Genomic DNA, 126,169 nt, shown 5'->3' with positions numbered 1-126,169 from the left:
ATAGTATTAGCACTAAACGGATACAACAAGGACATAAGCAATGAACTCCTACTTCATAAACTCACAGCAAATGGAACACAGACCACCAAAGTATATCGTCTTAAAAATCACAAGGGACAAGGAACAAGCAAAGCAGTTATAGAGGCTACCGAGCCAATACCCTCAATAATAAAACTAGGACAGTCAGGAGTGTACCATAAGCTGGAAAACTGCATAAATAGGCCAAGATTTTGCACCAAATGCCTGCAATGGGGACACTATGCCCTCAGATGTAGATTCAAACCAAGATGTAAGTACTGCGGAGGTCAACACAAAGGAGAATGCCACACAATTAAACAAAAATGTGCTAACTGTAAAGAAAACCATTATCCTAGATCGGCAGAATGCAGATTTGCAATAAAAGAGAAACAAATAGTGGACTTAATGAACGAAAAACACCTCACCTACCATTCTGCCAAAAACATTATTTGTAAAAACAACCCCAACACACCAAAATCTACCTCTGAAACAATCAATGAGCACCAAAACTCTCCACGCAGAATCAGAAGGGAAAACATTGCACCACAAAACATACCCTTGAATCAGGAAACAAAAGAACCAAAAACTACAACCCACATTGTAACAAACCATGACCACCCTGATAACACTCCAGATACAAACAAAACTGTCACCCGAAACATCCCCAAATCTAACACACACCCCAACACAGAATTAATACAGGAAGTAATGAACCTAACAACACGAACCATAATGCAAGATCTCAGTAGCATAATCAGAACCCTCAAAACCATTTTCACCATACTAGCTGATTGGACCACAAGACTAACAGATAAAGACAACGTCAAAAATGAATAGTACAAAAAAATAATAAAATCACCATCTGGCAATGGAACTGCAGAGGAATCTTTAAAAACCTATCAAAACTGCAGAACAAACTGAATAATACGGCCATGAAACCAGACGTAATCTGCCTACAGGAAACCCTCATAACACAAGAACACAAACGCCTGCCCAAACTACAAGGCTATACCCAGGGAATCTTTAAAAACAGACCCATGGGGCAGAAAGGGGGTGGACTAGCAATTTTTTTAATAGATACACTAATCTACTATGAAGTAATAGAAGTACCCCCTAACCTAAACATCAATAATAACATCGAAATAATGTCAGCAATGATAAATATAGGAACCACAAACATTCAAATAATAAATGCATACGACCCAGGGGGTATCTTCTGCCCTACCAACCTAATCTCACTAAAGGCAATCACTAAATAACAACAACAACAATCTAATGATCTGTGGCGACTTCAACGCACACAGTGAATTATGGGGAGGTAAAAAGAAAGATCAAAGAGGAAAAATGGTTGAAAAATGGATAACTGAGAACAATCTGGTCATCTTAAATGACGGGTCGAATACTAGATTAAACCCTGAGGATGGCACTCTCTCAGCCATAGACCTAACCATCACTACCCCAAAATTGGCTCAAATCACAAATTGGTGGGTGGATCAGGAAGATACGTTAGGAAGTGACCATTTTCCCATTACAATCAATATTCAAACAAAAACTCAACACATTCCTAACGAAACCCCACCTAAATGGAGGTACCAACAGGCAGACTGGGACCAATTCCAATTATTACTACCTAGAGTAAATCCAGATAACTTAGAAAGCCCAAGTATTGACATGTATTATGATAACATAACAGACACAATTATAGAAGCAGCTAACCGATGCATCCCAAAGACAACTAATATCCAAAATAAAAACCCTGTACCATGGTGGACTAAACAGTGCACTATAGCACATAAAGACAAAAAAAGGGCCTTAAATAAATACAAACGCACCGAAAATTCTATCTACTTCCAGCAATATAAAGATAAAGAAAAAGCACTAAAACAAACTATAAAAACTGCTAAAATTAATCTATGGCAAACCTTTTGCTCTAAACTGAGTCTAAAATCAAACTCAAAACAAATATGGGACAAGATAAAAGCCATAAAAGGGAAAGCAACTACCTCAGCCCCAAAAATTAAAAATGCCATAACAAATAAAGATAAGGCAGACCTCCTAGCGAAGCATTTTTCGAACATGAGTAGCAACAATAATCACACCAAAAACTTTCAAGAACACAAAAAACTAATGGAGGGAACCCAACCTCAAATGTTTCAAGACCAAGGAACGAAAGAATCTCACCTAAATAGCGACATCACAGTACATGAATGGACGATAGCCCTACGATCCAAAAACGAAACATCCCCTGGTAAGGATCAGTTAGGTACATTATCTGCAAAAAAAACTACCTATCAATATAACAATAGCCATAATCAGACTCTTTAATAGGATATGGGATAAAGGCCAACTACCCACCAAATGGAAACAGGCCATAGTAATACCAATCCCCAAGCTAGCTAAAGATCCCAACAACATAAATTCGTACCGACCCATCTCCCTTACAAACAATATTTGCAAAATAATGGAGACAATAATCGCAAATAGGTTAAAACACCACCTAGAAACCAATAACCTACTCTCCATAAATCAATGTGGCTTTCGGAACAAACAGTCCACAACTGACCAACTTCTCAGATTGGAAACAGACATCAAACTCGCTTTTAACGCACATAGGAAAACCGATCGCAACCTCATAGCGGTTTTTTAGACCTAGAAAAAGCGTTCGACCTAGTATGGACAAATGGACTAATGGCCAAATTAAACTAGTTTGGAATAACTGGACGCTTGTTCAACTGGATTGGCGATTTCCTCACAGGCTGGAAAGTTATCACAAGAATAGGCAACACCCATTCGGAAGAATTTTCACTTGAAAATGGAACACCGCAAGGCAGTGTAATAAGTCCGTTACTATTTAACCTAATGGTAAACGACCTTGACCTCAATGTAGCCTCCACAAAAATAAACTTGTCACAATTTGCAGATGATAGTGGCATATGGAGGAATGGAAATCCTGCCAATAACACAGTAGTTAAAGAAATCCAGCAGAGCCTAGACAACATAGGGAGATGGGCGGACAAATGGGGTTTCAAAATATCTCATGAAAAAACTGTCGCAATCATATTCACCCCCAAACGAAATAACAACCTAGTCTATCCAAACTTCTATATATAAAATCGATTAATCAAATACGTAACAGTAGTAAAATACCTAGGAATGTTCTTTGACAACCACCTCACATGGAAACAGCACATTGAACAACTCAACCAGAATTGTAACAAAGATCTCAATTTACTCAGGAACATCACAGGGACTGACTGGGGATCCAACCAGGAAACCCTCCTCACGATATATAAAAGCCTAATTAGATCAAAACTGGATTACGGTTGCCAAGCATATAACTCGGCTAAGCAGCCTGTACTACAAAAACTTGACACTATCCAGAGAAAAGCCTTGCTATTATGCACAGGAACACTCCCCTCAACATCATTAGAAGAACTACAAACACTAACAGGAGAACTACCCTTAAAATTACGTAGGCAAGAACTGCTCCTCCGATACTCCATTCGATTAGATACCCACCCAGACAACCATCCCACCAAAATAGCTATAAATAAGTGTAAAGTTGTCTTCAAACTCAAAATCATACCTATCACACTAAGTGGCAAAGTAATCCTTGAACTAAGAGAAAAGATACCTCTACTAAAAAAACAGGTAACAAACAATACAGAACAGAACAAATCACCATGGTTACAAAAACCACCAAGGATTAACATTGAAGCTACCAAATTAGGCAATAAAGAAGGACAAGAAAACTTACTAAAACCTGTACTGGTAAACGAAATCAACCAAAACTACCCGGACTACGTTAAAATATATACCGATGGATCAAAAACAAACAACCCACCAAGAACAGCAGCAGCAATAGTCATCCCTGAATTCAAAATACAAACGGGATCCAGATTATCTGACTATTGCTCCATTTACACCACTGAATTCTGGGCTATACTTGAATCACTACAATGGATCAAAGACAACCAAATACCTAAAGCAGTCATTATAAGCGATTCCCTAAGCGTTATCAAATCGATCCAAAATCGCAATACACACTCTAGGGAACAATTCCTCGACAGAGCATGCCAATTAATCGACGATATCACCACAGCACATCAATTAGTCGAGCTCATGTGGATACCGTCGCACATTGGAATCTCTGGCAACGAAACAGCAGACAAAGTTGCACAAACCAAACAAGGAGATCAAAACTCTATCAAGCTTAACTATAGCTCTACAGAAGCAATAAGCTTCGCACAAACATATATAGACCAAACATGGCAAGATTTTTGGAACTCCTCCACAAAAGGTAAAAAGCACCATGAAACAAAAAAAAACGTAGATAGGAACATACAGCTAGCTAAGGGTACCTATTTAGAACAGAAAACCACAAACAGGATAATAATTGGAAAAACTAAACTAGCAAGCAGTTTTGGAAGGTTTATAGGACCCAAACCAGCAACCATCAACTGCTTTAACTGTCACACCACCGAAGATCTACACCACGTATTCAATATATGCCCAAAATATCAACCCGCTCGGAAAATATTTATCAAAAACCAAAAAGAGATTGGATCACCACACACATATCCAGAGTTACTTATGGACTCTAATAAAAATAAACAATCAGCATATAAAAATATGAATCAATTCATAGACTCAGCAGGACTTAGGAACAAAATATAATTACTATCCCCACTAAACCAAAAGACCCAGTAACTAGCTAAATAAATTTAGAAGCCACCACATAAAAAAAACATAACATATCATTCAATTTTATAAAAGTATTAATAAATAATTCACTTACGAAGCACCTATAAAAAACTAAGGAAACCGCAAAATCGGATGTCCGAGATGTCCTTAACGAACCGTGAAATCGGCTAGGACTCCGGTCTCTTGCTAAATAAAGTATAAATAACATTCAATCTCTAAGAACATCAATTAATAAATAACTTAAAGAGGTAATATCTAAAAACTTATAAATAACATAACGTAGGAAACACACCCTAAACACCTCGACTAGTAATCCCATAATAACCTTGAAAATCTCTCTTCATGCATGATATCTACTAAGAATCTCTATAAACAGCATAGAACATCCCCCCTCCTTTTAGAACATTTTGAAGAAGAAAAAAAAAATCTCGAAGAAAAAAAAAAAAAAAAAAAAAAAAAAAACCACCAGGCAAATGCAACAAGAAACCAGCTATGTAAAGCAAGCAGGACCGTTCCCGAGCTCTCCTTCCCACTAATGACAGCCAACCATTCAACTGTAGGGACCTTTATGGACCCACAGATTGAGGCCAAACTATCAGGGTTCCTTGAATCCATAAAAGCCTGGGGGAGGTGGCACCATCCCCTTCCCCAGGAATAACTAGCAGACTGCGGTGCAGTCAGAAAAAAGTGGCACATGCACAATTGTGCGAACGCTACTATAATTAAACTCAACAACAACAAATGTGTTTGTATCTGCTTCATGTAAAATCTAGTGTTCTAATTAGACAAAAGTACAAGTATAAACCACTATCCCACCACTCTGCCTTTATAGTTCCTCCCCTCTGCCACTTTCTATAACACGAAAACACCACATTAAACTAGTATATATATATATATATATATATATATATATATATATATATATATATATATATATATATATATATATATATATAATATGATTGATATGCACTGTTCGTGGAATTTCGTTGGACTGCTCTTATTTACCAAAAATTCTCATGCTTAATTTAATCGGTCTTTGGGAACCACGGTAGTTTACTTGGTAAAGATTCGAACTCGTAATCTAAAGGTGGTGTATTCGATACCTGACCAGGCCAGTCCAAGTCGGATGCCTCACTTTGCAAAGGCATTTATCGCTTATTTCCTCAGCATAATATAGTCACTCGATGTGCTGAAAGAGCCGTCAAAAGTCAACCTACCAAGTCTTGAAATTAGCTAGAAAGTCCTTTTAAGTTTAAAGAAATGCCTCTTCATTTGATAACATAACTTAACTAATTGGAAACGATGCCTATCTTGCCTACCCTAAAAATAAAACGGATCTCTGCAATAACTTTGTCTTAGCTGTAGTCAGTCTTATGAGATACAGTTCTATTGTGTGGAGCTTCATCCTTTTGTGGATTTTGGGGTTCGATTTTTCAATAAAACTTGGGAAGGAACAAAATTCGCCTTTTCAACTTCGGAGATTCAAAAATGATCATTTCAGATCACTCTGCGGAGCCGCTGTGGCTCAGATGTTAGCGTGCCAGACTCACGACCGAAAGGTTGTGGGTTCGTATCATACCAATGACCAGCCCGAGTCAGCAACTGCGGTGTTTTTGGGAAAGACACTTTACTTCAATTGTCTCTGCACAAAATAACTTATTTGTGTTGTTGTACGTCAAGCATCCCCACCCAAAAAAAAATCAGATCACTCTGCTATGTGCGATTACACTTCACACATACAAAAATGGGCAAGTACTGAAGTATATACCGACTTATAAGTAGAATTCAACTGCAAGCAATATAGACCCCAATCTGCCGTCGCAAAATGCGTCGGCACATCAGGGTCTATGTTGTTTGTTCTACTTGATTACTCTTTTAACAAATGTATACACTTCAGATCAGCATGCGCTTTATACGACAGCGGATCTGGATCTGTGCAGCTGGACTCGACCTAGCGACAGTACATTTAAACGTAACTTTTAAAATCTGAACACTGAGCATGAATTTACCACTCTTTCTCTGCATAAATATTTTATTTTATGACATTCATGTACAGTATTCCCTTACCATGATACTTCTATTTTACCTACATCTGATACAAACTGTTTGTAACTGTGCAAACTTTTGTAGAGATAATTCGCAGTACATTCTGTCGTGATCAGTGCGATACGTAACCATTAAATTTGACGTATGGGCTAGACTCGCAAAAGATTGCTGACTGTGAAGAACGGGATCTGCTCTGTTTGGAGCATGAATTGAATTGTAATTGGTATCCGTTAGATAACGGTCCGACAGATATGCCAGTGTAAGGTCAATATCGGAAAATGACATAGTCGGAAATCTTGGGCCATTTGAAACATGTCATAAAATGATGCTTTCAAAATAGTTATTAATAAAGTCGGACTGACAAGGATTATTCTGACTTCGATGGGAGTGTTAATATTTTGGCCGTTAGAGAAAGTAATCCTGATTGGCTAAGCTAAACGAGTGTGGGGTACCCAGGCGAAATTCAAGGTATTAAAGTAATCTCCGTCGCGATATTAGTCGTTCGAGTTTTTCTGCCGAAATGGGAAGCTGGTTTCGAGATCAGTAAAAAGTAATTTTCTCGTTAAATAAATCGCTCAAGTGACAGGGGATCTTGAAATTTGCGAGACCCGGAACCAGAGAAGAGACAGAGCAAATTCTCTTATGATAAGCGAGCGAGGGCTCGTGAAGGCACAAAGGAAAAATAGCTCCATACCTGTACTACATATTGAAAAGAGCACAGTCTACAACCAAGAAGGTTGATGACTCGAAGAGGAGAGAGAGAGAGAGAGAGAGAAGAAAAGAGATAAGGCAACGCCAAACTATAACCAATAGTGATTTGTAAAAGACCGGAGGCAACCAGGTGATGATGACATGCCCGCAATCTGAGTTTGATCATTCACTCAGTTATATGATGAAATTTGTTATATCGGTATAACAGAACGGCTAACTGAATTTCGTATAAATTTCGGAACTCTATTTCTAAGAGAGAGTGAATCACTCGAATATCATGTTCAAATTCATTTGTTATATTGTATGTACGGGGGCTTGTGTTGTTCTATTTTATATCTCTGCTCAGATCTCTGTTATTCCGTCCATTAAGAACACCATGGTCGATCATCTCCTAGATAACGACAACCATAAAAAGTGGGGCGAAGTTGTACATATTAAACAACAAAATGTTACTACCAACAGTTATTTAATTTATGGATGATTATAAATTAAAGACAAGGTAATTGCTTTAAGTTAGATACCCCTTGTACTCGGTTATAAGTCAAACTGTACACAATACAGATCCTGATTTGCCATAGTATAATGCGCCAGCCGATCAGGGTCAATGTTATTTGTTCAACGTATTACTCCTAAAAAATGCACACACCCATATATGCAGGCGCATATTGTGTCGGCAGATCTGGGTCTGTGCAGTTTGCAGTTGGAATCGTCTTATAAGCGAGTATTGACGGTATTGTCATATACAAGGGTGCATTTTTTTAGTGTCAGCTGCAATGGCTGAAACCCGATTTATTTATCTTTCTGCTATTAGTAGAGAGAAGACTTCTAGCTGATCTTTTCATGCTACATTAAGTTTTCCATTAAAAAAGGGTGTTGTAATAATCAAATGATGTTGCAGCCTCATAACAGATGCAATAGAAAATTAAATTGATTCAGTGCCCACAGTAATGGAACCGACTGGTGCTTGATGATTGATATGCAATTAAAAAAAAACAGCTTTGATGTTGTGACTTCAAAAAGGGCAGGTATATGTATCACGTGTAGATTACAAGAGAATTTGTACTAGGATGTCAGAACTATTGGAAAGCCCTAGTAGAATACACATTCATGTGTAAATAATAAGATGATATCAGGTAAAAGAAAAATATTTAAGTCCAGCCTTACAATTAATATGACTCACCAAAGGCCTTTGAAATTATATCAGTGTAATAAAGAAAACTATATACATATATATATATATATATATATATATATATATATATATATATATATATATATATATATATATATATATATATATATATATTGAAGGCACAGAAGGCAACGCATCTCTAGGTGGGTTGGGTGCAGATACAAACTCGTTTGTTTTTTGTTTTGATGCCACTCTAAATATTTGTACAAATTCCTAATATGCATAGAAGACTGAGTTTGGATCATCCGTCCGCCATGGTAGCAGGAAATTGTCAGGGCTGTAGTTACAAACTAATCCAGAAGAAAACACTATTAAAATAACATACCCCAAATTAAGATGATCCGATTTCCAAGGTCAATGTTGCATATACACGGCAATATAGTCGGTGACTTTCAATTCGAAATTTTGTAAAAGAAAATTTATGAAATCGTAATCATTCCTTATTTATAAACTTTATAAATTAGTTACTAAAAAATAAGATGGAAACTTAATCGGATATGAAGTACTTTTGTAAATATAATTCTACGTAAATAGTAAACGGAAATAAATCGGGTTTCATACATCGTTTAGCGGAAATTTCGAATTTGCTTACAAAGACGAGAACGGAGTTCGAGATAGTAATTGACAGATTTGTAAACAGAGGTTTCATAAAACATTTCAGACTGAAAGATTCCCATGCCAACACATAATACACTGGCAGATCTTAGTCTATGCATTTTTTTAAAGAGTGATCAGTAGAACAAACAAAATGCCAGAGCATAATGGGAAGCATATAATGTGCAATTGGACCAGATTTATAAGGGTATCTACGGTATAGTAAACATATAGGGTAGTGGTTGTTCTGCTATGTGTCTACAAATCCAGAAATTTACTTGAACTCATAATTTTGTGTCATTTAAGGTAATGCCATTTTTTTTACTTGATTAATGAGTTACAAAAATGCCACTAACAATGGCTAAATTTTTTCTATGATTAGTTAGTCATATTGGACATAAGACCGTTTCCTGTAAATGAACTAGGGTCCTCTGTTCTCACCTGACTGTTAGTACTTTAATTTCTTTAAAACTAGACAGTCTCATAAGTGTCACAAATTTATATGATATTGAATTTTTTTTATTTCAAACTTAAAGATTTGCAGTCCTGTTATATTTACTTCTTCACAAAAAACAGCATGATATATACATGCATCAATTTGTAAAGTGAAAAATAAATAGTAATAAAATGCATAGTCATGGTGAAAAATAGTCTACCCTTTTGACAGCCATTTACAGAATGCATTTATATCATTGTACCGATAACATCATCTGGATTATGTGACAAGATGGCAGGTGAAAAAACATGAGTGTTAAATAGTTAATAATATAGATACATCATCATGAAAGTTAATGCTAACAGAATCTATCAGTGTTCATCAAATTACACTACTGAAAAAGGTAACCCAAGAAAAACAAGAGTATTGTGAACGTCACATTATATTATTGCCTGGTGTTTTCTAGTAATCTTTGTAGTCACTGGTAGTGCTTGGTTGACTGGAGATTACTAAAAGATATGTCTCAATGACCTTTGGTCAATGTCCTGAAGTAAACTCAATGTGCAGAGAACCATTATTTTCTTGTTAGACTTACCACCACCATGACCTCTGATCTTTGGATCCTAAAGTATGTGTGTATCTTTTCTTAGCAATACCCTGAGTACAAGCATCTATAAAGTTTGGTCAAGCACCGGACTCTAGAACTCTTTTCACTCCTAAATCAATAGGCTTCTTCCTTATTAAGTGCAAGCCATCTCCAAATATACCACTCCAGTGGCCTACGTGGTTACATCATCCACCTCCTACGCAGGAGGTCACGGGTTCAAACCCCAGTCGAGTCATACCAAAGACTTATAAAAATGGTACTAGGTGCTGCCATAGATGATGAAAACGTTTTTTTTTTGTTTTTTATTTTACCTCGAAAAACGCGTTTTTTTACGTTTTTAATTTTTTTGCGTTTTTTATGGTACTTCCATTTTTTTATCATCGGCCATACAGATAATTATATGGAGGAAACCACAGAGTGGTCAGATCAGTCAGATGGTGATTTGTTGTTGTTGTTGTTGTTCTAGGGTTTAACGCCATTTTTCAGCACAAGATAGGCTATACATGGCGGCCAGTATAACTGGTGGAGGAAGAACCCTGGAAAACCCAGGGAAGAACCACCGACCCACGAGAAGCTACTGGCAGGCTTTCCCACATACCCACGCTAGCCGAGCCTTGGACTCGAACCCACGCAGACAGAGGTGAGATGGCAGTGATCCGCAGATGGTGATAACGACATTGAGTGAAAAAAAAATTAAATGTTATCTGTACTACGGTTTAAACTTTTTAAACTACATGATTTTCCGGTGCTTGACTTCAGTATATACTGCCACACTGCAGACATAATAGCGATATGACCAAAGCTACGTTGAAAATCCAAATAACACACACACACACACTACAAAATCTGCTACTGGTCTGTGATTTGATGTCACTGTGCAGAAACTAGGTCTTCTTTAATTCACAATATGCCTGACCTTTGACCTTTTGAACCAAAAATTAATTGGCTTATTCCTTACCCAAAGTGCAAGTCATCCACATAGTTTAGTAACTAATTGTAGATGCACAAATAAGTTTTATTATCAGATTCTATGGAAATTAAATTGGTAACAGACGGACATCATAACATGCCTGCACCATGCAAGGTGTATAAAATTAACCCAGATGATCACATTAAAATTTGAACCAGTTTGTGACAATAAATGACAATACAAATTACGTCATAATTTAAGCCATAATCTCACAACATGCAAGTCATTGTGACCTTCTTTCTACATTGATCGAATAGCGCTCTCAGGCATTCATTCCTTGATTAATATCACTGTATATAATATTCGCTGTACTTTGTGAATAAACTCGAAACACTGAAACGAAGAGCATTCTGAAGGGGAATCAATATCAGTACTCCACAAATAATCGGGGATGATTGCTCAAATGGCCTGCAATAATTACATCAAATCTACTCTCATAAAAGTTGCCCAAAACTTTTTTGTAGAGAAAAATTGATATAGTCTAATGCGTTAAAGAAAACTCCTTGTATAGAAAAGCTCACATAGTCTAATGCATCAAAGAAAACTCCTTGTAAAGAAAAGATGATATAGTCTAATGCGTCAAACAAAATTCTTTGTTTAGAAAAGCTAATATAGTTCAATGCCTCAAAGGTAGACAATTAAGTGCAATTCAAAAACAGCAAACAGCCACTAATTTTAGCTTATCAAATCACCTAGAAAGTTTCAACTGAAAAAAGCATAATAATTACATTCCTAATATATTCTCAAATCTGTTATTTAAAAAAAAAAATCAGCAGAACAAAATTAATGGAACACATTGTTTAAAATAAATGTTATCTTGTAATGCAATATATATATATATATAAGCTTGTGACGTTTTTTAAAAAGAAATTCTGGACAATAAATAGATTGAAAAATATAATCCTGCTCCAATTTATAGAAAAAAGAAAAGAATGTAGCATATCCATTATATTACATGGAGGAAAAAAAACTTTATTAAAATGCAGTACAAACAGAACAAATATCCATCTAGAAAGAAATTTCCAAGCACCCCCCCCCCCAGATCAAGTGGTTGGCCTTTTATCAGATGATCTCTGTTTGAATTTTAACATTAAAAGCTGCTATCCCTGTAATTTTTGTATAAGTATCCATTTTGTATATCCATACATAAATAAATGCACTCAATCAAACATATATGTCCCCAACTCCCAGACTAAGAAAAAAGAACAGAAATATTCAATTAATATTTCTTGAATATAATGGAACCCATCACCTATCACTCCTTTTTCTTGCTAGATGTTGCAGAGTGTACAATGTGGTCTCTTATCTGTGTCCATGTTTGAAGGTTTTGTTCGTTAGCAAAATTTCTTTAAGAGAGAATGATTAATAGTACACCTGAAGTAATGTGAAAATGAATTCCATTAAAAAGTGAAAAGAATTGACATGGGATATGTTAAAATGTGATTTAAACAGTGAAAGAAAATAATATGAGACAGTTAGTGTTTCTGTTTAACCAGGCTTCTGTGCATGTCAACTTCATCTTTAAAAGCCAGCAGTCCTAGCTGGGCGTGGGATGCTTCACTCAGAGCTTTAGACCGAATGCAGCTACGATACTGGTCAGAACTCAAATTCGGATCACATTTTTTCTCATGCCAAAGATGGAAAATACTTGGATCTGTTGCCCTAACAACAAAATAATCACTGTGGATATATTTTTGGTATAAGAACACATCTTCCCCACCCCATCCTGTGATGTATTCATTAAATCCTTGCACACTTAAGAAATCGGATCTATACTGACATGTCATTCCGTAACCAAAGTCTCTCCAAAAACCTGTACTTCTTGATATGACTAGCTGCTCTCGTTGTGAAGGAATTTTCATGTCTTGCAGTGAATATACAATATTTGGGTTGTATAAACTGAACACTATTGGATAGTATACCCGTTTGCCCTGTATAGAATTTAATCGACAGCGTTCAAGAAAATCCATGGTAAAAACTATGTCTACATCACACAAAAATAATAACACATCACCCTGTTTCCAACTAAGCACGCCAACTTGAAGCCCACGACCTCTTGAAAAATCTTCATTTAATGTCACTAATTTAATATGTTTGTACTGGAATTCTTTTGCTGTCGTGGTCAGAATTTGTTTTACCTCTTCCAAACCTTCAGTTCCAAAATAAACTACAGTTAGAAAAACTTTTTTATCTTGTTTTATGCACACACGTATAAAGCGGGACATAAATTGTTGGAAAGCATCAATTCTGCCTGACAATGGAAGAATAAGATTTATCCACTCCTCACTTGTATTTCGGTAGATTGTTTCCAGATTGTGCAAAATTCCAAAAGGTTTGAAAATTGAGACCTTCAAATAAGAATTTTTACCCGGTTTATCAAGACTTCGAAAAAATAGTTCATAATGTGACCCTGAGGTTGGATCTGTCCTGTATGCACCTTCAATAAACTCGTCAACAGAATAACGTTTTTTATCCGCTCTGTCTTTGTTAAGCTCGTCCACTGCAAATAAAACAACTTCAAAAATATCCTTCCGTTTGTAGCCAATTGGTTTTTCAACAACTCTCTTTCCGAGTCCTGGTTCCACTAAAAATATTCTATGTAATGTAAACTTCGTGAATGGAATAAGTTCATATTCATTCTTTAACTGAACTCCGTGCAATATTTCTGAATTTTGAATCTTCTCCTCAATAAATTTGGAATAATTTGCAGCCCCTGAAACATTTTGTACCTTAGAATTTCCTTTATATTCTTGAAGTGTCCGAATGACGAGGCTTTGTTCTGAAATCCGACTAGTCAAATTTTGTGATTCTTCTTTTGATAACTGAAGAGCTTTTTCAAGCTCCTGGATTTTCAACTGAAGAGACTGAACTTCATTTTGATATTTGTGTTCTACATTTTCTGATACTACTAAGGTTCTTTCCATGGGCTGTTTGCTGGACCTTTCCTGCAGGTTCCCCTGGTTAAACTGACTGTCAATATACAGTCCAAACTTTGTGATATAAAGCATGGTAACAAAGGACAAGCAAAAGAGAAGGGACAGAATTCTTGGCATCGTCTTCATTTTCTCTGCTTGTTTAGTATCATCTGTCCCTTGTTATTCATTTCTTCTCTTCTTTATGCAGTACAAGCAGTACAAGTAATTCCATTAATACAACTGTGTCGTAACAACCCATCTTGATGTGGCTATCCTGACTCAAGATGATGAAAATAGAAATAGTTGCACTTCCAGTGAGGTAAGACTCCAATAAATGTAGTACAAATTCAAGGTGAATTTTAGAAAGTTCTTAAGAGTTTTCTTCATCAAAGTTTAAAATAGCTATAGATGAAGTATTTGCAATTTATAACAAGCTTACCGACAACACTATTCAAGCAACGTTATATGCAGTTTTGGATCCATAATTGCATGGTTCATTACCGACAGGCAGTTTGGAGAGTGTGCCCGATTCCTGTACACTGGCTCTCTATTGATGGGTGGAAAGCAGAGCTTGCCTGATTTCATCACATTGGCTCACTACTGACAGGTGGTATGTAAAGCCTGCTTGATTTCATCACAATTATGCACTTGATTGTAGAACAGCTAATAGTTTCTAGTTCCAAAATTACTTAACACATTAATGTTTTACACCACACATTAATGATTTCACTTAAACATCAATATTTGACTTGACATATCAATGTTTTGCTTTACACATCAATGTTTCACTTTACACATCAATGTGTCACTTTACAAATCCATGTTTTGGTTCACACCTCAATGTTTGACTTTACACATCAGTGTTTCGCTTAAGACGTCTATGTATGACTTTACACATCAATTTTACACTTTACACATCAATGTTTTACCTTACACATCAATTTTACACTTTACACATCAATGTTTTACTTTACACATCAATGTTTCACTTTACACATCAATATTTGACTAACCACATCAATGTTTTGCCTCATACATCAATGTTTTGCTGTACGCATCAATGTTTTGCTTGACACATCGAAGTTTCACTTTACATGTCCATGTTTGACTTTACACATCAATGGTTTACAAAAGTTAATATCAAGCACAGTCTCATTCAAACATGTTATGTCCAAATCTTGATTTTCCAGCAGGTGAAGTACATTTCTTGTCCAGTAAAGTTATTGTAAGAAAACATTCACGTGAAGATTTGAAGATATCTGGGTTTAGTGATTTTTTGTTGTTTTTGTCTTCTGGTATGTTTCTGAACAACTGTAAATTCAGTAATTTGTTGAGATAGCATGTAGTCATATACGGAAAGAAGTCAGTTCAAGAGTGAAACAAATGGTGATATGCTGCCAGTATCCAAATCTGTAAAGAGAAATAAATAACAATTAAGTAATCAAGCAACTTCAAATTTTGTGCTCCGACAGTTTCCTGTCTAAATGCCTGTCCTGGAAATACCATAAACCTTCTGAGCTTGAGATTCTGTATCAGCAAATCATAAAGGACATTACTTACATCGTTTTTAATTGGCTGAATAAATACTTACACCATCCTGAACTGGTTGATAAAGACAGACTAACTATATGCTTTTCATAGCTATGTTTGTGTTATATACTTTTTCTAACATTGTAATTTGAAACGGCTTGCTCCTCAAAAGGAGGTGCTTAAAGTTAATTGCGTGCCCACCTAATGGCAGACACTACATATTTTTCTAAGACAAGGGCATACAACTCTCTTGTGAAGTCCATGTTCACTTCCTAATACATAAGTAGTGTCAAACTGCAAACAAAATAGATCGTGATCTGCCGTAGGATAATGTGCCCGCAGATCTGGGTCTTTGTTATTTGTCCTTTTGATTACTCTTAACATACTATAAAGACCCAGATCAGCCGGTACATTATGTGATGACAGATGTGGCTCTGTACAGTTTGCAGTTGGACTCATCTTATAAGCAAACCACATACGGTAGCATTCTATTAACAATTACATGATATACATAATGCTTTACCTACATAATGCTTTTGACAAATACAAGAGATTACATTCACATTATATAAAAGACCTCCAAGTTATGTTGCTATCAACACCAGACATCTATGTGACATTTACAACTAATCTATAAAACATAATAGCCACATAGGTGGTGAAGATTTCAAGGTAAATTGTTTTAACTGTTGTCTCCTGGCTAAATGGAATGTGATATGGATCATAATAAGGAAATCTAATACTGCTATTGGCACATTCTTTGAAATGTGATATTATTGAAGCTATATATTTGTATGTCTCTATTTTAAAGGTATTAAGGTAAAGATGTGTTCTGTATTGAAAAGTTTATGTCATGGTGCTTAGTTAAGTTACATTGTAGCCAATGTGCAGCTCCCCTGTACTAGAATGTCTACAATGTCTAACACATTGTCTACATGATAACTTTTGATTACCACTTTAAAATTGTAAATGAAAAGCTTCTCTTTTTTTGTTGCTTTGTCAATAACAGTAAATCTAGTTGTTTTTTAAAAATCCAGTTAGTAATTCCATTTTTCATTAATCTCCAAAAATATATTTTAAAAATAAGTCGTTCCGTATTTCGGAAGACTGCTTCTTAGATCACACTTAGTTGACACTATTGTACTACTGTATCAGATTATGACTAAGATAATACAAAAAAATAATGTTATCTCTCATACGATAATCCCCCAGTGTGGTCATTTGCAGTAGGCAAATTTTAATCTGTCAAATTTATTGTGTATAATTAATACCTGTATCATTGATTTGACAGTGAGGCCCCTGTTAAACTTGCTCAAATGTGTATACAGGCTAAATTGTTTGTAATACAATGTTACAGTATAACCACACTGGTTAGTAAACTTCATATTAAAAAAGAGCACTGTTAATGGTATATTATATTCCAACATAATGCTCGATAGTCCAGTGTGTAGACACATGTAGGGTACTGCTGACATTATTAACTAATGGATTTCAGTGACTATGATCATGACATTAAACCATAAAAGTAATAGGTATCTTTCTTGTTCTAAAATTATATTATGAATTATGTTGAAAGAAGATGGTGCAAAACAACAACTGTCTTTATTTTTGTCATCATGACCTTGACCTTTACTATGTCTGACCCAACATCTGTAGTACATTCTCGTCCCATATTAGTCAAACGTAATTTGTGTCAAAGTTACCTTGATCAGTGACTAGAAATTAATAGGTTTCTTACACTGTGCAAGCCATCCATGTGGTTTGGGATGGGTATGTGGTATACAACTACACTTTACTGCATGAAATTAATTGCTTTTGAATTGGACTTATGGTTACCTTGACCTTTGATATTTTAACCCCAAATTATGTAACCTTTCTTACCAAAATTGCAAGCAGTGCACGAAGTTTAGACATTGAAAAGCTACTGTGCAGAATGCACTTTCTTCAAGTCACTGTGCCTTATGACTCTGTCACCTCATAATCAATATGTTTCCATTTTAGCCTAAGTGCAAACCAGCAATAAAGTTTGGACAAGGTATAAGTATAGTCTTGAATTAAAATCAGTCTGTGGAAACTTTCTTCTTCAATTCTGTGACAATGACCTTTAACATCTGAACCTCAAAATCAACAGTTTCTTTCTTATCCCGAGTGCAACAGTTGCTTCCTTACACTAAATACAAGCCATCGCCTAAGTTTGGTAAAGGCACATTCATGGCATCTAGATCAAAAGTTAATATAAAAAAATACATTTCTTCTTTGAGTCTATGTGACCCTGAACATTGACCTTTATGCACATAAGAGCACGGTAAGCTTGGCTTCAGTGTGGATGTGATATTATAATGGTCAGAACTGTGAAAACTATTTAAGTTTTCCAAAATTCATTATTAAAATTTCATATCAGATATGTATAATGCCCACAAAAGTAATTTTCAACTCATGCCTGTGTAGCTGTCTCTGATTTACACCCCACTACACTGTGTAATATCCAGACTAACCAGCTATAGTGTTCTGTGTTAAATACAATAAAGGGCAAGTGCAGACATTTTTTTCTGGTGTAAGGAAGGGGCAAACATGTAGCGGTCAGCTATTAAGCTTTACAGATGTTACCCAAAACATGTTTAGATGTAAAATCTGGGACGTGGGGTTAACCTCTTTCCTCTTCGTGCGGGTGCCCATGAATACAATATGCCGCTAAATCAAAGTACAAATGACAGTCCATCACATTCAATGTTGTTAGCAGTTTGTTTTTTCTTACATGCAAGTATATATGACACTCCTCAGTTTCCTTCAATTTTTTCCTGTAAACTTTGGAAGGCATTAAAATGACTGTCCTTACGAAATATACAGTTAACGTTTAAACTGATACATTTATGAAAGTCATTAGATTATAGGCAAAGCTCATCAAATGCTGGGTCCCTGGGCTGAGGTGTCATACAGTCGCCATGATGTATATGTTATTCTTCTGGGGGCCCCTAGGCTGCCAGTCCAACCCTGACAGTTGTTGTTGTTGTATGGTTTAACGCCATTTTTCAGCACAAGATAGGCTATACACGGCGGCCAGTATAATTGGTGGAGGAAGAACCCTGGAAAACCCCGGGAAGAACCACCGACCCACGACAAGCTACTGGCAGGCTTTCTCACGTACCCACGTTAGCCGAGCCTGAGACTCGAACTCATGCAGAAAGAGGTGAGATGGCAGAGATCTGTAACGGTGAGCGCTTTAGACCACTCGGCCACTCGGGGCCCCCAACCCTGACAGAACAACAATATACACAATTTCAAATTAGTACGTGTACTGTATCATGGCAGCAAATGGTATGTACCTGAAAATTCAGAAGAATTAATTGCTTTAATCTTCAGAATGCTGGCATGATTAGGATCTGTTTCATTCTGACTTTATGGATTGTCTGAAAACGACATAAAACCTATACAATAAATAGTTTGAGAGTTTAATGAATTGTGATGTCTGGATTTGACCTCCGGGTTGAGAGCAAGTTTAAATACACTTGAGATCCAATTTACTAGGGTCATATGTGACACAAAAAAACAACTAGTGTGACCTGTCAATCAACCACAAATACCCATGCTATTTACAAGTATTGCTGTCAATTTCAATATACCATATATACTCGCTTACGAATCCAACTGCAAACTGCACAGACCCAGATATGCAGTCAGATAATGGAGAAATCTGTAGCACAAACATAGACCCTGCAGGATTTTTGTTCCTTGCAGTTTGACTAGACTTATAAACGAGTATATATGGCAAGATGGGCGTGGTTTTCAAAAGAAAGTATACCGAGTCATAATTTGTGAAGTGAATTAAAGTGATTTGCTACAATTTAAAAACAGACTACTGAAACCTCTATTCAAATGATTCCCAAAACAGCAAGTCAGTCCATATGATCGGACCTTATAGAAAAATTTGTACATGTTTGTCATTATGTTGACAGATTGTAAGGCCCTGAGTTGTTGTCAGAAACGTTGTGCATATCAACAAACCAAAACTTGACAACCTAAAGACCACACAAGAATGCTACCATGAATTGTATTTAATTAAATCCGTAGCAAAATTTATAAGATAAGTTTCATGGCTTAATGAAGAATGAAGTTTTTATTCAAACAATCTCATTAACTATCTTAATTTCATATTTTTACTGGAAACGTTTGTGGCTATATTACTTTTAAATCAAACATCTTGTTAAAGTTTGAAAGAAACATATATGGTTAGGGGACGTCCATTAATTATGTCAACAATTTTTAGGCAATTTTTTACCCCCCTCCCCCCCCCTTTGTCAACAACTGTCAAACTTTCAGTGACCCCCCCCCCAATAAAATTATGTCAACATTTTTTTACACCCCCCCCCCAACAAACTAACAATATTTTATACGTCTGGCTTTTATGCTAAAAATAGAATTATGGAAATTAAAAGGTCTACAAATAAATTTTAATACATTTTTTTTACTTGTTTAACAGATTTCAAACTGACTATAACACTTTGAATTCATGAAAAAATCGAGACTATATTCTAGCTTCTATCATCTTCCCATGGGGAAGCCAAATGTTCCTCAGTTGTTATAATGGGCATAGTGGCTGATTCATTAATTTCTTCAGATTAATACCATTATGTGGGTAATCTGTCTACAGTCTACAATCTACATTGAATAAAAGCAAAATATGACGATGCAAGACTATGACTTCCTTGGCAAGAGCTCAACCGGTTTTAGGATTAAACTGGTGGGCTGTTGACGGGCGAGCGAGTGTGTGCCATACCAACGCACCGACTAATTTCCTATTTTTTGATTTATTAAATTTATTGTAAAAAATAACATTGTTGACGTCAATTTATCTTGAACTCCCCCCCCCCATGTCAACAATTGTCAAACTTCTTCAAACGCCCTCCCCCCTATTTTGTTGACATAATTAATGGACGACCCCTTTGGGAAAAGTATGTATATATGTATGTATCAGGGTTTACTGGCATATCAGCACAGTAATGGCTATGGTGTTGGTTAAAAGTTAAAATCTAAACAACTAAATATGGAAAACAAAGCTGAAGGCAAACAGATGTTATAAACAACAGTTTAACGTAGAACAAATTAGAGCAGATCTTGCTGGAACTGCAGTTATCATAATATCAAAATTTTACATTTCCCATAAATTAGTGTGTTGACACATGTAGGGTACTACTAACAGTATTGACTAATCACTAAAATAGTGCAGTGTGTAGACACATGTAGGGTACTACTGACAGTATTGACTAATCACTAAAATAGTGCAGTGTGTACTCACATGTAGGGTACTACTGACATTATTGACTAATCACTAAAATAGTGCAGTGTGTAGACACATGTAGGGTACTACTGGCAGTATTGACTAATCACTAAAATAGTGCAATGTGTAGACACATGTAGGATACTAATGACAGTATTGACTAATCACTAAAATAGTGCAGTGTGTAGACACATGTAGGGTACTACTGGCAGTGCAGTGTGTATACACATGTAGGGTACTACTGTCAGTATTGACTAATCACTAAAATAGTGCAGTGTTTAGACACATGTATGGTATTACTGACAGTATTGACTAATCACTAAAATAGTGCAGTGTTTAGACACATGTATGGTATTACTGACAGTATTGACTAATCACCAAAATAGTGCAGTGTGTAGACACATGTATGGTATTACTGACAGTATTGACTAATCACTAAAATAGTGCAGTGTGTAGACACATGTAGGATACTACTGACATTATTGACTAATCACTAAACTAGTGCAGTGTGTAGACACATGTAGGGTACTACTAACAGTATTGACTAATCACTAAAATAGTGCAGTGTTTAGACACATGTAGGGTATTACTGACAGTATTGACTAATCACTAAAATAGTGCAGTGTTTAGACACATGTATGGTATTACTGACAGTATTGACTAATCACTAAAATAGTGCAGTGTGTAGACACATGTATGGTATTACTGACAGTATTGACTAATCACTAAAATAGTGCAGTGTGTAGACACATGTAGGATACTACTGACATTATTGACTAATCACTAAACTAGTGCAGTGTGTAGACACATGTAGGGTACTACTAACAGTATTGACTAATCACTAAAATAGTGCAGTGTGTAGACGCATGTAGGGTATTACTGACAGTATTGACTAATCAATAAAATAGTGCAGTGTGTAGACACATATAGGGTACTACTGGCAGTGCAGTGTGTAGACGCATGTAGGGTACTACTGACAGTATTGACTAATCACTAAAATAGTGCAGGGTGTAGACACATGTAGGGTACTACGGACAGTATTGACTAATGGATCTCAATGACTATGATCGTGATATTAAACCATAAAAGTAACAGGCATATTTCTTGCTCTAAAATTCTAACTACTACGAATTCTATTGAAAGAAGATGGTGCAAAACAACAGCTGTCTTTATTTTGGTCATCATGACCTTGACCTTTAATATGTGTGACCCAACATATGGAGTACATTGTCGTCCCATATTAGTCAAACGTAATTTATGTCAAAGTGACCTTGATCATTGACTAGAAATTAATAGGTTTCTTACACTGTGCAAGCCACCCATGTGGTTTGGGATGGGTATGTGGTATACAACTACACTTTACTGCATAAAATTAATTGCTTTTGAATTGGACTTATGATTACCTTGACATTTGATATTTTAACCCCATATTCTGTAGTTACCTTTCTTACCCAAACTGCAAACAGTGCACAAAGTTTGAACATGGAAACATTACACTTCTTCAAGTCACTGTGCCTTATGACTCCGTTACCTCATAATCAGTATGTTTCCATTTTAGCCTAAGTGCAAACCAGCAATAAAGTTTGGACAAGGTATATGTATAGTCTTGAATTAAAATCAGTCTGTGGAAACTTTCTTCTTCAATTCTGTGACAATGACCTTTAACCTCTGAACCTAACAATCAACAGGTTTTTTTCTTATACCGAGTGCAACAGTTGCTTTCTTACGCTAAATACAAGCCATCGCCTAAGTTTAGTACAGCCACATCCATGGCATCTAGATCAAAAGTTAATATAAAAAAATACATTTCTTCTTTGAGTCTATGTGACCCTGAACATTGACCTTTATGCACATAAGAGCATGGTAAGCTTGGCTTCAGTGTGGATGTGATATTAGAATGGTCAGAACTGTGAAAACTATTTAAGTTTTCCAAAATTCATTATTAAAATTTCATATCAGATATGTATAATGCCCACAAAAGTGTATAGGTCATTTTCAACTCGTGCCTGTGTAGCTGTCTTTGATGTGCACCCCACTACACTGTGTAATATCCAGACTAACCAGCTATAGTGTTCTGTGATAAATACAATAAAGGGCAGTGCAGGGGAAAAAATGAAGGTGTAGGGAGGGGGCAAACATGTAGTGGTCAGCTATTACGTTTTACAGATGTAAGCCAAAACATGTTTAGATGTAAAATCTGGGACGTGGGGTGAACCTCTTTCTTCTCTGTGCGGGCGCCCATGAATACAATATGCCGCTAAATCAGTGTGCAAATGACAGTCCCTCAGAGTCAATGTTGTTAGCAGTTTGTTGTTTCTTACATGCAAGTATATATGATACTCCTCAGTTTCTTTCAGTTTTTTCCTGTAAACTTTGGAATACATCAAAATGAATGTCCTTACAAAATATACAGTTAACGTTTAAAATGATAAATATATGAAAGTCATTAGATTATAGGCAAAGCTGATCAAATGCAGGTTCCCAGGGCTGAGGTGTCCTACAGTCCCCATGATGTTTATATTATTCTTCTGGGGGCCCCTATGCTGCCAGTCCAACCCTGACAGAACAAGAACATACACAATTTCAAATTATTATGTTTTTTGTATCATGGCAACGAATGGTATGTACATGAAAATTCAGAAGAATTAATTGCTTTAATCTTCAGAACGCTGGCATGATTAGGATCTGTTTCATTCTGACTATATGGATTATCTGAAAACGACACAAAACCCTTACAATAAATAGTTTGAGAGTTTAATGAATTGTGATGTCTGGATTTGACCTCCGGGTTGAGAGCAAGTTTAAATACACTTGAGATCCAATTTCTAGGGTCATATGTGACACAAAAAAACAACTAGTGTGACCTGTCAATCAACCACAAATACCCATGCTATTTACAAGTATTGCTGTCAATTTCAATATACCATATATACTCGCTTACGAATCCAACTGCAAACTGCACAGACCCAGATATGCAGTCAAATAATGGAGAAATCTGTAGCACAAACATAGACCCTGCAGGATTTTTGTTCCTTGCAGTTTGACTAGACTTATAAACGAGTATATATGGCAAGATGGGCGTGGTTTTCAAAAGAAAGTATACCGAGTCATAATTTGAGAAGTGAATTAAAGTGATTTGCTACAATTTAAAAACATACTGAAAACTCTATTCAACTGGTTCCCAAAACAGCAAACCTATCCATATGATCGGACCATATAAAAAAGTGTGTACATGTTTGTCATTATGTTGACAGATTGTAAGGCCCTGAGTTGTTGTCAGAAACGTTGTACATATCAAACAAACCAAAACTTGACAACCTAAAGACCACACAAGAATGCTACCATGAATTGTATTTAATTAAATCTGTGATGTGATGTGATGTGATTTTGATTTTTAACGTAGCTTTAACAATTTTTCAGTCATATCGCTACGATGTCTGCAATGTGGCAGTTTATAGTGATGTCTAGCACTTGGGCATCATGCCGCAGACATGTAGCATGATGTCCCACCCAGTCACATTATCCTGACACCAGGTCGACCAGTCCTAACACTATAACCTCTTAATGCTGAACGCCAAGCGAGGCAGCTGTTAGTACCATTTTTGTAAGTCTCTGGTATGACTCGGCCGGGGATCGAACCCACGACCTCCCGCATCCGAGGCGGACGCTCTGACCACCAGGCCACCGGAGCGGTCCAATTAAATCTGTAGCAAAATGTATAAGACATATTTCACGGCTTAATGAAAGAATTAAGTTTTTATTCAAACAATCTCATTAACTATCTTATTTCATATTTTTACTGAAAACGTTTGTGGCTATATTACTTTTAAATCAAACATCTTGTTAAAGTTTGAGAGAAACAAATATGGTTTGGGAAAAGTACGTATATATGTATGTATTAGGGTTTACTGGCATATCAGCACAGTAATGGCTATGGTGTTGGTTAAGATCTATACAAGTAAATATAGAGGAAAAAAAGCTGAAGGGAAATAGATGTTATAAACAACAGTTTAACGTAGAACAAATTGGAGCAGATCTTGCAGGAACTAACGTTTATCATAATATCAGAGGTTTACATTTCCCATAAATTATAGGAACAGCCTTTCCCAAGAAACTGTAAACTCTATCACAATATTAATAAACTCGAAGTAAAACTGTTTTGATTTGTTGGTTTTAAAGGCACTTCTTTAAACAGTTTATTGGCTTTATCACGCTGAGGAAATGGGAGACAACAAACTTTCCCCAGGGACACAGTGCATCAGGCAACACAGACGGGCCTTGGTAGGGATCCAACCAATGACGCTTAGGTTACAAATGCAACACTACCACATGAGATACTGCTGTTCCAGAAGAAAAACGGGCGTTAAAGAATACATACAAAAATGTTTTTCAGCAAATGTAAGAATACGTACATAATGTTATTTAGCAAATGTAAGAACATATCTGGATGACTTGGTTTGTGGAAGCAACATTGGAAAGACATATGGACAAGTGGATGAATAAACGGACATCAAAACAGTATACTCACTCCACCATATGTCACTCGTATAAAAATGGCACATCATATGTAAATTAACACCAGTTCTGTAAAGTATCCAATCTGTAATTTTTCATAATATTTCCTTCTTTGCAACTGAACAAATAATTATAGGAAAATACTGTATTTACAGCTATTATTCTTAAAAGTACACAACTTAGCAAATTTCGATAAGAATATAAGGTTTCTCTATCAATATAATCTACAGTACTAAAATATTTTTGGGATACATTGTGGATTGAAAGTATTATGAAAAATTAGAGGCATAAAACTTTGAGACCCAACATCGTATATCAGTATTAAATACGAGAAACAATGAACCCAATAGTTGAGTGAAAGTGACAACTGTTTACACAAATGCCTCACCAAAACTATAAGTTAAGATCGTTATTTGTGATTCACATATTTCCTTTTTTTTTTTTTTTTGGTGCTCTTATGGCTAGAATACAATTTATGACCCCAAGTAAGGTAAATTTGAACGCTCAAAGGGTATAAGGGTACCGGGTGTATCTGGGTAACAGCCCTCCTGCTATCCAGACAAACAATGTTTTCAGTACATTAATACACAATTAATTGAACACTTTGTAGAGAGGCAGAAATGCTTCAGTACAACTGTGTTCAAAATCTCTCCTAATCAATATTTCTAATTCTTTTTAAAGCTAGATCTGTAAAACACTATACCTCCACTGCATCTAATCAAAAATTGAAGTAAAAAATGTCATAACTTGCAAAGTTACTTTAGATAGCACAAAACTTTAAAAAGAATTTAATGTTTGTAAAACACATATTCCCATGCTTCAACACCATGACTGCCATGCCAATGTTTCAGCATCTTGGGTAGGAACACACGGGTAAGGAATTTCCCAGGACAAAATGTCACTTGAGAATAATTATTTCTTTTTTCACGCCCAACAAGTGTATAGATAGAGGATAAGGTTTGATTTTGGTCAGTTTGGTGTTCTATGGCAAATCGACACATGAAGGTTCTTCCATGGAAACAGGAGTAGCACCTTGCCCAGGGACACACCATAGTAGCCAACCCAGACTATTGATATTGGTATGGTAGGAATCTTAATAGTTATGACCCAGGAGCTAAGTCTGTTAGGGCTGGGATGGATCCCAGGATCAATGTCAGACACATGTACAAATTGATTTTTCATCCCCACTAAGTATATATATGTGTGACTTTGATTTTTAACGTATCTTGAACAATTTTTCAGTCATATCGCTACGATGTCTGCAGTGTGGCAGTTTATAGTGATGTCTAGCACTGGAGCATCATGCCGCAGACTTGTAGCATGATGTCCCACCCAGTCACATTATCCTGACACCAGGCCGACCAGTCCTAACACTAACCTCTTAATCCTGAGCGCCAAGCGAGGCACCCGTTAGTATCATTTTTATAAGTCTTGGGTATGACTCGTACGTAGATCTAACTACGACCTCTGGCATCCGAGGCGAACGCTCTAACCACTAGGCCACCGAAGCGGTTGAAGTATATGTATGGTTATCTGGTGGAGATCTCAATAGTTTATATGCAATGAACATGGGGCTAAAATTCCTGGGGATAAAGAAAGACTTTGGTATATTTGAGATAAACATCTCAGGTGTTACTTTCAATTTATGTAAAATCACCCATTTCCCTCCAATTCCCAAACCCAGGCACATGATCAAAAAGTTCCAAAAATGTTGGCACAGCGTAGACACATATGACTATCACTGACCCAAGTTTCACATTCCTAGCTTTAATGGTGATGTAGAAGTTCAAGAACATTAAAAATGCATCTACTGACAGGCAGTATCACAACATCTCCACACTTTGAAAGCACAGGAGTAACAAAAAGGTGACGTTAACATCCAAAAGAACCATTTTTAGGACATTTGTGCTATGAAGGCATTCACCTCATGTCAAAACCCAAAAAGTAAAAATAGTACTGATAACATATTCAACACGAGTATCCTAAATAGAACACCCCATGTTTTATTGTCAAATATGTAGTCACTAAAAAGGGCATGGTTGATTCTGGAGATTACTGTCAAACAAGTCTCAGTGACCTGATTCCAGTATGTAGGATTGAACTAAATTTGCTGTGCAAAAACCATTATTTTCTTTGTAAGCTTACCATGACTTTGAGCTTTAAGACTCCAGAGTGTATAAGTCTCCTTCTTCCCTAAGTACAAGCCACACACAAAAGTTGGCCAAGAAACTTATTTAAGAACAAAAGTTATTCTGCAAATCCCGCGTTTTTCCTTGAACCAAAATGACTTAACCTTGACCTTTAGACCCCATTATCAACAATATTATTCCTTACCCAAACCGCAAGTAGTGTATAAAACTTGGTTATGGTCTGTGATGTAGAACTTGTTAAAAAAAAAAAAAATCTTATTCTTTTAGCAACTGTGAGATTGACCTTTGAACTTTAAATTCAAAACTGAAAGGCTTCTTCCTTATTCCAAGAGCAAGACATCCACAAAATTTGTTTACTGCAGATGGTAGAAAACTCAAGCTATTGTTTAGAAATAAAATTGTGAACAGACTGATGATGGTTAGGTTTGACTTTTTCAGCACAGCAACACAAGTTGGCTATTTAGTGTTGGGGCAAGTAGAGTAAATTGTGTTGCCCAAGGGTACACTATGGTAGACGGACTGTATTGATCCTATGCTACGTCTTGCTGTTCAAGCAAGGTTTTAACAAGGCTGCCATGATGAACATATTGGCTGTCAGATTGGCATTCTTTTTCATTTAAGACCAGCTAGACACTGTAAGAAGTCATTTAGTGAAAACCCATGTTAATATGACCATCCATTCTAGATAAGTAGCAACAAAACGTTTTCCAAGATTTTCATTGGGACCAAGCAGACATCATGAGAAGTTTTCTAATGAAAACCCTATGTTGATATGACCATCCATTCTGGATAAGTAGCTATAACATGATTTTCAAGATAAGTGCAATATATGACATCAAATTTATTTATACATTCTTTATGTGATACGTACAATGTCGGTAATTTATACATGTACATGCATTGTAAATGTGATACTACAAAGACCCACGAGCCATTTGGTATAGTGCAAGATTGTTCAAATATTTATTTTGACAAAAAATATCTCAAAGTAATTAATTGTTTGAAACATGCTACTTAAATGAAACATGAGGCAAAAATAAAATTCAAACCTCTATAAAGTCAATCACTACCATGATGAAATTTAACCTCCCAGAGAGCAACCTTTGAGATTTTATCAAGACAACTCTACTCATGTTCAATCAAACATCATGTATTTATGACAAACTAAAAACATAAGTAATTAAACTACCTAAGATTAGACAATATAGTGGTTGTCAGTATGGTATGCTACAATATCAAGATTTTAAACCATAAGTTAATTTGCCAAACTAAAAGATCTGATTATGAATTGAACTCATTCAATTCTTAGCTTCCATCTTGATATAAATATTCCATGATTGATCATCCTCGTCCAAAACCTAAGACAAGTGACAGCCACAGTCAATTAAACAAGTAGGGCTTTCATGTGACAAGCCATTCTAGACAACAAAAAAAATCAGTATTTTGTAGTATTAGAATAAAAACCAAACAATTTTTAATATTACAAAACACCTCTGATTTTCCAATGCTAGGGAATCATTTTCTAAATTTTGGTAATACTTTAGTTTCAAATATTAGACAATTAGTGCCAACTACCTATCCCAGATTCCAACAATGATTTATCCCTTGCAATGTTTCTATTATTGGGAGTTCCCACTAATGATTTATCCCACGCTATGTTCCTATCATTGGGAGTTGCCAACAATGATTTATCTCTTGTTATGTTCGGATCATTGGGAGTTCCCGACAATGGTTTATTCTATGCTATGTTCCCTCCTATCATTGGGAGTTCCCAACAATGATGTATCCCTTGCTATGTTCCTATCATTGGGAGTTCCCAACAATGATTTATCACATGCTATGTTCCTTCCTATCACTGAGAGTTCCCAAATGAGATGTGAAACATCTTGATTAAGTAATGCAAATGAAAAAGACTAACTTTTGGAAGAGATGGAATCAATCTATGTAATTACAGAGATTTGACTCTTGTATTTAGTTTCTTAAGTCGCATATTTACTTCAAAATATCAGTTTGGACTTCCAGGATGCCAAATCTTTGAAGCATTTCTCCATGCTGAATAGTCCTCAGCATTCTCATATTGTCTGACCCTGAAATTCTAGTTTAAAGTTGGACTTCTTCAAATATTAACTGCATACTAAAAGATTCCTTTATAAAGCTGTGCTATTTTATCAATATTGTTTAACTATTTTATAATTTGATATTAAATGACAGTAAATGGACACATATTTTCCTTCAACATCTGACAAGGGTCTCTTAATGAATCAAACAAGGCCCAAGACTCAACTGCGGTACAATTTCCTGTTGGACATAGACTGTATTACCATATATACTCACTTATAAGTCAAAAATCAAACTGCAAACAACAAAGAACTTGATCTGCCATAACATAAAGCATCTGCAGATGAGGGTCTACTTTGTTTGTTCTACAAATTACTCCTAACAAACTGCACTGACCCAGATCTGCCAGCGCGTTGGGCTCATCTTATAAGCGCGTAAACAGTGCTGACTGACTACATATGGCTTTTTGTTGATCTGTCAACAAATATCGTTATCTTCATGGCCTGATATGCTGATCTTCTTTTTAATTCAAAACTAATATTAGGACAGTTGATTTCCCTTGTCTTACCTACTCACATGACAAGGAAACATCCTATATTTCACACATGGAAATGCTTTGAAGTTATGTTGTCAATGTTGTTGTTTTTATTGCTAGTGCTGCTAATAATGATGATGATCACAAGGATAATTTGTAATTGCTGTTTAAAATTGATAACCAAAATAAAATTTTATTATTATTATTATTATTATTATTATTATTATTATTATTTCCTGGCACATTCATATAAAGAGATAATAATTCAATTTCAAAATTATCAGTTTAATTTAATTGTTTATCTATCAGCTGAAGGAGCATTTCTGATATTTTTAAAACTTATTTATTTAATGTTTGTTTTCCCATCTATTTTTATAGTAACAAATATCTAATAAAACATGTCATGTTGATAATTAATGTGTCAATTAAAAACATTCATTCTGATTTCTTTTTTCTTCATAGCCAGATCGTTTTGGAAGAACAAAATCAAAGTTTACATCACTTTTAAGACACACAAACTGCAGAATTCATGTAGATGCAATAACTTGTATCTTGTTACCTTTTGAAGGACAATTCATTGTTCCCTATCAAATAGACAATACTGCTTATATTTGCAGAAGGTGCTAAATTCTAACATTATAAAAATTATTTTCTAATATTAAAAATACTGATTGTCTATTAGAAAATCGTTTTAAAAATTGCTGATCTTTATCCACATTGGCTTGCCATACTTTCAGGGTAGACTGAATTTCTAAACAATAGTGCAGGCATGCAGCATGGTTCATACATAAGCTAGGATCAAATTTAAGGGCCTTTTCATTGCTTTGCAAGGGTTTCTCATAAGTTTTACTAGGGCCTGCTTAATAAGCATTCCCACTTCCAAAGTCATATTCTGAAACCTCTTTCACATTTTTTGTGCTGAGTCCATCTTTCAATAAATAGTGCAATAAATAGTGAAAAGTTTGAGTCTTGAAATACAAGCATCAGGATATATTTAATAACTGCAGTCCGTCATATTTGTCATTATTACTTATTTTCCTGTTGCATTTTTACTTTCTAAATCTTTGCATTCCATTTTCCAAGTTATGTCCAATCTTGACAATATACTTCTTCAGGTATTCAACCGCATTATTCTTTTCTTTTCCTAGATTACCAAATTCCAAGGCCATTTCTTTAGATATCTTCCTAGGACAGTTTGACTGAATTGTCAATGTTAATGACTAAGGACTTCTGTCATTTCACTCAGGCTGTCAGTTTTAACCATGATTGCTTGGAAAAGAGATCTGTCCCCAATACAGGCTTTGATGCATCACCGGTTCAGAGAACTCCAATCTGCTCACAAATTACAGGTGTCATTTACTACTCGTATGCAATGAAAGAGCACATTCCCACAAGCATTTGAGATCCAAGATCCATTTGTGCTTGAACACGACATTAAAGTATATGAAATCAGTGTTCACCATACCATACTCTGTCATATGCATTCACTAGTTTACTGACTGTGACACCTAAACTACCCTTTAGAAAGATAAAGTAAAAAGGTACAGATCAGAGTCTGGCCACATGACAAGGAAAAACACAAAAGGTATCTGAATAAATATTTAAAGTGATAAAATGAAGGATTATAACTTAAAATTGTTAATGTTGAATGTTTCCCCCAAATTAATTAAACATGTAAAAACGAAATACTTTTTAGTAACAAGTTTAATATTGGTGCAATTCAGTGCTTTTTAAAGGGATGTCCTCGAAAATTCAAGGACTTTTTCCACTTTTTCTAGAGGTCAATGATTTTTTTAAATATCACACGTCAAAATGCAAGGTTTTTCCAATCGGAATGTTTTAATGGACAATATTTATTAACCCCTAGTAATTCCCCACACTGATTTAACATCTAAATGCAGGACACCTGTCTTCAAAGGACAATATTTATTAACCCCAAGAAATTCCCCACATTGATTAAACATCCAAATGAAGGACACCTGTCTCCAAAGGACAATATTTATTAACCCCAAGAAATTCCCCACAATGATTTAACACCTAAATGAAGGACACCTGTCTCCAAAGGACAATATTTATTAACCCCTAGAAATTCCCCACAATAATTTAACATCCAAATGAAGGACGCCTGTCTCCAAAGGACAATATTTATTAACCCCTAGAAATTCCCCACATTGATTTAACATCTAAATGCAGGACACCTGTCTTCAAAGGACAATATTTATTAACCCCTAGAATTCCCCACATTGATTTAACATCCAAATGAAAGACACCGGTCTCCAAAGGACAATATTTATTAACCCCTAGTAATTCCCCACAATGATTTAACATCTAAATGCAGGACACCTGTCTTCAAAGGACAATATTTATTAACCCCAAGAAATTCCCCACATTGATTTAACATCCAAATGGACACCTGTCTGCAAAGGACAATATTTATTAACCCTTAGTAATTCCCCACAATAATTTAACATCTAAATGCAGGACACCTGTCTTCAAAGGACAATATTTATTAACCCCAAGAAATTCCCCACATTGATTAAATATCCAAATGAAGGACACCTGTCTCCAAAGGACAATATTTATTAACCCCTAGAAATTCCCCACAATGATTTAACACCTAAACGAAGGACACCTGTCTCCAAAGGACAATATTTATTAATCCCTAGAAATTATTCACAATAATTTAACATCCAAATGAAGGACGCCTGTCTCCAAAGGACAAAATTTATTAACCCCTAGAAATTCCCCACAATGATTTAACATCTAAATGCAGGACACCTGTCTTCAAAGGACAATATTTATTAACCCCAAGAAATTCCCCACATTGATTTAACATCCAAATGAAAGACACCGGTCTCCAAAGGACAATATTTATTAACCCCTAGAAATTCCCCACAATGATTTACATCTAAATGCAGGACACCTGTCTTCATAGGACAATATTTATTAACCCCAAGAAATTCCCCACAATGATTTAACATCCAAATGAAGGACACCTGTCTCCAAAGGACAATATTAACCCCAAGAAATTCCCCACAATGATTTAACATCTAAATGCAGGACACCTGTCTTCAAAGGACAATATTTATTAACCCCAAGAAATTCCCCACAATGATTTAACATCCAAATGAAGGACACCTGTCTCCAAAGGACAATATTTATTAACCCCTAGAAATTCCCCACAATGATTTAACATCTAACTGCAGGACACCTGTCTTCAAAGGACAATATTTATTAACCCCTAGAATTCCCCACATTGATTTAACATCCAAATGAAGGACACCTGTCTTCAAAGGACAATATTTATTAACCCCAAGAAATTCCCCACATTGATTTAACATCCAAATGAAGGACACCTGTCTCCAAAGGACAATATTTATTAACCCCTAGAAATTCCCCACAATGATTTAACATCTAGATGAAAACACATGTTTCCAAAGGAAAATATTTATTCACCCTGGTAATCTCGTGCACTTATTTAACATTAAAATGTAAAATACATGTCCACTAAGAACAATAATGTCATAAAAAGCAACACTAACTAACCCCTGTAAATGACCTGTACTTATTTAGCACCTAAATGTAGGACACCCATCCACAAAATACAAAACTGATTAGTCCCTGTAAATATCCTACACTTATTTAACATCTAAATGGAGACACCCACCCACAAAGAACAACACTAATTAACCCCTGTAAATGCCCCATACTTATTTAACCCCAGCCGAGTCATACCAAAGACTTACAAAAATGGTACTAACAGCTACCTCACTTGGCGTTCAGCATTAAGAGGTTAGTGTTAGGACTGGTCGGCCTGGTGTCAGGATAATGTGACTGGGTGGGATATCATGCAACGTGTCTGCGACATGAAGCCCCACTTATAAACATAACTATAAACTGTCACACTGCAGACATAGTAGCGATTTGACCGAACAATTGTTAAAGCTACGTTAAAAATCTAAATCACACACACACACACACATTTAACACCTAAATGTAGCACGCCCTTCAACAAAGAACAAAACAAATTAACCCCGATTAATCTCCTATACTTATTTAACATCTAAATATAGTACACTATTCAACAAAAACAATACTAATCAACCCTTGTAAATACCCTATACTTATTTAACATCGAAATGTAGGACATGGTTCCAAAAAATCAATACTGATTAACTTACGAGACAAAAGCATTGGATGAAGGGCCCTGAACACTGCAATTTTCCCCACTAGGCCACAAAACTAGAGCTAGCAGCAATGGATGAATCGCAAAGAGCCCTGAAAACAACAATATGCCCCATTAAGCTTTCAACAGAAGTACTCGTGTTGAGATACCAAAGTTGTGCGAACATTGGAATTAAGGGACCAGAGGTTCTCTAAAAAAGTATATAGAATGCTCAAAATCCAACATCTTAAGGTTTCATTAATACATGCAACATCCCGTGAAAAGATAATGATCTGAAGTTATCAACAATGGCCATAGCTCAGTCCAAAACGTTTTGCTGAGTGTTTCTTGAGTTATGCTGGTTGCAAAGATATGAAGATTATTGACAAGGGTCATAACTCTGTCTGTCCAAAATGATACAAACAAGACAAAATCCATAAAAGGCAGATGCAAGTCTATGAGACCAAACTGTATCTGAATATGTTCCTTATTTCTTGAGCTGTGCTGGTTACAAGGTGTGATATGAGGCTATGAAGTTATTTGTCATGGGTCAGAACTATGTACAAAAAGTAAAGCAGAATATTCATAAAAGGCAGACTTACATTCATGAAACAATTTTTATCCCAAATTGCATCAGAATATATTGAATGGTTGTCAAACAATGCTGGTTTATAAGAAACATCAAGTGTGAAGTTATTAAGTCAGTTCTCGAGGAACATAATTTTATCCCAAAATGGACCGGATGTGACAAAACCAATATAAAAGGAGACTTCTATGTCTTTGAAATAATGCACACACTAAATTGTCCCAGAAAGTGATTATGTTGAATGGTTCTTTAACTATGCTAATTACAGCTATTGGATGTTGTGGAGATAGGTAACAAATCATTGCAAAGAAGCAATGACATAGCATAGATTTTGTTGACATGAAGAGACAAAACCTTTCAAAGGCACATCTGTGTCACAGGCAACTCACCATTAAATGGCAGCCAATTATTTGTAAGGTTGCATAGCTTTTGGTGGCTACTAGAAGTGTGAATCGACAGCCACAAAAGATGAATTGAAGGGATGAGTTGAGTTACCCCCATGATGATATATGGAAGCTAACTCAAGGTAAAAATTATACCAGCAGGTGGGTAGGGGAGAGATAATATAAAAAACCGCTTCCTTGGAGACCTGGTGCAATAAAATTCCTTACTAATTGGTGCCATATCATCAGCACAATAAGATACTTCTGAAACAAAGATAAAATAAGCTTGCCTAAATGCCTACAGACTTTAAGAAAAAAAATTGAAAAGTCCTTCGAGTGCTCTAAGTTATTGAGACTCATGGGGCTTAACGGTTGTTCCAAATTGCCAGTCTTATACACGTCAAAATATTATAACCTATTAGTATTAATCAAAGATAATACTCATGTGGCTTGTATCAAAGATGACACCTAAATTTTCAATACAAAAACAAATATCTACCTACACCTACCTCTCTAACATACCTGGATTGAACGTACAACAGTCCTGTACTATCTGGTTCCTCTACCTACGTTGGGTGCTAGATGGTAATTCTCAATGAAAATTCGATTGCACCTTGCCTGAGAACGATTTATCATCCAAGTTTCACTTTAAATTTCCAATACACTCACTGTCACTACCAACCTACTTCTCTTGCCTACTTAGACTGATTTTGTACAACTGTCCTCGGGTATTTTCTACCTGAGAAATGTGCTGGTCGGTAATTCTGAATGAAATTGTGATCTAACCTGGCTTAAGGGCATTTTGTTTTTCCATACTGATTACCTTCTTGATAAAAACTCTTTGTGCTTCTGCCCTTGCTAATGGCCATACTTTGTTGTTAAGGTAATGCCTCAGTAGTATTACATGGTACCATAATAGCACTGCATTGTCAAAATGTTACGACCGAATAAAGAAGAGTTCTTACTGTTCCTGGGAATATATTAGAGGTAATTTTCAGGTCTCAACACATCCTTCATAGTATATTTCATTACACGACAGGTCCATAGGCCAACTTAAGTTACTTAACTATAACTTTTTCATGTACAATAGGCTCGCTATAAGGTCCCTCAGTCAGTGCCGGATTAAAGCCTTCCAGTGCTCTAAGCACTGAAAATATTATGGTTCCCCCACCCCCACTTACAAAATGTGAAACTTGAAGAAAAAAATTTAAAGCTAAACAGCTGTGAAAATACAGTGCTGCCATCATTCCAAATCAAAATATTCGTACATGCAGATTGAAATGGTCGTATGTAATTCGTTCAATTTTATTATTAACAATTAATTTAAAATTTTTTTCTGGTGCCCTAAGCACGTGCTTGGTGTGCTTAATGGGCAATCTTGCACTGCCCTCAGTGTAATACAGCTCTCATATTACATGGGTCCCAGTAAATTGGCTACTTTCAATGCAGTTTTGCTTAATGCCACATTGTTTTGTTATTGCTGTTTTATTTCACTTGATTGTAATTCAGGAATGATAAGAACCAACTACAATAAGGGTAAATACTAATGCATCATAATGTTGCAAACAATAATGTATCATATTATCGTGGCTTTGTGTGTAGCACCCCTATAATGCTTGCATTAAAACCACCTCACATTTGTCCTGCATGAAGCTTTACACGACTTCCACTTATAGTGACGTAACCAGGCTTGTTCTGCCCGTAGCTTTAGACGTCTTCCACTAATATTGACATAAAAAGAAGCTAATTATATATATATATATATATATATATATATATATATATATATATATATATATATATATATATATATACTAAATTATAACCAAAAACAAATAAAAAACTGAGGACATAGCATGCATGATCTGATCTGCACATCCATCTTTATTCCCAATTACCTGTATTTGTTTTATGTACATATTCATCTTTATTCCCAATTACCTGCATTTGCCGAATGATATGACAAGGTCTAATCATACTATTCTGGCAAATATATTGCAAAGGATATATTTGTCTAATAACGAAAACACTACCCCCTTTTCAATGACAAAATTTATAAGGCTAACTTCATGATGGACAAAATACTGTAATTTGTCATACTTTGAGGTTTGTCAACTGAATAGCAAAAGAGCATGACAGAAATATTACCGTCTGTACTCACTTATAAGACGAGCCCAACTGCGAAGACCCAGATCTGCCAGCGCATATTGCGCCGGCAGATCTGGTTAAATGCAGTTTGTTAGAAGTAATCAGTAGAACAAACAACAGAGACCCAAATCGGCAAGCGTATTTTGCAACGGCAGATCAGGATCTTTATTGTTTGCAGTTGTGCTCGATTTATAAGCGAGTATAAACGGTATGAAAGAAAGAAAACCTGAATATATAGATTTGTATCAAGAGACAGAAAACAGAAATGAACCATATAACGTATCAACTGTAAGCATGCCATAAATCAACAATTACGATCATCTATCTACATATAAATAATTTGAAACATACCACTCCCAATGAACTGATGCACATAACTGTCAACTTTGATGATGAAAGTGGTTGTGTATGTCGTCAGTTGTAAACATCCTGTCTGTAGGTTTGCTTAATGCCACATCATGAATGCAGCTTTGTTCGATAAAATGGGTGGAAATTTTTAAATTGTTAGTCATTTTTCATGGAGACGATTAAACCATGTTAACTGCATGAAAGTAAAAATTTCTTGAAATGAATAACTCTATTTCCCTTGTATCTCGATTTGTATATACGTCTCAACAAGATCAACAGAAACACTCTTCTCAACGTAATCTTTCTCTTACATAGTGACAGGAAGCGCCACCCACCTATGATAGTAAACATAAACAACCTTTTTGGTAAATGATATCGTCAGCAGACGACAAGTTAAGCTCATGAGCAGAACGTGGACCCACGAAAAAAGGCACCCACACGATGAGGTGATAGGTAGGAACCAATAGTGTGCGTGGATCGAAAAGGAACTGACGATCGTCAGATTGACACCTGTTACATGTTTTGTTCCGTATTGAACACTAAAATGTAATGCTGTAATAATATGTCAATTTCTTCTGGATTCACATACATGTTCCGTACTTTTCAGCTCTACAGGCGGGAACCCCAGGTGATCGTTGGATCTCTTAAAGATCAGATGCATATAACCCATCTATCAGTCCACGAAATCACGACAATAATGTCACAAAGTTTGTAATTTGACAGGTGATAATCAGGTTATGGCATTGGACAATACAGCATACTGTGCCGAAGTGTGACCATTACAGGACGTTAGGTTATATATATATATATATATATATATATATATATATATATATATATATATATATATATATATATATATATATATATATATATATAATCTCATTTTGACATGTAAAAAGTAAAGCTATGCCTTACTACTAATTCTAATGAAATTATATGCAATTATTCCAATTTTGAATGTTTAATAATCTGATAATTACGGCATCTGAATAGCATACAGTTAACTTACTAATCTAGTGCCAAGCGAGGCAGCTGTTGGTACCATTTTTGCTCTAACCACTAAGCCACTGGAGCAGTCAAAACCCCATGTTGATAGGACCAACCGTTCTGGAGCTGTAGCAATAACAAAGTTTCCAAGACAGCTGTCATTGTGGCCATATTGGATCTCACATCAGCACCATTTTCATCTTGACATCATAAAAAATCTTTAAGTGGAAAACCCATGTTGATTTGACTTTCCACACAGAAGAAGTAATGATAAGGAGATTTTCAAGATGGCCACTGTAGTGGCCATCTTGAATATGAGAGTAAGCACCATTTTCATTTGGAACCAACTAGAAAATGAGACGAATATGTGGGAAGTTTTATGGCAATCCTATAAATAGTTCAGGAGAAGTAGCAATAACAAACTTGTGGTAATGGATAAATGGATGATGGTCAACAGACCATCCCATACACTCTTCTGGTCTATGATGCAATATTATTAGCTCTACCAGTGAAATATCAGCTATAGACCAATCAGTTACTCTTTGTGTGTGTGTGTGATTTGGATTTTTAACATAGCTTTAACAATTTTTAGTCATATTGCTATGATGTCTGCAGTGTGGCAGTTTATAGTGATACCTAGCACTGGGGCATCATCCAACAGACATGTAGCATGATGTCCCACCCAGTCACATTATCCTGACACCAGGCCAACCAGTCCTGACACTAACATCTTATTGCTGAGCGCTAAGCGAGGCAGCTGTTAGTACCATTTTTATAAGTCTTTGGTATGATTTGGCTGGGGTTTGAACCCATGACCTGCCAGGGCTGAGGCTGATGCTCTAACCACTTAGGTGAATAGGTTACTGAGTGACCACTGAAATATCAGCTATGGAATGAATAAGTTGCTGAATGTCAAAAAAGAAATAATGGAAATAATGGGCCACGAAAAGACTGGCATGTTATTGCTCATCAAGAACTCTTTACCTTGGTAAAACAAAATATAAAATAAAATAACAATTTATGTAATGTAAATACTGAAGTTAAAATTAACTACAGTGTGTGGAGATTGTTACTATAAAACTTGGTTAGCCACTTTAAGTTACATTAGTCTGTTTTGAACAGAGAATAAATCCAATTACTTGATTTCATACCCACTGAAGCGATCAAGTCTTTATAAAAGGACCTGTGCTAGCAATAATCTCAACATGGCATGTAAGGAGTAATTATATACAGCAAAACTTGTTTTTAATGGGCAGTCAAGGGATGTGAAGAATGTGTCCTTTATACACAGGTGTCTTCATGCAGGTGTCGCCCAGAATATCTATCTTTAAAAAATTTAAGTGGCAACATGTAGGGTGGGCTTTTAATTGGATAAGGCTTTCACAGATATAAATTTACAACTAATTTATAAAAGATGGGGATTGACTTTTAATCCAACATGGGGTTACCATTGGAAAATTTCGGGCATTTTAATGTTCTTACACTGTATATCAAAATATTAGATTCCATGATGTACATATTTAGATTTTGCATGCACTCGTTCATTTAAAGATCTTAAATATCTCTGTAAATAAAAACAAAACTTGCAGAAGTACAGAAAAGACTTAGTGAGCCACATTGGCTCTATTACCAGAGAGCCAGACTTGTTCTCCAAAGTTTCAAGGTTTTGTACCCGTCCAGACAAGACCTGGCTGTCTGTCCCGCTGTGTCCTTGGGAACTCCCATTTCCGAGGTATAATAAAGCAAAAATATTTCAAAGTGTCATAAAACCCAACCACCCATCCAATCAATCCATTTAGAATTATGATGATCATCATTTTTGACAAGGTGCATTGACCTATATATGCAAGGAAAACATTAATTTTGGAGACTCAAGTGAATTCATATGCAAGCCAGTAATAAAGGGTTATTGCCATTATTGGATTCAATAAAGTGTCCTTTATGGACAAGTAATCTTTATATGAATATGTCCTTTAAAACAGATTTTTACTTTATTTTGTATTCATGTTCATTTTGCTCATAAAAGGTATCAGTTTGGTTTAATGCCTAATTAAGCTCAATATAGGTTTGATCATTGGAACTCATTACAAAATATATTGACTTACCAGGCCAAGTACATGTGCACGTAAATGAAATGGTGTCATGAGACAATTAGGTACAGATTTCCAGAATTACCAACCCATTTTAGAGACTAAAAATAGGACACCTTTACACATAGTTCTACATAAATATTTTAACCACGATAATTCTATCAAAACATTTTCCAAAGAAACTTTACAATGGCCTACAGGTAATAAGATGATTGTGTATGTGTGATGTAGTGACCATTCCAACGTCATCTTATAGTAACCAACAGATCTTTGTTTTCTAATCAAATATCTCTTGTCATCTTATGTCAAAGAAATGTCTATACAGTACACATCGTCTTATTCTAATTAAATATCTCTTGTCATATCATGTCAATGCAGTGTCTATACAGTACACATCTTATTCTAATAAAATATCTCGTCATCTTATGTCAATGAAATGTCTATACAGAGCACATCATCTTACTCTAATTAAATATGTTGTTATCTTATGTCAATACAATGTCCATACAGTACACATATCTTTATCTTGTTCTAATTAAATATCATTATCTCTTGTCATCCTATGTCAATGAAATGTTTATACAGTATATATATCTTCATCCTCATACATCCATATTCTGATGGAATGTCAAAATTTACACATCCCATAAAACACTTATGGCAACCTGAATGGCAAATTATATGGACAATTTTCGGATGAGGACAACCTAAAGGTGTGATCCAATACAAACCAGATTAAATGTCACATACTGTGATGTCACAATGAAAGCTATGCATGTTGGGGAAAAAAATTGTACTATCTGTGTTGTAATGATTAGACCCATTGTGCTCTTTTCTTCAGCCAGTTTAGTACCTGGCTACCATTGTACAAATCCACAGCAATCAATAATTTTTGTCAGGAAGTTTTGTGGATGACATTTAAGGTGCAGAGCATTCAACATGCAGGACTGAATTGACTTTGGTTAGACTATTTTAGTATTAAATTTTAGAACAACAATTAAAAGTGTATTTAATTTGAGTAACTGCCCCTAGATGACTAGTGTGACTTGTACTATACATGTCTATATCTCTTGTCATCTGAAGTCAATGACATGTCTTTACAGTACACATATCTTCATAGCCATGCATACAAATCTGTACATTATTATACCATATATACTCGGATATGAGTTCAGTCAAACTGCGAATAACATAGACCCTGATCTATAATTGCATAATATACTGAAAGATCAGGGTCTGTATTGTTTGTTCTACTGATTCCTTCTCACAAACTACATAGATCCAGATCTGCTGACACACTATGCAATGGCACATCTGGGTCTGTGCAGTTTGTACTTTAGCTTCACTTATAAGTTGTGTAGATGCGCAGTATGTTTATAGGCATTGTTTAGTTCTTAAATCTTCAATACAGATACAATTATAGTTCATGCAACTGAAATTTTTGCCAAAATAATGTTCTTCAATACAAATATACAGGTATAGGTACAGTAGTATCAGATACAAAATTATTGACTTTGCTAACTTATAGTTCGATAAATCAGACCCCAGATCTGTGCTGATACTGATGGATGATTTGCTGGCCTGATCTCACCTGTTCATTAAATGTGCAATTTTGCTTAATGCAGATCTTTCTGGAACACTCTTGCACTGAGCTGAGACACTTACCAGTATTTGGTAATACTGTATCTAGCATGAAATTCAAAATGGCCACAGGACCTAGGGTTGTGTTATTTCATGTGGACTTCCAAGTCACCAAACATATGATTTGATCAAGAAATATTCTACAAATATCGCCAGAAGGGCCATTTTGTCAACCGTAACTCAATAACCACAATACTGGTAAGTGTGTAAAATGTACACCGATGTGTACAGACAAAAGTGTCTGCAATATTTGCAGTTTTAAAGAAAAGGTGATGTCAGCCCCATAAGTTTCAGTAAGTATCATTACTGATGTTGATTTATTGGCCTAGCTACCTTACACTGACACAGCAATTCCATTTAAATTTTCAAAGACTCATCAACACATCCACTATTTGAAAACTGTTATCTAAGCTCCTTAGTAAAATATAACCTGTAATTGTACATGGTTGAACTATCAGGAAAAATACAGAGTACAATATCTAAAATAAAAATCTCATAAAATATTATAATTCTCACTTTTGTTGTGTTTAATTTAACCAGCTAAGCTATTACAGTCAAATGCTGACAAGCCAGAGCCATCAGGAGTCTATGATCTTGCACAGAAAATTATATATGCAGATAAGTTATTTTCCTATCAGTTGGAGATCTCAATTTTTAAGGGACATAGTTGGGAGTCTGAACAAGCACACTGTGTGTGTTGAAAAATCTTTGTGTGTGTTGAGTAAAGCTTTCTGTGTGGAGCCTTGTACAAAATAAAAAGTGAGTAGGGGTTAGTTCTGGAGAATGATACTAATATACTAAAACCAGGTATTACATAAAATCATAAAATGTGAAGCAGGGTCTATTCAAAATGTGAAGCTGGGTCTATTCAAAATGTGAAGCAGGGTCTATTCAAAATGTAAAGCAGAGTCTATTCAAAATGTGAAGCAGGGTCAATATATATTGTAAATGTCATGTTGTCATGGCCATATCAAGTCACAATTTAGATAAAGAATCTCTTACAAGTATATTATTTGCAAGAAATAATTGACTACCTTATTCATAATTTTCAGAAAACATTACCAGCAAATTCTACCAATCTTTGAGCAGGTTCTGACAGATTTCAAAGTCAACTGGGTGTCCACTGGGCTAACAGGAAAAGAACCAGAGAGCCCAGTTTAAATTCAGTAGCCAAAGAAGCCAAAAATGGCACTTGAATTTTAAACCTTCATCATTTAGATTACCTTTTGTTTTCTTTAGCATCAAATATATTATCCATTTGGTGGCATAAGGGTTATCTGCTGTCAGGTTAATAGTGTACATGCACTGCAAGCTTTATGCATTAATTGTTTATGGAACCTGATAATTGTTGTCTTCAGGTCAATATGCACCTAAATGGAAATGCTTCTCTATCAGTGTGTGCTGTGTTTCTTGCACATAGTTGTACTTCAGCTGGTACCATACTTTTGAATCATTCCAATTAGTAATAAGTGGCACCACCAGAAAACCTAGTCCAATAAATAAATAACAAGAGACTCTCTTGTCCTTCTTAAAGTTGTTTTCTTTACTGACAAGAGTCCTTATGTCACGACCGCTTTGGTGGCCTAGTGATTAGAGCATATGCCCTGGATGCGGGAGGTCATGGGTTAGAACCCTTGTCGAGTCATATCAAAGACTTATAAAAATGGTACTAACAGCTGCCTCGCTAAGTGCTCAGCATTAAGAGGTTAGTGTTAGGACTGGTCAGCCTGGTGTGAGGATAACGTGACTGGGTGGGACATCATGCTACATGTCTGCACATGATGCCCCAGTGCTAGACATCACGTTAAACTGCCACGGTGCAGACATCATAGCGATATGACTGGAAAATTGTTAAAGCTACGTTAAAAATCTAAATCACACACACATCCTGTCACTTGTACATTTCTGGAGGACAAATGTCATTTATTCAAACTAATTATTTTAATTAAATTTTCAACTTCATACTATACAGATAAATACATTAATTTTACATAAGTCCAATTATAGTTTTTTCTTTTTAATAAAATTCAGAAAAATTATTTTCTTTTTCTTACTTTTTTCACAAATTTCATTTTTCTCATTTCCATTGGGAATGCTCATTTTGAAAGTAATAAATTCTTAATTCTCCATTGAATATTCATTAGCAACCACTAAATGATTTGATTATTATGAAATCATGTTAATAATAAAAATAACAATAATAATAATAATAATAACAAGATGTACATTAGTCACACACATAATTATTCTCATATACTGAGCATGTTCTTCGGAATTTTTATGGCAAACAATGTACATTGCCACTCTCTCATTAGGAGCACTGAGAGACCAGAATGTTTTGTGTGCATGTGCTAATGTCCAGCAATAATCCTACACAGGACTGATTGAATACCAATAAGATGAATTGTCAAAATTTCCCATCTTTAAACTTTTTTCTAGAAATTTTCAAAAATCTGGTCAATGGAAAAGAGTAAAACATAATGGCATATCTACACTAATCACACACACAAACACACACACACACACTGTGTCCAAGTAATGAGTTGAATACTCCATTAAAAAAGGTTTTAAGGATATGTCCTCAAAATTTGGCCAGTAACGTAACTGCACATCTGTAACAACCACTTGCTTGTACAGGTATCTCACCCACATGATTTTATTATGGAAGGATAATCAAGAACAAACTATATAAGTATATTCCATATATAATCCTTTCTCTGATAATTCTTTTTCAAAGAAGTTCACTATAAATGACCCAAAAGAATAATGTAACACCTTAATGTATAACTACACCACTCGCATATATAAAAAAAACATAATGTATATCTATGCCAATCACATATAAAACCTTAATGTATATCTACATCAATCATATATCAAGTCTTAAAGTGCATCTATAACAATCACACATCTAACCTTAATGTACATCTACACCAATCACCAATATGCAAACTAGGTGGCTACCTAGGGCACCCATATTAAGGGGTAGGGGAAGCACCAACAACAAAGTACACTGCCAGGTCATTCATTTATTATCATTAAATATATAAACTAAAGATTGAAATGAATAAATTATCACACTGATCATGTACTTATACTCGTGGACAGTTTATAATAAGCAATGCCCTGATGGGGGAAGAGACAGCTCAAGGTGGAAAATACTCTTATACTGGCCCTCCCAATCACATCATGCCTTAATGTATATCTACACCAATCACACACAAATTATATATTGTGCCTTAATGTATATCTACACCAATCCCATATCATGTCTTAATGTATATTTACACCAATCACACACAAATTATATATCATGCCTTAATGTATATGTACACCAATCACATATCATGTCTTAATGTATATGTACACCAATCACATATCATGCCTTAATGTATATTTACACCAATCACATATCATGCCTTAAAGTATATCTACACCAATCACACACAAATTATATATCGTGCCTTAATGTATATCTACACCAATCACATATCATGTCTTAATGTATATTTACACCAATCACATATCATGCCTTAATGTATATCTACACCAATCACACACAAATTATACATCGTGCCTTAATGTATATCTACACCAATCACATATCATGTCTTAATGTATATTTACACCAATCATATATCATGCCTTAATGTATATTTACACCAATCACATATCATGCCTTAAAGTATATCTACACCAATCACACACAAATTATATATCGTGCCTTAATGTATATCTACACCAATCACATATCATGTCTTAATGTATATTTACACCAATCACATATCATGCCTTAATGTATATCTACACCAATCACACACAAATTATATATCGTGCCTTAATGTATATCTACACCAATCACATATCATGTCTTAATGTATATTTACACCAATCACATATCATGCCTTAATGTATATTTACACCAATCACATATCATGCCTTAAAGTATATCTACACCAATCACACACAAATTATATATCGTGCCTTAATGTATATCTACACCAATCACACACAAATTATATATCGTGCCTTAATGTATATCTACACCAATCACATATCATGTCTTAATGTATATTTACACCAATCACATATCATGCCTTAATGTATATCTACACCAATCACATGTCATTGGGGGGCCCCGAGTGGCCGAGTGGTCTAAAGCGCTCTTCGTTACGGATCACTGCCATCTCACCTCTGTCTGCGGCGGTTCGAGCCTAAGATTCAACCAATGTGGGTATGTGAGAAAGCTTGTCAGTAGCTTCTCGAGGGTCGGTGGTTCTTTCCGGGGTTTTCCCGGGTTCTTCCTCCACCATTAATACTGGCCGCCATGTATAGCCTATCGTGTGCTGAAAAATGGCGTTAAACCCCACAACAACAACAACAACAACAACACATGTCATGTCTTAATGTATATCTACACCAATCACATATCATGCCTAAATGTACATTTACATCAATCACATATCATGCCTAAATATATATTTACACCAATCACATATCATGCCTTAATGTATATCTACACCAATCACATATCATGCCTAAATGTACATTTACATCAATCACCTATCATGCCTTAATGTATGTCTACACCAATCACATATCATGCCTAAATGTATATTTACACCAATCACATATCATGTCTTAATGTATATCTACATCAATCACATATCATGCCTTAATGTATATCTACACCAATCACCTATCATGCCTTAAAGTATATCTACACCAATCACATATCATGCCTAAATGTATATTTACACCAATCACATATCATGCCTAAATGTATATTTACACCTATAACATATCATGCCTAAATGTATATTTACACCAATCACATATCATGCCTTAATGTAATCTACACCAATCACATATCATGCCTAAATGTATATTTACACCAATCACATATCATGTCTTAATGTATATCTACACCAATCACATATCATGCCTTAAAGTATATCTACACCAATCACATACTAGGGGCCCCGAGTGGTCTAAAGAGCTCACCATTCCAGATCACTGCCATCTCACCTCTATCTGCATGGGTTCGAGTCCGAGGCTCGGCTAGCGTAGGTATGTGGGAAATCTTGCCAGTAGCTTCTCGTGGGTAAGTGGTTCTTCCCTGGGTTTTCCAGGGTTCTTCGTCCACCAGTTATACTGGCCGTCATGTATAGCCTATCTGAAAAATGGCGTTAAACCCCAGAACAACAACCAATCACATACTACACCTTAACATATATCAACACCAATCACACCATACCTTAATGTATATCTACATCAATCACATATCATGCCTTAATGTATATCTACATCAATCACATATCATGCCTTAATGTATATCTACATCAATCACACATCATGCCTTAATGTATATCTACATCAATCACACATCATGCCTTAATGTATATCTACATCAATCACATATCATGCCTTAATGTATATCTACATCAATCACATATGCCTTAATGTATATCTACATCAATCACATATCATGCCTTAATGTATATCTACACCAATCACATATCATGCCTTAAATTATATCTACACCAGTCACAAAAATTGCTACACCTAACATGTATCAACACCAATCACACCATGCCTTAATGTATATCTACACCAATCACACATCAGGCCTTAACATGTATCTACACCAATCACACATCTAGTGTACACACTTCAAATAATATCCTCCAATCCATGTGAAGCTGAAGCAATGAGAAACCAAATTCCTCAAATACATAAGTTTTGGAATTCTGTCAAGAGAAGTCCTCTTAAATGGGACTAATAAGAAAAGTAACACTTTACTGGGCATCTGCATAATCACACATCTAGCCAACAAAGTTTCAATAAAATATCCCAGTTAGTGTCCAATGAGAAGCTATGGCAAGTGGAATTTCCAAATGCACTTTTTGGACACATTTTTTAAGAAATTTCAACCCAAAATGGGACAAGGAAAAAGCAGTCTGATTCAAACCTTTATAAATCTGCAAGTAGTATAGAAGATGCAAAAATAAGTTGGATGGATAGATGGACAGAGATTAAGACTATTACTTGCTCTTCACAGATATGGTGGGATTAATAAATTTCTCAGAGCAGTTTAAGAGGAGAAGCAGTGGCAAGCTTAATTCTCAAAATTAACATTGTTTAAATTTTTCTGTCTTACACTGGGGCAAAGAGGAAAACCTTGTTGCACATCTGTACCAATTGCATATCTAGCCTGCTCCAGTGTGGGTGGGAAAGCAATGATAAATTCAGTTCAGAAATACCCCCATTTTGACTATTTGTAAATAAGTTTTCTCCAAAATGGACTAAACGAGTAAAACCTTAGTGTGCACCTTCACCAACCACATATCTAGCTTATGATGTTTCATTAGTCTTCCAAACCAGTGTGTTATGACGAAAAGGAATCGCTTAATTACATCCTTTGCTTGTACTATCTTTTAAAACATCTTTCTACCAAGAGTCCCATGAAGGAACTGATGCTCCTCCAGGTGAAAAGAACCAGGAACTCAACACAAGACAGTTAGCCAAAATAATTAATTACTCATCACAATCTAAAGTGTCTATATTGTGTGTTCAACTGAATTCTCTTAACAAACTGCATAGACCTAGATCTGCTGATACATTATGCCCTGGCAGATCTGAGTCTTTTCTGTTTGTTCTTGGATGTGACTTATGTCTTCTGAGTATATAAGGTACATAAAGCAGGATCAAACCTGAGTCTATGCTGTTCAAAATTGATAACCACTGGCTCTCATTCAGTTGTTGTTTATTTCAAATTTCAATGGGCTGCATCCAGATTTAACCCTAGAAATGAAAATAAATGCTGGCATGTGAAGTTCAAAAGGTAACCAGCCTTAATACAAATTTCTGTACTGAAAACATGAAAAATATATTGGTAGCTCACACAACTCTGGATGAAATTAATCTACTCTTTGACCTTTTCTTTATGTAGACAATCTTATTCCGGGAAAGAATGGAGTAATTAAGTTGGTAAATGTGGCACAAGGTTCTTTTAAAAAAACTCTTGGACTCCATGATAAAAGATGCACATCATCGTTAAATATAGTTATATACCATATCAATGTACATACTTGAGCTATAATGATTAAGCACAGTTAGTCTTTCTTACACCAGCAAGGAAAAACAATTTGTTGAATCTATTTATTGTAGAGAAAAGAAATTAAAGTGACAAGTTAATATTAAAGTTAAATCAAAATCTACACAAGACATGCATGACACACAATACTGTTTGACATTTAGCAATCAGTCGTACACTTAATCTTGCATACTCTTGATATATACTCAATTATAAGACAAGCACAACTGCAAACACCAGATCTCCCGTTGCATAATGTGGTGGGAGATCTGGGTCAGTGCAATTTGTTTGGAGTAATCAGTAGAACAAACAACATAGACCCTGATCTACATGTGCATTGTGCCATGGGAGATCAGGATTCATGATGTTTGTTGTTTGCAGTTAGACTTAACTTATAAGTGAGTACATTCAGTATTCTTCACACACACACACACACACACACACACAGACATTATATATATATATATATATATATATATATATATATATATATATATATATATATATATATATATATATATATATATATATTGTGTTTATAGTACTGTTAATGGCAGCCATAAAATGACCTAGTCATTATAAACGACAACCTAATACTGGGGGAAGTTCCAATACAGATCTGTACTGATTTTGCATTAAAATACAAAAATAGAATTTTAATTGCTCGTTATCATATACATGTAATTGGTTACAACACAGGAACACTGCAGTATAAGATGGACAGCCGTATAATTGGTGGTTTTAAAGTGAGGTACCAATGTATTGATCAGTTAAAAGGAGTTGCAAATGAAAGTACACCATGCTTGTGATATATTCATTTTCGAGCATATTTTACCTGTATGCTTTTCAAATATGACAATTTTTCAAAGCTAAACTCTATTGGTTTGTTCTTCAATAATATTTCTCCTAAAATAAGCCAGATGATCAACAATGAAAATATAAAAAGGGAAAATCCCACTTCTAAAAAAATAGCACATATGAGAACACAAATTTAAAAGAAATATTGCAAGCACATGTAATTCCATCACCTCAGAAGCTTGTAATTGATCAAAAAGAGAAAAGAAAACAAATGTACTTGTTTGCTTGTTTTTGTATGGTATATAAATCAGCATTAAGCATTCAATAGCCTGTTATACCATGTTAAAGGAAAACAAACATGTTGACAAAATTCAAGCACAAGATTTTTAATGACACACACTTCAAGCGATTTCCTTCCTACCATCATAATTGCAACAAGATATTAATATTCTGTGAGCAAGTGTTCATTTAGAAAGAAACAAGGGTATTAAAATATGAAGAAAAAAATCCTTTTTTGTACAAGAAAAATGCTTTGAAAAGGTCAAAACTGTTTAACATGGGTTTATGTTTAACTACAAGCATAACTCAGATACACTTAATGCATCTTGATATGACCGCTCCAATGGTCTAGTGGTTAGATTGTCCGCCTCAGATGCGGGAGGTGGCGGGTTCAATCCCCGGCCGAGTCATACCAGAGACTTACAAAAATGATACTAACAAAGAGGTTAGTGTTAGGACTGTTCGGCCTGGTGTCAGGGTAATGTGACTGGGTGGGACATCATGCTACATGTCTGTGGCATGATGCCCCAGTGCTAGACATCAACTGGCACATTGCAGACATTGTAGCGATATGACTTAAAAATTGTTAAAGCTACATTAAAAATCACACATCACACATCTTGATATGCGACCAGAACCAGAATCTCTGTCCTAATTGATGTGCCTGCACATAACTTGATTAAATTAATTTGCCCAGATGAAGTAGCAGCACACACATGCTTTCCTCTTATGCAGTCCAAAGTGTGATCCTCTTATGCAGTCCAGAGTGTGATCTTCTTTTGCAGTCCAGAGTGTGATCCTCTTATGCAGTCCAAAGTGTGAACCTCTTTTGCAGTCCAGAGTGTGATCCTCCTTTGCAGTCCAGAGTGTGGTCCTCTTTTTTTAGGAGATGCAATAGTATGTTGTCACTCGTACGCTGAATAGGTATCCTTTCTTCTCCCATTTACAGTTTAGTCTAATTTAAAGTCCAACTTAAACCAAAATATGCAGTCTGTTGGCATAACTTGTTAAGAGAGAGAGAGAGAGAGAGAGAGAGAGAGAGAGAGAGAGAGAGAGAGAAAGAGAGAGAGATTTGTTCTTACATGAGAAAACTCCTGATTATTATTTCCTCTCTTCTTCTCCACTCCAAAACCCCCTCAAGACCTGACCCATACTGTGCCAGCTAAATTGTGAGGATGGAAGGCAAGGTATGCCCTACTATCCCTATATTGTAATCTTATATTATGAACAAGCCAGTAGGCCATTGTGTCAGGCTGATAGTGGATTAGAGCTGAGGTCAGCCTGCCCTCACTTTGCTTAACCCTCTTAATTACACAGGCCAATATTTACATTTTCTAAGGAGTATATTAGTACATGTAAAGAAACTTCACATTTGGACTGTCAGCACTATAAACTTTATTTGCATACTAGGCAAAACTAGAATATATTAACCTAATTTATTGGTACTGGTAATATAGATTTAAATTATTAAACAGGTCACTGTTTCAGCTATCTTATAATTGTTTTGTCCTTTTTCTATCTCTTATGTCAACATTCCCAGACATCTACTACAATTCTTTGAATCATATACAAGAATAAGAAAATGATAATATGAAAACAAATAGCACTTATTTCACACAAAAATGTGGTACATTATAACTATTGAGGAACTATGGTACAGATAATGAAAACTTTCAACTTTTTTTTATAAGTATGCCTTGTATTTCCTAACATATGAAAGGAAAAATCTTGGCTTCCATGATGCAAATAAATACAAGATGGTTCTTTGGAACTGGAAAGATGAAAGAGTTCATGACAGATGTTAATTTTGTATTTCTTCAGAGGATTAGAGGCAGTCCGGTCAAAAGTGACAATTTTAATGGCTGATTAATTGGTATATCTGGCATACTGAGTGCTCATGCCCTTTTCCTGCCCAGAAGCCCAGAACCAGGGGTGACACAACAAAGACATTGTGTCTGGTTTTAGAGAGGCAGTAATGGGGATAAAAAGTGGATAATGAAGTCCTGTAATGGGAATTAGAAGTGGAGAAGCAGAGGCAAATTCCAAATTTTATCAACTTTATAGAAAACTGGGGACATGAAAGGAAATTAAAAAGGAAAAATTTCTTGAAAGTTTGGACATACCATTTGATGTAAAAATTGATTAGGATTGCAAAACTAAAACTACTGATGTAGATGGGACAATATTGATCAAATCAATCTGATATCCAGTATGGTCAACATGGCAACCATCTTGAAATCTTGTTACTGCTACTTCTCATGGAGTATACATAAGAAGTGTACAATGTAGGTAGGTGAGAATGCTTGCCAGAAGCTTCCTGTACATCTTCACAGGCCAAGGTTCCAATAACCCTATCTACACCTTGGCATAACGAGCAGATATTTCTTAGCTTCGGGTCTGGGAATTTCATTGGATGCATCGGCAAGCCACAGCATCCAATCAAAATTAACTTGTTCATATTTTAACACTGTACCTATCTGACAGAGACTAGGGGAGCATACAACTTGAATAGACCTGCACAAATACCTTTCACTAAAATACACCTGTAATTGCTTCTCTCTGGTACATAGTAATACTTTCAATGTTAAACTTACAAAGTATCCTTTTTAGGTCAATTGCCCCCACCATTTTTAGCCAATGTAAAATGCATTACACTATTGGTTAGTTGGCATTGCATACTAAGGGAGGCAACTAATGAAATTCAATAGATGTCACTAGGACAAAGCACCAGTACAGCTGTTCAATCTGCCAAGGTGTAGATAGGGTTTTTATTGGAACCTAATGGTATATGATGATGCTTCCTGTTGGTTTGGATGTTATTCCTGCGGTTTTCCCTGGTTCTTCCTCCACCAGTTATATTAACTGCCATGTATGATGTGTTACAAAATGGCATTAAATCCACAAAACCAAAACCAGAAAAGTAATTATGATGTCTGTAAAGTTCTGAATAATAATGGCACTGATCTGACCTCTAATATGGAGGCCACAAGAACATATAAAAAACCTAGTCACTAATTCTCTTGAATTGATATTCATATCAACATGGGTATTTTAACAAAATTTATAATGGTGTTTACTTTGGTAATGTCTCATTAGAGCGCAAACCATTAGAGCTTATCCCGCTAGAGCACAAAAAATATTTTTGTCCTACAAGAGCTAATCTTATTAGGGCACATCCCATTAGAGCGCGAAGAACTAGTATCACTAGAGCGCGAACTAATCAAAAGAATTTTGAAGAAACAAAGTATTTATTATTCTCGTTCGGGGGGGGGGGGTGATAATTTATCTTTGTATTTTATTATTTTACGAGTGTCGTACTCATACTGTCCCTGGAGCTGGTTTCTTTGTTTTCCTTCCCGGTATATTTCTTTATGACATACTCTTCCTTCTTCAGACTCTAGGTCTTGGGACTGGTTTCTATAACATGGTCTCTAACTTACAGTGATCTTGACCAAGGATCAATCTATTATAGTATTGTGTTTGTGTTATATATGTATCTATATTGTTTTATTCATTTAATATCATGTTTGTGCTAGGAATGACCACTTTATATATTTTAATTTGCATTACATTTTTTATCTACTTGTTTATTTGCATACAAAATAGAATAAACCGGTGTAAGGTATAATAGTTGTATAAAATTATGTGTATTGATGTCAAACGTGACGGCTGCATTCAATCTTGTTGAACTTCATTTTTTTTCTCTGCACCTTATTGGGAATGCGCTCTAGTGAGATTTGTTCGCACCCTAATGGGATTAGCCATAATGAGAATTTTGTTTTCTTCTGCGCCTCACTGAGTGGCGCTCAAATGGGATGTGCTCTAGTGAGACCAAACTGTTTACTTTGTCCTAAATTATGCTAATCAACCTTCCAATATGGCTGTCATAATGCCTAATTTAAAAATCATGTCACTCAAGAATATCACTAATGGTTCCAACATTAAATAGTTAAAAGGAAATTAAAAAATGGTCTTAATATGAATTACACTGGTCAACAGTGAAATCATTACTGACTTGAAAAGGCCCTAATCTGTAGTATTTTGGTGTGCCGAACACGAATATAACTGTGAAAAATTTGTATTGGCTCTCGTTTTGAAGATATTCATATACCTCATTTTCTATGTTTCACTGTGTAAATTTCTCCAGTAGGACTGCAGCAACATCCGGAATAATGATGTAACATTGCATAATACCATCATGCTCACATCATCCACAGTTAATTGCATCATTTTCTGATGCAATGCAATACTAATGCCATGCGGCTGCTGAAGTAAGTTGACGTCAGCAGTGTACTATACATGTGTAGGCCTATTATACTAATGCCAGGCGGCTGCTGAAGCTGACGTAAGCAGTGTACTATATAAAGCCCAATCAGATAGGTTCAGCATTTAAAATATTTTAGACGTTGTGCGAGACAGTTCAAGCTACTGTTACATAAAACTTATTATTTTATCCATTTACGTACAATAAAGAACAGTAATGCCTCGAAAGTGTGTTAATACCGCGGACAATTTTTGCTATATTTGTGGGGAAGTGACATTTGCCAACCAGAAGAAAAGTATCAATTCTCAAGTGAAGAAGGCATATCATCTTTACTTCGGATGCAAGGTTGGTGACCAAGACAAGCCTTGGGCTCCGCATATATGCTGTGCTACATGTACAACACAGCTTTCACAGTGGTTGAATTGCAAAAGGTCATCAATGCCGTTTGCAGTCCCAATGGTGTGGAGAGAGCCAAGCAACCACCTAAATGACTGTTACTTCTGCTTGGTTCCTCCTCTTTCCGGCGGAATAACGAAGCAAAAGAAGTCGAGAATAGTCTACCCAAACATTCCGTCTGCATTGAGACCAGTTCCACATGGTGAGGGACTTCCTATTCCAGAACCTCCAGCAGAATATTCTCTTGATTCATCTGACGAAGACAAAGGTGAGTCGACCTGTTCTTCTCCTGGTCCATCAGCATGCAGTGATCCAGATTTTCACTGTGGTGCATCATCAACCCCACACAGAATAACACAGGAAGAACTAAATGACCTGATTCGTGATTTGGACTTATCAAAGAACAAGGCAGAATTGCTAGGATCAAGACTCCAACAATTCTGTTCCGATATTGAGGGCCTCATGAATGCTTTAAAAATCACTCATGACCCACAAGAATGGAGACTATTTGTGGACTCTTCGAAACTGAGTCTCAAGGCTGTGCTTTTGCACAATGGAAACATTCTTCCATCTATTCCAGTAGCGTATGCTGTCCACATGAAAGAGACATACGATAACTTAAGGCAGCTACTGAATTCCATTGAGTATAACAAGTACAGCTGGCACCTCTGTGGTGATTTGAAGGTAGTTGCCCTTTTAATGGGACTGCAGCAAGGATATACAAAATACATGTGTTTCTTATGCGAGTGGGATAGCCGAGCAAGGGAAATGCACTACATGAGGAAGGAATGGACTCACAGGCAGAATGTAGCCATTGGAGAGAAGAATATCCAACACCCAGCTCTGGTTGAGGCTCAGAAAATCTTGCTACCACCCCTTCACATCAAACTAGGTTTGATGAAGAACTTCGTGAAAGCCATTGACCGGACTTTGCCAGCATTCCGATACCTGCATGAAAAATTCCCTCGACTCAGCGAAGCAAAGATTAAAGAGGGAGTTTTTGTGGGTCCTCAGATTCGAGAGCTTTTCAAAGATGACCGGTTCAACAACTTGCTGGAAGGTGACGCGAAACAAGCATGGAATGCTTTTCGCCTAGTTTCTACAAACTTCCTCGGAAATGTTAGGGCAGAAAACTATAAGGAACTAGTAGAAGACATGTTGATGAAGTATAAGAAACTTGGCTGCAATATGTCTCTAAAGATTCACTTCCTTCATTCCCATTTGGATTTCTTTCCTAGCAACTGTGGTATTGTTAGTGATGAACACGGCGAACGTTTTCATCAAGATATCGCAACAATGGAACAAAGATACCAGGGAAAATGGTCCACTACAATGCTGGCTGACTACTGCTGGACACTCCTCAGAGATGCTCCCGAACAGCTGTACAAGAGACAGGCGAAGAAATCTAAGATGTAGTCAATGACTTGATTTTTTATAGGTAGGCTATTACAGTTGACCTTTTACTATTGGAATGCATTTCGTTATGTAAACATTAATTTCTTGCAGATTACAAAAAAACTAGAGCCAATTTTGCAATTTGACTGTCATATTCGTGTTCAGCACATAAAAATTGATAAGAATTGACTAATTTTATTTCAGTAACATGACTTTTGTAAAAATTTGTTGTCCAGTGTTACTGGAACTGTTTTGCCGACAAGTGAGCATCATCATCTTTTGATTGACTCTTGTTACTTTAACTTAAAAGTGAGTTAACTTCAAAATATGAACTAAATCTCCATCACACTTTCTAAGCTATTAAAACTCATATATCATTTATACTCACTTATTATACAAGTCTGATTGCAAATTGCACAGATCTGTATCTGCTGGCACATAATGCACTGGCAGATCTGGGTGTTAGGAGTAATCAATAGACCAAAAAATATAGACCCTCATTTGCAGGCACATTATGCTATGGCTGATCATGATCTTCATTGTTTGCAGCTTGAATGGACTTCTAAGCTAGTATGTATTATATATATATATATATATATATATATATATATATATATATATATATATATATATATATATATATATATATATTGTTTCAAGCTAAACAAATTCTTTGTCAGGGGAAATAAAACAAATTACATGTAAATAAGAGACAATTTTCACAAAAATTAATGAAAAAATCTCTCAAATGAATCATTAGGGGCAATTTAAAATAAGAGATATAAAAACACAAAGGTTGCGCACAAAATGAAAAAGACAGCTAGCTGGCATGTGTTACAAAACACTACTGATCACTTAAGACTTGTACCTGGTAATTACTGGTTACCCTATTAGTCACATAACAAATAAGGAGGTACTATGCAAGACTGTGGTCCCCACAAGCTGACCTGTGTTACATAATACTACAAGATCAATCATGCCTGGTTACAGTTGGCAGGCCTTTAGTTACCCAGAGATAACAATATACAAAGGTAACTATTTTGGTTGTGGTTCCACAACTTGATTAGTCCACTCACTGGACAAAGTGGCATGGATTATAACAACTAAACAAATCTAAAATAAAAGGTGCATATATAAGGGTGCTGGAACCTATACCATCTCATCATTAAATAAAGCTAAATTAAGGACAGCACAGGTCCAATCATTTCAAAACTCAGGACAAGGCAACAGTTTTTGGCCAGATAGTCCCAGGATGAAGAGGACTCAACCAGTGACTGCACAGCCCTTGCTGACAATTTCCATCCCAGGCTGCAGACAGACAAACATTGTGGGATAAAAGCATGGCATGACATAACACTAATATCCCTTTAGTGCATGCTTGCATGGTACTAGGGAGTTGTCAGGTGTGCAGCTCCTTTCTCACCCCTCGATTTACTTAAAAGTAGTACACAAGTCGTACATTAAAGTGATGGTTAGCTACATTAATCTGTGGGGACCCAGAGTGGCCGAGTGGTCTAAAGCGCTCTCCGTTACGGATCACTGCCATCTCACCTCTGTCTGCGTGGGTTCGAGTCTAGGATTCGGCTAATGTGGGTATGTGAGAAAGCTTGCCAGTAGCTTCTCGTGGGTCGGTGGTTCTTTCTGGGGTTTTCCCAGGTTCTTCCTCCACCATTAATACTGGCCGCCATGTATAGCCTTTCGTGTGCTGAAAAATGGCGTTAAACCCTACAACAACAACAACTACATTAATCTGCTGCTAATTGTTGAGAAACTAAGTAGATGGCTCTGCCAACATTAATTAGTTGCTCATGCCTGAATGGGTGAAAGTGACTCTGATCCAACAGACAGACAGACAAACTTGACCAACTTCTCTAGTGGCCTAAGTGGTTAAAGCATCCTCCTCAGATGCTAGATACCAAAGACTTAAAAAAATGGTACACGCAGCTATCTCGCTTGGCACTCAGCATTTAGGAGGTTAGTACTGGTCGGCCTGGTGACAGTATTGTATAATGTGACTGGGTGGGACATCATGCTACATGTCTGCACCATGATGCCCCAGTGCAAGGCATCACTATGAACTGCCACACTACAGACATCATAGCGATCTGACTGAAAAATTGTTAAAGCTACCTTAAAAATCTGAATCACACAGAGACTTGACCAGTGTTACATAACACTATCCTATCATTCAAGTCTGGTAACCCTGCTATTCTGTATAGGTTCTCTGTTGGGGGTTACATTTTCCTTCACAAGGTACTCACATAAGCATAGGTTTGGGGGATTAGTCATAGACATACCATATAGACTTGCTTATAAAGCAAGTTCAACTGCAAACTGCACAGATCCAGATCTGTTGTCACATAGTGCACTGGTAGATCTGGGTCTGTGTGCAGTTTGTTAGGAGTAATCAGTGGAACAAACATTATAGACCCTGACCTGCATATGCATTATGTTTTGGCAGATTAGGTTGTTAGTTTATGCAGTGAATATGTATATCATTTGAGGATAGTCATCTTTATTCCTGCTTCAGTGTTCCACTATAAATTCTACCCTGCCTCTAAATACACACTCCACATGAGGTTTTCATTTGGATCTTAAGAAATTCACTTTCTGACAAGCTATCTCAAGTTAATTATCTGGTGCAGGGCTCTGATTTCAACACCACTGAGACATTAATTATCTTGTACAGGGCTCTGATTTCAAAGCCATTGACACCCAAATGGAACATAAACATCAAGAGAGAAATGCTGATTAACACTACAGACTGGCCATAAAAAGTCATGGATAATTAAAAGGTACTTAGTAAAGTTGTTATTCAACAAGCTGACCAGTGTTACTTATTAATATAACATCAGTCTTGTCAGTAACAACTGATAGCCCTGCAATTAATCTTTGATCATAACATCAAGAGATAACAAATAAGGTGTGGTCCCACAAGCTACTGGTAACCCAAGTTACATACTTCAATGCTGGCAGTCACATCTGGTAGCCCAGCTACTAATTCATCACTGATACAAAGAAAAAGATGTAATAAATTTGAGGTCCCTCAAATTGCCCAGTATTACATAATAGGTCACTCAAGTTTGGTAACAGCTGCAAGCCCTGCTATTAAGCAAAGCTAATGTGATAAGGATGTACACATGTACTGAGTAATTCTGACTGAACTTTTAATTTCAAGTCATATAATGAAAAGATGTGCTACTGTAGATCCATCTGTGACATTTTCATATGCACTTTCCATAACTTTTAAATGGATTACTGTATAAATCTATACTTGTTATATTATCAGTAGATGCTTGTTACATCATCAGTAGATGCTTGTTACATCATCAGTAGATGCTTGTTACATCATCAGTAGATGCTGTTATGTACCACTCTGAGGTGACATTTTTGAACTCAGCATCATGGCTCAGATTGTCATATCCATCTTTATGTATGCTCATGAAACATGGATGCTCACATCAGATCTACAAAGAAGGATTCAACCTTTCAAATGAGATGCTACTGCAAGATCTTGGGCATCTCATGCATTAACCATGAAACTAATGAAGAAGTCCACAACAGGATCCAATGAACCATCGGATCCTATTTAGACCTTTTGACCACTGTAAATAGACACAAACTGAAGTGGTACAGTCATGTCTCAAGATCATCTTGACTGGCAAAAACAATCTTGCAAGGCACAGGGCGTAGAGAACAGAGAAAGATGGAGAGAATTGGTTGTAATGTCAACTGTGGTGCCCCAACGACCTCTTAGGTTAAGGGTTTGATGATGATGATGATAAAGTTAATGGCTCAGTGTGTATTGTTTCTATCATACTTTCCTCTGCTGCTTTATAATGTTAAAGCCATTTGAGACTGAGGAATCAAACTTAGTATACATCAATGGAATGTGTACTGCATACCACATTAGGGTCCTATCTTCAAGGTTAAGGGCACGGGTCAATAGTTTAGATTTTAGTTAAATTAGTTTAGATTTTAAGATACTTTTACCTTCTTGCTTCCCGGGTATTATATACTTATATATTGTTATTAAAACCTATGCAATCATGTTTAAGTCTTAGCACTAAGGTCAATTTAACATGTCAATATTTTAAGGCTTCTTATTGTATTTGTTTTATATCATAAATACTGTTTGAAGTACAGGGATGAACAGTGTCACACTTTATCTCTAAGGTCAAGGTCACTGATAACACATTTTAAATTCCCCTTTTTCTGCACTTTGCTTCTGCTGTTCATTAAATCTGGTTCATGTTCATGTCTGCCAAGTAATTCTACAGCTCAGTCATAAAGGTGCAGCCGGTAGTCAGATTTCATGATTTTTAATAGTTATCACCTCACCATGGTAGAATAGGGAGAGAGGGTGTGGGTAGACAAAAATAACTAAATTTATTTGTTGATTCAGAAATCTGAGATATAAACAGCACCCAAATGTGAGGAAAACAATACGGTTAAACTATCCTCTAGGTAACAACATAAGCATGGGTTAAGTTTCTATTACATTTCTAATCATGTACACAAAATACATGTATATACATGTATATCATATTAATTATGCCATTAATCTATAAAATTAATAAGTGTTATTTAAAGGGACCTTTTCATTAAAATTTTAAGGTAGTCTACTAAAGAAAATTTTAATATTCTTACATGTACCATTTTTCATGTTTAATAGTCCTGTGTGTAGATAACATATTAATTTTTTTGTGCAGAACCTACTTTTCTTCTTTCAATCATGGTAGCCTAGACTATTGATCTTTTGGTCAACAAAATTAGTAGGGCTCTTTCTTACCCAAAGTACAAGCCATATACAAAGATTGGTAACTATAGATGATGGAAAGTTATTGTGCAGAAACCATTATTCTTGTGGCAGCCACAGTGACCTTGACCTAATCAATTATTCATTACCATAAGTCCAAGCAATCCATAAGGTTTGGTATCTGTTGATGCTGAAGAATTGAAGTTATTGTGCAAAAACTATTTTCTTCTTTCCATGATAGTAACCTTGACATTTGAAATCTTGACCCCTATCCCATGTGCAAGCCATCCTCAAAGTTGGAACCGGTAGATGATGGACAGTTTTAGTTATATGCAGAAATTATTGTTTTTTGTTTTCATAGCAACTTTGATCTTGACCTAAAATCTTATAGGGTTCTTCTTTACACAAAGCACAAAGTTCAGTAACTAGATGCTGGTGAACTCGAGCTACATTTTAGTGAATGTGACCTTTGATTTCTTTATACCAAATTTGAGAGGGTTCTTTCTTACCTGAAATGCAAGCCATTCACAAAGTTTGTTAATTGCAGAAAGGACAACTTGAGTTAATGTGTGAAAATTAAACAGGCAACAGAATGATAGACATCACGGCAAAATACACTCTGCCTTGTGATTGGCATATAAAAAATCAGAAAATTATACATTATAGCAGAGACATCTATGATGCAAAGATATTTGTCATATTTGAACTAACATACTGAAAGCAGTATATTTAACTAAATCCAACAAGACCGTCTGCAAGAAATTGACTATAACTGTTGCATTGTTGCATTCAGTCTGCAAGAAACATATAACTTGTTTCAAGATAAACAAGAGTTCTACAGACGATATTCTGTCTGTGTGGGTTCCAGTCTCAGGCCAATGTCAGTGTGTAAGAAAAGCTTGTTAGAAGTTTCCAGTGGGATGGTGGTTCTTACCAGGTTTTCCTGGGTTCTTCCTCCACCACTTATACTAGATGCCATGAACAGCCAGCCTATCATGCACTGAGAAATTGTGTTCAACACAAAACAACAACAATGAATGGTACCTTATACATATGCCCCAAGCTTTTTTTAGTTCTGTATGTAGACACTAGTTAGGCATGATTAATTCTGGACAGCAGTAACAAAGGGGCCCCAAAAGCAGTAGGTTCCATCCTTTCCCAAACCATTTCTAAATGTTTTTGAGAGATGTTTTGTATGATAATGATGTCGTGTGAAGTTACAATTATTTTACAGAAACCTTTTCTCTTGTTCATGACCTTGACACTAGGTAATTTCTTAATTGACCTCTGTGTATGCCATCCATAAAATGTGTCAATGGATGTAGTCTGGAACTAAAAATATACTGTGTGGAAACCATTGTTTTCTTATTTGACATACAGTGACTTTGACCCTTGATCTTTTCAACCCAAACAAGAAAGGTGTCTTTCTTAATCCAAGTGAAAGTCGTCCACCAAGTTTGGTCAAGGAACTAAGACTAGAACAAACATTTTGGCAGGAAACAACTTCCTTATTCATGTTAATGTGACCCTCACATTTGATCTTCTGACCTCTTATCATCTATAACTTTCTTGCCCCAAGTACAAGTTATTTACAATATTTGTCAGGGTACAAAGTCAAAAAAGAAAAATTAGTTTTTGCATGTAGAAACTTTTTTCATGTTTCAGTCACAATAACCTTGACTGTTAGCCTTTCGACTTCAAAGTCAAGAAGCTTCTTTCTCATCTAAAGGAATTATCCATAGAGTTTAGTCAAAGTCTGTGGTTCAGAACTAAAGCTACTGTTCGCAAACAAAAACAGAATGATGGAGAGACAGACAAACAAAAAGAGAAAGAGAGATGAACACTTGGATTGACAGACAAGTAAAAACAGAAAGATGGAGAAATAAACACTTGGATTGACATAAGGTCATAGCATGCTTGCTCAGTGACAAAATAAAGCTAAAAAACAAAGTAGTGAGTTACCTACCTGATATATAATATTTGTTTTGCAGACACTGTGGCAATCCCAAAAATAAAAAACACTTTGAAGAGAAAATTTGGTCAAGTGGACACTAGTACAGTAATGTCCACTGCTGAGAACTTTACACCTGTAAAGTAAGCAATCAGAATGACCATGAAAGAGTGAAAGAAAATGGGGTCAAGTGGTACTGATATCTTATCATGGCCTCAGGTTAATATACATGTTTGCAAATTAATACCATCATAATGGACCAAACACATGACTAATCAGTGCTTCCTATTAAATATGGCCTTCTTGTCTAGATCCTGTCAATTTATACCAGTTTTCACAAATTATCATTATTTCAAGAAATGAATCAACTTAACTTTTACATATTCAGTTTACAACAGAAATACATCTTTTAAGCTTAACTGCTCTGCCAACAATTATTTTTGTATGCACTGTGTAATGGCAATTATTTTTGTACGCACTGTGTAGTGGCAATTATTTTTGTATGTACTGTGTAGTGGCAATTATTTTTGTATGCACTGTGTAGTGGCAATTATTTTTGTATGCACTGTGCAGTGGCAATTATTTTTGCATGCACTGTGTAATGGCAATTATTTTGTATGCACTGTGTATTGGCAATTATTTTTATATGCACTGTGTAGTGGCAATTATTTTTGTATGCACTGTGCAGTGGCAATTATTTTTGCATGCACTTTGTAATGGCTATTATTTTGTATGCACTGTGTATTGGCAATTATTTTTGTATGCACTGTGTAATGGCAATTATTTTGGTATGTATTGTGTAATGGCAATCACTCAGATACACAACCCCAAGTCTCACTTTCTTGGATTCTTTTGGATATGAATTTATGTTGGAGTGAAACCCTGCTGTATCTATCTTAATCAAATGGGATTTGTATTCCCAGCTTCATCTCATGACCTGGATATCAACTAAGTCATTTTCCTTATCTCTGTGTTGCTCCTGTTGTTGACTGTGTCTTGTCCCAAGTCACCAACTGGGTTTAGGTCATAGTCATGGAGTGAGTCATGTTCAACGTCATTGTTCCTTCAATATCAATCGAGAGACAAACAAAAACAATGTAACAAATGACCATTTTTATAACTTTCAACATTCTTAATTCTATTTGTCTTGCTCAGCAACATACATTCAGATGTATCTGTTCTAGCTGGGTGGCATATACTGCTTCACTCAAATGGATGTAACTGCTATAGCTGAGTGGCATATACTGCTTCACTCAAATGGATGTAACTGCTATAGCTGAGTGGCATATACTGCTTCACTCAAATGGATGTAACTGCTATAGCTGAGTGACATATACTGATTCACTCAAATGGATGTAACTGCTCAAGCTGGGTGGCATACTGCTTCCCTCAAATGGATGTAACTGCTCTAGCTGACTGAGTGGCATATACTGCTTCACTCAAATGGATGTAACTGTTCTAGCTGGGTGGCATATACTGCTTCACTCAAATGGATGTAACTGCTCAAGCTGGGTGGTATATACTCCTTCACTCAAATGGATGTAACTGCTCTAGCTGAGTGGCATATACTGATTCATTCAACTGGATGTAACTGCTCTAGCTGGGTGGTATATACTCCTTCACTCAAATGGATGTAACTGCTCTAGCTGAGTGGCATATACTGATTCATTCAACTGGATGTAACTGCTCAAGCTGGGTGGCATATACTGCTTCACTCAAATGGATGTAACTGCTCTAGCTGGGTGGTATATACTCCTTCACTCAAATGGATGTAACTGCTCTAGCTGAGTGGCATATACTGATTCATTCAACTGGATGTAACTGCTCTAGCTAGGTGGCATATACTGCTTCACTCAAATGGATGTAACTGCTCTAGCTGGGTGGCATATACTGCTTCACTCAAATGGATGTAACTGCTCTAGCTGAGTGCTATGTATGCTATTGAATGTGAACTATAGATCAGCATAAACCAAGTTCAGAAATGGGCAATATAAACCAGATTTACAAATTGGTAAATTAAAAACTTTATTCACTTGCCAATTACAATGTATTGGTGTTGACCCAAAGTTCTACTTCTGTGGTTGTCTTCTTTCTGTTGTGAAGGAGACCAAATTTTTGAAACTTATTTTTTATCATCACCTAACTTTTTATCCACACTTTAGATACTTATGGACAAAAGTAGAAAAGGCCTGGACTTAATACAAGTTCCCCTTTAAAAAGACTGTATGTTGAGACAAACAGACTATCACTTTGTCTCAGATGAAAGAAAATGGCTCTCCCATAGGCAACAAAATATCTTGCAATCCTTATAACTCCGCATATGATGTAGTCTTACAATCAAAATATCAAACCTTGTATGCTCAGAAACCAAACTTATGGCATAAAAATTTGTCCTCACTTAGAAACAACAAAAATCAATGTTGGAAATAAAGTACATGTATTGCAACATTCTTCAATTCCAGATCACCACTGTGGTTATCAAACCTCCCCAATGATATTTTTTATCTATGTCAATTCAAAAAGTTCTTTATAAATCATTTCCAAATTCAGAGTAAATTCAGTGAAACAGTACCGCCTATAACAACCATACATCCCGTATACAGATGGTTACAAAGATGGAGACAAAGTTGGAACTGCCATTGCAACTCTCTATGCCATGGTTACTCAATAAATCCTCAATTTTCTCTGCAGAAATCATGGTCATACTGAAAGCTTGGAACTATGTTGAAACCTCTAAAACAAATTTCATCATCTTTCTAAGATACTTTTTCCATACTGAAAGCCTTGCAGAAACTTAAATCTGACAACCAAATCATATCCCATATATTACGGAAACATGATGTTCTCATAAAATCTGAGAAAAGTATTTTGTAATGATGATTGTCTAGTCACAATGGCATAAAGGGTAATGAAAGAGTAGATCAAGCAGCCAGAGCTGCCCTGTAGTCATTCATTTCCAAATGAATGATTCCATATACTGACTCTAATGAATAACAATACTGTATAAATCAATATGTCTGTCAGACTTAGCAAAATATGTGGAATGAAAACTCCACAAACAAGCATATTATTGTAGAGTGGCATCCTTCATATAGAAAAATAAATGGAGACGAGGTGGTATTGTGCCAATCGCATGCTGGAAACAGGTAATGGACTCATCCTGAAAAGTGAACCTTGACCTGAAATCCATATGGAACACATTTTTGAAGACTGTGTCAATTTCCACCTTCTGGGACATAGATATTTTGATGCAAACTGCTTGAAGAAACTATGAGGATCATTGACCCATGAAAATCTAAGTCTTTTTAAGGGGATGCAGCTTATACAACCAGTTTAAATCATTTCTTAAAGAATTTAAATCTGTTATCTTTTACATGTGATAGAATTTTAACATGTTTATGCTTTTTATTTTATATTGTTGTATTTAAAGTTTACATTTATTTAGAAGGTTTTATCTTCTTTAAGTTTTGTGCAATTCAGTTTTACACTTTTCAGACTTTTACTTTAGTTGGCAATACATAACCAGTTTTGTAATGAGGTGCCATAGTACACTAGACAGCAAAATGGAGGTCACAGTAACTTACTTTGGCATAAGAGTTTTGCAATCACCAAGATGTATACAAAACAATTTGCTAGATGCTGTGACCATCAATGCACTGGAAACTGAACTAACTTCATAATATGACACAACTAAGTCACTGCAGCATGACATATAGGTCATAATGACATATTTTTATATGAATATATTGTAATTACAACTCTGTTATACAAATATAAACACACACACATAAAAGTACTTGACAAAATTGACAACAGTGCAAGTCAAACTTAGATTATTGCTTAATTTTACTCTGACAGAGAACTGTCAGATTGGCATACTGATGGACTGATGGACAGGTAGATGGATGGATGGAATTCGTGGACAGGTAGATGGACGGACGGATGGAATGGATGTTCTCAAGACATAGTTGATAGGGCATAAAATGCACATACATCAAAGTTGTTTGGCGACAAATAGTGTGAGCTAGTAGTATACATTGGGAACTTGTCCTTTCATTTGGTTGCTGTAAGAATTGCAATGAAATAGATAAAGTGCAAAGGAAAATTCTTTCAAGTTTAACTTTGTTCTGTATTAGGCACTAAAATGGACCATACTGTCCATCCACTTCTGAATGATTCTATGAAAATGGAGTAAGTCTTAACACCAGGTAATAAGAACACTCTATGCTGGGAGTGGCTAGATGATAAGTGCCTAATATGTACTATAGTGGGATAGCAAACACCTATTTATTAGGACACATCATAGTATACAGCACTATTCTTTTGTTTTATTGATAACTAAGAGCTATTACAGTTCATTGCATTGTAAAGGGGCCTACTTTATAAAATCAGTATGGTAGGGCCTATGCAACAGAAGAATTTAGTGGAGTCAAGTGTGGGTGTATATATATATATATATATATATATATATATATATATATATATATATATATATATATATATATATAGGTCAATAACTCCAGAAAAATATGTGTAATAAAAAATGCTGGTAATCAAACAAGAGTTGATCAAAAAGCTACATACTAAAATTCACTTGAAATTTGTTAATTCTTTGTGTAAACTAAAGTTGACAAACATGGAGAATCACAATGCCATCGCCTAATAATTGATAATATTGACTGTATGAATTGGTCTCATTACAAACAGGCTGCTGAAAATCCATCTCATCTGGGATAATGTCCCATGATAAGTTATGCTTCAGAAACCAAAGTTTTGGTGGCTGTACCTACATCATGACACTTATGTGCCAGAAAAATGAATTTCTGCATGGCTTGTGAATTTTTTGGGTCTCATTTCGTTAATGAGTCTCTTTACTGGACACAATTTCTGAATCATATTAATGATGGCAGACTGTATGTGACTCATTAAGGTCTTATTTTATTATACTCGTATCTTCTGTCTGACAGTTATGGATTTATAAAACACAACATACCATGCATTGCTTTTACAATTAGTCTATTGCTACCTATTAATGAGAAAAACGTAATTGCAGTTCAATTACTGTTATATTTTTTACTAAATATATTTTTAAAAAGATGCGAACTGTAATCAAAGCCAATACTTATTTTGTTTTTAAAGACTTATTTTGTTTCATAAGAACACATTAAATATGCTAAGTTCCAACAATTCACATTTGGAAATAACTGATTCACTGCAAGACAAGTCCTTTTAATGCCAATGGTCCTTCCTTACCTGAGGTCAGTGCAGAAAACAATGTGGACCGTGACCTACCAGCTAGTATGTAAAAGAAATCTAAATCAACACATTCAGTGCACATAATTTGCCACATGCTGTTAGTAATACAGTTCTGGTGATTATCAGGAAAATGTTCACTGCTTTAAGAAATACCTTAAATCAGCCTATCTTATCTTTGGTTGTACTGCTTGCACTCTACATCCTGACAGAGATAAGGCAGATTTCAGACAGTTAGGAAAACCTTGCAAGGTTACAATTAATGGTGTTCTGTCAGTTTTACGTGTCTGTCCAATAAATTCTCCAAGTTTGCAATGATGTTTTTGCATGCTTACTTCTGCATTTTAACGCTTTTGGACTTAGTACCACTTTTGATATTTTCCAGTTTTCTAATTCTTGGTACTGGTAATTTATGTGCAAAGCTTGAATTCTCTTTATATATACAAAAAACATTTTCCCCATGAGAAAATTGCATTTTCTTTAAAATTTACTTTTATGGTTCTTCTTTACAAAAAATCTATTTTTAATTTTTAAATTCATTTAGATTAATGAGAATTACTTTTTAAAATTTAGTAAGTGTTGTGTATGATGTTAATTTGCAGTCTCATTAAAATCAAATATATCTGACCTAAAGGAGATCTGGCAGGCACTGATTCAAAATCATATGGTGTTGAACTTTCAATTCACCAATCAGATTAAAGCTTTTACATTATTCAAAGCACACAGAAAAAAAGTGTGCCGCTGACAATAACTCCCTAACATAAAAAGCATTGTTTTATCAGATAGATTACTAAAAATAACTGAAATTTCAGATTTCTCCAGAATTTGAAACTTTATTAGTGTAGGTCAGACATAATTAGTTTAGGTAGATCTCTATTCAAATTAGATATTGTATCAATCTGATGAGGTTCAAGACACACACACACACATGCATGTATGAATGTATATGTATAACCTTGATAATAATAACAAGCATAAAATGAGGCTTCATCCAAATGCATACTAAGTGCTAGGTAAGTCTATTATTGACAAGGGGTGGATGCTATAGTGAAAACCCAATTTGCTATGAGCCACTGAAGAACATGGCTAAAGCCTTCCAAATATGAAGTAACTTAATTTTACATGCAAAACCTGATCCACTAGAACCATGTCAGGGATTTCTATCACCAAACAAATGTCTTATCAGGGTTTATCACCTTGAATGAAAATGGATATGAAAGCCCTGGTATTGAGGTATGGGTAGTTGGTTTGAATATTCAAACATGACTTATTTTCACCATTTTTTTTGTGCTACTGGTGCTTCTATTGCATACAGTCTAGATAGTGGTACTAACCACAAGTGGTCCAGGAGAAAATAATATAATATATTTCAGAATGAAGCTGAATATTGCTGAAAATGTCTAAATATCTTGTACAACTCAATAATATGGGTCATTTTGTTTGAACATTCTTAAGTACCATTTTTAATTTTCGTACACTGTATTTCCAAATGCTGTTTTACTGCTGCTGAATTCCGAATATGATATCCCTTTAGCCTTTCAGACACGTTCTGGATTCTTTCTGAATATTGGTTCACACGTAAGACCAAATTAAGTCTTAATCTACATCATTCAGTCACACTTCTGCTGAATACACAGAAAAACTTTTATCATAAATTTGCTGTGTAGCACAGAAATATAGATGCCTAAATGATAATGGCTATTCAAACCTGTTGGGACTTGTCTTCACAAAATTCAATAACAAAATTTCAAGGAGAAAAGACGTACCCTAAGTCTCCTCCACCAAAGGCAATGTATGATACTATATGAAATGGATAAGTGAGACAAGGAAAATGTATATGTTAAAATGAATTGAAGCTTGAGAAAGAAATTGTCCAGTTTTAAGATCACAGAACAACAATTTCATTATTATCTAACATAAGAAAAAGTAACATAATGTCACTCTGTTGTATTTAACTTTGGGTCAAGGTCACCATATTGTAATTTATATCTTGAAAGCATCTGCATGCCTTATTAGATCATGTTTGGTTACAGCAAATATGGTTTCTCCCAAAGCTTTGTCCATTCCTAAGTGCAAACCTGTTACTTTGTGATCTTGGAAAAATGGACCAAGGTCACCAGAACACAATAAGGACTTGAGATTCTCTCAAGGAATCTACATATTAATATTGGCTTGCTTTCACTCTATATATCCAGAGTTATCTTCCACACAAACTTAATGTAATAGACAGATGGACAGTAAATTGAATGGACAATGGACATCATGAAAACAATACTACCTCCTGTAAGCAGGTGGAGAGGAAGACAGTTATAATTCAGACATTTTGCTGTATTTGAATTCAGACAAAATGAAACAGACTTTGAGACATTAAAGAATTGCCTTGGGATAATAGCAAAATTGTATTAATATGGCACACAATACACATTTTTAAAAACCCTATGTATTATATTTACCCATTTAATGAATTACACTGTGATGCCACCAAAGAACTGTTCCTCCTTATTTTCTAGAACATAAGGGAACAGGTATCTTCAAAATCAAAACAAAAGAGATCTACTTACTTATGACTTACACTTCAATTATACAATAATTATCTTCATTAATTACCTTCTGCACTCAATAATTTCTTTCACTACTGCAACTTAAATCTGACAAGCTTACCACTTCATAAACTTGTAATGATTTATAGTGTCAAAAAGTCCATCATATTCTATTCAAGACCACTCCAGTTTGTGTAAATTTTTCCAAGGTCTGACTGTGATTAAATTTGCAAGCTCACTCCTTGTTATCTTGTGTATCTCTCCCATAAAGCCTGTGATAACTCCAAAGCAAACTTGCAAATCCAGAGAGTTACCTGAACAAAGATAGTTGACAAATAGCGGTGGCTGACTGTATTAGGTAGTCTTGGAAGCTTTAGATAAAACCCCAAATCTCTAAGTAATGCATTGTAACAATTTGACAAATGGTCAAGAAGTAACAGACGGGTAATTTTCCAAGAGAAGAATCCAGCTTTATGTAGAATTACAAAGCTACAATTCTACAAAAGCTCTTTTTATTCAGACAAAATTAATTCAACCCCCAGATTTTCTTGTCATCTGGCAGTTTCTAAAGATCAGGAATTTCAAGATCCTGTTTAAAGTGCAAGATCATAGATTGGTTGGCTATTAATTAACAACAGCATGAAAATTGTTTAATTACAGTGTTTTCCTATAATAAGCCCTAGGGCAGCAGTGTAAAGATTTAAAAAAAAAACTAAAGGGAGTGGGGAGGGGTACATATAATAGAAAAGCCTTTCTTAAAGGAAAAATTTCCTAAAATATTGTTAACATGGGTAGGTGCTGGATTATTATGAAACATACAGACTTATCACAAAAGCATTTTAGATAAAATAGAAAGAAAAAATAAGCCAATAGAAAGAAAATAAACTGACTTTTAAACTACCAGTTATTAGTACCGGAAGTTCAATTTTACTCTCTCTCTGTCTCTCTTTCTCTCTGGAAAATGAAAAAAGGGTCGCATGTGGCTGCTTCAAAGTAGTCAATATTGATACAAGAACTCTAGTAAATAAAGGCTGTTAAAGGAAGGTGATTACTGTTAAAGCCCTGTGATTACTGTTGAAGCCATGTGATTACTGTAAAAGGCAGGTGATTACTTAATAGGTGATCTCTAATAAGACTTAACAAAAAAGAGGAGAGTTTTTAACTTTGTGTTTGATTTGAAATAGCTCTTTCTTTGAGAATTACCCAAAGATGCAGATTATTTCATGTTGTTTTATTCAGCATAAATGTCTCATTGGCATCAGAATGCAATATATACCATTTCTCATGTCTTTTTCCACTCTGATTGCTTACTTTGCATACTTTGAGTTCTAAAACATGTTTAAAGTGATACATAGTCAAGTGCTACCTGTCTGCATTATATAGTGTTTACAGCCATCTTATTTTCATTTTAAAGTGCTATTCAAGGATACAGAAAGCATACTCACAAGAAAACTGTACTAGAGAAGAAGAAAACAACACATCTGCTTTGTGGTTTCTATCTTGGATTTATCTAAAATAAAATGTACACACATTAGCTGCAGAAAAGGAAAATACAACATGATGAATCATCAGACCAAAGTATGAATTAAAACTGTAATATTGGAAGATATAAAACTAATGCTTTCTGAAAAGAGACTATTGAAAAGTTACAGAATGCTGCTAAATCCAAAACTGGTGGAAAAACATTATTTATCACATAGAATCTTGATTCAATTTTTAATACTAAACAGACTGTAAAGATGCAATGAACAGTGACTGCTATTAATTACAAAAAGTAACTGATCAGTCCCATAATTCTCCTACAAATTAATAGATAAGTTTTTGGTGTACATGCATATGGTGAAGCTATGATTTTATAGTCTGTCAGTCTAGATACCTAGTAATGAAAACACAATTCCTCAGAATGGGTTATTTTTTTTAAAAACTTTTCTTTAACCAATTTGTTGGTCTGGATTCCACTCCAATAGGAATGTGTCTAGAATAACAGGATCAATTGTTCATGGTAAAAAGCACTTACACATTTTGCTAAGATAAAAGTCAAGAAGGTATGCTGATAATGCAAAGTTCAAAATGCCAAAATTCCATCAGGTGTGCATATGAAATGCAAATATCCCAAACAATTCCAATAATCTTGAAGAAGAATACAGCAAAACATCTACCATCTTAGGTCATAACACACACACACACACCAAAAAACAGTCAACTAATTGAATTCTGACATTCTTCTGTGACAATTATATTAATTACCTAATTCTGTGATAATTATGTTCATTTAGCTATTTTCTTTAAAAGTAACTAGCATGATATACATTTTAAATAAAACAGCCATACAATCTGCTGTATGTATTTGATTATATGTGCAGTTCAACTGCTAACTATATAGACCCAGATCTTCTGGTGCATAATGCACTGAAAAATATGGGTCTCTGCAGTTTGTTATGAGTAATCAGTAGAACGAACAACATAGACCCTTATCTGCAGTCACAATATGATATGATAGATCAGGATATTCGTTTGCAGTTTGAATTAACTTATAAGCGAGGATATACCATATTCATAATGTAATAAATTGGAAAGACTAAAGCAAGTCATTGTAGGATATGACTTCATTTCCAACAGACTTGATAAAAATCATTTTGATGGATCACAGCCATGTTGGACAAATTGATAGGAATGGGGTGTAGCCCACACACTATGTCATGTTCATGGTCTCACCACCATTCACACAGCCCCTGTAATCAGAAGTTACTCTCTGAACTGCCTGCCATATTTGCATTGGAATCCATAGAAAATCTTTGTATGCCCAAAAGACGTTGCAAAATGGAGATGTTTAATATGACCTCTTACAGCTGGCTTTATGTTGGAAAATCCTACAGTTGAAGGGATTTGCAGTTCATTTCCAAACTGGAATTGCTTTTGATACAAGAGGAAGAAAATAATTCTTGAAGAAGCTTATGATGAGTATACTAGAGACCCTGAGCTGCTGTCTGTATAGTTTGTTTGCATGAAAAACATTACAGTATATCCCCCATGATAAAACCAGTGGGCCAGCCCAATAAACTGGCCCAAAGGGTGTGTGTATTATCAGACAAATATCCATAATAAATATTTTTCAAAGCATTATAAAATTGGGGGTGGGTTTATCATCTGACATAAAGGGTATGAGATAGCGAATCTGGATCACTGCTGTACAGTTTGGCATTGTGCAATGGTAGATACAATGAGTTTAATATCTTACACAAAACCTGCAGTGGTTATATGATACTGACATTGATATATAACATCTGTCAGAAAGTTTTCAGCGGAATTAAAATAAATTTCCCACAAAAAAACTCACCATGCTCTAGCTTGGGGTTCTTCATTTAGTTATATGTAACTTTAAACGTGTAAATTTTAAAGTAAATTTAGGAAAAAATGTATTTAAAATTTTCATGTTCAGTATATTATAATAAATGCATCTGTGAAGAGCAGTCTATGCATATGAAATATTAATTCAGTATAGAATTAAAGATAATAATATATCACTTAGTATAGATAATAACAGATGACTTAGATAGTAAAGAAAATGATAGATGACTTTTTTCCAATTATTTACCTTTTTCAAACATTTACAAGGTTATCCTAGGGTCCCTGATTTTTATCATAAGAGAAATACACTAACACGGCATAAAAGAGGAGTGAGATTATTCCATCAGTTCACATACTTGGGACTGCACCAGTGGCCAAGTCGTTAGATCATCCACCTAGGATGTGGGAGGTCATGGGTTCTAACCCCAGCCAAGTCATACCAAAAACTTATAGAAATGGTACAAGCAGCTGCCTTGCTTGGTGCTCAGCATTAAGAGGTTATGACTGGTCAACCTGGTGTCAAGATAATGTGACTGGATGGGACATAATGCTACATGTCTGCGGCATGATGCCCCAGTGCTAGACATCACTATAAATTGTCACACTGCAGGCATCATAGCAATATGACTAAAAAAACTGTTAAAGCTATATTAAAATCTAAATCAGATGGTTGGGGAATCTAGAGTAAGTCATTGGTTCATTAATAACCAATGACTTACTGTAGGCTATTATGGTGACATTTTCTGAAAATGACACATTTTTACAGACCATTAAATTATGAGAAAGGATTAAGCAAAAAATTTTTAGAGCCAGAATATTCTGTCTGTTCTTTTTAATATTGAAACTATTTTTTACCTATTGATAATGGCCTTATATGCAGATGAGAACATACAGCAATTTACTTTTCACTAAAGGAAGGAGGCTAGAATTGTTTTTTTTTTAAAATCATGGTCATTTCATATACAAATATGAATATCAAATTGCAAGTACGGTCATATTAAGTACAAATATACAATTTAAAATATGGTCATTTCATTTGTAAATATGAACATACAATTGCATGTATGGTTGTTTTAAATACAAATATAAATATGGTTATTTCAAGTACAAACATGAATATAAAATTGCAAGGTCATTTCAAGTACAAATATGAATACACTTGTCATAGCTATCTTCCATGCACATTAGATACAACTATTATACAACTATTTATCTATGCACATTAGATACAACTATTATACAACTATTTATCTATGCACATTAGATACAACTATTATACAACTATTTATCTATGCACATTAGATACAACTATTATACAACTATTTATCTATGTACATTAGATACAACTATTATACAACTATTTATCTATGCACATTAGATACAAACTATTATACAACTATTTATCTATGTACATTAGATACAACTATTATACAACTATTTATCTATGCACATTAGATACAACTATTATACAACTATTTATCTATGCACATTAGATACAACTATTATACAACTATTTATCTATGCACATTAGATACAACTATTATACAACTATTTATCTATGCACATTAGATACAACTATTATACAACTATTTCATAATTTCTTTTGTATGAATTAAACAAAACGTTTCAAACTTAGTAACATTTTCCCAAGCTATATGAACTTACCCTAAATGCTTTGAGGATACAGTGTGAATGAATAATACCGCTGATGACATAATCCTTATATAACTATCAGCAACACCATAAACAGTAGCATGTTTTCTATTCAGTGTTTTCACATACTTTATAAAATATCAACTTCAAACATTAACTCAGTCATCAAAGTGTGTAATATAGTCAACTTATAATGGACTAAGACAATTGTTTAATGTTGTAATCCAGAATTGTCAAATTGCCTATCACCATATATATCACCATGAATAGCACCATATATATCACCATGAATAGCACCTTATATATCACCATAAATAGCACCATATATATCACCATGAATAGCACCATATATATCACCATAAATAGCACCATATATATCACCATGAATAGCACCAGATATATATATCACCATAAATAGCACCATATATATATATATATGGAGAAATTGAACAAGTATGTGTGCATCTGCACAACGCAGGACACATGAAACATCATAGAAACTCATTATACTGAATCCTGTTAATATCGACACATTTGTTTCCACCCTTTTCTGTGGATTAATGAGTATTTTAGATAAACAGGAAGAAAAGACAAGGGTAAGTTTGTTCTCGGAAAGAAGTTATTTTGATACTAGGAAATTCAGACAAATGAACGCTGTACTAGTCAAATTTTGTTTCCTTGCTGTTACTTAATTTTATCTGCATTTTCGTTCATGACTCAGAAGAACCAATTATAATGTAATTTAGCAACATAAATACTTCTGTTATCGGGACGCTGCCTTAATGACACATCTCTCAGTTCAAGAATCCCACATTTATAACGCAAGTCATTTGTATGTCTACCAGTTTTCAAGGGTTATAAAGAGAAAGGAAAGTAGTTGCTTATTGACTATGAACTATATATTCAGGCACTAATGGAAGCACATTGTCAATCGCAGTTCCTGGGTAGTCTGGTGAGATAGAATTTATCAAATATAATGTCTAATTTTAATTTGCTCTATAGTCTAAATGTACCTACTTGAAGTCATCCACAGGTATTTTCATGTGTGTTCATTGTCACCTGTTGCAAATTATTACAGGGGTGGGAAACGCCAGAATCTTCTTACTGCAATATCTTTCAATACTGCAAAGAATATTGCCGTACATTATGGGTGGCAATATATGAAGAAAATCTGAAGAAAATGCAAAATGATATTAAAGAGTGAAGAAGTCAAAGTTCCATTTATATTGTAAAAAAATTAAATACCTTTAAGTGAACAATGACTGGAAACATCCTTTGGGACAAGTTTCATATGGGGACCCCAGGAGTTTCTTTCCGAATTCTCTTTCACCTAAATAATGCGCCGAGTAAAGGCTGATTTTTCCAAAAGTCTGAGCTAAATAATGCGCCGAGTAAAGGCTGATTTTTCCAAAACTCTGAGCAAGAGGTTTTTCAAGATTACGTGGGCTGGATTTGAAAAACAACAACAAATCTTAGCCAGGCTACCTCCCCCACCCAACAAAACCATCCAACCAACCAACAACACCCACCACCACCACAGCCACCAAGGACATCTTAGATTTTCGGTCCCTTACATGTGGGCGAGTCCGATTTACCTTATATAGGCTGTTTCACAGATCGACATTTAATTTTCTGGGCAGGCAAGGGTAGTATTTTCTTTTGAGCCTGGATATTTATTTTTCTCTTGCCTCAAGGTAATTTATCTTTTTTTTTCAACTAATATAATGGATATAATGGTGTGTGTGTGTGTGTGTGTGTGTGTGTGTGTGTGTGTGTTATTAATCAGACCCAGAATAGTTTTTAATCTGTTGAGATCCAGAAATTGTTCCACAAAAATCTCAGCCTTCCACCCACCTCAAAAATGAAATGTTACGTACCTAATTTGCATCCTCTCCAGTCCCAAATCTGGCCGCATTGATGACTAGAGTATGTGTAACGTTTGCTAATATCGACAATTTTTTTTTTCAAGTTTGTCGTCCATTCGGCGAAAATTGTAAAGGCGTAAAATTCACAATAAATAGCAAGATTATATATCAATATTCATCTTTCTAGGAGGATTTTCTTTCAAAAATCGTGCCAGACAAGTCATTTTGCTTCACGTATTCGGCGAAAACACGTACAAAACTGTGTTCCGCTTCCACCAGGTTGGATATATGCAGTTCAACTATTTTCTTAGTGGACACCTCTTTCGTTTAAATATTTGCTGGAGTTTTTTATAAAAAAAAAACCGACACTGAGATTAACAAAAAATTCTGACGAAAAAATGAAAGGATATGTTATAAATATTTGTTATATATTGTATTTATAGAAAAAGGTTAAATGGCAATGTACTGCAAGTACGTGTACTGGCTGGATCTGTACCGACATTCTGATGGAAACACAAATACATGTACTTAAAACTCAACATGAGAAGAAAACTAAAAATTATACCATATTATATGAAATGACATACTTATTATCTGATCTGGCTGGAAAACACTAATTGTGCGGATGCACACTCCACGCTCTTTATATAACGCCATCATCCTAGACAAGAAGTCGGACCTCCAGTAATCGAGGTTTTTAAGGTTTAAAACTGTTAAGTAGATATTTGGCCGTGTTTTGCCACCCACGCTCCTTCATCATCTATGGCTTACTGCCAAGAGACTCGTTTCTTATGACTATACGTACAACTACTTAAAATATCACTGTAAACACGTGTAAAATATTCTCACACATATGATCTAACATGACGTGACACGCTGTCTTAAGAATTCAAGAAGTTGTTCTCTTCTAAACCTAATCACTTATCGGTTGTTAAAGTGGACACTTTCATTGACGTGTCTAACACTTTTGTCGTTGATGACATAGTTTTGTTCATGCGTACTCATGATAGAAATGAAAACTCAACAGAGGTAGCCACCTGTAATAAAGGAGCGTAGCGGACTGATCTCCGTGTTTTGCGACAATGTCTTTGAGGGCATAGTCATTAATTGTGGATTGGCTAATTTAAGTTAAAACGTATTCAATATATTATTTTGACCGCATTTGCTGGCTTTTATCAATGAATATAAGTGGCATTTGTTTAGAGTTCGTTGCCGTGTTATGCTGTATGGAAAACGTTTAGTGGAGCCGTTAATCAATCAGTAAACAAAAGAAGTGAAACCAATCATACCGTGTCTAACCACTATCGTGGCCGCTAATGAATCAATCAGTTGAAAGGTGTATTATATACCGTAAACACATAAATATCCAGAGATTATGTGATTAAGACATGTCCGCTTGCCTGACGGAACACATACGATAAGCATGTTGTTTGAGTAAAAATATTAGCTACTTTTCTATGCGTGCGGATGGATGGACGCACGCACGCACGTACGTACGTTTGCACATATGTATGTATGTATGTATGTATGTTATTATAGGGTTTAACGCCATTTTTCAGCGCAAGATAGGCTATACATGGCGGCCAGTATTAATGGTGGAAGAAGAACCCGGGAAAACCCCGGAAAGATCCACCGACCCGCGAGAAGCTGCCGGAAAGCTTTCTCTCATAACCACATTGGCCGAGCCTGAGACTCGAACCCACGCAGACAGAGGTTAGATGGCAGTGATCCGTGACGGAGAGCGCTTTAGACCACTCGGCCACTCGGGGCCCCCATTTATGTATGTATGTATGTATGTATGTATGTATGTATGTATGTATGTATGTATGTATGTATGTGCGTGGATAGGTAGGTTCCTGCCAACGTACATGCGTTCGTTACATTATGTGTTTATTTACACAATGTTCAAATGAGTTCTAAAGTTCAACATACCCAGCAAATATTAAAGGCAATGACTGTAACGATCAACGTTTTACATGTATTCGATGTGCAGATAACCTGGTGAATCCGTCACCATGATCGTCGTCAATAATGGCATTATGAGGAAAATGAATGCCCAAGGTGCAAATAGACACAATGAGTAAAGATAAACTCAAAAATTTACGTCCAATTAGGACATATTTTATTCTCACAGTGAAGTAGTCCCTTTTAGTAACATTATTGTAATTTAGTAACCATTCAACCAAGTCAGTAGCAAAGTCCACGTGAATTTATTTTTAATTAAATATGGCCTTGGCGCTATAATTGGGAGTTGCATTTTAAATACAGCATCATTTAACTTATTGAGAAGTTTCTTGTTGTCTCCGTATTGCTATTAAAATTTTATAAATTAGTGACATTTTTAAATTTTTAAAAGAATGAAAAGTATTCAAAAGCGTTCAACAAGCTGTGAAGTTATTTCTAAATTCTTTTAAATAATCATGAATATCATCATCATCGACGTCATCGTCATCAACATCATCTTTTTTGCAATATCAGATTTTGTCTTTTTTTATTCGCTCCTTTTATTTGGGTATATAATTGTCCAGATTTAGCTTCATCACATGGCTTTTGGAGAAACATCGACCTTTTATATGTGTGTTGTCCTAATCCCAAAGGTCATCACTTACTCTAGTTATATCCTTAAGTGTGTTGTCCCAGTTCCAGAAGTCATTTAATGTCTTAACGTGTGTTGTCCCAGTCCCAGAGGTCATTTCATTATTGAGGAGAAAGTAAACAAATTCAGAATATATATTTTAAGTAAAATATGTAAAACCCAAACTTTGAGTATGTATGTATGTATGTATGTATGTATGTATGTATGTATGTATGTATGTATGTATCTTCACGTATATATACTATGGATGGATGAATATATAGATTTTTGGTGAAAATTAATGTTTCTGATCATAATTACAAATCAATACTTACTGTTCGTATCATTAGACAGCGACTCGATAGTCTACATTCAATAACCTTGTTCAACCAACAGATTTAAATAATATTTGCGTGATAAACTCAAGATTGCTTTCAGGTTTTTTATATATGTGCAATTACTAATATATATTATGTTTTATGTCTAATTACAACCGTTTGGTCATTAATCTTGCAATAATCAAGTTGTAAAAATGGAAGAAATGTATGCTATCTGAAAGCAGGAATTTTTGTCTAAAAAATATCCAGGCCCCCACCCTCTAAAATTAAATTAAATTGAAGCTACCACATGGACATTAGTTTCCTTTTTAAATATATAACAGTGACCTTCTCATCAAATCAATCAAAAACCATCTTACCCTAAGCTACAAGATACATGTGAAGTGTCTAATTTTGAATTGTATTGAACCTTAAAGTTGAATGCATTGAGCATTAAAATAATATCGCATTAAAGCCAGAAAAGTCTTTGTGAAAGGTCACTTCGACCTTTCCTCTGTTCTTCCCCGTGTCAGCGTTAAAACTTGAAAGGCTAAATTTTATGACTCAGGAAGACTGCAATGGGCATTGCTACGATGTCCGGAGAATGTAAACATATAAGCTACCAACAATAACCACTTGATAGGAACCCATGTCAAATTATCATTTTCAAAGGGAAATTGATATACCCCGTAGTTCACAGATTCTATGCTGTCCATATCGGACGGAAGAAATTATTATCTTGAGGAAAATGTAGGAACCACTGCCTACGACTGGGCAGAATAAATTAAGGCGTACACTTTAGAAGCAATGAGAATTTAAAGTGACGACCTTAGTCGGAATTCTTTAGTCTTAATTTCCTGAGAGGGGAGTGGTTTTGTCACCCAGGGGAAGCCTAAAGAGAATAGTGATTTCCTCGTTAAACAAGAAAGGGACCAGGTGGCTGTCTTGTAAGAAAGACAGGGTTTAGTGCTAGGACGCACAAGTTCTAAAAGAGAAAATCATTAAGGAACAGCTTTCTGGGGAGAGACGGGACAGTCCGAAGACAAAAGTACAAAGAAAAAGGAGTGATGATTTCAGAATAAAAGACCAGGAAGTCCAAGAAGGGGTGAAGCATAGAGAATAGGAAGGCTCGAGGAAACAGGAAGACGTTGATACACGATCAAGGGGCTGAAGGTGATGCAAATCAGTCGTGGACATTGGGCTCTTTTCACCAGTCGTTACTATGATGAAATAAATCCAAATTGGACACTGCTATTAAATTCTGTTGACATAATTTAGATTGAATTGGAATTGCCACATTTTTTGTCATTATTAAATTTGTTATTTTTCTTGTCTAAGGAGGCTCGTATTGCTTTATTTCTTCCCAATATTCTTGCTCAGTTCTCTGTTGAAACTCTATTCTTTTTTCACTTCCACTGGGCGGGCTATAACATCGAGGGAGGTCACCCTCTAGATAACGCCAGCCAAATCCAATTAACTACCCCTCTTGCTAAGAGCGCGACGTTGCAATATCAATAAAAACCATCTTTCTTACCCTAAACTGAAAGATACCATTCAAAAGCATCCTTCTTACCCTAAGCTGGAAGATACCATTTGAAGGCGGTGGGGTCACTTTATTGTTTGATTTGTTTGTATCTTTCACACTTTAATATTTCACTTCATTTTATTTCCTGGCCAATATGCATGGCGTATAATGTGATTTAACATTTAAAATTGCTTTTCCTAACGTTGGCAACGACTATTACAGGCGCGTTACGAAGAAACCTTTTTTATGTAAGGTTCTGTTATAAAACAACCGTATTGGAACCTTCCCTATCTATAATGATCTGTCGCTTATAACGTTAGTCACTCTAATGACTCCCATACATTATACAAAGGGAGTTTCTATATTTGACAGAAAGGCAAAAAGAACGATAATTAATCTATTAGCAGTCTTGTCAGTTGAGTTACCACAAAATGTGGTTCGTAATATACTCGCCTCGTTCAACCCGATTCTGTCGTGACTCAGTACGTTCTCCTCTGTATGAGGGTTTGTTAAATGCTGCATTGATCGCTTTAATAACAGATGGCACTTTGGTCATATTTTGTAGAAGCGAAACTACAAAGTTATTTCTCGCTATCACAGCCTTTATCTAAACATAGGTTCTGAAACCGCTCAAGCCAAAAATATACTCCAGTCTTGGATGCGGGAGGTCGTGGGTTCGATCCCCGGCCGAGTCATACCAAAGTCTTACAAAAATGGTACAAACAGCTGCCTCGCTTGGCGCTCAGCATTAAGAAGTTAGTGTTAGGACTGGTCGGCCTGGTGTCAGGAGAATGTGACTGGGTGGGGACATCAAGCTACATGTCTGCGGCATGATACCACAGTGCTAGGCATCACTAGAAACTGTCACAGTGCAGACATCGTAGCGATATGACTGAAAAAATGTTAAAGCTACGTTAAAAATCCAAATCACACACACACACACACACACACACACACACACACACTAATCTTAAAAGAACATCATTAAATATCATTTTGTAAACAGACGCCGATGTAGGAGGAGCGTTTCAGCCAGCCGGTAAAATTCATCAAGCTTCCATGAAACATGACATCGTCACAGTGGCGTATTACCTCATCTCATCAACCAATAAAATTGCTTATCCTAATGTTGGCAACGACTATTACTGGCGCGCTACGAAGAAACCTGGCATTTAACAAGACATCATTTGGCGAAGAGCCACGCGAGAGGTCTGGTTGAATGCGACTTCTGGTATGCCCTTGTTGCTTTTCCGATAGGTATCAAAATTATAAGAGAAATACTTAAATGGAATATAATAAGTATCGTGGAAGCGGAATATTGCATTCACTAAAACTATATATGGTATTTTTTTTAAATAAACATAAATCAGTTCCATGGTAAAAAATAATATATTACTTTAATTTTCTTTACTTTACAGGTGCTACGGTCAAAATACAAAACCCATCATAAATATCATATAAAATCAGCTGAAACATTTTGACATGAATGTAAGTTGACATTTCATTATCACTAGTCACGAGTTGAGTTGACACTTGTATGCTTGGTGAACACTAGCTTTTTTATTTTTTCACAAACTCTTGTATTTCTCTAGATTTAATTTATTGGTCTTCATATCAATTCCTTAACATCGTTATTGCTAATATTGTCACTGAGAATTGTTTTGTCAGCGTGCTATTATTAAGTTGAGTAACGTGTTTTCAGATACGAATGGCCATATTGGATGTCAGAACCATTTTTTTTATTTAGGGTCAGCTATCATAGTGATAACCCGATGATAATATGACCATCCATTTAAGAGAAGTAGTGATAATAGGTGTCAAGATGGCCGCTGTGGCGACCATACTGGATGTGTGACAGGCATCATTTTCAGTTAGGACCAACTAGACGATGGGATCAATGTGAGTACAGTTTCACGGCAATCCTCCAATTTGTTTAGGAGGAATAGCGATAACAAACTTATACAAACGGATGGAAGGATGACGGACAAACAACTGACGAAAGATCATCCCATAAGCTCTTTTGGTATGTGACCTGTAGAGCTAAATAAAATCATACATTTTGTTAGCCAGAATTTACTTCGCAAAAAGGAAACTTAACCTATTCAGAATATCACTGATATTTCTACTGTGTGATTAAAAATACATTCACAAATTCTCGGTAAATCATATGCCATGTCATTCAGGCGACATCTGCTATTTCTGACAGACAAACTTAAACCTCAAATGCGTGTCGGCGCAGTAATTTACAAAAAACTCGTACATTGGGTCCACAGGAAATTTCTCCGCCAAAAATTTAAATCTAGTGTATTCGGACCATCTTGGCTATTTTTATCATTGTAGTGACTGTGGGTCGACTGAGAGGTTACAAATGAAAAAAATATTTTGATCATTCATAACTTCTCGATCAATCCTTATTTTGTAAATAGCCAAAATAATCCGAATGGCAAAGATCAACATGCATTCGAGATATGATTCGCATGATTCATCGAGAAGCTGCAAATGGCTCAATGGTAGTACGAATGGTTAGTCGGAATGCTTTCTAGTGTCAGCTATCGGTATACATTTGAGATATGAGCTGTATGATTGACAATGAATTTAAGAATGAGCAATAGGGTGGGTTTATTCAGTCCTACCTGCCAAATTGTTCACTCTTTCATGTCATAAACAAACGCCGCCACTTCTTGCATACACCATTTGACACCGTGATTAGTCTCGTCTCGAAATGTAATTTATTTTACTTTAGTTATGAATTTTTTAGGAAATGATCAATACATTTGCTACAACAGAACTGCTATTTTAAGCGTTGTATTTTCTATTTTATCAGTTACTTTGGCAGATGCTTTGAAAAGCAATTTTAAATCGAGAAAATACTTTTTTGGAAGTAGAAGCCATTTTCCAAACGCTTTTCAGCGATGTCTGGTCAAATAGGTATGACTGGACATACAAATTGGGTGAAGGCATGGCTAGAAGGAATAAATGAGATTTGGGTAAGTTTGGAATTTAAGGCAAAACAACACAGGTAGGTTATTTAGTGTTGGGCATTATTGGGATAAAAGGCATGTACCCAAGGACACACTAAATTTGATCATCCGGGCCAATCCGACGCTACGATTTCGACAAACACCCTTTCGGTCAAGAGTCCGGCACTCTAACTACTTAGCCACTTCGGCATATTCCCCAGTTAGTTACTCTTAGGACATGCCAATGGGAACAACTTCAGTCCTTTCCGCCAAGTCGAGAAAGAAACATCGAATGCAATTCGTAATCATTGAGAACTCTGTTGGGAACTACTTTCGTTTATGTGGTTCATTATGATGACAAAAGGAGACAAACTCCGGCCTTCACTGGCAATATAACTGGTGCATTCCGCCATAGGCGAATCACCAAGCCCACTAAATTTACGTTTATTCTTACAACCACATCCGGGGTTATGTCTTCGACATGACGGAAATCGCTGAACGAGGTTTAAATCGACGACATGCTGGAGGGCACATTAGGCGTTTATACCTGAGCCTGCAGCTGGGAAAGAGAGTATGATTTTATTGCTTTTAACGTAAATGAAATTTTTACAAAAATGATCTGCTGTTTATTTGAAACTTAGTGATACTTGAAGAAATGGATAAAGCCAAACGTGCAGGCATTGTTGGACCGCTACCTATTACGTGCATGTGATAACCGCAAAACAATAAATATGGAGTCCCTGGTGAAACAATCTGGAATTTATACGAAAAATGTTGAATTTTTATTGGTCCATCATTCCTTATAATCAATGTATTTTTAAAAAAATGAATATACAACGTGAGAGTTTCTTTTGCAGCTAATTATCTAAGCTAGCTCGAACGGTGCCATTAAGCTAAGATTTACATCAAGCATTAAAATAAATTAGGATGTAAATTTCATGTAGACTGTTTTCCAAAACTTTAAAGGAAAGTTCAAAAAGGAAATTCATTTAGCTTAAAAACTACACGATATCCTATTTCAATATCATTAAATATTTTTATTCAAACATGTGCCCACCCCTCCGTTACGTAAGCAGCGGCATGATTATTCTTCAAAGAAATTCAGTATAACACCGAAATAAAGTTTAAACCATATTTACATAACTTTTGTTAACACATATAAGGTTAAAAATATTTTAAAAGCTGAAGTGATCTGCTTAGTATGGGGTAGAAACTTGTTATCATGTGGTAGAAAGCAACAAAAAAAAAATGGTTTAAAGCTAATGCATTTTTAATAGAGCGATAAATCATTGGCACATGTCAGAATCCTGGGGGAAATAGCACAAGAAATCTCGTAATATTTGTTTACCGCAAATCTTAGCAGCGGGTGCAGACATATTTAATTTTGTAAAATATTTTGAAAAGACATATACGTGTAGTTGATGAATAAGTCTGCACAATGTTTGTGGTTCATATTCTTAAATACTTTGGAAACGGGGAACGGAGATGTGTGTGGGGGCTGGGTGGGTGAGCATCCACAAATGTTCAGATAGACTTGTGTAAACAATAGTATTCAGTCCTTTGGTGAGATTGATGCTCTACTGGGCGAAACGAATTCCCAAGAATGCAAGATAAGACCATTTCTTCCTTATAATTGATGAGTGTTGAAACCATCTCTTACATTAATCAACGATAACAACATTTTCAAATTAGCTGCTGTGGTTAACATATTGGATTTAAGACTGGCACTGTTTTTATTTAAGAAAACGTAGACGTAATTACGCGAACGTTGGTGAAAATCCCATGTCATATGGTCATCCATTGAGGGGGAGTACTGAAAGAACTTTACTACAGCCGTCATGGAAGCCATATTGGATGAACAAATGACACCATTTTCATTTGTGACCAACTAGGTATCATACGAAGCCTACTGGGGAAAACCTGATGTTGATATAGGCATCCAACTGGGTATAGAGTTAATAATTTTTTCATGATAGCCACCAAGGTGGCCATATAGAGGATATGTAATTTTCATTTATGACCAAGTAGGATACCATTAAGTACCCCATGCCAAAATGGCCGTCTCTGTATGATGAATGTCAAAAGCATGAGTTTCAAGACGGCCACATATTGGACGTCGTATTAGCACCATTTAAATAAGATCAGCACAATAGTATAAGAATTCTGTTATTGAAAAACCAAAGATATGACCGTTCATTCAAGAGAATTAGTGATAATAAGATTTTCAATCTAGCCCCTGAGGCAGCCATATTAGAACCCAGATCATCATAATTTTCATTTCGGGAAAAGTTGGCATCACAGGAGGTCTTTGGTTGAAAACCCAACGTCAATAAAACGTCCTGTTCAGAAGGAGTTGCGAATAGAAGATTTTCAATATGCCAACCGTGGCGACCATATTTGACTTGATATCAGTAACGTTTTTACTTTGGATCAAGTAGAAGTCTTTTACTAAAATTCTCATGCTGATATGACCATCAAGTGTAGGAGGAGTAGCGATAAATACTTTTTCAATGTGGCCAGCGGCCATATTGGGCCACATATATGTACCATTTTCCTTTAGAACCATCTAGACATCATTCGAAGTCTTGGAGCGAAAACTTCATGTCGACCTGGCCAATCATGAGAAGTAGCAATATGAAGATTTTCAGTGTGGTTAACCTATTGGATATCAAATTGGTACCATTTTCATTTAGACCAAATACACATCATAAGAGGTCGGTTAAGGAAATCTCCGTCTTCATGCGACCATCCATTCAGGAGAAGTAGCGATAACAAGATTGTCAAGATGGGCAATGCATCGGCCATATTTGATATGTGAGCGGCATAATTTTCATCTAGGACCAACTAGACTAAGTGAAGTATATGTGCTTAAAGTTTCATGGTAATCCACAACGTAGTTTGGGAGGAATCGATTACAAGCTTATGCTAATGGACAGACGATGAGCTCTTTAGGTCTATCCCATAAGCTCTTTAGTAATGTCATTTTGGTGTCACCCCCTCTGATGGTGTCATCCGATGCGTTCCGCACCACCCGCACCCCCCAGTGACGCCACTGGTTGGTTGAGCTGTATCATGCATAATTATGAGAAGGAAAGAACATCTCGTCAGAAAACATTTATCAAAGGGGCCATATGTCTGGAAAGTCAACGGACACAATTCTGGCGGTATAAGCGAATGAAGCTTGAAGCACGAGGTATCTGCGTCAATTTCATATAATTTGTTGACACCAATATTATGACTCGCATTAATTTATTTGCTTATATTTGCATGAATTGATTTGTTTAAATTCGTAGGTCAACTTTCTTGATATGGGATAACTGTATTTGAGTTCATCTGAATTAGTACAATAATCTTCTATATGTAAGTTTGATGAATTGGTTGAAGTTGTCGTCTTGTTTGTATAGGGATTGGGTATTCTACGATTTCATGCATTACTTTAGTTGATATGAGGTACGAGAATCCGTTTGTATTCACTGATGTTAGATGATTTCAGGTATGATAAAGAACTGAATGTGTGTATTCGCTGAAAATAGCATAGTTAAGTCATATAATGAATTACATTCATTCATTTGTGTAACTGAGACGAGAATGGAACTGTGCTGTTAATGTGACTCAGGATCGACTAGCCATTAGAAAGTACATTAATCTTATGAAACTAGGTTTGTTTATGGACTGCCATGTTAAGCTGACCAGATAGCCTTGGCATATGTCTGTGTTCAGATATAACGATATCTGACCATAACGAGAGGGGAGTAATGATCGATTCCCAGTAGAATAACCGACAGAAAATTAGGTTGCTTCTATGTTTATTCTAAAACGGGGAATAGCTCCACTGACGTATACAGTGACGTATCCACGTACCTACTGATACAAATATCTACGTATCTACAGGCTTACGTATCGACCTATCCACACAAAGTTTGAGGGCCGGAAAGAGGGGAGACAGTAGGGAGGATGAAGGAGAAAAACAAAAGAGCGGATGGACCGAGAAGAACAACCACTATAGTGAAGTCGAAATGAACCGGAATACTGTACACAGGTTATAAAGTTGTACAATGCAAATGACTTCGATTGTTCACTCGATTCTATGATGAACCAATTCTATCATTTGAACAGATCTGCTATTTATATAAATATATTTTTGTTTGAAATTCGGTGAAAGATTTATTTCAAGAAGAAGTGTATCTTCCTTACGTGATGTATTGTCATAGTTGTTTATGTAAATAATTAAATTCTTCTGTTTTTTATGTACGGGGGCTCGTGTCATTCTGTTCTATATATCTTTTCAGATCTCTATTTAGTCAACCTATAAGTTTACTCGATCCGGGCAATAATACCGAGGGCGATCATCTCCTAGATAACGAGAACCGAACAAAGCGAACATCTTGAGAGAATGTACAATCTGCCAATTATCCCACCCCCACAAGGTGGGCATCTACAATAAGTCTACGTGTCATAACAGTACAATGTAAATCAAAGCATCAACATAAAAAATTTAATGTATTTCGCACCAATTAATGTCGAATTACTCATCGATATTGATAAAAGTATATAATATAAAATATTAAAAGAAACTAAATAATTATTTAAAGAAGCAGTTTATGATCCATATCAAAATTGTCCAACACTAAATCCTTTTTTTTCAAACGATATAAACCTGAATGGATATTGAAATAAATGATCCTGATAGAGTTAAAGGCAAGTCATGGGGGAAATTGACACGCCATCAATAACCTGAATAAATGAAATGGACCTGGGAGTATTAAAAAAATGTTCAATGTCTTCTAGTCGCATAACATGTAGTTTTCTAGCTGGTAGGATTACAAAACTGAAATCAGAACATCATCCAAAACTGCATGATCACAATGATGATGAGGATAGCCGGTATAAGGAGTTTCATTATAGGACACACGGTACTAATTATACGGAAGAACTGTGAACCAGTCTAGAAATGGGTGAAGAAATAATAGAGTATTTACGGGTTTGGTGGTCCATAATTGGTTAATAAAGAAAATTAAAATTTTAGTAAAAATATCTTTTGAGAGCTTATCCTATATGTAATTAAAAAGTATAGACAAAATTCTATTGATGCAATTTTAGTATTTTTACATGCTTGACCCAGGAGTACTCAACAGTGAAAGTAGCACCTGATTCATTTGGTGCAGAATCAATAACATGTGTTTCATGCACATGTAGATAAACAAAATGCCGCGGCTCATGTGGTGTTCTCCACAAGGTTGCACGAAGGTTAGTTGTGCATGGAGAATTATAGGTCATCATCAGCACCCATAAATTTTAAGTTATTGAATTTTGAATATGCTGGTGTTTCCATGTGTTTACTATTGGAGTTGAATTAGTACCGTGTGTCCTATACAAATTTAATTTTTGACATACATTTCAGTATTTTATTGATATCAGCCATCCTTATGTCAATGGCTTGGTGTCTACAGATGTCTCAGTATTTTGTTGATATCAATAATCTTATGTCAATGGCTTGGTGTCGACAGATGTCTCAGTATTTTGTTGATATCAATAATCTTGTGTCAATGGCTTGGTGTGGACAGATGTGTCAGTCGTTTGTTGAAATAAGTCATTTTATACAAACGACTTCGTATGGACAGAAGTGTCAGCATTTTGTTGATATCAGTCATTGTATATCATGTCAATGGCTTGATGTGGACAGATATCAGTATTTTGTTCATATCAGTCATTTTAGGTTAATGGCTTAGTATGGACAGATGTGTCGGTATTTTGTTGATATCAATGATTTGATATCCGCTGCCATGTGTAGATCAAAGGATCAAAAATACCGTTGATTTTTTTTATCAGTTTAAATCCAATGTGCTAACAATTAGTCACATATACACAACATTTCGAAAATGGGACTTCATATCGCGTTAAAAAGGAAATTAAATGACTTTGTAAATTGATCAATAGGAATATAGAATTGTAGCTATGAACTGAGACAGACAGTCAAACATATATGTCACGGGTAGATATAAAGACCTTACAAAAGTGTGACAAATACTTGCTAATGATAAGTTTGTCTCAAAATAAGCACACCTAGTATTTTGGGATAAAATTTGTATAATGATCCCTCGGTCCTATCTTGGGATAAATTACGTATGTAAATTTGTGTACACTAAAATTTAATGATTTTTCGGGTGTACTTGTAGCTAAAGCTATTATAATTTTTAAATCGTTTTTAAATATGAACATATGCCGAGTTTTAATATCAAAAGCTCTGTCTGAAAAACTGAAGTTCTACAATAATGATAATTTGTGTGGATCGTGAATGTATGAAAAGTTAGACGGTACGACAAATGACAGAAAATATGTCAGTGCGATGGAGACAAACAGACTGATAGCCAGACAGATAGTGAGATATATACCGTCAGTATTCGCTTATAAGACGAGTCCAACTACAAACTGCACAGACCCCATATCTTCCGTCACATAATGCGCCGGCAGATCTGGGCCTGCGCAGTTTGTAAGAGTAATTAGTAGAACAAACAAGAAAGACCTGATCTGCAGGCACATTATGTTACGGCAGATATGGCTCTTTCTTGTTTGCAGTTTTTCGACTTATAAGAGAGTGTAGACGGTAGATAGACAGAAAACAGGTTTGGCCCTAGGGCAAGGCGAACGAGGCAACCGCCTTGGGCCCCGCGCTTTCAAGAAATCAACTCCGCACTGCAATTTTTTGCTTGGGGGCCCCGCGCCCATCGCTTGCTGCGTTGGGCCTCATGTGCTGCCTTGGGCCCCGCACATTGTAGAGCCGGGCCTGATAGAATCAAACGTTCAGATGAACAACGTGATGGTTTGCAGCAAGGTTTGGTGATATTGTTCTCACCACATTAGATTGGCAACGTTTGAAAAATGCCCCCATTAAACCTCTACTTCCTGAGTCAGCCATGCAGCAGCTGTGAATCATCTTTTTTCCCCCAAAGATTAAAGTCGTTAAAGAAATATCAAAGAAAGAAAAACTCGAGCCTGCTGATATAGCCTTAAGTGCTGGAAAAATAGGCCACGCATTGTTTTTGAATTTAGGCGTCCATGGATCCAAGGGTTGGGAGTTTAAGACGATTAATCCAACAGCTAATCTCAGATCTTCATGATTTCAATAAAGGATTAATGTACACAGCACATCTCCCAAGTATTACTTCCTTTGCTGCTATAATGACTGGATTTAAAACAGATGTAGACACAAAATTAACAATGAAGTACCACCATATATACTTGGCTGCTGGAGAAACATCCTGCATTTTGGTTACAAAAATAATAATCTGGTCAGTTTTAAATGGTTTGAACATAACATGTAATGTTGTACTGATACAGGTTCTGTAGATTTATCTATTTTCACGGGTATAGATCTTCGCCATTTTGCGAAACGAGACACAATTGATGATAGTTAAATTCACGGATTGAAAAATACAGCCGTTTTGATTCCAAAGAATTTCATGCCTTTTTGGGATCTCTTCGTCATAAGCAACCGTTAATTTTTTTTATTTTAAAAAGTTGGAATCGCTATTTAAAAAAAAATGAATTCACGGTATTTTCAAATATCGGAATATCACGTGCCACTTAATCACAGTTGTTGTTTTATGCATGCATCCTAAAGATGTGTCAGATAGGCAGCAAATATTTGTCAAACAGGGTCTTGTTGCATGGAAACGTTATTACCAACCCGTGTGTCTGTAACACGTTTTAATACATGTATTCAAGGTATCATCGGTATGTTAGAAACTCAGATATTAAAATAAACATTCAATAAAGAATTTACACCTTCAGTTTAGTTTGGTTTTAAAGACACAGTGACACAAGTATGTCATTCGGTGCCGAGGCAATCGGAGTGAAGTGCCTTGCCCAATGAATCATCACGGTAACCGACGTGGGCTGATCTGATGGTAGGATTCGAACCAGCACTATTTCTGTCACGCGTCCAGCACTCTCACTAAATCAATCGCCGCGGTTCCTGCCTCCATTATACGCCGCTCACAACAAGCAGGAACGCATTGGGATTATTCTACATCCAAAACCGCAGAGTGTATTGGCACCTTCAAGTTCAATGTATCGCGCATGTTTCAGCAAAATGTTTGAACTTGTTAAACTCATAATTTGTAGATCCTCAATGGCATTTAGAAAACGTACTAACAGTGGTCTGCATGAACATTGATACACTGATTGAAGTAATGGTGCTAATCAATTTAGCGCTCTTTAATCAGAATTACTGAAGGGTTTAAGTGTTACAAAAATTACTCAGCAGCTCTGATATTCCGGTTTTGATACCCAGAAGCACTCTGTCACGCTGAAGCCAGAAGTCGTGATAGAGGCATGCGAACTCGATTCATCATGCTGACAATAATAACAATACTGACCATCAATTAGTATTATTGTTACTTAATTGTTGAAATCACGCCAAAAATAATTGAAGAATATTTTTATTTTAAAAAGTTCAACGGCAGATGGCTAAACAACACGCTATATTGTCTATATTATTAGACAAACTACAGATTTTGACCGTGCATGCCATCCTCTCAAGTGAGTCAAACTTTGGTGGAAGTGACTGTATGCACTGCATCTCCCCACCGCTCTGACTGAGTGTGTACCAAATTTAACATTTTCCATGATGAGTAATGGACGTTGTGAGAATGTGCAAACTCTTCACTGTTGAACATTATTCATTTGAAAACTGCATCTACAGTAAATATGGATACTGTATCACGTGTACGCTAGTAATTACTGAAAACAATACAGTGAACGGTACTTTATGTTCTATCCGCCTCGTGTTTAATCGTCCTATATGTAGATTCTATTAGGTCATGATTGACTCTGGAGATTATTGACAAAAATGTCTCATTGACCTTTATTTTAGGACGACAAAACATTAAGACCCCAAAATTAATGTGGATTACTTTCATACCATAAATGCAAGCCATCCAAAACGTTTGGTCACTTAAGAAATTCAAAAACAAACATTATCATGCAAAAACCATTTTTCTTCAGTCAAAATGACCATAAACTTCGACCTTTTGACCAGAAGATAAATAGTCATCTTAATTATCCTAAAGGCAAGTTCTTGGCAAACTATGATCTTGTTATGTGGTCTTGAAATAAAGATATGCGAACTATTTCTATTCTTTCAGCCAAAGTGACCTTGGCTATTGAATATTTAACCTCAAAATCTAAAAGCTTATTTCTTGCACTAATGCAAACTGTCAACAAACTTTGGTGAAGGTATATGACCATGAACTGAAATTTTTGTGCAGAAACCAGTTTTCATTTTTCAGAAAAAAAGTGACTACATCCTTTCCTAGTTTCACCCCCAAATCGGTAGACTTCTTCATTTTTTTAAGTGCATTTTATCTACGAAGTTTAATACAGGTCTATGATGCAGAACTAAAATCATTGGGTGGAAAACATTTTTCTTCTCTTAATCACATGACCCTGACTTTTTGCCTTTTGACCCTAAAATCAATTGAGTTTTTTCTTACTGCAACTGCAAGTCGACCACAACGCTTGATAAAGGTCTGCAATTTAAAATAACCAATGTTATTATGCAGAAGCCATTCTTCTTTTAGTCGCAGTGACCTTTAACCTTTTGATCTCAAAATCTATAAACTTTTTCCTTATCTCATGCGCAAAATATTCATAGTTTGGTAGAGGTAGACTGTGTGAAACTTAAGTTATTGTGCGTAAAAGAAAGTGATACAAAATGGACTGATGTACAGACAGACGGACAATACCATAACATTATACACTTTGTCTATGTTCAACGTTTGGTTTATTTTACACCCATGTTTCATGACTAGATATGATGATTATGTGGTCGTTGACTTAGCAGCCATCTATTTTAGCTAGTCGTCTTGGGAAAATTGGTAACAGTAATTTTCTACTATGCTTGAATTATGATTCTCTACACTACCTACATCTTACAGAGTACTTAATAGTTTCAAAGCGTCTTTCATCTCTAAGCAGCGCGAAAATAAAATAGTACGTAGTTCAAATTCAGTCAAATAAACTATGGAACTTTTGCATAAATAAGGTTTTGTAGTCGCTGCCAGTATATCTTGCTTTTGCTATTAAGAGATGATTGCAAACGGTCCAGCATGATCTTGCTGTAATTCAGAGCTCTTTCCAAGATATAATTCCCTCGTTTCGGATACCTTACTCTTTAATATTAAACAAGGACCCCTTCCGTGACCAGGCACATGGATTATTTACTTTGGCTGTGAAACAAGTAATATTTAATGCAACACAATTCCCAAACAAATGATGTAATATATAACCTCAGAGAAGATTACACAATCTACAACACTAAATATCACGAATATTTATAGCTTCTTGGCATACTTAATCAGTGAGAGACCTTTCTGATGAACATTAAGAGGTTTTGTGTTAGATTTGGTCGGCATTTATCAGGATAATGTGATTAAAATCAGATCTCCACTTTCTTCACATAGGACAGCGAAGATTTGATTTTAATTAGATTGGTGTCAAGAAAATGTTACCCGGTGGGATATTATGCTACGTGTCTGTGGCATGATGCCCCAGGGCGTTTATCACTATAAACTGCCGAACTGCCGACATCGTAGCGATACGATTGAAATTTTTTTAAGCTACGTTAACACCCCAAATGACACAGACACACATACGTACGTGCGCACACATGCACACCTTTCTGCTGAACTTTTTGGTATAATTTATCAGTGAGACAGCCACTTCTACTGAGGCATTTTTAAACAGCACGTGACTATACATTGCATCAGTCACTGACACTTCTTACTAATTCATCATTTAACATTGTGTACGAACCAATTTTTAGAGTTATTACTGTCTATTGAAAGACGCGATAGTCCCATTTTTCCAATTTTCCAAAACAATTACAGCTGTTAGTGCACTGGCCTTAGAGCAACAATTGCATTGATACTAGTCTGTGAATTAGACATCACACAGGAGATGTGTTATTACACATCTCGGACCAGTCTAGCTCAATTTAATGATGTGATATGCTCAACAAGTATACAGATTAAGAACAATAAAACATGTAATTCACAGCTGTTTGAAATCAGAATGAAAAATGTTAAAACTATTAAGTAAAACTAGTCGTTCAGTTAAATCAAGGTCTGCTCAACATTGGAAACGTTCAAATGCATGCTCTACATCTCGCTTTTCATAATTGTTGACAAAATCTACATGTCTACTCTCTAAAATAGTGAGAGACTACATGAATGAGAGATAAAGAGAGACTGAGAGAGACAACACTATTAACCGTTCTAAATACCATACCATTTAACTAGTACTTACGTCTCCATCAAAGCAGTGAATAAATGCACAGGTTCTCGACTATGGGATCTTTATATAACAGAGAGATTCCAGACACGAGAAACAGTCTACTGTTTATAAACAAATTAGATTTCACGGATTTTCCCATAAGCCAGTGGCCAGACATATAATTATGGACACACGTGTTCTAAAGGTCAGAAGATACACGTGTACACGTAGATTAATTCATCCTCCAAAACATGACACTAACATCTACCAGAGGATAACTTTGTAAATCAAGCCAAAGGGTCGCACTAATCAATGTTACCATACAATATGTAAGTGTATTATAAGTATGTTTATTATATGCTCATTTTTTTCTCCGTTAACTTTGTATTGTCAGAATCGTTCAGTATTTTACGATATTGAACTCGCGTGCAATTGATATTGAACTCATGTGAATAAAAGATTTATTTATGTGGGCGGAGTTATGTGCGCATTAATGTTGTTGTTTTTGTGTAATGATGAATATGCGCTTGTGTATTTAGTTCGGAATACGGCATATATTCAGTTACTTTGTTTTTTCATGTAGTGTATTTTATTTAGATAATTAAGTCCTAGGCAGAATTAATAAAAAATGAGCATATATAATAAAAAGGTTACAACATTTGTATGGGAAAATATGAACTCGTTTTGTCAGAAGGAATATAATGCACTCTCAAGGTCGTGCAATATTTTCATCCGAAAAACTCGTTCATATTTTCCCATACAAATGCAGTAACCTTATAAGTATTATAACTATCATAACATACAGCGGCCTCGCCCATCACAAAAGGAAACCTGTCTATAATGGACAACAGAGGGACATTATAAGTATGTCCTATATCAATGGAAGGGTCACCTGGTGTTTCAGTTTCAGATGCACGTAGTTATTTGTATTTAAAAAAAAAAAACTAAACGGTAGAATTCGGATATTTTTATACTCTACTTGTACAGAAACAAATCGTGATCTTATTCAATGTCCCCAATATAAATTGATAGTAGATTAAACTATTCAATGTCCCAAATGCATACCGATAGTACATTCAACTATTCAATGTCCCCAGTATAAATTGATAGTAGATTAAACCATTCAATGTCCCAAATACATACTGATAGTAAATAATACTATTCAATGATCCCAATATAAATTGATAGTAAAATAAACTGTTCAATGTCCCAAATGCATACTGATAGTATATTAAACTATTCAATGTCCCCAGTATAAATTGACAGTAGATTAAACTATTCAATTTCCCAAATACATACTGATAGTAAATTTAACTATTAAATGTCCCCAGTATAAAATGACAGTAGATAAAACTATTCAATGTCCCAAATACATACTGATAGTAAATAATACTATTAAATGATCCCAATATAAATTGATAGCAGATTAAACTATTCAATGTCCCAAATATATACTGATAGCAAATTAAACTATTCAATGTCCCCAGTATAAATTGATAGTAGATTAAGCTATTCAATGTCCCAAATACATACTAATAGTGCATTAAACTAGTCAATGTCCTCAGTATAAAATGACAGTAGATAAAACTATTCAATGTCCCAAATACATACTGATAGTAAATAATACTATTCAATGATCCCAATATAAATTGATAGTAGATTAAACTATTCAATGTCCCAAATGCATGCTGATAGTACATTAAACTATTCAATGTCCCCAGTATAAATTGACAGTAGATTAAACTATTCAATGTCCCAAATACATACTGATAGTAAATAACACTATTCAGTGATCCAAAATATAAATTGATAGTAGATTAAACTACTCAATGTCCCAAATACATACTGATAGTAAATTAAAATATTCAATGTCCCTATTATAAACTGATAGTAGATTGAACTATTCAATGTCCAAAATACATACTGATAGTACATTAAACTATTCAATGTCCCCAGTATAAATTGATAGTAGATTAAACTATTAAATGTTCCGTATACATGCCTATAGTAAATTAAACTATTTAATGTCCAAAATATATACTGATAATAAATTAAACTATTCAATGTCCCCAATATAAACTGATAGTAGATTAAAGTATTCAATGCCTTGCATACATACTGATAGTAAATTAAACTATTCAATGTCCCCAATATAAACTGATAGTAAATTAAACTATTCAATGTCCCAATGCATACTGAAAGTCCCCAAACTAATCAAAGTCCCTCATACATAGTGATAGTACATTAAATTATTCAATGTCTCTGATAGATATCGATAGTAAATTAAACTATTCAAAGTTTCCCATACATATTGATAGTCGATTAAACACGTGAACATGTGCACAATACAAATTTTCTATGAGAAAATTGGGCGAAGTCACTTCTGTCGGTGTGCGACAGGCAGAATAAATGGGAGACCTAGATCTGACAACACATCATGTGACAACGGAGCTGAGTATATGCTCTTTGCATTGGCTTACACTATACATACGCAAATATGGCACATTTCCCTAAAATTCTAATAGTTATTTTCAAAGTTCTGACTCTTTTTAATAACCATTTTGTTTGTCATTGTTTTGTCATAACCTATTAATTTGTCAGGACATATAATACAGATTGACAGACAAAATAGCGCTCTGTAAAATGATCTCCAGCTGCACATGCAGCAAACTGTGCAACTGCAGAGATGTGCATGTAACGTAACCAAGGTAACATACAGTTACGATAAAATGACTGAGAAGGAGAACAATACACAGACAGTTTCAAAGTGTGCATGCATACAATGTAGAATTACGCAAGTGTTATTGTTCTTGAATTGCGAGTTTTAAAAAAAAATAACGTTAACGTGTGCTGTGAAGCTTTAACTGTAGGAAGTCAAAAGTCATATTTGATTAGGCAAATAAAAAAATAAGCTTAAAATATGTTTCCAGTGGGCGGAATGTCCCTGCTTCTCACTGCCGACCCTCGAATTTATCCCTCAATGGTATACCAAAAAAAATCACATTTCCGAAATTGATTTGTGTATCTAGAGTCTGACTATAGTTTGTACCCAATACCGATCTCAATAATGAAAACGTTTAATGTGATAAAAAGTGCACATAACTAAATCAACTGAATCATTGATTTATAATTTCTAACCTGACTGTGACCAGAATGGCACTAATACTGGCATCCCCTGCACTAGCTACGATGTCGTAGCCTCAACTTGATTTGTTGTGGTTGAGGCTACGAACTGATCCTATATCATGTAATGGAGCAAAAAATATCATCACTAAAGTCAGAAAAACAAACAGTGTATAAATCAACTACATAAGTATAATCATGTTGTGAAAGAAGTTTGTCTTATTTTGAATTTATTAAGCCCTTACACGATACAATAAATTGGTATGGTTACTCTAACCTTATCCTGTCCGCCATGACAGATAACGCGAGACTCTCGCCGTGACCCCTTTTTCTACGTAAGGCTTGTCAGATCATATTTTGGATATTCTACGCTATAATTTTATCAATCAAGTGCGAATAATCGCTTCTTGGTGAATTTCAATGTTGCCGATAAACCGTATTTACTTGTTAATGCGCAGAATTTCTGACCCAAACGGCGCAAAATTTTTACTACGATTTGTTTACATTTCCAAATAAGGCGTCAATGTCCTTATATGGCACACAAACAAACGAGGCTGAGAACTGAAGTAATCATTATTTGAAATAATATGGCGGACGATCTAAACGAAAATATCAGCTAAAAAAGGTAAACGAGATTTTACAACTATTTCTACAATAATTTTCGATACTTCCGTAAATAAGAGGACTACTCAATTTATTGGATTATATGCAAGGAATATGTTTAAAGTGTTATTATTAGGCTAAAAGAGCGCCGGGTGTGAATCACACCCGGCTTGCTCCATTAACACGAATATGCTCATGTTAGTACCCTGTCCACGAGGTACGAGTAAGGGTACTAATATTATTACTACCCCTGCACCTTTAATGCTTAACGGACTTTTCAAACAAATAGGTTAATATAGACTATAATTGAGCCGGTTTTTGCCCAGTACTTTGAAGTGCTTGAAATATTATTTGATTTATAATAAGTTTTATATATATATATATAAAAGAAAAACCTGCCAAACCTAATTTTAAAATCAGTGAAATATGAAACACACATCATAGCCTTTTTCAGTCAAAAACAGTATTTTACTTCAGAAGCCATTTTAATACTAATTTGTGTATATAGAGCTTTTCTTATAAGTATTTAAAACCGAAACAAAAATTACTTTCATACATCATGAAGTTGTTTGTTTTCATTTAGAACTAACTGCAAGATCACAAGTTAACTTATTGTTGACTGGCATTTTATACAGAGCTTGGAAAGGTTATTCGTAATCCAGGCTCTACCAAGCAAATGGCGGCGCTGATGAAACTGTTTATCGGTGTATTCTGCTGTTGAGCAAGCGACGTACTGTAAACTCCAGGAGCTCTCAGTATACTCTCTAAATTATATCAATACCAATATTGGATAAAGTTTACCGACGTTTTTATCTGCCATATGCTAAATTTTGTAGATGGTTTCATCGTCTTAAAGATGGTCGCTAATCCATGCAAGATGACCAACGTTTTGGAACACTGTTGCCGGCAATTGGTGAGCGGGAAGCGGCTGTGGAATATATTCATATTATCACAGGTATCATTTCGCCAATTGTTTTTAATATTCCCAAGAATCATTTCAAGCTCAGAGGTTTATGCAAGATATGCCCCGTATTTGTTAACGGTTGAAGAAAGAAAGCTCGTGTTTAAATCGCGAAACACCTACTCTCAAATATGAAAAGAGTGACCAGAGTCATTTAAATTAGACTGTCACCAGAGTCTCGGGTCTCTGGTCCAGAGATGAAAAGTGGATGTACTTTTCTGACCCGACTCAAGAAAAAAATAATCAAGTTTGTATTTGAGAAAGCGAGCTGAGATCACAAACCGCTCAACGTAGTCGGACTACCAAGATAATTTTATACGCATTATTTTCGGTGCAAATGCCCTGTCAAGGTGACCGAGTGATCTAAAGCGCTCGCCTGAACTGATCACTGCCATTTCACATCTGTCAGCGTGATTTCGAGTCTCGGGCTCGGCCAATGTTGGTATGCAATAAAGCTTGCCAGTTTCTACCGGGGTAGTCCCTGTTTGTTTTTTTCTCCACCAAATATACTGGCCACCATGTGCTGAAAATAGCGTTAGGACACAACACAACAACAACAACAAAAATGGCCATGTCGTCCAAATATGTGTACTTGACTGCTAGTGTCAATGAACATTTTTGTGCATCCATAGTGTTGCCAAAACACTACCGGTCCGCAAACCGGGTACCCAAGCATCCCTCAACTCCAAGACAACGCATCAGCGCATAAATCCGACGTTTTAACCAACCTAATTAATGCGTGCATCATTCAAACTTTGCCACATCCGCCTAGGGTTGATTTAAATCGGTGATTTTTGGCTGAATCCCGTTATCAAAGATTCGCTGCGGGGCAGACTAATGCCATCTAATAATTGGATAATCGGGTTGAAAAGGTGTACATAAGTGCATGGGAAGTACCTTGAAGGGATGCATGACGCACTGTTTACTACTACTAATAATAATAAAAACGTTGTTGTACAGCATATTACTATTCAGAACGTTTTAAATGAAAACCTGTCAGCTGGATACCAGCTGAAAACGTGCCTTATCTTCCACCCCATATCCACTCCAGCCACCACATTGCAGATCTCCACACGATGTAAATTAGCTCCATTCTAAATCAACCAGCCATTCCACTTTAAATCCATTTTGGTGTATTCCAGATAGATGCCACACTGAATCAAATGGACTCTCGACTTGAAATCCACTCTATATATATCTATAAATGTGGGGTGGAATTGGAGCATTTCAACTGTGATAATTAGACGTACATTTTTAATTAGGCATACATTCACCCAAATGGGAATGGATTCACTCCAATTCAACCCTAGAATGGAATTGAAGTCCACAGCTGTAGTCCGCCGTAAATCAACCTCTAGTACCAACCAAAAATACACTTTAGTGCTGTCGAAGTATACGGGCTTGGACTCACTCCAGTTCAACCCTAGAATGGAATTGAAGTCCACAGCTGTAGTCCGCCGTAAATTAACCTCTAGTAACACCCAAAAATAAACTTTAGTGCTGTCGGAGTATACGGGTTTAAGTTCGAGTTAGAACTTAAGATCATCCAATCTGATTAAAATCAGATTTCCACTGTCCTACGTGAAGATTTGATAGCGACCGCTTATAGTTCGTGTTCTGGTGACATATGTTCTTACCACAATTGTTAATTTTATCAGTCAATCAGATGAAGTATTTTATCTTCGCGTTTGGGATACTGGGCAGCATAGGTGAAGAGCATCAGTGTGTGCCGAACGATTTGATCCACTTTCAAATTTCTGAAAGCTGCATTTCCATTGGTTAACTCAAAGGTCACCAGAACATGACCCTAAGCGCACGCTGTCAGATCTTCACCCAGAACAGCGGAGATCTGATTTTAATCAGATTGTAAAATCATGATGATTGTATTGAAGTTCTTGTTAGACGGAGGCTGGATATTCATAATACGGGTCTTACCAGACTGTGCGTGCTACACTGCCATTAAATTACAATGAGACTAATTTATATACATGCTCTTGTTACTTTTCTCTTTAAACTTATCTATGAAATTACTAAATTAATGGGCAACAATGTGACCATTATTTATAGTAATACGATATTGGTCCAGGCCTTTCATTTCTTTCTATTAATCACAGTCATTTAGTTTAATCCTTTGAAATGACGTTTGTATTTACGCAACACAACCAGCTGGAAAAACACAAAGAATTTGAATGAAATTCTAGCCTATTCACCGACAGTTTGGTTTATCCAAAACTCTCACAGGAACACTTTGCGTTGTACAAATAAGGCTCATCTTGACGTGGATACAAACGTTGGTCAGGTAACAAGAATCTAATTACAAGGCTCTCCTACCGCAGTGTCTAATGAACAGTAATTTTGTTATCAAACATGGAATGAAAGACTGGAGATATGATCGTTTTGGATAATGGTAAGTCCAGCCATGGGAGCCTAAAGTTATCAGTGTAACAAGGTGAAGGGTAACGGAGTGAATGACAATCAGCAGGTACCTGCCCTTGAATGATATGCAAATTAAAATAAGTTATTGGTAAGATATCTCAATTAAGAAGGAGGTCTGTTTTGCAATTGTAAATAATATAGGCCAAAACTTTGCTCTTGCTACCTTGACATAAATTATGGCATGCTCTTACTACCTTGACATATATGTATCGCAAAATTGGCGTTTTTGGGGTCGAGTTGCGAGAGAGAGAGAGAGAGAGAGAGAATTGGACTTCTTGTACTATTAGCATGGTAGTTTATAAATCGTTTTATTTTATTTTCTATTGGCATATTATTTTCTTTCTTTTTCTAAAATCTAAACTGTTTCTGAGATGAGGTGATGAGTCCATACTAATCACAATAATCCAACACCTACCCAAACTTTTCATTCATTTGTAAATAACTTTTTAAAGCAAAATTATCCGGTTCATCTGTTTTACTTGCTATTGTTGGCAAGACAAAACAAAAATTACCTTAAGAATTGAAAAGCAGTCCCAAAGTTTTGAATGGATACACTTATTATTATATTAGTGCACAGTGGCTGCACTGTAGGTTAAACGACGTTCGGAATTTTAATGTGTTCTTGCTTATGTGACTTATGTGCAAAAATGAGACATAATCAATTACTGCAGTTGCTAATTTTATAATATTTTCACAACAAAAGAGAAATGATTTGTTGTTGTTTGTTTTGGGTTTAATCTATATATGGCGACCAGTATAACTGGTGGAGGAAAAACCCGGGAAAATCCCAATAAAGAACCACTGATCTACCGGAAGCTACTGGCAAGCTACCCACATACCCACACTGGTCGAGACCAAAAATCAAAGCCGCGCAGAAAGAGGTGAGATGGCAGTGTCGATAAAAGCGAGTGTTTTAGACAACTTAGCCACCCGGGGCCCCTACCTGCATGAACTGTGAAATTTTTGCAATGTGGCTGAATGGTTTTTAAACAGTGCTGTTAGGAAACTCGAGGAGTATGCAGAAAATTTGTCAATAGATGAAATTGGTTATGATAGTATATGTGAACATGACGGATGAGATAAGGAGAGAATGGAGTGTGAACAGAGAAAATTTACATGTGAGCATTGACTTATCTCCATAAACAAATAACACGAAATTAATGGGCTTGATAAATTATATGGGGAAAAATAACAATACAATCAAAAAGTTGCAAGGAAAGATGTTTCCGTCTCTAGCAGTATCACATTTGTAACATTCTAACAGACCAACACATGTACTATTATTGTTTTCTTTTTTTACCATGATGTGATAATGTAGGTACATTTCTGTTCAATATTTCAATAACTTACCTGAGCTCCCGCTTCAGTTAAGATGACCAGACAAGGAATTGTTCTCCAGACCCTCAAAATTCCATATTGTCCATTGCTCCAGGCAAGTACATTTTCAGACAAGCAGGTAAATATCTTGTACAGCACCTACTGAGGAAGAACAGACGTGATACTAACTTTTAAGTAACTTCCCATATCTTGTAATTTGTACATTAAGATGGGGTGGGGGGCAAGAAGGAAAAAAAACACAACAAAAGTTGTATGGGCAAGTCAAAATTTCACATGTATTTGCCTTTGGGCAAGTAAATTTTTAAAGTAATTTGGAAGGGCTGCTCTCAAGGTAATATCCTCTTCAGATATCGTACAAAATAAGTTTGTTGTTAAAAAGACAAAGTATACAATATAACAATATGCAAACAAAGCAGCCTCTGTATGTAAGGTATAGTTTTGTGTAGCTATATATATATCATATGAAGAAAATCAATACTACATCAAAGTATAATGACTGAGCAAGAACGTTCAGCAATACTTGCGTGAATTATAAAACATTTAATGCATTAATTCCGAGTGAGATCAATCCTTAAGTCATTTACATCTATAATGTTGGGTGTAAGGAAAAGGGGAATGTTAAGCTAGACTTCATGTAAGTCTACTGTTCACATTCTCTACTAGCTACGATGTCATAGCCTCAACTTGATTTGTTGTGGTTGAGGCTACGAACTGATCCCATATTATGTAATGGAGCAGCAAAAAAAGGCAACACTAAAGTCAGAAAAACAAACAGTGTAGAAATCAGCTACATAGGTATAATCATGTTGTGAAAGAAATTTGGCTTATTTTGAATTTATTAAGCCCTTACACGATAAAATAAATTGGCATGGTTACTCTAACCTTATCCTGTCCGCCATGACAGATAATGCGAGACTCCCGCCGTGACCCCTTTTCTACGTAAGGCTTGTCAGATCATATTTTGGATATTCTAAGCTATATTATTATCAATCAAGTGCGAATAATCGCTTCTTGGTGGAATTTCAAAGTTGCCGATAAACCGTATTTACTTTTAATGCGCAGAATTTCTGACCCAAACGGCGCCAAACTTTTACTACGATTTGTTTACATTTCCAAATATGGCGTCAATGTCCTTATATGGCACACAAACAAACGAGGCTGAGAACTGAAGTAATCATTATTTGAAATAATATGGCGGACGATCTAAACGAAAATATCAGCTAAAAAAGGTAAACGAGATTTTACAACTATTTCTACAATGATTTTCGATACTTCCGGTATTAAATAAGAGGACTACTCAATTTATGGGATTACATGCAAGGAATATGATTAAAGTTTTATTATTAGGCTAAAAGAGCGCCGGGTGTGAATCACACCCGGCTTGCTCCATTAACAAGTATATGCTCATGTTAGTACCCTGTCCACGTGGTGTTGTATATACACAGCATTAAACGTTGAAAATATTTCGTTTCACGATTTACTCAAGTGTCGCTAAATCTTTTGTCCACATTATACCCCCTCCCCCCAATTAACTCTCGACCAACAAAAAGAAAAAAAGATGAAGCATGCGTTGTGGATATGGGTGGCCAAACCTATCCCATAGCCGCATCCGGTACGGTCATGCGCATTTGACGTAGGCAACTCAAGTGACCCACACTTCTTACATGAATAGAACATTTGTCCTTATAGATCGCCGCAGATAGTAGTAAACAATACTATGCCAGCACACAAGTGTAAGAGCTGAAATGTACGTTTTCATCAAGTATTGATTAACATAAATGAGGATATGTTGCTTTATGTTACTGCATCGTGACTCTCGTCTAAACTCCGCCCCCCCCCCCCTTATGACTGCATGGTAATAAATAATCCGAAAATAAACAAGTTAACTTGTCTACTTAGCAGCAATCAATGAACACCAAAGGTGGCACATCACATATTAAGCAGATTCCGCAAAGGTTTGCCATTTAGTTAATAAATTAAATTGGAATGAATGTGAATCCCAAAACTGATTATGATACATTGGATTGGCAAAGAAATGTATTCTCTCTCTCTCTCACTCTCTTTAGTTTGCTAACTCCATGAAAAAATATGGATACTAATTATGAGTTAACTCATCCTGCAATACATTTGCCAGTTGATACAGTACTATCAGCTATGTGTAACTCGTGTGGCTGTGTTTACCAGTATGCATCCATCCACTATGAAATTAATTATATGCAACAGAGAGATTTATAAGTCCTCATGTTTTCACGAGTATTTAGTCTTGAAGAGTCATCTAAATACACGTAGATTTGTACAAATTGTAATTCTGGTCACATAAGAAAATCGTCCACCAACCCCTTTCCTTTCAGAAATGGATCATACAACTTTGTAAGTGATATCCAGGACCTCCGACAGAGTAGGACAAATTCCTCGCGACCACAACGGTCAAGGGGTCCACCGTTGTTTCAATTTTGATTCATTGGGGCCTGTTGGATAATTTTTCCTAGGACCCACTAATCCTATCCGCTGCCCTGGTCCTCTCTGGTGCTTTCTGTGCTCATATCTACTTTTCTGTTTTAGGCAGTTTACTGAACTATTTACTCATGATTTTTAAACACACTATTTCTGTGAAGGGTGTACATATGTGAATTTGTTTGAAACTTTCTTCACGAACATACACTATGTTCATGACAATCGCTTGTGTGTGTGTGTGTGTGTGTGTGTGTGTGAGGATTAATTATAATTATTATCGTATTTTATAAATACAAATATCACACACACCATAAATAGGCTGTTAGTGTTCTCCCCGACTGTTGGAAAGATAGTGAAACTTGTACACAAATATCATATCCAACCAAAAATAGTCTGCTATTTTTCTCCCGGACTGGTGGAATATTAGTCCAACTTATGAATAAATATTATACCCACCAAAATAGTCTGTTATTATTCTCTCTGAATGGTGGGATAATATTCCAACCTATACACATGTATCAGACCCACCAAAAACAGGCTATTATTGTTCTCTCTGACTGGTGGAATAATAGTCAAACCTATACACAAATATCATACTCACCAACAATAGGCTGTTATTTTTTCTCGCTGATTGGTGGAATAATAGTCCAACCCATACACAAATATACCAACCAAAAATAGTCTATTATTGTTTTCCCTGACTGGTGGAATAATAGTCCAACCAATACACAAATATCATACCCACTAAAATTGGCTGTTATTGTTCTCGCTGACTGGTGGAATAATAATCCGACCTATACACAAATATCATACCCACCATAGACTGTTATTGTTCTCGCTGACTGGTGGAATAACAATCCTACTTAAAATAGATGCTGGCAATCTGTACTCTCGTTGGATGAACCTAAAAACCAAGTTTACTGGTATAGTCCTTGTGGCTTTGATCAAAATTAGTTCTCATTGGCTCATCTAACGGATACAATATTTCTTCAAAGAAACATTTTAGGTATGTCTTTTATTTTCCACACATAAGAAAGGAGAAACAGGGTGACACACGTGCTGCACTGAAGAGTATAATGTTGTTGTTAAGTTTAACTGGACGATAGAGTCATGCAGAGTAGACCTGGGTTGTCTTGGCATCAATTTCATTCTGATAAAGATGTACCGTACATACTCAAATAATGTGTCAGTGTTACTGAGTTGTGGTAGTTGGAAATGGTTTCGCGATAGTCATTAGAGATATGAACTCGTTCAACTATATTAAAAATTAACCGTGTATGTGGTGGCGGTGTAGGGGTGAGGATTGGGAGGGCGGAACTTGAAAATGTGTACCTCCATAACTTTTGTTCCAAAGAATCGTAATAAATGTCTTGAAAATGAAACCTTGGCAGGATACAGTTTGGAATGTCTAGGACCCCATGTATATACAGATTCTAGTTTAAGCAGCCATTTTCTCCCTATTATGACAAATCTTAATCTGTTTCCTACTCTACACATGAACTAAATCTGTATGGTAGATAAATGTCAGTCATTATAAAGTTTTAAAAAAAAACAGTTGACCCACTAACATACATACAAAGAAGGCGGTGCAGAACAAATGGTATATATTTTGTAAGTGCTCTCTGCTGGTGATTAAGGCTTCATTTCGTCTATTTTAAGGAAAAACGTTCTCAGACACCATCCTTTTTCGAGAGCTTCATGAATTAAGTGCTTCCGCTGCTGTTGCTGGAGCAAATGATAAAACCGCGTAAGATAATAGCAAACTCCAAATCACTAGAAGAGAAATAAAAAACAATAATATGTTAACGAATAGTTCACCTATTTGCCCTAAAACCCGCCCACATTTATTTTGTATAGGAAAGACATCACTAGCTGTAACAACATGGTAACACTGCTGGCAAACATAGCATAAGACAAAGAAAGTGTTGTTCAGTTTTCTCTATACTCAAAAAAATCATATTTTAAATTCATTATTTCCCAATAAAAGGCTTTACAACATTTTGATTTAAGTTGAAATTTATTTTTACAGTCAGTACCGGATTACCCATCAAGCACACCAAGCATATGCTTAGAGCACCAGCCCAACAGAGGCACCAGAAAAAAATTCAAATTAATTGTTGATGATAAAAATTTAATGAATTATTTATGATCATTTCGATCTGCATGGACGAATATTTTGATTTGGAATGATGGCAACACTCGTATTTTCCCACTTGTTAGCTTTAAATATTGCTTTTTGTGTGTGTGGAGTTTCACATTTTGTGTGTGTGTGTGTGGAGGGGGGCACCATAATAAGTTCTGTGCTTAGGGTCATGAAAGGCCTTAATCCAGCACTGTTTATACACGTATATATATATATATATATATATATATATATATATATATATATATATATATATATATATATATATATATATATATCCTGTCTATACTGCCATTCGCAACTTCTCTGGTAATCCTACAAACCATTCTTCGAATTGGTACCGATGGTTGCAATACGGACGACTTTGGCTATTTAAGAAAGAAGGATTCATACGGAAGTTGCTAATGCATCGAACTAATTTTCATTCGTAACTTCTCAGTTAATCCCACAGGCAAATCCATCGTATAAATAGACGAAGTGTTCGGAATAGATTGCGGGGGTTAGGTGGTGGTGGTGGTGGGGGAGTTGCAGAAAAATTTCGGCGAACAAAATGTATAGCTTCTCTGCATTTTTCTAACGCCGACATGTACCCTAGTCATATTCGTGTCTCACAGAAATAGCTGAGATGGTCAGAATGATATAATGGCTTCTACGATAAACTTATTTGTAAAGGCATCCTAGAATAGGATGATGTAACCATTTCTTGAAAGCTTTACGAATTTGGTTTCTGCGACCATGACCTTTAGCTTTGATTCCTTATTCGCTGGGATGCTTAATGTCTAAAATTGTTTTGAAATGCAGAATTAAATAAATTTATCAAATAAAAATAGGAAAATAATAAACTTTTGAAAATTTTATTTAGGGACCATGTTCGTTTTATGTGGGGTTGGGGGAGCACTTAATCGCTATGGCAGCATTTCATGTCATATCAAAACATTTAAATTGCGTGACTCGTGTCAGGCAAGACAAACATGGTTACAGGGACCTATCGTTTTCTCTGGTTTTAGTACATGATTGAAAAATACGTACGAAATACTTCAATTATATATCAAATTTTGTCACGTTTAGATTGTTTACCTTGTAAACAAAGACAGTTTAGGTTATGTTGATTCAGTTAACACACGTATTTATCCTAATTACATGTCAGGTCATTGACCTATAATCTTAGCTTAAAATTTGCAGACTTTAGGAGAGGTCCCGCATATTGTAACTTTCTTTGCATCTTAAACTATGTAAAGAAAAGATAAAAAGAAGAAGAAATTTAAGATTTGAAAGAAATGCATAATAATTAAAGTGATTATTCCAATTCATCAGGTTATATATAAAATTGATGAGAATTGTTTAAGACCGTTTGACTAGAAGTTCGAAATCTGACATTGATTCGTTTTTCAGATCGTAAAAAAGGAGGAAAGAAAGTTAAAAGACAGAAGAGGAGTTATTAAAAGATATAGATCATCTTGAAAAAGTGATAACATCTAATAAAAGCATGCGTTGTATTCATGTTTGGAAATGTTTACATACAAGTTAGAAGATATAAGGAGTAGTTATCATAATGAGACTCCGAGACCTCGCCTTTTGAACCTATTTTATGGCTAAAAAGATTCTCTTTCAATGTTGATATGATTCTGTGCAGCGATATTTTTTTTTTCTTCCATATCATCGAATTAAGGTATCACTAACCGAATATTATCGATTTCAGACCGTAGATCTTCTCTGTCAAAACCAGATGTTTTTACTCTCTTGACACTATCAAATATAGGCTGTCTCAATACTATCAAATAAAAGCTGTCTTAACACTATCATATATAGGCTGTTGGATCTTTTGGATTCATGCCAGATGTTTTCTCATCAGGGCAATATTTGAGAGCAATCTATATCTAACATAATTTGGTTGTGCCGATTCAGTATAGTTCTTGGATTTCTTTGGAAGGACTCGAGTCATGCAGCTTTCTGTATTTCCGCGATAATTTGTGACGGAATGTCATCTTGTTTTCTTACGGAATTATTCCGCTAGAGAAGCAGAGCTTAGGCTGATATTTTGCCAGATGACTTTGTCTGTGAGCGGTGGTTTTTCATTTTGACCAGCACCGTCTCGAACTTCGTCATGGCAATCGTTTTGTTTTCGACGGCCATCGAATACAGCTTGGCATTTGTGCTGAGACTACTTTGGGCAGCCGCTAGAATTTCCGAATAAACACGTATTTTCGAATGAAACCTTAACGATATTATTTTACTGGTGCCGCTAGCCCCACCAGTTAATATCGATATAGTTCCGACAATTTCGATTGGCGTGCCTATGATAGCTGCCGCAGTAGCAATTACCTCCACACCTAAACATGCGATTACATTTCGCGGGTAGAACGGTTCTGTTTGGTTATTCCATCTCGAACCTGTTATTCCACTTCGAATAGTTTCTCTGGTCGGTAGTATTTAAGTCCTGCACATTTCTTCTACTAATAATATGATCTCGTATTGTAATTCCTCAACATTCTAAACTTATCCAGATGCAACACGCACACATACCATTTTACTGGAACAACTTCCAGTGAATCATAAAATATATCTTCATGGGGAGTACTGAGGTCTCCGGCGATTGTGTGTTGGGGGTCTGACACCACGTTCACTTCGAATCATATTGCCAACGCCATTGATTGGCGTTAGAAACGAGAAACGATCGTTCTTGTGCTCGCTCAAAAACTATTACACGGACAAGTGTGTCCTTTTTAAATAACATTCGAGATCTTTCTCTTCTTAGTTTGAGTCATTGTTGGTTTAACATAATCGACTGAGAATGTAACCGCAGGTAATTTGCCGATGAAATCTACTTCATCGATGTAGAAACAATCCTTGGTTGTTTTCACGCCAAATGGTGTAGCCTATGACCAGATGTTTTCGCTTGCTAATGCAATGATTCCAACCTGTTTTCGAGTTTGGTATTGACACACCAGAGTGGCACCAACGGTCGATTTATATTTGGCCCTTACCAAGATTACAGTTCAGTGTACGAGGGTTGGGTAACGCCACTTTGAAATAGATGTTTGTCGACAGGAGGCTTACAATTGACAGCCATGAATGTTACCATCCCGTCAGCTGATCCAACAACTCCTAGCAAATTCCGCAACATAGTCATCGCGGAGCAGTTCAGAATCCATCAAGTATATGTAATGATAAATCTAATATTAAATACACACGCTAAAGACGGTTAACAACGCATTGTTCTCGTTTATCCCAGATAACACTATACTGTAAAACATTTTATTGATGAAAGAGTCTGCAAGCGAACAGAGTTTTCATCGGAAACTGACCTAAAAAAAAGAATTTAAATATTCTTATATGTGAGCATCATCTGTAGGATTTTCCAAAGATTGTATTAGTTCTACTAATTGAATACTGTCTCGGAATATTGTGTACCTAACGTCAGTGCATTATATGTGAAAGAAAAATGTAATCGAGTTTCGTTACCGCGTACAGCGTTAACTGATGGTGGTTTTTAGTTTGCCATAAACAATTTTAAAATACCGAGTTCGGTTCGTCCAATGCAGTACGAACAAAGTACTTGCAGTAAGAAATCCGATTACCTCAGGTTCTCTGGATGTGAATTTTCAACCACATCCAGGGTACTTATAGGGTAAACTATCATTGTTTTATCACAAGTTTTGTCAGAAAGCGATCTACTTTAAGGGTGACTTCCTGAAGGAAAAATAAACCCGTAACACAAAATATCTTACAGCGGGCTATGCCCAACCAAGCCACGTACTGAGTGTGTTGAAAAATACATACACCAATAACCTTTACGGACGGCTTCATGAAGAAACAAAGCTCCTGTAATACAAAATATGTTAATTACATTAAAAAGAAACATCTCACTCACGAAATTGTTTTCCACCTGTTACGGGATACAAAAGTTGCAAACAATAACGTCCAACACAAAGCAGGTTCCCAGCCACTTTTTACAATGGTCACCCAAGCTAGGGCTCAAGACCACTGCCCTATACAGAGAACAAATGGGTAGTTTTACACCAGGACAATAGTTTATCAAAACAACAGTGATGCAAAATACAGACTCTAACTCGTATGGGTCAGAATTTGTATCATTATCAGATGTGTGAACTAGGTAGTATTTGTTTTCTAACATTACCATATCTGACCGCTTAAAATCCTTTAAAATAAAACTACCATATACACCCATGTCTCTTTTCTTAATGATAATCAGTATTTATACAATAAATTGGAGGGAAATGTTAAGCATTAATATGGGGGCAACACCTTCCCCCTTAAGAGAAAACTTTAGTTTCCGAACAAAATTATAAAGGATGGATCAGCAAGATCGAAGAGTCGCTATTTGAATGTGAGCAGTTATATGCAATTACCTTTCTTCATGAAATTTAAAAGTTCTAGCATCTCCCTGGCAATTAGAGGGCTTTCAAATAACATACAGTGCAAGCATTTAATGACTAACTAAATAATTCCATATTCCGAATACAACATTTAGCACAACATCTAAAACAAACATTTTGGATTCGCTTAAAATCAAACTGATCTGCATTGTGAAATTACTTAATTAGTACACAAGATATAATACACATCAACACATGGGTCTTAATTCAGATAAGTCCAATAAGAATGAACTCTAAAACATATAGTCTTAGACTCCAGCACGTGACAATACATCAGCATTTGCATTCTCTGCTCCCCGACGGTGTTTGATCCTGAACTCGTATGGTTGCAGACACAGGGACCATCTCACAAGCCGTTGGTTTTTTTCCTTTGTTTTGGCTTAGCCAGGTTAGCGGGTTATGGTCAGTTTCGACACTGAATGGAGCACCACACAAATAGCATTGAAGAGATTATATCGCTCATACTATCGCAAGGCATTCTTTCTCAATTGTAGAATAATTCTGCTCCCTGGGCAATAGTTGCCGCTAAGATACGCTATAGGATGTTCATCCTTATTGTCATTGTACTGACTCAAAACAGCTCCAATGCTCACATAACTTGCATCCGTTTGCAGTACAAATGTGCGTTCAAAAACAGGGTTGATCAAGATAGGTGCCTTTACAAGCGCATTCTTCAAGTCACTGAATGACTTAACAGCTGTCTCATCCCATGTAAAACGATTTGGCTGTCCCTTCTGTGTCAGAATACAAAGCGAAGCCGAGAGCTCATCGAAATTTTTAATGAATTTTCTGTAATAGCCCAAGATTCCTAGAAAGGATCGAACCTCTTCATTTGTTGTCGGGAGTGGGAAGTCAGCCATAGCTTTGACTTTGCCATCGTCTGGATTAATTTCTCCTCCACCAACAACGTGACCAAGGCAAACAATAGTACCCTTTCTAATGTCACACTTGGAAAGTTTAACTGTCAGATTGTTTTCTCGCAATCTCTCCAAGACTGCTCGTAGATCCTGAAGGTGGTCATCACAGGTCTCGCTGTAAATAATCATGTCATCAAAGTAAGACGCAATATCACGTAATTTGGACGGCAACAAGTCCACCATGCACGAAAATGTAGCAGGTGAAGTTTTCATACGAAAGGCATAGCAGTAAATTCAAAAAGTCCAAAGGGTGTCACAAAAGTAGATTTCTCCTGCGCTTCTTTAGACAGAGGTTCCTGCCTGTAACCTTTGGTCATGTCAAGTTTGCTAATCGAGTTTGCATTTCCCAACTTCTCTGAAAGGTCGTCTATCCTTGGTGTACGATAGGCATCAACGAGTGTGATGTTGTTCAATTTTCTGTAATCAACACAAAGTCGCAGACTTGTTTCTTTTGAACAAGTACAGTTGGTGAACTCAGTGGGCTTGTAGACGGTCTAATCAATTCTTATTGTAACATTTCATCTACTATTGCTCTGACTTCAGCCCTTTTTGCATGGGGAATACGATAGGGTTTCTGCGTGATCGGAATGTCTGTTGTTGTTCGAATGTTGTGAGTGATCATGTTGGTTTAGCCTAGCTTTGAAGTTAGCACGTCTTCAAACTCAGAGAATAGTTTTCGCACCTATTCTTGCTGTTCTTTCTTCAGTCTACAATTCAGACTGATTTCGCCTACCACCAATATTAATCTTGTAATAACGTCATTGACCTTACGAATGACACGATAAGGTCCCTTTCAGTGAGCTTTCATCTTCGAAGCATCGGATGGAAGCAAAACCAGAACATCATCTCCTGGCCTAAATTCCTATTTTGGTAGCATTTTTGTCGTACCATGATTTAACTTTTTTGTGACACTCTGTCAGATTTTCTTTCACTAACTCACTTATATCAAACAATCTCTCGCGAATCGAAAGCTTGTATTCTGCAACTGACTCCTGTGTCTCACCCTCGCCGGTGAATATATCCTTAAAACTCTCCATCGGCCCTCTTACTGGCCAACCATAAAGCAGCTCAAACGGCAAAACCCCAGTTGCTTCATGTGGTACTTCCCTATAGCAAAACAGTGCGTAAGGCAGCATCACATCCCACTCTTCACCGTTCGTGGAACACAGTTTCTTCAAGACAGCTTTGAGTGTGCCATTAAATGTTTCGACCTTTCCATTGGATTGTGGCCTGTAAGGAGAGGTTGTTATCCCCTTGATGTTCATCATGTTTTAGAGTCTTTTAGAAGAGTACTTTTGAAGTTGGTCCCTTGGTCTGTAAGGATAATGTTAGGTATACTAACCCGACTAAATAGGCCAATTAAAGCGTTGGCCGCTGTTTTTGTATCAATGTCCTTCAAATGAATTGCTTCCAGGTACCTGGTAGCTTCATCTATGATGGTTAGTATATATTTGTTCCCCGCCTTTGTGCGCTGTAATGGGCCAAGGATATCCATTGCAATCGTTACAAAAGGGTCAGACACAATTGTTGGATACACCATTGGAGCTTTCTCCTTCTCTGTTCTCCTTGCTGTCTTTTGACAGATGTCACAGGCCTGATAGTGCCTCTGAATACCTCCAAACATTCCTGGCCAATAAAACACAGTTGTTATTCTTGCCTTCGTTTTCTCCATTCCTAGATGACCAGCAAGAGGTCTATCATGCGCCAGCTCCACCACTGCTTGACGTAACTGTTTCGGTAAAACTAATCGGATTCCATATTTTTCTCCATCCGACGACTTGCACTTAGGTTTTAAAATTCCATGCTCCCAGACAAATGCATTGTCCACGCTTTCTGCTTCACTTTCAGATGGCAGGGCCTTTTCTCTCACACCAGCCAGGTCATTCATTGGATACTGAGAAATCAATTCCACATTAACATTGTGCAGCTGATCAAACGACCGGTTCTTCACATCAGGGTTATCTTCGCGATGGATGTCATCCTCGTGCTCATCAGGACTATGATTACTATCTTCATCCGAAAATATCCATTCCAGATGCACGTCGTCCAGTTCATGGGATCGGACCTCACATTCTTTTAATTTTCTTTGACTTTCTTCGGCTTCCTCTTTCCGCGCCCTTGCCTGGTTCCTTGTTACTACCGTAGTCCCTTTTTTCCTACGTAGAATGTCCAAACCCATCAGCGCTTGTGCTGCCAAGTCAGATACCAGTCCAACCTGGACATGACCCTTGTAGTATGGCGTTTCTAATTCGACTATGGCTAATTTTGCCTCAAAAGGCTGTCCAATGGCAGTGTAGAGTGTCAGGTTCTGCCCTTCAAAGATGCATGACTTATCGACAAGGTCATAACGTATCAAGGTAATTTCTGCACCAGTATCTTTAACAAGCAATACTCCCTTGTTGTTCACTCTTCCCGGTACATTTATTAACCATTCACCAATAGTACTCTGGGCAAAGTAGGTTGCTTGATTTTGTTATTTCTGCTGGGACAATCACGCAAAACATGACCCTTCTGGTGACATTTATAGTACTTTTGTCTCCATAGGATCTTTCTATCAAACCAGTTTTCTTGGACTGAGGTGAACCTGATGCTTGGTTATTTTCTTGTTGTCGGCTGTGATTAGGGTCGAACTTACTGTCATTGATGGCAAAACGTTGTCCTCAGCAGCATCGACAACAAACTCATTGCCCTTATTGTGCCCTATCCACTGGGCCTGTATTGGCGGAAGAGCCTTCAAGAAGTACCCATCTGCTAAACATCTATGTGGATCACGACTATCAACGAACCGTGTTAAATAATGCTCTTTATGTGCCATCAGACCTCTGTATGTTTCGTTAGCATACCTTCTTATGCTAACTAACTGGATAAAATATCACGAGGCCTTTTCCCAAACCTATTTATCAGGGCCTTTCTTAGCTCAACATAGCTCTTGCTTATTTGCTGTCCTACATCTCTTGCCTCTCCTGTTAGCATCGTCCTCAGTTGCAGGGTTTTCATTTCTTCGCCCCATTTTGCATGATCAGCCACGGCCTCAAATTCTGAGAGAAATGTAAGACTATCTTCATTCGTTTTATGATTGTAAGTTTGAAGTTTGACTTTGAATGGGAGGCTGTCATTCTTTTTATCTACGTCTTTCTGATGTTTCACTCTTTCTATTTATAAATCCAGCTCTTTAAGTTTAAGATTGTGCTCCATTCGCAACTTCTCCCTTTTAAGGTATAATTTTTGTCTTTCAATTGCACATTCTCTCAAACTGAAACCAGTCGCGTTCAGTTTGCTTGTTAGTGTGTTTGGATGTTTAAGTTTGCTCTGTGTTTCTTTAGTTCTCATACAGGATGCTCTTCCTGTATTTCCATGTCATATGGTTCTTCACCACTGAAGTCTCCCTCGGTATCTGTAAATTGCATCAAATTTGTTTGCTGTTTCCTTCTGCTTCTATCCCTTGCAATGCTGTGCTCTTCAACAATCGTTCCTACTTCCTCGTCGATAATGCTACCTTGGGTCGCCATTTCAATCCTTATTTTGTTTATCCTAGGCTTAACAGGAATCACTGACACAAAGTTACAGAGTATATCCAATAGCAATTTGAAGCTACACTACTCAAACAAAACCTTGGTATTTGTGCTGTTTCAATGTTACTGTCAAATTTCCAACAACTTTGCTATCCCACTGAATCCTCCAAAATTGTTACGGGGTACAAAAGTTGCAAACAATAACGTTCACACAAAGTTGTTGTTGTTGTTGTTTTAGGGTTTAACGCCAATTTTCAGTACACGATAGGCTATACATGGCGGCCAGTATTAATGGTGGAGGAAGAACCCGGGAAAACCCCGAAAAGAACCACCGACCCACGAGAAGCTACTGGCAATCTTTCTCACATACCCACATTGGCTGAATCCGAGACTCGAACCCACGCAGACAGAGGTGAAATGGCAGTGATCCGTAACCGAGAGCGCTTTGGACCACTCGGCCACTTTCACACAAAGTAGATTCCCAGCCAGTGTTGAATGTTCACCCAAGGTAGGGCTCAAGACGACTGCCATTTACAGAGAACAAATTGGTAGTTTTACACCAGGGCAATAGTTTATCAAAATAACTGTGATGACGAAAACAGACTCCAACTCCTGTTTGTCAGAATCTTTATCAGTATCAGATGTGTGGACTAGGTACTATTTGTTTCTAACATTATCATATCTGACCGCTTAAAATCCTTTAAGCTAAAACTACCATATACACCCATGTCTCTTGTCTTAATGATAATTAATATTTATACAATAAATCGGAGGGAAATGTTAAGCATTAATATGACGGCAACACACTGTCTTCGCTCGATCCAACCCAACCCCTTGTTACAAAAACTAAGAGATATTCATGTAGTAGACTGTATAATTCCCTTTTTATCCATCCGTGAGAGGTTTAAAGCGATCCCTGATGCGGTTCCGATGACCCCGAACTCAGCTGCTTTTGCAAATATTCCGCCGTCGTGTTTCATCGCGTCGACCCCGGCCTCTGTCATCTTAACAGTCATCCTGCTGAGTTGACGTTTGGCTGCTTCAAACTGCGTCGGTGTCAATATCAGCGGGTTGGCTCACATAACTTGTCCGGGCAAGGTTTCAAATGAACTCCGGTTTGTGTTTTCATCAGGGCTGAGATCTTTCCCAGCTTTTTTTTTACTTCAGCTCAATGTGACAAGTTTACGCAAATGTAACATTTTATTTAAAATGATACAGGTTTCAATTACAACAATTACGGGTTTTCCTCTGTCGCTTCAAAGACCTTCATTCAGCCATTTGAACCTTGCAAGAACAGTCTTGTCGGAGAGAATCACAACAATACATCTATATTTTGCGTCTGCAAATTACAATTGCTTCGAAGTACATGTCCACAACGGACTGCTTAAACAGGTCTAGATGCTCTGTAGAACATTAATAAATTGGGTACAACGTAGTAAAATCTTTCTCTGAAATCTAAAGCATTTGTCGACGTGTTGTATTTCAACAGCCGATACACACGCGATGTTGTTTTAAAACTCAGCAAAATGCCATGTGCGGGTTCTTGGCAATCGTTTAAATTCAGAGAGACCTCAGTCACTGCCAATTATGAAAACATCATCGCACGTGCAAGTTGGGAGTTCAGATTGTCAATGATTTGAAATGGCTGAAACACGTTCCGTGGTGTGCTGACATCATGTTAGGTATTTATTTGCCATGAGAATTATCCTTGAACGCATATTTGGTGCGAGTCTGTGGTCATCGTAAGGAATGAATTCGTAGATGTTCTCACCAAACCTATAAATGATGTCAAACGTTATTCTGTTACCATTGATTGTCTCAATGAGTATTTCAGGCCGTTGTTGTTTTTTACACAGGCGTTTCTTGAGGATGCGTCCTTGTCTCTAAGACACCCTGTTGGGCTTTTTCAATCTGCGCTGGCAAGTCTTCAATCACTTTGGCTTTCTTGACAATCGGACCCGTTTCTCTTCTGTTCACATCATCTCGGCGGTGGTTTTCGCAACGTTTTTTCACCTCCTCCATGGTTTAGGGTGTGGGTTTGATAAGCGGTACAAACAATTGTTCGAAGCCCGCGCGAGGTCTTCCATTGCGGCCCTGTCGCGACGCAAATATATCTTTGACACACTCACGGACACCTATATAACCGCGAAGGTGTTGAAATCGTTCCTGGACATCTTTACATCGTCGGTCAGCATATTATATTGTGCTATTACATCGCTGGCGGATTTCAGTTTTTGACATTGTATACATTTATCATGGCCGTTGAATTGATTTGTTCAAAACCCGATACTTGGGCCTTCCATCAGTCAAGTAAATCGTGAGGAAACTATGTGGTTCCTTGGTGACACGAACGCATTTTCCCAATTCATCCCACGAGTAATCAACAGGGCACCATGTCCAATGAAAGTTTGCTATATCATACGCATCAACCACGCGAAATGTCATCAACATGTTACAGTTGTCTCTGATCATTTTGGACAGGTGTATGTATCGCTGTGTTATATAAGTCACGGAGATGTCTTGCCGGTCAAGTATCACATCGTCGTACACAACAAGAGTATTATACTCTTGGTCGAGGTCATCAATCACAGGAGCGTTTTCAATGAAATCCCTGAGTACGTCATAACACGGCTGATCGTCCGCGGCTTGTGCAATCGCATACAACCGACCACACCTAGGCATCACATTATCCGGACCCTTTTGAGTTTGATTGCGAAAATGCTAGGTATAATGGTTTGGCAAATTAAAAAGATAAAAGACATTACGATTTCTGGAAATGTAAATAATAGTGTACAATAATGGAACGTCGTTTATACTTGATCAGACAGAAGATTCACTATGCCAACGTAGAAACTCTGAATAATATTGATGATTTTTTTCAGGGCTGAGAATAGATATAATGAAAGCAATCAAAATAAGAACCAACACTTGCTGAGATTCGATTATGTACATATCCAGGATAGTTCTTTTTCAAGATTTGCATTCATGGGTATTCATTTTCAACGAACGTAGACGTAATAATGGGTATTATTTTCGAAAATAAACACAAAGATATTCCGAAAAAGTATATGCTAGAAACATGATCATAATTAAACAACTTACATTGTCCAGAACGATACATTTGTTTCTTATGTTGTCAAATCTAGGTATGCATGTTTTGAGATAAAGAAAGACAAGAATACATGCTCAGTTAATTTATTTTGGAACATTAAACCAGATAAGTGAAGCATAACAACAGGAACATTTATTACGCTAGAAAACGAAGGGATTCAAAGGAAACATAGAAAGCCCTTTGTAGAATCACTTAAGATATTTTGGATTAGAAGACTGAATTTTAATCACTTTAATCTGAAAACTGTCATTGATTATTTCTTCGTAAAAATAAAATATATACTTTTATACATTTTATACATTTTTATAACTAAATGGGTCACATAAAACTCATTTTGCAAAGAAGTATTTCAGGCTTGATCGAAAATTTTGAATATTTCAAATGACAGAAATGTTGCATTTGTCAAACGGAGGACTATATAATAATTAAAACAATTATCGTAAGAGGAAACAATCCTGCACAGGGTTTGATGATAGAAACGTGTAACATTTAATTTATTACATTCTTGATGAAAAGCGATCTTTTTTACACAAGTTTTTTTGATAGAGTTATTCGACTTTTCAATTCTTTTATTTCATATTTTAATAAAACGTATTTAATAAATATAAAATTACAAATAGAAGAACAATTTGTTTGCCATTTTATTGCTAATAGTGTTAAATTCTGATAAAGAATCAACACATATGTAAATTAAAAATGATATCCATGTGAAATTCTTTTGCAAAGTTCAAGAACTCAAGAGAAATATTAATTAAAAATGATATAATAAAAGAATCGATCGATAAACATATATTTACCAAATTCCACATGGAATTTATGTATACAAAGTTACCATGTCTTCAGTTGAAAGGAAATCACATAAGTCTTACTACTAACAGTTTTTTCTCTAAAAGACTGATGACAAGGTATGTTATTAATTCTGATGACATGATATGTTCTTTTTACTGATGACATGAATGTTCTTTATACTGATGACAAGATATTCTTTATACCAATGATAAAATATGTTCTTTAGCTAATGATAAGATATTTTCTTTATTCTGATGACATTATATGTTCTTTATACTAATGACAAGATATGTTCTTTATATTGCTGACATGGTATGTTCTTTATAGTGATGACATGAATGTTCCTTATATTGTTGAGATGATATGTTCTTTATACTGATGACAAGATGTTCTTTATACTAATGACAAAATCTGTTCTTTTACTAATGACAAGATATGTTCTTTATACTGATGGCAAGACATGTTTCGTACTGATGAAATGATAAATTCTTCATACCAATGATAAGATATGTTCTTTATTCTGATGACAAGATATGTTCTTTATACTGAAGGCAAGATATGTTGTTTTTACTGATGGAAAGATGTGTTCTTTATGCTGATGACAAGATATGTTCAAAAATACTGATGACGAGATATGTTCTTTATACTGACGACAAGACATGTTTTATACTGATAACAAAATCTGTTCTTTTACTAATAACAAGATTTTTCTTTATACTGACGACAATATATATTTTTTATACGGATGACAATATATGTTCTTTATTCTGATAACATGTTTTTCATACTGATGACATGATACATTCTTCATACTTATGAAAAGACATGTTCTTTATACTGATGACATGATAAATTCTTCATACTGATGAAAAGACATGTTCTTTATACTGATGACAATATGTGTTCTTTATACTGATGGCATGATGTGTTCTTTATACTGATGACATTATAAATTCTTCATACTGATGGAAAGACATGTTCTTTATACTGATGACATGATAAATTCTTCATACTGATGAAAAGACATGTTCTTTATACTGATGACAAGATATGTTCTTTATACTGATGACATGATAAATTATTCATGCTGATGGAAAGACATGTTCTTTATACTGATGACAAGATATGTTCTTTATACTGACGACATGATAAATTCTTTATAGCGATGGTAAGATATATTTTTTATACTGATGACAAGATATTATATTCTTTACACTTACGACAAGATGTTCTTTTTGTAATATTTTCCAACGATTCTTGAGTAAAAATAAAACTTTGGCAGGATACATTTTGGAATAGAGCTTGGAATATCAGAAGAAAAGATATTTGGATGTGCGAGAGATTATAAAACACTTGCTTGTAAACTTTTTCGCATTATTGTGCAAACATAGTATTTACAAATCTAAAATTACTCTTAAGAAATCATATTTTTTAGGAATTCAATTCTAAATTGATATTCTCCAATTATCTAGAAGTTAGCGAAGCGAAATTTGATGAAGTATTATATGAAAAAAGCTATTAGGAAATTCCACCAAAATCGTTTGAAAAGGTCTGGAGAGATATTTCATTTACAGAAACAAAAAATATCAAGGGAGATTCCCTGATTAATGTCATTTATCAAGAATTTTGATAACGTCATGTAATAATATAAAGTGGCTGACGTGAATAATGAAGGCATACATAATGCAAACACTGAAATGAGATATTGAAAGAACAGTATAATATCATTATGTTATAATGTTCAACAGCATATCATAAGCGTTTACAGAAGAAACATTTTACAGCATGCTAGAAAATCAACAAATCCCCAAAATGGAGGGAAAAGTATACAAAGATATTGGCGCTGATGAGTTGGGAGGAGGGAGTGAATAAAGAAATTCAAATTCAGCTCGGGTAGTATATATATATATATTAAACAAATACGTACAGGAAATGTAACAGCTTAAAGTGAAGACGTAATTAGTGATCAGGAAAGTCTCATAGTTGTAATTATGTACCAATGCACCGCCTTGAACACGTCATCTTTGACACCCGATCTAAACGGTTACCCATTAATATCGAAGTTACATCTGCAATATGGTTCAATATTCCTACTGTTCGCTTTCTGAGAGTGCCATATTTGGTGCAGTCTGATAGAACATTTTTTATGGTTTCTGGTTCACTGCATGAACATCTATTGCTAAATGACAAATGAATTCAAACGATCATCGTTTAATAAGCTACATGGAGCCATACCACGAAACATTGTAAAAGATGTTGCCATTCCATGTTTGTAGCGCCTTGTTCAAAGTCATACCCATCTAGTTTCCTCCAAAATTCAATATGATGTAGATCTGATTGCCTCACAAACCGCTCTATCTGCTACTGCATGTACTTTTTCTTTTTCATCTTCTCGTATTAGGTGCAGTTATCCACGATATTGTCCTCATAATCAGACGAGGTCTAACAAAGATTAAATAAAGAAGTCTTAATGTTTTTCTGTCAAGTTTAAATTTCAAGTTTCTTAGTATGTCTAACTTTTTCCATGCTTTTGCTGTTATTTCCTGTTTTTGAATATGCCAAGAGAAGGATTCATTAATGTTGGGTCCAAGTGTTCATGAGAAGTAACGTTCCCATTGACCGTGTCATATATTAAAATTTGTGGTTGCTGTTTGCTTTGAGATTTTCTAGATATAGTTAATGATTCACTTTTGTTTGGATTAAAATCAACCAACATTGATTAGCCCATAAACTGATTTTAAGCAGGTCTTTGTTCAAAACATCAACAGCAGGTTTAGGACGTTAACACTAATTGATAATGGTCTATATTCAGCAAACAGTCTTATGATGGACCGAAAATGTCACAATGTCATTTATGTAAATTAAAAATAACAGTGGTCCAAGTATAGATCCCTGGGGGTACAACAGCTCTGAGATGTTGTTGGTCTGAAATGCAATCTTATATTCCAACTTTGTGCATCCTGTTTTCGAGAGATCATTTTTAAGCCAAAATGTTCTTCACCAATTCCAATATTTCTTAGCTTATGAATGAAACATTTGTACCAAACTTTGACGAAGACCTTACTAATATAAAAATACTGCTCGAGTTTCTTTGTCTTCGTCAGTAGCCCTGCAAATAGTATTGTACATATTACACATTTTTTACGGGAGGGAGCCAAATCTCTTGGAGTACAACGGACTGAAGATAACTAATTAGGTTGTTGGCTGTAAGAAAACTGAACAATTGTTTGTAGACGCATTTTTAAAAAAATGTTTTGCCACAGCAGTATAGTACTGAAACAGGTATGTAATTTGATACTGGAAACTATAAAGATTGAATAATAGAAGTAGCGACCATTTCGGATCGCGATAAGATGCGAGCGCCATGGGTGGATCGTATTAGGACCAGGACCCTGCCTTATTGATGTGGAATTTATGGAGCCCGGGTAGTGGACTATCATCTACCAAGGGTTGTTCAGAAAAATATTGATTAAATAAGTTTGCTTTATCAAGACTAGAGTAAAAGTATGTTATTTTTTGTCACAAA

At 35.8% G+C, this 126,169-nt stretch overlaps 1 protein-coding gene across 15 annotated transcripts; it reads right to left on the bottom strand.

Annotated features, from left to right (window-relative positions):
- Positions 1–12,176: 12,176 nt before the first annotated feature.
- LOC149803625 (chondroitin sulfate N-acetylgalactosaminyltransferase 2-like) lies at positions 12,177–108,818 on the bottom strand. 15 transcript variants are annotated; one of them, XM_089953364.1, is made up of 4 exons: positions 108,375–108,818; positions 105,332–105,460; positions 72,787–72,851; positions 12,177–15,606 (listed from the first exon to the last, which is right to left on the bottom strand). In XM_089953364.1, exon 4 carries the CDS (start codon positions 14,341–14,343, stop codon positions 12,757–12,759), a length of 1,587 nt encoding a protein of 528 aa, XP_089809490.1. In that variant the 5' UTR covers positions 14,344–15,606; positions 72,787–72,851; positions 105,332–105,460; positions 108,375–108,818; the 3' UTR covers positions 12,177–12,756. The 15 variants fall into 15 exon arrangements, with proteins under 15 accessions (XP_089809490.1, XP_089809494.1, XP_089809496.1 ...); XM_089953368.1 differs by having other exon boundaries at positions 105,332–105,457; XM_089953370.1 differs by having other exon boundaries at positions 105,332–105,457; positions 108,591–108,818.
- Positions 108,819–126,169: the final 17,351 nt, after the last annotated feature.

This window comes from Sinohyriopsis cumingii, chromosome 3 (assembly GCF_028554795.1).
Source record: "Sinohyriopsis cumingii isolate HCF-2022 chromosome 3, ASM2855479v2, whole genome shotgun sequence".
Classification (NCBI taxonomy): domain Eukaryota; kingdom Metazoa; phylum Mollusca; class Bivalvia; order Unionida; family Unionidae; genus Sinohyriopsis; species Sinohyriopsis cumingii.
This window is presented reverse-complemented; position numbering and strand designations above follow the sequence as displayed.

Coding starts and splice junctions, on each gene's coding strand:
- LOC149803625 (XM_089953364.1), bottom strand. CDS start 14,343: ATGAAGACGATGCCAAGAATTCTGTCCCTTCTCTTTTGCTTGTCCTTT.